Consider the following 129,447-nt stretch of genomic DNA (forward strand, 5'->3'; position numbering starts at 1 on the left):
TTCATGGCAGCTGACAATTGATGTAAAAATGGGTCTAAGCAAAAAAATCAGCCTCTAGTTTTGGATTGTCCTGGCTGCACAGAGCAGCCACTTGCAATGCTGCTAGCAGAAACCATCTCTCAGGGACGATGGGCAAAGACACTGTCCAATGCAGAAAACTGGCTCTTGTGTGTATTAACATAATCTCCAGCCACCCAAAGGAAAACAAGATGCTATTGTAGCCAGCCTAAAAAGCTCCAGGATTAAAAGAACAAGCAATCAGTCTCTCAGAAATGGTTTTTTCTCTTCATAAGAGTCTTTGTGGCCACATTCATCCTTACAAACTCTAAGACCATTGACATCTAGGAAAAGTATTTCCTGCCCTTCTGTCTCAAAACACACACGTTTCTGCCCAGAGTGGAAACCCTGCAATGAACATGTGTTGCCCTGCAGCAAATGTATTGAGAGATGTATAAGACATATAAGCAACATGGAAGCCAAGAAACATGATGGATAAAACAGGCTGGATTTTCACCCCTGGTGGCCATAACAACACACAATAGAAAGTGTAATAAGTACAGTGTTTCCAAGAGGATGTGAGGTTATGGATCCAGCAATATCTGTAAATGGTGTCTGCTCTTCAGTTTGACCACATAATAGCTAAACTGCTGTATTTTCCACACTGCTCAGCTAAACAGCTTAAATTGGACCCTCTCAAAAGCTAAAAGGAATCAATTTCATCCTAAACAATTCCAAGGCCAACCTGACCAAAGCCTTTCATTCATGCCAGTTAAAGTCAAAAGCTTTATAGAGCTGGTTATTGTTCAATATGCACCGGTGGAGTGAAGTGTGATGGCCTCATTCCCCTTGACCTCCCACTGCAGAGGTGACCAGCAGCTGATAACTGGGATTACTGGGAATTGGGGAGCTCCTTGGGTCGGCTCTCAATTACCAACTTCATTTCAGTGCAGGTCTGCATCCTTCTCATTACCTGGAAGCTATTAACTCCCTGGTCTGGGCTCCCCTTTCAGGGGCCACTCTACAGAGAATATTGCTGACCGGTTCCTGGTATGTTCTTTCATCTGATGAAAGAGCTTATTGAAACAGAAATTTGAACATGTCTGTTCTGCCAGGCACTGGCTGAAAATATGTTAGTAGATGCTTTGTCATGAGCAAATCCAGACCAGAGTTCCCCTCTAGGTTCCTCGAGTTCCAGTTACGAGGTCCTCAGTTTTCAGCCAGGTAGGTAAAAATCATTCACATTTTACAGATGGGGAAACTGTGGTGAAGCAAAGAGTGTAAGAAATGCACCCAAGATCAACAGTGGTATTTTTTTTGTGGTGGAGTGACGAGTTGAGCTCAGATCTCCTGCCACCCAGTGGGGTGCTTTCACCATGCCACCCTCCCTCCTTTGCAAGCCTGCTAGAGCTGGGTTAATGGGCAGCACTTCAAACCTAGTGGCATCAGTCATCCCACAGAGAGCAAAACAGTGCCCAGGCTCAGCAGCTGGCTAAAATGCAGAGACACATCACACACATCTCCTGCAGAAAGTCAAGCATACGGTCAGGGCTACAGTGTCCCACCACCATCTAAGGTATAAAAAGTGAAAATTTGGCTGCAAAGGAAACTACACAGACAACTCATGGAAACCACTTGCAAACAGCCCTGTCATCCAGCCCAGGAGCTGATGGGCCAGACCACCCACTCCACCACAGGCGTTAGGCACCACGTACCTGGTGATCAGTAGGGGAGGAATTAGTTTCACCTAATTTCAGATGCCTACAAGGTAGAGCTGACCACCCTCGGGCTCTTCAATTCATGGTTTTTAAGCAGAGACTTGTCTGACGTACTTTAGAGTTCTATTTTAAGATAAGCAGAATTATATCCTGGATATACATTTTAAAAAAACCCAAATCAGAAAAGGCGGCTGCAGAGTCCAGCTCAGATGGAAATACCTGTGTTCCATGTGCCTACTTCTGATCACATGTATCTCACCCAACATGACAAATGGGAATAAACTCAAAGTTAAGTAGAATTCTCTCAAAAACCTGTGAAGTGATGCTTAGTACAGAGTGACTTTCTTTAATTTTTTTTTAATAAATCTATATACCTATGTCTTTCATTCATGTGTGAGTGTCATGCAGTATGATTTGGCCACAGTATAGAGCTGATGCTTTGGATCATGGGGAATGTTTCCATTAAGAAAGATATTAATAGAGTTGAATGTTTTTTATACAGTTCTGTTCATCTGCAGAGAAAGTTCATGTCCTTGTTTCCTGTGGGCATAAGAAGGAACCGAAGAATAAAGAAGAGCCTCTCCATATCTTCTTGGTCTCCTTTTCTGATCAGCTTTTCTGTGGTCAGCTGGGGTTACATGCACTGCTGATTTGTGGCAGATCTGGGCACTCTATTGCCATCTCCTTTCTCCTTTTCTGACTTTTCTGGCACATTTGCTTTTACACACAAAAAAATTCAACCAAAACAATATTCTGACCCCAGGTTTGCCTTCTGCTGCCAATGAACCACCTCAGGAAGTAACAACTGGTTTTCTGAAGAGCCTTGGTACAACTGTTTTGAGAAACAACTTCTATTACTTGAACTCAGACCTCTGTCTGGAGTGGAGGATGGCTGGAATAGCCAGCAATGCCATGATATTTTGCAGAGGTGGACAGGCATGGGTAAAACAAGTAGCAGAGCATGTCCCCTTCAGCTCTTGGTCTCCACCTGAATGGTGCTGGAACAGACCCTACTTTCAGTCACTTCCTATTTTGCCAGAATTTAACTGTGTGGGCTGAAATGTTATGCTCCGGATATCTGCTGCAGGCTAAATGTTTCAAGACAATTTGAGACAAAACGTTTCAGGAGATTTTGTGCACAAGGCAAGGGAAAAATACATTCTTTTGCCCACGTTAAGCAGACTGTTCCTTGAACAGAGGAAATGTGGTTTCACCTCCACATGCAGCCTTGGGCTGCTCACATAACCCCCCCTGCAATCCCCCTCATTTCCAACATGCTTTACCTCTGCCCTACCAGGAAAGCAACAAAATACACTGTGGTTTGTCCTGAGCCTTGTGATTACAGACAGACTGGACATGATCACATTTGGCTTCTTCTCCACTTTTTCAGGACACTTACATGCATCTCTATGGTCTACTCAGACATCAAGTTTCACCCAACTTGAAAGAATTGTATTGTATGGGAGATATTTCCTCTTCTCTCAAAACTGATTTTCAATTAGCCAAGTGATTAAATAAATGAAAATGGACGGGCAGAAGGAATGATCACATAATCTTTCTTTTCACATGGGTTAAAATCATCATTGGGCCTTTATTAGTGGCATTACCAATTCTGCTTACAGCCCATTTAATAGCACAGAATCACAGAATCACAGGATCACAGAATCATCACGGTTGGAGAGGACCTCCGAGATGGTCGAGTCCAACCATCAACCCAAAAAAAGAGATTCAAACACAAACAACCACACACACTCTACCTAGAAACACCAGCTAAAAAACCCCACCTTGGCCACTAGAGCATGCCCTGAAGTGCCAGATCTACACATTTCTTGAATACCTCCAAGGATGGTGACTCAACATCTACAGAGGAGGTATCAGTATTAAGAATTTTTGATCATTTCTCTTCCTTTGGGTTCAGCTGAAGCAGAGACATGCAGTGCCATGGAAAAAAAAAGCAAACATGAATTGACCACTCTTCCCCTTGCACTACTTATAAGGGATGCCAACAAGACAATAAACACCAGCTGGTCATCCAACTTGGTTACTGAGCCACAGAATCACACTATACAAAACCATTTCTCTGCACGTTTTATTTTGGCTCATGAAATACCAGCAAATTAGTTCAGATTCTTGGAGAGCAGAACTACAGTATCATTATCCTTCCACCAGCCCTTCTGCCTTCACAAGAAGGAACACACAGGCAGGCCTTTTCTTATGCCCCAAAGTGTCTGAGATGCTCATCAAAATGAACAATTCATCCTCCCAGTGTTGCATGAAGAAGTCCCTGCTCCTTGGTGACAGCATAAACTTCCTGAATACAAGAACATGCATGTAATTACCAGCAGCCCCAAGGTCAGCATAAATCAAATTGAGAAGTCAGCTGCCAGTGGCACTTCAGATGCAATGCCCACGACTCGAATGGAGCTGAGTTAAAGCAATAACCCCTTCCAAGTCCCTGAATGGGCCATGGCTTGTAATAGGCTGGCACAAAGCTACATTATGCCACAAACTGCACCTGCTTCTAGAGCTGCTGTAGCAGTGGCAAATAGAGATGCCACCTGGCGAGATGGCATTTCCTGAAGCCTGCAATGATGGCATGAAAAAAAGAACCCCCACAAACAGATGGTGCCTGCAGAAATGGGGGCTATGGGGAAACAACAAAGGGCATTACAGCTATGACAAATACACTGTTCTCAGCCCTCTCTAAACTGTCATGCACATCCTTAGTGGGTGGCAAAGACAGGCCTAAATTCAGGTGCTTTCTCCCCCTGGAGAAAGGGATCTTGTTATTCAAGTTCATTGCTCCTCAAACTGTATGAAAAAGATTAGAATCACAAAGACCTACTGAGCAGTGCTTGTCCCTGAGCATAAAGACAGCAAAAAATAAAACCCAACCACTGACACTGCTAGAAGCAGGCCATCTGCAAAGGGATGTAAATGTGACTGTGCCCCCAAGTCATGGCTTATGGTCTTGGAAAGCAGAAACACACTGACTGAAAGCACGCAGTCAGTGCCAAGAAGAATATAAAGTATGGGAATACAAGAAGTGGGGAGGTGGTTGAATTTGCAAGAGGAAAACAAAAGTTTGTTTATCTCAATTAATTCATTGCAAAACTTGGGAGTAATAAACAATCAGAGGTGCCTCTGCCATGGGTTATTGATTCTGTCGGTGTCCGGCTTCAGTTCCAGCCAACAATTACCAAACAAATGGCCTGAAACAAGAACTACTTCCTGACTCACAGTAGTTATGCCCTGAAAAATAAGAGTTTATGTCCTTCCCATAAGTCTTGTTTATTTAGTCTTTAAAACGTTATGATTGTAATGCTGGAAAGTCCTGTCATCTACTGAAATAACTCATCCTTATTTCCATACAGAAAATTATTTGTTCAGTCTTGACCCTCAAGATTTCACAATAGAATTGAAATAATAATTGCATCTCAAGGCTCTGAAAGGGCAAATCACGGAAAAAATACTACCTCTGTTGGCAGAAGATGTCCCAGTTCATACTTATAGAGCCTCCAAATGAAGGTCTCCCTGAAGACTGGAGTTACTTTCCCATGGAAAGGGTTGGAGAAGGAGAAATGTGACTCTCTAGGTACCCAAGGAGAAACTGGAAAATCTCCTGTGTCTGAAATCATCCACAGAAAAGTTACTATTGGCTCATAGGCGGCAAGATACTCTAGAAATTATTTCTGGACAACTTTCATGAGGAAGCAGCCCATTACATCTTAACCCCCATTAATGTCTTTGCCCTACAATCCCATGGTGTTCCCTATCCCACACAACATATTTGCAGGCTATGGCTCCATGAGCTTTAATCTGGCAAAGCAGAAGCAAACACAGCTCAGCCCTGCTCACCTTTTGATTCATCTTCCTGAACTCTACTAGGTCATTTGGGAAGAGGACAAAGGGTTGCCTTCCTTTCTTGTCTTATGTTCTAGAGAAGGAAAACATCACAAAAGGAGAGGCCCAACCAGTTTCAAGGGCTGCAGGTCATATATTTGTGGTGGCATTAGCTGTTTAGAGGAATGGGGAGCTGTGGGAATGGATTTAGATCTTGTCTGGGGCAGCATAAGGTGGCACATGACTCCTGGGATTGTTTTCAACTCTTTTCTATAATTCTGTACCAATTTTTTCCCTAGATTCAGCTGGGTGCAAAATTTTTCTCTACTTCTGCTCCCAATGATTCTGTTGTTGTCTTTTGACATAGTGTAGACAGGTTTTTTTTGGGGGAAGGGCACCTTTGTGCTGAGTTTGCCTTTTGTGATCATTTCATTTCCAGCCCATCCTAGCCACTGGGCATTCACTTTGGATGTGTCTTGTCTGGTTCCTGGCTCTGTACTAACCACAGACATGTCTTTCCTAAAACAAACAAACAAAAATATGAAACATCTCTGCTATCATCTTCACAAACATTAGCAAACCCTGAAGACATTAACACAAAGGTGCAAAGACCTTATCTAGATATTACCTCTTTTTTATTTTATTTTTTTTCCCAATGGCCTTCCTTTTTTGATATGGTTCCTCCACTTCCCATGTGTTCAAACATCATGGAGAGGAGAGGAGAGGAGAGGAGAGGAGAGGAGAGGAGAGGAGAGGAGAGGAGAGGAGAGGAGAGGAGAGGAGAGGAGAGGAGAGGAGAGGAGAAGCAGCTTCAAATAAGAAGCACTTGAAATGACAACAAACCAATGGAGGGGAAAAAAAATTAAAAATAAGACTTAAAGACAGAAGAGTTGGCACAAGGGCAAACACAAAATCATTACAGCCCTAAAAATGGATCCAGTCACAATGCCAGATGCAACACAAGAATAGTTCAGATCCAGAACACAGCTTTCCAACTTCTATCTATTTCTGGGATAATCAGTACCATGGGGGAAAGGGAAATAGAAACACTACAAAGTTTATCTAAGGGATGGAAACACACCCAGCATTTGATGTGAGAAAAGAAAATGTGCCATCTCCCAGCATGTGTACTGCAGGAATGGCCACGGGCCTGGGCTGGGATCAAGATCTATTGGGCTGAACTGAATGAGTGCACATGGAGAGGCTGCAGTGAAAATAGTCTCTCACAATCTGCTCTGACAACATCTGAACTGAATATGCAAAGAGTGATGGTTTGGGTTTTTTCCCCTGAATGACTCTGAAATCAATGAAAAGCTTCATATGATCCATCAAACCAAATTCAGCAAATGTTTTCATGTTTTTCCATCTTTGTTCGAAGCACTTCACAGAAGATAAAAGGCTGCAAACTCAGCTGGTCTAAAACATAACTGAGCTCAGGTGAAATGGGCCAACCTCTGGAGAATTAGCTTTGTAAAACCTGTTGATCTGCTTCAAAGATGCTAGAAGTCAGGAAAAAAGTGTCCTGAAAGAGTTTTGGGCAAAGACTGCAAGAGAGAAAAGTTTGCACATCATGTAATCAAGTGAGTCAGACAGTGAGAGAGGAATGGGGAAGAGGATCCAAGAGAAAACCAGATAGATGAGGATTTCAAGAGAGACTAAAGACTCTGGATGTCTCATTTCTGAAGATATCAGCTTAAAGAAGACCATATTGTCCTACCTGTGAATCAGGAGATTCACCACTGGGAGCAGCAGCAGGGCAGTGGGTAGGAGAGTCAACATGGCTGGTGCCAATTCCTGGCCCTGCTGGCTGGTGTTAACAAAAATTCACTGCCTCTGCTTTTCACTTCTCAGCTCAAACTGTCTTGACTATACAGCACAACCTCTTTGAAGGAGGAACTGACTCCCATTCTGGATGGGACACCTTCTACCTACATTTTATCATTTATGATACAATTGTCGCTTCAGCTCCCTTTGTTGGTGGTGAAGAGAAGGAGACTTTCGCAGGAGATCAATTTTGGGTGACTATTTCATGATGTCTCACTCTCTATTGGCTCTATTGTCTGTATTTTTCATCCCCTATAACTCTGATTTAGACACCCACACTGTAAACCTCAATGCTTGGCCAGAGAAATCCCACCCTATATGTCTCCATCTCTGTTTCAAGAAGCCCAGATTCCAGCCAGGACCTCAGTGTACAGCAGTAACACAACTAATATTAGATCTGAACACACTGAGGCACAGGGCTTACAGCCACCAGTTATTTAGGGACTCAGCTCCTAACCTGCACCATAGCTAGGAAACCACTAGGAATCAGGGACATAAATGCTTCTGTGGATCAAGATCCAAATTCCTGATTTACTGGAAGTGTAACAGCAATGATCTTTATCCACCTTCCAAGGGTTTCAGCAGAGCTGTTGTGGTTTCATACTCCCTGTAACATCCATGGCTACTGGCCTGCTGACCTCAGGGGTCCTGGGATGCAGCCCAGATTTGGGCCAGGAAGAGATTTGGTACTGTGGCCTTTTTCCTGTTCCCAAGAACCAGCCTATAATCAGAAACTGGCAAACCTCAGGAAGCTTGGCCTACCATCCAAAAAAGTTCATATGAAAACTTTAGGGACAGGGACCAGGATCCAAATCTATGGGGAGCAAATAGAGCTTCTTACCACGGCAGGGCAGAAAGTGGGATTAACGATGGGCATTTTGTGGTGTTTCAGTTTGAACCTCAACTAGAGCCAAGGAGCTCACACCATCTGCAGATGTATTTCAGATTGCAATGAACCCTTTTTTTTCCTACACACCAGAGTAAAAAAAAAAGGCTGGGAAAAGGCTCTGGGTTGTCATTTGCATCTATTCAAATATAGCTAGTCAGTCACTAATGACAACCTACATTGAGACATGTCCAACACGCAAACCAGCCCTTTGATGGAGGCTTAAGAAACTCTGAATAAGAATTGGGTTTGGTTTTTTTCCCTCTCCTTTCTTTTCCTCAGTTTTTCAGGGTCCCCAGATCAGAAGCAGGAGTGCCAAAAGACATGGGGAACTACCCATCCTGCCAGGTTCCCTCAAAGCAATGAATGCTGTTATTCTTCGTGTCCCACAGTGTGCTCGAAATCCTCACTGTTCATCAGGGGCTGGGAGCACACGCACCTCCCCAGGGATCAAGGCAACATGTTAGTTTGCCTGTGTGTTAGTTGTGGCAGTCAGTGATGGGCAAACCAGAAAGGTAGTCACTACTGAAGCTGGAAATAAACACCAGCTTGCAGGGCTCACAGCCATTGTACAGTTGACCTGACATTTTTTTGGGAGAATGCAAGTCCTTCTTCATATCTGCCCTGAAGAGGGACATATGTGTCCTATCTAGATAATATAAAAAAACCCTTCCCTTTATCCTACAAACTTTTGACAACTAGACTATCACCTCACAACCTTTCAGGCATAGAAGGACCTTGATTTTGGACCATTAAAGCTATCAAGGCACTGGAGGCTGGGGCAGTCTGCAGGATGCAGACGTGGTTTCTTTTTGCTGCCAGGTCTTCAGTTCAGTGAGAAGGACCCTGGCATGTGTCTAGAAATATCTGAGGATTTGGTTTTTGCTTTTCATAATCACACTCATGCTTTGATACAGATACAATTCCAAGAAACAAGGAGATGTCACATTTTGCAAGAGGGTCCTGAATGTGAGGGGAGCACCCAGGTGGTGCTCCTGCCAATGGTCCCAGAAGTCCCCTACTGAAGTCAGAGAAAGCCAAAATCTTCCCAGTCTTGTAGGCAGAGAACAGGGATCTCCTTCAAATCCCACCTACATTTGGAGGTGAAAACCAGAAGCCAGGCAGAGGGGAACTGTAGGGTGGTCTTTGACGGCCTGCTCAGCCAGTGACTGTTTCTGGTAGGATCATCTCAGAGTTTCCACCGCTCCGGCTGTTTCCTGTAGTTGCGCAAGGGAACACCAACAGAGACAGCAACACTCCAGCTGGCCTGATAAGATTGAGTAAATTTTTAAACAGCATCATTCCAAGAGGGAAATCAAAATGCACAAGTTTGTCTTCTTCCCCTTATACCCTCTCCCTGAGTCTGAGTAGGAAAAGCATAAAAGAAAGCCCCAGATATTTCTAGTTAGTATTTTACACCTTCCCACGACACTAACTAGGAAATGCCTCAAAACTGCTCTAGGTAATTGGAGCTAGTTGAGCCACTGCATGCAGGAGAGTTCATTAACCAGACTGAGCCAATCAACAAATTCTAGCCTACATGTTCTACTGAAGGGTCTTTTCATCTTTATCATTTTAATTCCACTCTTCCTTTTAATTAAACAGTTTATTTTTCAGGATGAAGAGGAAATACCAAATACCATTACTTAGGAATTTTCAAACAATTACTGTCTTGCAAAGTCTATCCCTGGACACCCAAGTATTTCATACTGCTCAGTACTGGCTAATGTAGACCCACTTGTAGAATAAAGGAAGGCCTGCATGGACACCAGATCATTTGGAATCAGGAATAAGTGGACTTCAGCAGGATCAGGATTAATCCCACCATTTTTTACCAAGAGCTGGGAGCTTTTTTCCTCCAGCTTTCCACAACTATCATGATCTCATGCTGCAAGAGTATTGCATTACCCCAGCAGACAGCTAAAAGGGCAATTAGGTAGCTACAATTAATAACAATAATACAAATAATTCTAATAGACATCAGATTACTCACAGACTCATGAAAACACCTCACAAGCTGGAAAACAACTTTGCACCAGCCAGGTTAAGACCAAGAAGTATCATCCATCCACTGCAGCAGATGTTCATTAATTCTGATAAATATGGAAAATGTGGTATCTCTTTCCATCATAATTTGGGTAATGGTAATAAGTTCAGACAAGCAAAGCTCTGGTATAAAAATACACAGGATTCCTCACAATTCAACAAGAGGTTTTTCCTTCCACTCTCAATGCTTCTATGTCTGTTGCTTTTTCACCCCACTTACATTTAGCACACTTAAAAGAAATGCAGAATAAGCTTTATTCATATCCATTAAGTAAATCCAGAGGGAGTCAAAGGGCTGATATTAAAAAAGTGCACAAAGCTGCAAAGGCAGCAGATCTCCTAGAATGCTGTGAATCCAAATCCAGAATCGACAGATTTGTGAGGAGCAAGCAATGCATGGGCATGGCAGGAATGAATTCCAAACAAAGAGTTTGGAATCTATGTGTTAGGCACAGAAGAGAATAAATCTTTGCTGTACTTGTATCATTATGGCTATTCCAAACGATTTCAGGATTACAGATCAACATCTGGAGATATAATCACCTTCCTCGAAAAAGAAACTGCCTACAATATGTCAAAAGACAACAACAGGATCACTGGGAGCAGGAGTAGAGAAAAATTTTGCACCCAGCTGAATCTAGGGAAAAATTTGATAAGGAATTATAGAAAAGGGCTGAAAACGATCCCAGGAGTCATGTGCCACCTTATGCTGCTCCAAGACAAGATTTAAATCCTTTCCCACAGCTCCCCATAGCAGATCCCATAGTTAGCACTGTCAGTGCTTCACTGCCTTTCTCCTATTCCTAATGTCCTAATGTCCAAATTTATTTTCTCCTCTAATTTATGTTTGTTGTTTCCTGTCTTAGACCCATAGGTAAGCGATGTGTAATTAAGAAACAAAATCTTTACACCTTCATACACCTGAATTCTGGAGTGTCAGCCAGCCTAGATCTGAAATTTTTCTTTATTGTAACCCCAAATTAAGCTGAACATAGGATCTAAATGTTTTCACTTGCTCTTAAGATCTGGGATCTCAGGCTTGTAGCAAGCAAGTGACTCTTACCTCACTTTATTCTGGCAGGAACCATCGTGGAAACTTGAATAAATTGCTCCCTTGGTTTTAAATCACATAAATGAAATCCAGCTTCAGAGGAATATTGCTAGGTAGGGGGCAAAGTCCTGAGCAAATGTATCCCAAGACCTAAAGGGGGAAATTTCTGGAGAGAGGGAGGAGAGGTCGGCAAAAGAGGAGCTGAAGCCTCTTCCGTGAGGCCTGGGATTTTTCCCAACCCAGCCAAAACACCCCTTCTGCAAATATTTCAGGGTTTCAGAAAATGTTGGATTATTTCAGCTTGGCCTTCCATAAAAATGTTTGAAGCGAGGGGTGGGGAGGAAGGGGTGCTGCTCCCTCCAGCTGTGCCTCTTGCAGTCACCTGGCAGGGTCCTGGCCTGGCCCTTCTCAGTCTGTACCAGGACTTGGCTCCATGGAGAGTGACAGCAAGTGACGTTTTCATAACATTCCTTATTTTATTTTCTTACAAAGGTCTGCTACAGGAATCTACCCTTTTGCTGCTTCACTGGTTTAACTCCCCTATGAACTCTGAATCCCCAAATTATGAAATCATAGACAATACAAAAGAAAGCTTATGAACCAACAGCAGTATTTTGGCAGCTTCAGCAGACATGTATTTGGACCAGCAGCTAATCCTCTTAATAATTTCTCACCACTTCATCTACTGATGTGAACAGAGTGTCTGTCTGATCCTCCGAGTACAATCTCTCAGGCTGTGCACTTCAGAGAGTCTGTACAAACAGAGTGCTTTAATATGCTTAAATCCCCCTGCAGCTGAAAAGAGAGCTAGAGAGACATCTCATGTCACCCTGAGAGCCCCTCTATTTTGATTGAGACAAGAGTGGTGACTGTGCTGCTTCAGTGCTCACCAGTGCCTGTCCAGGAAGGTTTAGTAACGATTTATAACTCACGCAAAAACATTATTCATCTACTGTGGTGATAGACAACCAGGACAAACGTCAAGGCAAAGGTTTGCATCCCTTGTCCAATCCAAACTTCCCACGTTCGCCCTTGCATTTTGACCTATGCCTCATCCCTGAAGCCACAGATGCTCCTTCAAGAATGTGATAAGACTTTAAACAGGGACGATGGCCCCGGGGCTGTGAGGCTGTGCTGGCCAGACTGGGGCAAGTTCACTCAGCTCTTGGTTTGAAGTCTGCAGTGTGGAGCAGCCATGGCTGAGCCCAGGCAGAGCACAAGTCCCAGCTCGATCCCAGCCCACGGTCAGGCTGGGGGAAGTGAGTCAGGAGGGGAAGGGTTTGGAAAGGAGTGAGAGGAGGCTGGAACAGGCTCTCCACCTCTGTTTACAAATGTTGCTACTTCAGTTGATTTGTCAGGCACCGAAGTACCTCTCTGGTGTCTGCTGCTCCCACCCCATCAACCTGGGCCTGAGCTTAAAAATTGCATCATCCAGTTTTAGCCTCCTGGCTCCTGCCAGGACTGCTGACATCAGCCAGATATGCTTTTCCAACAGGGTCTCAGGTACCTCCTCTGGAAGAAGTGACAGGACGCTGGGCAGGCATCTCTCATTAATTTATTGATTTCATTGTTTCACTCCTCTTTTGATACTTCTCCCTATGAAAGCAGTTGGAGCTGTGTACAGATGGGCATTAGCCTCCAGTGCCCCAGTAGTGGCCTATCACAGTGACCAACATTCAGCAAGTAATGGGGAATTCAGGGCACTTTTTACCCAGCTCCTCTTCCCCAGCTCCCTGTACAGAGAAGCTGCTATGAGCTGCATCCCTTAGCCAGGCAGTTTGAATATGGCCCATCATCAACACTGTCTGGAAGATGTGATGCTCCCTTCAATCTCTGAAATAGGAAAGAAATTTTAGAGCTTCCCCTCAGTGGCCTGTGTACCAACCCCTTCACATCCAGGGCAGTAAAAAGGAACAATCTGCACCTTTCACCTCAGCCGTCTGCTTCTCATTTTCTCCTTTTAATCACAAGCAGATTTTGGCTATCAAGTGTGAAAGTTTAGCAGACCCAGAGACCCCCGCAGAGAAGAAGGTCCAAACTCAATGCAAAATTCATTTTGTGCCTGCTGATATACCCAATCTCCAATTTGCAAAAGGATTTGCTGAATGTTTTACCCCCATAGAGAGAAAGAAAGAGGAAAGATTTACAGTCACAGGAAGGCAGTTCAGCAAATACCAACAGTACTATAGACAGTCTCCCCCTGCTTCAGGAACAAAAACCACCTCTGGGATAAAAAGAAAGATAAACCATGAAGAACAATGTGCATGGTTACTGATTCACCCAGCTCAGTGCCAGCTGACCTCTGCTTGTTTCTCTCTGTCTTCTGCATTTGCACAGCATCTTGCACCATGAAAAAAATAATTTCCCTCCAGCTCTTACAGGATGGGCACCAACAGCTTAAAGCCCACCAGCAGAAGAAGGTGTGGGAGAAGCAGGGTTGCATGCTGACTGCGTGGGAAGCATGCTCTAGGTGTGGATTCTCACACTGGTATCTCACAGGAGGATCTGTGGACCCTGGAAGTGTCTCCAGCTATTGGATGTACATGCACAGTCAGTGCAGCCTTTAAGAGGCAGTGGGTGGCTCCTCAAAGCCAAATCTGACAAAGGGAACAATGCAGAGCTTTCCAGCCCAGCAGGACCGGCTTCTCAGGTGTGGCAGTCTCTCCTGGAGTTGTTTCCATCACCCCATGGACTGCTTAGCCCATCAGCTTGGAGTAGAGCAAAGCATACATGGTGGGACAGGTCTGCTCTGAGTCATGCACCAGAGCACAGTGGAGGAGGTAATGAAGCAAGGAGCAAATTCCTCAATGCCCGAGGGAGGAACAGATATGTTAAAAGTTTATTTTCTCATCATCAGTGTCAGCTTTGCTTTCTCCACTCTTGTTTATTTTATTCAGCTTATATAGCTCCAAACCCTGTTCAGCTGGGCATACTCATGCACCACAGGGGAGGAAAACACATTTTCAGGGTGATGCATTTGATCACAATGCCCTGACCCAGACACCTCCTGCCCATGAGAGCAGCAGGAGCAGAGGAGACATCCTCCTGGGAAAGGCTTGTGCGAGCAAGACTCTGGGGACTCACCATTCCCCTCCCATCCATCTGGTCCCCTTAGGAAAATCTCACAGACAGCGATAGCTGCTACTACTTGTTTTCTCTCACCGTGCCTGGCAGCATCCCACACATTCACCTTCTGAAGTATGTTCCCAAGGCTATGTTGGCCAAATCACCCGTCTCCCACCCCCAGGACTGACAATTTTTTCATGCTCAGCATACTAACATCTCACAACTTCCATCCAGCTTAAAAGCCACCGCTCCATTCCTCTGACTTTCGTAATGTGTACGTTGTTCTGATGCTTAAACTATTTCCTATTTCTGTCTGGCAAGTGCAGTGAAACCTGAATTCTAGCACTCTCAAGAAAATAATGAAAACAAATATCTCCAACAGTAAATCTGTGTGATTTCTACTAATTTACAGTCATTTCCTCTGCAATGTGGCCCTTCTCTGAGTCATCAGTTAGCATCAATATTGTTTCTGTCAGCATTATCTCTCCAGAAGATCATCAAGATTAGGGTCTCATCATGTCAGACACTGCTTTCTGTGAAAAAGAGCAACTAGTTCTTGGACACTGAATAGAAAAATGTGGGGAAAATTTAAGTGACTTTTCAAGTCACTTGAAAGGACTCAAGGGACCTGGCACAGCTGATTCTGAGCTGATGGCAGTGACAGACACCTGAAGAGCAGTAGCCTCTCTGCAGAGAATGGCCAAAAAGCAGCTTTGCCTTCTGGAGCCACCCCAGGTCCTTCAGAGGGCTGTGCTCCCAAAACTACTTGCTCAAATTCCCCTGGTAATGACCCACAAATCCCAAATCAGACACACAGGAAGCACAGAAATTTTCAAGAGAATCTGTGTCTGCAAGTGGATTCAAAGTCACTTGGGAATGTCACCTCTCTGGACCCTTGGCTGGTGTGGGGCCTTGGCCCCACCAAATATACACAGAGCCTTAAGGTCATTTCCCTCTGTGTCTCCCCATGCTCACCACATTGTAAATATTGTGTTTATACCCTGCAGTTATTATGAACCTAGGATTTTGTTCTTACACGTAATATTTTCCTTTCCAAGGACAAACACAATAAGCATGATTCTAACATGCTGGAGATGTTGGGGAATAGCTTGTGCTCAAGGTAACAGCCCACTTGTGTTGAGTGCTGACTTTCTGAAACTGCTGCCTTGACTCCAGGCTGGGAAACACTCACTGATCCTGGGAAGCTCTAATGCTGCAAGAGTGACAAAAGCAGGAGACCCTTGTGGCATTGATCCAACCTGATAAGCACAGACACCCTCAAACATACCCCGTTCAGAGGACCACCTGCAGACCCCAAACACAGAAGTCTGAGTGGGACATTGAGAGATGGAGACAGGATGCCAGAGATCCTCCCTACCCCTGTGGCCATTCCATCCAGTTGGACTAGATTACTTTTATAGGTTCCCAACCCAACACCTTCTATGATTCTATGATTTGCTGTATGGAGTAAAGGGGGTAATAAAGTTGCTGCTGAGTGCTAGAAAGGTTGAGGGTCCCTGGCTGGTGGGAAAGGGATATTCTGGAGAAAAAGGTGGCATCATAGCTCCCTAATGTTTGTAAATCCTTAAGCAGAACCAAAATTAACGTTTGAACCTCAAACTAGGAATCTCAGGATGGACTGGGCCTGCCAAAAATACCAGTTGCTTTGTAGTGTCTCAGTCTGGTGTCAAACTCTTGCCAAACACGGTAGCAATGAACTTACCAGCCATCATCACTTGAGCTGGGGAGTGGGGAGGAGAAGGAAAGGGTCTGCAGATGCACACTGGGGCTGGTGAACACCTTGCTGGCCAAAGGAAGCCTTCCCTCAAACCTCACTGAAATGTGAATCCTGCCACTGTGCAAGGCCTGAGATCTGAATGTTTCCTGACATCCCACACTGCTATTAAAAATAAACCAAAAAAGGCTCCCAACAAAGCAGCACATTTTATATATGCCAGGAAGAAAATGAATTAAAAATGCGTATCTTTGTTTCTTCCTGACAGTATCCCATTGATGCAAAGCAGAAAGCAAATTAGAGCAATAATCAGCACTTTGCAAAGAGGTGCCCCCAACCACACAAGGAGAAGGTTTTGTTCCCCACCCTAGGTCCAGGCCCACTAAAAATCTGGATTTCCACACACATCCCCCTCCCCACTGTGGGGAAATCTCAAGGTCTATTTGTGTGCAATGGCTCTTGAAGGGAGTAAGATCTTTAAACCATCACTGACACTGTGGAAAAATCAGGAAACTTCAATTAAGGGAGCAAATACAAAAAACCATCCACAAGGCATTTTTGTATTTACTTTCACTAAGTGCAAAACCCAACTTCACAGGAATTTCATCCCACAGGAATTTCCAATATTTTAGTATTTGTTTCCGTTATGACTTTGGACAAAATTCTGAAATATCAGACCATTTTTGTAGAATGAAGTGTTCTGGGAAGCAGTATTTTATACATCATCTTGATGTGCTTCAAACTTGAACTTGCACCTGGCTGAGCTGCTGCAGGATCACCATGCAAGTGCCTCGTGGTCCCAGGCTCTTTTATAGACCAGCCTCAGGACATCTGAGACTTCCCACCCAAAATACATCACTAGGTCCCACAGCACTACACAGAAATGCAACAAGGCAGGAAGCAGTAGTTCATCATAGGATATGGTCTATCTAAGAGCATGGACCATCACATCTCCATCCTGTGGGAGCTGAGCATCCATAAATGTTGAACACAGCTGAGCCCAAATGTTTCATTTCAGTATTGTTGACTTTGTTCATTTTTTAGCATAAAACATGGACAGTTCTCAGCCAGATCTAACAGTGTGTTGGTCTGTCAGCACTCCAGAGACACTCCCACCTCAAACTGCACAGCACAACTGCACCCCTGCTGTCTTCTCCATGATGCAGTTGGGCAGGAGAGGGAGGCTGCAGAGGCTAATGCTTAGAACTCCTGGCTACACCTGCAAGTCCTTGGCTGGGATCTGTTCTGATGTCTGGGTCTGCCCATCTCTTCCCTCCAGAGGAGATCAGGGTCAGGAAGCAGAGCAGCCAGTGAGGCCATCAGGAAGAAAGTCACCTTTGGAGGAAAGGGGAAAAAAACCTCACTCTCAATACAGAGCTGTAACAAAAAAAATGCCAGTGGTACAAGAGCTTTTGTGCCTTTTTTTCTTGGCCAGACTCAGCATCAGATTTCATGTCGCCTGGCAGGAAAGGATGGCAGAATTGATTGTGAGTTTTAATTTTTCAAACATTTCTGGCCTAAGAACTGCTACTGTACATTTTCCATGTCTGAGACTTTCTCACATATTGTTTTGTGCTCTCCAACCATTGCTGTTCTGGGAATTCAGGTGATCTGTGGCTTGTGCAGGAATTTCCTTGCCAAACTTCATTCTCCCAGACATTTTCAGTATCAAGAAAAATAAGCCTCAATACACACACACACACCTTTGAAAACCTAATTTATCCTGGAGCAAGCATGGATCAGGAGCTGGCCAGGACCACACACAGCTCTTCTAATATCCCAGCCTGATGAACAAGAGGTGGATGGAGGAGACAACCAGCACACTGTGTGGAGAGGAAGGAGATGAAGTTATGAAATGCAGCCATCAACAGGAAAGGACCATGAAGTCCTTGATCAGATCAAAAAAACTACGGAAATGAGAGGAGTTCTTGACAGAATAAGGACAGAGGTCTGTGGTCTGCAACCTAGAGCTGTGCATGAGATATTCCTCCAGGCATGAGCCCCATTTTGGACAGACTGTGCAGGCTGGCATGCCCATTCTTTCCTCTCAGACCCCTTGCAGACCTCTCTATGGTCTGAAGACCTGTGGGCAGCCAGGGGCAAAAGTGGGCTTCTCACTGCCAGCTCAACCCCAAGGCTGGTCCAAGTCCTTTGCAGAGCTCCTGGTGGGATGGAGGGCCATCCCTGGACCTTGATTAGAAATAAATAACTTGCATTCCTGTGGATTTCCTGGCAGGCTCAGCAATCACACCCTGCTGAGTCAGGATCACAACCGTTTGTTTACTGTGGACTTGCCTTCTGATGTAACAGAAGGCTTGATTTCCTTCGTATCTCATAAGTCAATATGCCCCAGGCTGTGAGGATGCACCTAGCCAAGGGCTGGAACTGGACAAAGTTCTTGCAGGAGGGGATTGTTTTTTTCCAAAGGGAGGTCTTCACCAAGCAAAAGGTGTTGTCAGCAGCCACAGCTCCTTCCTGCAGCCCACAGCCCTCCGTGCATCTCCTGCAGCAAGCACTTTCTCCACTTACTAACAAGCCTTGCTCTTCTCAGTATTTTCAGGGTGTAGGAATATTTTTTTTTACACAGTCACCATGGTCACAAACACTCTGTGCATGTTGTGGGCTTAATAAACAAAGGGAATTTGTTATGCTTTCCATCAGATCATTTTCACCAAGATAGGACACATTCTCAGGTCCCATCAGTGGAAGCTTTTATTTAGAAAAGACTGGGAAAGATGTCTGTTGTAGCAAATATCAGCTGATATCAACTAGGAGGTGGCCTTTATCTCCTATAATGCTATGCTAACTCAAAATGTATCAGATTTCCTTGGACACCAGGGTGTCAGGCTCAGATTGTTACAAGAATCAGGACTGTTCATAAGAGCAACCTTGCCTGACCAGGACCCAAGTCCTAGAAATTCCATAACCAAGCCAGAAAGCACCTGACTTGCTGACAGGGCAGGTTCAACTGGTCCCACTGCTGTAGGGTCTGCCCATTCAGATGTCCAATCCTGTGTCAGGCCAGGACTTCACCCCTTTTTCCTTGCCATAGTGCCAAGAACAATCAGTTCTCCACACTGCAAGAGGCTGAAGCACGTAACTTTCTTTCCAGCCAAGCATGAAGGAAATCAAGAACTCTCAACCTTTCAGTAACCTTTAAATAATGCACAACTTATCAAAGCTGAGACAGATCCTGTCAATTTGCATCACTACAAATTCATCTTACAGCTGCCCAGTGGGAAGTGATGAGGAGTCACTCCACGTGGGGAGTAATTTGCTGATGCCAAGGCAATAGTGCTGATTACTTCCCATTCCTGCAAGAACAAAAATAATATATATTTATGGCATTGATTTCAGTGGTTTTGGCTCAAAAAACCTCTTGTCTTAGTTTGCTTGAAACACGGGGAAAGAGTGGACACACCAGAGACTTAAATGATGCTTCTTGAAGTTTGTCATTCCTCAGAACTGTAAAAATAAGGACTTCCAGATGCAAAGTGCCCTCACAAACTCCAAGAAAAAATGTCCAAACACACTTACAGACAGGGATGACAGCAACCTGAACAATGTTGCCTGCTGGCCCTAGCCTTAGGTACCCAGCTTTGGGTACCTTTTACTACCTAGCCAAGCAGAGGAGGGTACCACATTGCCTGACAGATCAGGTAAAATAAAATCACTACTACACTTTTCCAGAATAATTTTACCTTTAATCTTTTTTTACTCTCTCCCTAATTTTTTACCCACACAGTTGTTTCCTACTTCTGCTCCTACAGGTTACCATAGCTTCCCTTCCAGTGATGCTGAGTGCATTCTTGCATGTTCCATGCTAAATAAATTCTTTCCCTGGAGTCCTAAATGACACTAGAAAAAATATTTCCTTACACTGGTTTTTGAGATTACCACTTTTCAGGTGTGCTGGCTCCACCATCATGGGGAGGGTCAGTCTGAACTGAGAAACACCTTGTTTGCAGCTACAGGCCTGGGAAGCAGGAGCTGCCATAGATGGAGGAAGGATGGAGAGACCTCACAGCAGCAGCTTCCACAGGTCAATGCCAGCATTTGTAAGAAAACTACTTCCTATATATTTGTCACCTCTTGAGTTCAGATACATTGGAGATCACCACAGTATTATAGCTGAACAGAGCAGAACATCCTCCAATAACTTTAAAAGCAGAGCCCATGGACTCAAATATCATTTTATCTGTCATGTCTTCCTATGTCACCTGCAAAGCTGCAAGTCTATGTACAACAGCATCTCCCCACAGGTGGATTCACTCTCTCCACAGTGTCAAAAATGAAAATAAAAAATAAATTCCCAGCACAGGCACAGAAGCACCAGAACTAACTTTCCAGCCGATGCAAGAGACCATCAACTAATGTAGGAAATTAAATGTTTAAGGAAATTATAGAACAAAAATATAAACTCTTGAATGAGAGCCAAAAAATACAAATTCCATCATTTATCAAAAAAAACCAAACAACTAACTACAAAATGAGCCTGAAACGGTGTGGGGACAGCTGAATGAAAGGCTATATTCAAGCAGCAGCACTGTTTAGCTTACTTTTTTGGACCTTTTCCCTTTATTGATGCTGTTGGGAGGCCCTCATTCCAAAACCTCTAATGCTGTCGTGTTCTAGGATGTGTTACTAAAAGCAACCGTTCTTCTGCATATGAAAACACTCAATTATTTGCATGTTCTGTGTCTTTAATGCCTCTTTTGTGCCTCTTTTTTTTTTTTTTTTGGGGGGAGTGGAGGTAGATGAGGGATCTTGAATTTCAGCAGTATTCTGATATAAACTTCCTCTGAGAGAGGAGAGGCAAAGAAGAAAAAATCTTTGCAAGCCTGAAATGGAGTTGAGGAGGACTGGCTTCCTTGATTTACTTGAAGGGACTGATGAAGGTGTTTATTCAGGACTTGTGGAGTCCTGCCAGCCCTTAAATAAAGACTCAGCCCTGAAGTTTCAGCATTACCTGGCATTCCTTGAGCCATGTGACAAAAACTGTTCCTGTAGTGGCACAAATACCATTAATGTGCACAGAACAGATGAAGGACTCAGTGAGCTGCTTCATAAGCATCTTCCCCCAGGAAAGGGTGAGGGTGTGCAGGGCTAGACAAGTGTTTTGGGGCAGAAAACCTCCTGGCGGGTCAGAGCAGTAAAGCCCAAGTTTCCATGTAGTCATCTTGGCTTTCTCTTGCATGGCCTAGAAGGTTACAGGAAAGCTGAAGGCACTTGGCCAGCTGTAGACATGTTACTAGCATCAGGAAATACTTTAAATACTGTCCATTTGACCTGTGAAACTCAGTTCTACAAGGCATTACCAAGACTGTGGGTACAAGCAGATTACAGCTTGTTCCCTAGCACGTTGGATGTTGTTGAAACAGTGTCTGGTGCTGGGGGAGATCTTGCCCTTCTGTAAAGGCAGCCAAAACTCAGTTGAAGCTGCTGCTGAGCTCCACTGTGCAACTGCAGAGGGCTGAGAGCTCAAAACTGGCCAGTGGTCACAGCTCAGTGGAGCAGTGGTAATTCATTATGCTATGACAATTCAACTGCTTGTGATTTTCTTCCTATAACCAACAAATCTAGCAAGAATCCAAAAGAGAATTGCTTGCATTTATGGCTAACAAGATTAGCTGGTCATAAAAGCCAATATTAAACAAACAAAAAATAAGAGGTTTGGAAGAACCAAAAATCCTCAGGGTTTAAACCAGTGAATGAGGATTAGGAAGAAATTTCTCTGAGGTTCAGTTATCCCTAATCTCTCGCAGTTTGTTACATCTCCTGCCAGAGCCTCCAGCCCTTTCCCAAGAAGTACTGTCCTAGACAAAGCATGATCCCACCCCACCACAGGCAGGCCTGGGTCTGCAGAGGACAGCTGCCAGGAGAACACCTTGTCCCCATCAATCCCGTGGTGGTCCTCGATCACTCAATGCTGTCTCTCTGCATCCCATTTTGGACTCATCAGCCTTTGGCAGCAGAGCTCAGGATTTACCCGTCAAGATGCTCCCACAGCTTTTATTGCTTTTACTGGAGCTTTTATTATCGGCGACTAGAGCCCAGCTTTGCTTTCCTGGGCCACCAGCACCATCTACAGCCTGATCCAACATGTGCAGCCTCTTCTACCTGCAGGAACTTGCCGCTTCCTTCCGTCTGAGGCTAAGAAGAAGAGACAAAAGTCATTTACACGCGTTAGGGTGGGAAAGAGAAGGTGGCAGACTGAGCAGCACCTCTGGGGCTGGGAAAGCTAATATACTTAGCCATAGACAGTGGCGGCTTGTACTAAAAGAAGGGAGGTTGGCTTTGTACAGTGAGAGGCAAAAAGGGATGCGGGTTGTAGCTAAAACGTTGTCTTGCTGCTATCTCGTTCTCAGGTAGCACTGTATGTATTTGGAGAAGAAAGCTTTTCAGGCAGGGGCTTTATGAGCCTTCTATACAGCTTCCATGATGTCAAATGGAAGAAATAGCTTGGGCAGAGTTATAAAAGCAGGTGGTGACAGAGGCAGGACTGGAGCCTGAGGACACTGCTTACAGCCAACAGCAAGATGATTGCTACTTTTCCAAAGACAAACAAAGATGGTTACTGCTTTTAGTGTCCTAAAGACATCCAACCCGCCCAGAGCAAAGGCTCATGGTACAGTCCCTCTCTGCACCCAGACATGCAGTGGTGCTGTGTGGTGCTTCCAAGGGCCACTTAGAGGGCAAACTTACAACCTGCAGCAGAAAACCAGGTGAAATCACCCTAACATGCAACTGGAAGAGTGCAGGAGAAACCCAGGGTATAGCCTCTTGCAGCTCTCTGCAATAGGAAGGAGTTTGTAAGATAACACTGTAAGATCCTTGAGACAAAACTGGCAAGCAGAGAGTGTCCCATGCACATGAGAGAGACCCAAGAGAACGAAAGTGAAAACTACTTCCCTGCCTTCTGGTTGGGGGGAAAGCCTTTCCTTATGGTCCATCACTTCAAAACTCACTAGACTGGTCTTTGAAGGACTCAGCTGGATAGGGGACCCCGAACCCTGGAAATGAGTGTGGGGTGGAGTGCTGCATTACCCAAAATGACATGAAAATGTCAAATCCTGAAAAACAGGTTAGCCAAGGCACTGAGCTTTGTATGGAAAAGGACAGTCCTGCATGGCCCTGGTGCTACACACCACCACGGAGGTGCAGCTGGGTACATCTGCATCATGCTACACACAGAAAGGAGGAAGGAAGAGCAAATGTCTTAAGACAAAATGTCTTAATCTATCCAGTCTGCTTTTGCAACAAACCTGTGTTTTACTTTGCTGTTACGGGAGTCATGGACCAGCAACTCCAAGTCAGTGTAGGACACCAGTCTCCTGTACCCAGGAATAGCACCAATCAGGTGCCAGAGTCACAACTGCAAAGCACAAGTTCCTGGCAGGAGAGAGCAAAGATTTCCCAGGAGATGCTGAAGTGCCAGAACCACTCATTTTTTATCTTGTTCATTCTCTCTCTCTCCGAGTAACAAGAGACTGTATGGGAATAGATCAGCATGTTAATGGGGATGCTAATTGCAGATGAAGCTGGGATGGACTGAAATCTGCACATTCCATTTAATTATGAATTCTACAGCCCGATTTGAATCATGCTTGGAACAATGAATGAGAGCAACTATCATGTTAAAGATGAACCATATTTTCAATGACTTTGGATATTTAGTTTAAAATATAAATCATAGAATCATAGAATGCCAGGTTGGAAGGGACCTCAAGGATCATCTGATTACCAGGACAGTTCCCAATCTCTATATCACAGCATAATCCTGATTTCCTCCTTTCTAGTGGAGGAGCCATTCAGAGATCAGGATAGGGCCCTGCATTTGAAATTGTGGCTGTGGATTAAGAGGCAGAAACACACTTCTGTTCCCATTTCTCCTTGGCTGAAACTGCAGTGAGAAGGAATTGGCACTTTAATGCCTGTGTGCATTCTTGGGTGAGCACAGACCTATGAAGCCTCTGTAACTACAAGCCCTACATTTCACTTATATCTATACATACATATGTATGATATATGATTGTCACAGATGTGTGTGTGTATATATATGTATATATATTCTGCTTTGTTACCACCCTCCCTGTGCAGAGGAGTCAGGAGGTTACCAGTTGTCTCATTCTGATTTTCTCAGCCCAGGAGGCCTTTGCAGTGGGGTTTAAACACCTTTAGCTTTTTCTTTTCTTTTTAGGCATGTTAATAAAGGAAGCCTAAAGGAACTAAAATGTTCCTCACAGCCACAGTGTTGTACATGGCCCAGAGACTTGTCTTACATCTACTACCACTGAAGACAGCATAAGCAAGTTGGTATCAAAGGTCTGTCCCTCATGGGAGCCTGTCTCAAGAGGGGATGATCTACTGCCACAGTTATGAAGCTTAATGTCTCTTACAGGATTTTTTGAGGGCAAGAAGAGAGGTGAGAAATCAAGTTCTGGATCTTCCCCACCTCCTACCAAGCTCCGCTCATCTGGTCTTCAGGCTGAGCTTCCAGCCCTCATGGTGTCTTACAGCAATGAGTTCCACAAAGTCATAGCAGAACTCCTCATTCAGACCTCTACTGTGTAGGAATTTTTGGCAGGTTTGGGTATTTAGTGTAGTCTAAGTGTCCAGTCTGCCTCCTCTTGTCAGGCAATCCTCCTGCCAGTAGCTTCTTCCCCTGCCTTTATTGGTTGAGGACAACATTCTCCAAAGAGTCAGGGCATACCCCAGTGGAGACCAGTCAAGCCACCCAAGTCTCTTCTGTCAATGCAGAATTTAAGAGTTTTCATTGATTGAGTATTTCATGAGCTTGAGATATTTCCAGTGACAAAGAAGCTGCAATATCCCTTAGGAAATAATTTTATTTACTCACACAGTTTTCTCTTTTTCTACTGTCTTTCCACTAAATCCTCTGTAGGTCCCAAGAGCACCTCACTCAGGTCCTCTTCAGCCTTGGGCTTCTGAGGTGCCAACCCCAAGCCCAGGTGCTGGTCTCACTGGCAAAAGAGAAGCATCCAAAGCTATTCCCTCCAATTTCTCCAGAATGCCACAACAAGATGCTGCTCCAAATCCCTCCTTCCCCCACCTGCACAGGGTCTCTTCTTCACAGCTTTCTGTATTTGTCCCAGACCCTTCATAATTTCATCCCCCCAGAAATGTTTGCCAGGAAAGTAAGCAGATTGGCAGGTTTCCCCATTATAGCTTATTTTCATTTATTTCTGGGGCTTCATTCAGGAGAGAGTGGAAAGCTCCAGGAGTTTCTGTCTTGGCTCAGATCTGAAGAGGATTTAATTGTGGCAAAGCCCAGAGCCCTTAAGGCGTCTTACTTTGGGATATTGCTCTACTCTTAATAGAAAGGCTCATAGACTAGTTCCAGGCACATACATACTTCATTCTATACTGAATTTAATTTATGGTGTGTTGTCATATAAAGAGCTGTTAAGTGGAGTGCTAATCTTCTTCTTTAAGGGGGAGCTGTAATAACACAGGGGTATGAACAGGCTGGTGCACTTGAATCAGTTAAGCTGCATCTCTTCAGGCCCCTGTAGAATCAGTGCTGATGGCAGTGTATGAAAATACATGTTTTCTGATACATTAGATATGCATGCAGAGAAAAACTTGCTCTTCAGTTGTGTGACTTGCAGGTGTATGTTTACCAGCATACATGGTCAAAGGTAACATACCATATCTGAGGATACTACAGCTCTTCAAATGAAAGTTGGTTTAATTTCTGTGTGCATGTCTGTCCCCTGTGATAAGGATCTCCCATCAGATGTGAATCAGGGTTTCCCGCTGTGATTTCCACACCACTGTCATTTTACTACAGGTAGACAGGAGGGGGCACAGGAATAATGTCATTTGGACACACACACACATCCTATTCACCACTCCTGAAAGCACAAGTACCAACATACACCACCAGTCACAGAGAACGTTGCTGGAGATGCTTTTCTCATGACTACTGGCATTTTCTGCAAGAGGAAACATAATAAATACCAACAGGCTCCCATTTACTGCAGAAGCAGAGCTTTTAACCAATGGTACTACCAAAAAAATCAGCAGAGCTAAAGATCCTAAAAAGTTGAGCCAGGCCCAAGTCTACACAGCAAAGCACTATGGAATTTTAGCTCCCTTTAAACCTTTACCAAAGAGGTACAGGAGCAAGTGCCTAAATTATAGCACAGGCCAATAGAAATATGACCAAAATATGTGAAAGTCAATGGAAATGGACTGGGAGTTGAAGGGCACTTTGCCCAACACTGGCTGCTCCCTAAGAAATTATTTCTTCTGTTTTCAAATGGGCTACAGAAGTAGCCAAAGAAAACCTGTGGGTTTTCATAAAGACAAGCAGTAAGAACAAACATCTCTCCTCTTCTTGGTGCTCTCAAAGGAGAAGAATTTCACATTCACAGCCTTGTTATAAATTTTTCATGTCAGGTACCTCTTGCACCCAGGCTGCCCACACAGACATCAGGCTGGCCAGACATTCATGCCCTGTCTAAACAAGCCCTAGGTGAAGGTTTAAAAGAAGCTGCTGCTCAAGCACAGGCATAATGGGAGTCTTCTGAGCCACGAACTACTAGCCCCAGTTCCTCTGCTCTCCTGACCAGGTTCAGTGGTCAAGAGGCATCACAGGCTATCCTGGAGCCATGAACCTATTGATTGCTGTGCTGGTGGCTCTTAGTCAAAACGCGTGGACACGGGGTGCTCCCTGCTTTCTCCTGGGTGGGTCCTCTCATTCTCTGGGCAGCCCCACACATAAAAAATCTTCTTGGCCCGATCTGCCAACTGCATCCACAGCATTAGCTTCAACATGTGAAGATCTGGGTCTGTGCTTTCCAGTGGCTTAGCAGATGCCATAAATGACACACAAATACACCTCGACGAGAGTCTGCTCCTGTGGGCTGCCTGACTCAGAGTGTTGCCTTTGACCTGGCAAGGAACAAGACCAACTCCACACATCAACGTGACAGATCTGAAGTCTGGGAGCAAAACCCAGTGAGAATCAGAGAAGATAGGAGGAGGAGAGCTCCCCAGTGTGCAGCTGGGGGCACCCTATGCCTACCTCATGGCAGCACAGACAGACCAAAATCAGAGGTCACCAGTGTGAAAACAGCTTCCACTCTGAAAACATTATAGGCAAGATAGGGCCAGAAGCATGAGGACCTGACCCTGCTGCAAAGGTCTGTGAGGAGAGGTTGTATTCTGACACAGTCCCCTTCCAGCCCCGCAAGCTGTGGGTTTCAGAGATAACCAGAAAAGGTGATCTGGCAGAAGTGGGATATTACTGGAAAAGTAAAAATGTGTCATCAAACTCCTGCTGCAGCAGCCTTGGGCAGCAAATGGATGGTTAGATCCTGCAAAGAGCAGCTCTCTGCCCAGGAATGACAGGAGGAGCACAGGTTTCCCAAGGGAAGAGCTCCAAGAAAGGAGAAGGAATTCAGTATGTCCATACCTGGAGTTGTAGCTACAACCAGCACGTCTGCAACTACTCCTTTTAATGACTTGGCAGCATTTTTCATGGCCCAGAGTCCTTCAACAACCTACACTGTCTGACTGCACCACTGCAGAGCCCTGGAGACTGACCTGCTCAGCCACAGGGCAGGACTAGTCCTCCTGTAGGTGAAAAAATACCCAAATCCAAGGAACATAATGAGACCACAGAGAGCTCCCTCCTTTTCTGTCCTGAACTCAATGAGACCAAGTGCTGTACCAACAGAGTAAAAATATTGTTCCTAATAAAGTGAAAAAGGAGGAAATGAATGCAGGGGCTGCTGGCAGGGTATAGCAATGGTGACAAAATTTCATAGACCTACTTTTGAAGTTAGGTCAAGAAGAGAGGCCAAGGAATGAAGTGACAAGGAAATGGGTGAAGGCAGAAGGAAAATAAATGAGCTTACCACCTTCACAGCTACAAAAGGCCATGAAAATAGGGTCAGGTGAGTTCAGGTAGCCTAAGAGATAAGAATAAAGTGAAATCAGAGTGGAGTCTGCCCAGAGGGATCAGTACAGCCATTCCTGATTTGCAATAATGCAGGTTTATAGGAGTGATGAGCTGATGTGGGTGGGCTCTGCCCTTCCCAGAGCCCCCATGCCCACACCTCCACATTGCAGCTGGACCCCACCTCCTCACAGCCACACCTGTGAAACTTGGGTGAGGTTTAGACCTAACCCTCTGGCACCCCAGGGACAGTCCTGCTATCTATCACAGAGTCACAGCACAGCTGTGGCGGGAAGGGACCTCTGGAGATCCTCATGTCCAACCCCCTGCTCAAGCTGGATCAGCTGGAGCAGGTTGCTCAGGACCTTGCTGGCACCCCAGGGTGTCTCACCAGCACAAGATGTCCATGTCTGGGGATGGGATCACTCCCTTGCTGTCAGCAGGGAGTTTACCACCCTCAGGGAAGGTCTTGGTGCAAAGACTGATTAGCAGCCTCATGTGGAGTGGTCTTGCTGTGCCCTGGGGACAAACAGAAAGGCAAAACACAACTCCAGCTGAGAACTATGTCTTGACCATAGTTTTTACTCTCTTTCTTCTGATTTAAAAAGGAAAATCTCCCCTGTAAAGCCCCTAATTTACATCAGCCTGTGTGTCAGTGAGACTTGATGATGGAGGTTGGGCTAGAGATGCTCTGGAGAAGTGTGTTAGCAGGCAAACTATGGGGGAACAAAGCAAACCAGTGGCAGGACTCCTGGATGGATTTCTAGAGAAAAAAAAAAAATACTCAGACCAATGTGGACAAAAGCTGAGGAGTCATTTGTTGAGCACTGAGACTCCAGCAACTGGAAGAATTAAGAGAAACACTATTGTCTGGTTTGTTGGTTGTTTTTTGGTGGTTTTTTTTTCATTTTAAACCAAGGAATGAAGGACAGAGTAGAGACTTCTACTCCACAGCTGAGAACTTTGGCGTGTGATTGTAAACCACTAAGTACAAACACTTCTGTGCTCAAGGGAGACCTCTTCATGGGACCCAGGATTTTCAGGAGGAATTACTGAGGGCAGCAGAGCTAAATCACCAAACAGCAAGGCCAGCAGAAGTGTCCAGGGGGAAGATGACATCAGCAACCACTCGAGCTGAGAAACTACACAGCTTCCAGCAAAAGGAAGCTGGGAATCAGGACAGAGAGATGAATGGGGAAATAATCTATCGAAGGGCAGCACAGTGATGTAGAAAAGAAAAAAACAAAACAAAACACTTAAATTCTGGACAGCAGCAGGGAAAGAGACTTACTTTGTGTCCCCAGCTAGTCCTTCCTTGCCAGAAGCCAGACAAGAAAAAAGCAGGTTTAGTAACTGAGGCTTTGGGGCTCTCCAGTGTAGTGGTTGGGTGGAATTAGAAGGGATTAGAGGATTTTTCCCACAGGTCCTCTCCTTTCCAGAACAAGGGTAAGTCAAGGCATAGGTGATTCTGAAGTGTGATCCTGAAGCTGTGCTGCCTCCCCCATGGGAGGGAGAACAAGCCAGTTTGCTCATGGTCCTCTGATGTCCCCAGCACCCCTCGGGGACTGAGGAAAGACTCTGCACCTGACAGCTCTTCTGCTGGTTTCTGAATATACACTTAGAGGCAACTTCCAAAGAGTTACCATCACAGAGGTGGAGCATCATGGAGACAGTCAGGAGCCAGCAAAGGATGTCCTAAGCAAGAGCCCAGCCCTTAACTATTGCAATGATGTAGAGCAACCAAGAGGCATAAGGATAACTCCAGTGCACAGCCAGCAGCCCCCAGGGTAGGGGACGTCCCCATTTATGTGTTCAAGGCCAGGTTGGACAGGGCTTTGAGCAACCTTGTTTAGTGGGAGGTGTCCCTGTCCATGCAGGGGTGTTAGAACTAGATAATCTGTAAGGTCCCTTCCAACCCAAACCATTCTGTGATTCTATCATATGAATGGGTCCCATCTATTGGCTTCATGAATGTGGACCCATGTTAACTCCTCACCACCCCAAACCTGAGATGTTAGCCTGGCTGAGATGAATACCCAAATGTCACATGTGATGGTCACCAGGTATCCACAGATAACCACCTAAGGAACTGCTAGTGGGTCCCATTGCTCAGCTCACTGCTTCCTTCCCTTCTCAGCTGTGCCAGCTCCAGGAGACCTCCTAAACCCCCACAATTCACGACACACAAGGCCAAAACAGCAGGTGCCAGGTTCCCTGGCTTCCCACACTAAGTAGCACCACACCACAGAGGGGCAGTAGCATTATCGTGGTTATCCTAAAACTATTGTGAGGCTCTTCAGCCATTTGCTCCTCCTGGTTCATCTGCCCCATGTCAGAGCAAGGACAAGGGTCCTCAGCATTGCTCAGCCACTTGCTGGTAAATCTAAGCCAGTCCCATTGCTGGATGGCAGGGAGCACTTTAAAGCCTGTTGAGCTTTGCTATTTGACAGTGGCTTGCTATGCACATTACAGCATAAAGGTTTTTATTTGCTCCTGCTGTTGCAATGTTTATTTCCCAAACTCCTTTAATAGTGGCTTTTGACAAAGTGTTTCCCCAGCAGTGGGAACTACATACACAGCACAAAGCAAACACTGGCAAGATAAACATCCTTCACATCCCGTGCTGGTCCTGACCCTTCAGAGCTCGTCGTTACCTCCCCTGGAGCAATTCAGCACAACTTAATCAAAGTTAAAAATGATACTGTGTGATTTTTATTTATTTTTTTTTTGTACTTGCTCAGTGAGCTTTTATTGGCAGCTGCTGCCAGGAGCTGGGACTCTGCCAAATTCCCTGCTTGTATTGCTCCAGTGTGGACAAACAAAGAAAGCCTATTTAAAGTTTCTTGGACACAAACAAGGTAAAAACATAACAAAATGAAAAAATAACATGTAATTATTTGTTTCCTTTCTGAAGGGCCTCCTTTGGAGTCCTTTGAAAACAGCTCTGGTTTCCACCTATGAAAGTCGCCCAAGGGAACTATTTAATATTAACAGACATTCCTGAACCAGAATGTTACAACCAAAGGCACAAAACTCAGGGGAAAAAGCTGTCTACCTTTGCCTTTCATATTATACTTCTGAGCCAAAATAACAGCTTTGGCTCCTTGCCTTTCTCAGTAAGATTGGTTGCTTGAAATCGTAACTCAAAATAATTTGGTATTTAAATTATTTAAGCACAATAATATTAGGAATTGTATATTAATTAAAATTAAGGCCTTCATCAACAATACCTGCCTTTAGGTGCACATGTTGGTTTCCTGACCTTTGGTGCTTCTGCATCAGGGCTGCCACCATCTCCTGTCATTTTGTAGGCAATCATTGCTCACATGTGACACTGTCACCTTGCTAAGGTCACTGCCATTGCTCTGGGTCCTTCAATGGTTACAAAGTCAGAAACACAAATGGCACTGCTGAATGCACAGTCTGAATTCCATCCCTTTGCACAGAGCAGCCTCCCACCCTGTGTCCTCTACCAGAGGGAGGAGAAGCCACGAGAGGGAGAAAGGCAGAGAAGGACAGAGAGAGAGGAGAGAAGGAGAAGGGAAAGGGAGAGAAAAATCTCTCCTTTTTAGACAAGGCTATTTGGCAGCATTTTGGAGCCAAAATGCCTCCTGTCAACAACACACACAATGTGCTTTTGAAAAAGCAGAAGTGTACACGCAGTTCCTTGGCAATTGGAAATAAGTCAATATAAAGACAAACAGGTTTTGGAGTGTATGGTTTTTGAAGTCCCAAGAAACTGCAGTTTATCTTTTTTTTTTTTTTTTTTTCAGGTCACCTCCAATTTATAATGCAGAGTCAGTCATTTGCTGGTTTGCACAGTTCCAAGTCACAATAAGCACAAGAAAAATACCCACCCTCTCTCACAGTGGAAAAGTCTGACTGCAAAAAAAGGCTAAAAAACCCCCTTCTTGTTTCCTCACCAGTGGCTGCAAAAAGGAGATTAGGGAGGAAATAAAATCCCTGTTTTGCTTCGCACTCAGCAAGTTTTGGTCTGAGAGAGCCTCTTAGAACTCATTTAAGAAGCCTGAAAATTCCAAGCTGAAGTAAAATTCAGGTCAGTTGCAAGAATTTCTTGCGCTCAGGAAATGTCTGATTTCCCACATGTAAGAGAAATCAGAAGCCAAGATGTCTGCCTTCCTTGCTGGACCACCTTCTCCACCTTTACTGCACCCTGGCCCAGCAAGTCCAGCTACATCAGGATTTGAGTCTGTTACCTGTAGGCAGCAGACAGAGCCAGCCTGCCCGTGCTGGGAGCCTCCTGCCAGAACTGCCTTTGCCCTTGGGCACAAGGTTAGGACTACAAGACAGCTGGAGGGAACTTTCTACAAGGGCATGTAGTAGAGAGGACAAGGGGGAATAGCTTCAACCTGAAAGAAAGGAGATTTAGATTAGATATTAGGAAGAAATTATTTTCTGTCAAGGTGGTGAGACACTGGAACAGGTTGCCCACAGAAGCTGTGGAAGCCCCATCCCTGGAAGTGTTGAAGGGCAGGTTGGATGGGGCTCTGAACAACCTGATTTAGTGGGAGGTGTCCCTGCCCATGCAGGGGGGTTGGAACTAGATGATCTGTAAAGTCCTTTCCAACCCAAACTATTCTGTGATTCTGCAAGACACCATGTGCTTTGGGCAGCCACAGGAACATGGAAACATTGGCTGGAGACTAGAGCACCTCAGACCCTTATAGCTGCAATTCAGCTTCCTCCAATCTTGGACACAAAGATTCCTCAGGACCTGCAGTGCCTCTGCTAGGGACGTGCCCTAGGATACACATGGCTTTATGGAGCCAACCTCTGGCTCATAAGGATACTGTTACCTTATTCTAACAAGATGGGTTTCTTAACTCTATTTATTTCTGTGCAAGGAGGTGTTGGCTCTTAACTGCTTTTGTCAGGATGGATGTGACTTGAAATAGGATGGAGGGACAGAATTGGGACTCATGCTGGCTCACTCTGTCCTGTGTCCAACAGACAGTGTGCTGCCAATGGCCTTCCTTGAGCTCTGGGGTCTGTCAGCACCATCTACCATGAGTTCATGGTTCAGATCCCTTTTGGCACACGTGTATAGACCTGGAGACAGGCTCACTGCTAACACAGGGACCCACAACCCCACCTGAGCCATTCCAGGAGACCTGGAACTCAAATCCAGTTAATTTCTCCTGCAATCTCTGGGTTATGGCCCTTTCCTGTATATTTTACTCATTGTTGATCAAATTAAAACCCAAGCTGCTGTTCATTTTACTTGCAGGAATCCGTAACGTAAATCCCTTTTATCCATTTCTTTAACATCCTCCAGACTGCACTGCCAGAAATCACAGCAAAATCCAACTGAAAGATGCATTCTGAAGTAATTACTTTGTTGGTTGCCAGGAGGATAAAGTTCCCATAAATAATATTCCTTACAATGCTGGGAAATTGAATGTGACTGTGAGCAAAGCAAGTAATTAAGTGCACAGCAGCCTCACACCTGGACCGGCAGCACAGGTCACCTAATTCCTTGTCTACAGCAATCAAGCTGCTATGCTCCCTGTTCATCCACACCAACCAGCTGAAAAACACCTCAAATCAGCTGAAAAACACCTGGCAACAACCATGCAAAGTGCTTCCCTGACAGTGGATCAGGACTCTTGTTTAGCTACAGCAGGACTTCTCCCAGCTATTGAGAGGAGCATTTCACATCCTCAGCAGTGCAGGACATCAGGAGCTGAGACCTGGCTGTATGACAGGACCACTCCTGCTTTACAGTGGGACCTCTGAGATAACTCCCTCTCTCCTGCTTCTGAACACCCTCTTCTCCACGGCACGTGGCTTCAGGCTGGTGGATTTCTGCACATGTAGATTTTGGGATATCACCTCTAGAGTCCAGAGGTTTGGCCACTAGTTGGACCCTGACCCTAACTGCAAAACAATCTACATTGTGTGCTTATTTCTCACATGTGGCTTTGAGGATCTCTCTTTTGAGTTATGCTTCTTGTGCAAGGGTGAATAGTCAATCCTCTGCAGCCAGCCTCATCCTTATAGGTTCCCTACTGAACAAGGATTCCAGGGATGACCCCCAGCTCCAGCTCTGCATAACTCTTGCTGCAACAGGCAGTAACTTGCCCAGTGAGTGCTGGGATAAAAATGAATGGGCGGATATTAAAACAAATCCTTCACTGTGCTTCCCAACAGACATATGCAGGCGTCATCCATACTGCTGCTGGTGTCCCAGGAAGCTTTGGTCAGAAAGCAAGAAATAACACAAAGATGTGCATATACATATGGAGACACATATTCATACATACATATATATATATATAGTAAACAGAAAAAGAAAAATATGCTGCCAACGTTTCCCATTGCAGTTCTTCTCCTGCTCAGGTTAGTATGGAGGCTTAGACTAGACCTAATCCTGGAAATTAGAATCAAGTACCCTAACTCCAAAGGGCACTGAGAGAGCTCATTTCCTTCCAGATGGGACCCTGTGAGTTTCAGGAGCCAGCCAAACCCAACCAAGATGTACTCCCAAGTGTATGCAGGTATTTCCTAACTTTTTCTGTGCAGTCTGGATGGATGCAATATTCTCAGTCCCTACAGGAGCAGCCAAGGACATCTCATGGTACATTCACACCTGGTGCAGCTATCAATCAGTCACACACATTTCTCAGGCACCTTGTCTCACATCACCAGCTAATGCCACCACCAGTATCCTCCTTTGGCCTCTGTGTTCTCTTGTTATCTCAGCTGAAAGCACAAGCTCTTTCCCAGGCCTCCCACATCAGATGGGTAAAAGATGAGAGTGGTGGTCCAAGGGATGAATTATAGATTCCCAGCAGGCAAACTGAATCCAGGCTCTGCCTTGCATAAGTGCCAATGGAAGGACCTCAGGCACCAGAAACAGGTTAATAACACTCAGTGCTGATGTTGAGTCACTCCAAGTATTGAAATATCCCAAATTTGAGCAACAGATTTGTCAGTGCTAGCTAAATAAATGTACGATAACACAGGAGTTGCTGTGGGCTCTGCAATGGCCCATCTTCCTGGATACCCACCAGATGCTTCTGCCTCATTCCTGGAATTGACCCCATGGGCTTCTTAGAGTGGCCACCAATTACAGACTCCTTAGAAGCCCTCATTTTACAGAAAAGATAGGGCTGTTTCTGGTTTTATCAGATTTTTCTCATGATAAACAGATGTTTACTGTGCTTTCCAGTTTAGAGACACCCATTGCACTATGAAGAGAGCCAGCCCCTGCAGTGCTCATCACAGGTAATGCAGAAAGCTCCAGACTAGTTTAAATTTGGTTTCTATTTGGAAGGGGGAATTCTTGTACATCACCTACATTATAGAGTTAAATCCACAGCAAGTCTTCCAGTCCCAATACCCTGGATTCCAGTGGGACTAGATCTTGTCTGGAGACTTCAGATTTGGGACCCAGATATAGGTTCCATTGTTTGGAAACAACTGCTGATCAAAACTTTGTTTTGGAAAGGATCTTATTTATTTACAGAAATCTCCATAGAAACCACAGCAGAGATTTTTCAGCCAGATGTGGTGCTTCATTGTTAATTAGTTCCTCTATCAGAACAACAGCTTTCCTATCACGAGATCTGGGCAGCTAACATCTGAAGTGTGAGCTCCAGGCTGCCCGTCAGATGGAAAAGATTAGTAACACACTCAGCTTTTGGAACTGAAAACCTCCAAGGGTGTTGTGTAAAAGCAACAAACATTGTTAATCTCTAGCCACCACCGTGGAAACAGAGGCACAGAGCACCAAAGTGGTTTCTCCAAGAGAACACTACTACTACTTAACACTCACATCCCAGCACTCCAATTCAGCTCTGGTCACCTAGACAGGCTGGAGAGCTGGGCGGGAAGAAATGTGATGAAGAACAACCCCACGCACCAGTACAAGTTGGGGGCTGACCTGCTGGAAAGCAGCTCTGGGAAAAAAAGACTTGAGAGTCATAGTAGACAAGAGGTTGACCGTGAGCCAACAATGTGCCCTTGAAGCCAAGAGGGCCAATGCCATCCTGGGGAGCACTAAGAAGAGTGTGGCCAGCAGGTCAGGGGAGGTTCTCTTCCTCTGCTCTGCCCTGTTGAGGTCCCATCTGGAGCACTGTGTGCAGTTTTGGGCTCCCCAGTTCAAGAGGGACAAGGAACTACTGGAGAGACTCCAGCACAGGGCCACTGGGATGATTAAGGGACTCGAGCATCTGCCACGTGAGGAAAGGCTGCATGAGCTGGGTCTGTTTAGCTTAGAGAAAAGCAGGCTGAGGGGGGATCTCATTAATGATTATAAATATCTAAAGGGGGTATCAGGAGGATGGGGCTAGATTCTTCTCAGCGGGGTCCAGTAACAAGGGGTAATGGTCACAAACTGGTGCACAGGAGATTTGATCTAAATATAGGAAAACACTTCTTTACTCTGAGGGTAACGAGCACTGGAACAGGCTGCCCAGGGAGACTGTGGAGTCTCCATCCCTGGAGACATTCAAAACCTGCCTGGATGTGTTCCTGTGTAATCTGCTCTAGGGGAGCCTGCTCTGGCAGGGAGGCTGGACTAAACGATCTCCAGAGGTCCCTTCCCACCCCTACCATTCTGTGACTACACCCACCAAGAGACTAAACCTCATCTTTACTGCAAGATCTAGTGAACAACATTCTTGATTACTATTATTGATTATATTTGATGACATTCCACATCTAAGCTCTGGGGGCCATGGCAGCAATAAAAGCAGGGCAGCAGGAGATGATACTGTGATTGAGACAAGAAAGCAACCATCACATGCCTATATCCCTGGCTTTGCTGAGCACAGTTTAGGAGCTAGGCTGAGGATCTATTTTTAGTCCAGCATTTACCTCTCTTCCAACCCAAACATAGCTCTCTCTTGTCATGCCAACGATGTTTTCAAACACAACAGTGAATCGTGGCGCCACGATTATAAATAAAATGATCAGCTGCCAGGCACAGGCTCACACACAATTCCTCAGGGCAAACTGGGGTAACACTTGGCTCCTAAACACAGTCCTGCTGGGTTTGCTAATGTAAAGAAAGGCATGTTTTAAACGTCCAAAGACAGACAAGGGATGGAACTTGCTGCATGATGAAATGTTGCATAACTGACTGAAAAATGTTCCGTTCCTGCCTCTACCATCCAGTGGTGTGGTTTTTTTTTCCTTAATGGTACCTCTTCACTTTAACTGGGGACAAATCCCAGACCAGAAATTAATGTAAAACCTTTGTATCCTCTTGCTACCAGGGCCTGACTGGTACCCTCCTGCCCTCTGGGACACAGAGACCATTCACAGTGATGAGTATGTGCTGCTTGGTCCCCAAAGCCAGCATCTTCTTCCTGTTAGCTTTGTTCTCTTCTTGGCTGGTGCATCCCCTGGGGTGAGTAATAGAGAACCAGCCTGAAGAACTTGTATCAAAGGAAACAGGTTGGTTGAATTTAAGATGCACAACTTTTACTTGTGTTGGGAGAGAGATCTTGATTTGGAAAAAATAAAAAAAACCTTTTAAAACATGACATAGCAGTACAGGGAAACTCTCTCTTTGAGGATCAAGTTAAATCAGAAAACAGCAACCAATTTTTTAATATTTTTTTTTAAGATATTAAAAGAAATTATAAAGCAAAAAGTAAAGCAGATAACTGAGCTCCAGCAAGCTTGGAAAACAGAAAATGAATGAAAGTTTAAATGACTCATTAGATAACTCCATGCCATCCTGCACCATTTCCTCCAGAAGAGTGTGAAGTCAACGCTGGCATTGTACAAAAGGGCTAGACCAGGTTTGGGACTCAGGCAATATAGAGGTGAGTATTGGAAGGGTGTGAAGTTCACCTCCCCAGTCTTGCACTGCAAGCCTAAGTGGATTTCAAGTGAGGCAGGGAGGAAGATTCACCATGTTTGTGTCCCCAGTGGCTCTTTCCTCAAGCCTAAAAAGCCAGATGACATGTGTGAGAACTCTTGGTGCTCTGCTGCAACCCATAACATGTGTTAGCCCCATTAAATGGTCACAGCTGCTTCTGGGCCACTGAGACGCATCATACAAATGTGGACAAGCTGGTCCTCAGCTTTATCAACTCCTGTAGAGCTCTGACAACTGACACTAGCCAAGGGATTGTCCTCTCATACACCAAGAGACAGGAGAGATTCCGTGGAGATGGATAAAGTTACGCTGTAACACTCTTAAGGACAGCAGAACTTCACCACTGGGAAACTCACTCCCAAAAGAGAGAAAAATCAAGGTCTGACACAGGTTCTGAGTCTGCAAACTACTAAAAGAGACATTCAAACAGCAAGACATCATTGGCAAAAATCTGGCAGCAAGTGCTGAAAAACAAATATCTGATGTAAACTGCAGTTAATTTTACTGGCACCATCATAAAAAATAGGACAAACTCACAAGGAACTTCCTTCCCCCTCTCTCCTGCAGAGGATTTAGTTTGTCTGCACTAGGTGCACTGGAAAGGAAAAGAAACCTGTAAGAAAGTAGATGCTGCCTGTGACTGATGTGATTTTTGACAAAGTCAAAACTACACAGGTCTTTCAAAACTGTAAAAAAAGAAAAAAGAAAAAAGATGAGTCATATCATGATCTAATGGCATCTGAAAAGCCAGATAGCCATGAAAAGGTGTTCAAAGCACAAACTGGTGGGAGCCCTTGATACAAACACACTGGGTGCTGTTGGATCACACAAACAGTTTCAGCACCTTTGATCCAGCCCAATCAGCTCTGAAACAAAATACATCCTCCCATATACTTGAGCCAGGAACAGGCTGTCTAGAACAAGAACTGTCATCCTTTGTACTTCTCTTAGCCATTGTTCATATAAATAATAAATAAAACCAAGCAAGCAGAGGCACCAAGCAGGATCAGTTTCTCTCCTATTTGCTGCTTGCAGAGAGGCCAATTCCCATCAGATGAGGCTCAGTAATTAAATGGAAACAAAGCGTTTTTATCTCAGGTAGCATACACTAATCCCACTGAAACACATGCATTTTGCTTCAGACAACAGCTCACAAAAGTTCACTAGTGTGCATCTGGCCACCTAGATTGCATGCTGCAAAGGTGAATTCTTCTGAAGGGAAAGGATAGTAACCAGAATGATTATTTAAAATAAGGTAACTTTTAAACAATACTTTTCAGCTAGGGATTACAAAGTATTAAACTCTTACAGGTGGTATGAGCATTAAGTCAGAGATAGATACTGCACCTGCACAGAAAAATAAGCCATGCCTTCTGAGCAGTTTAAAAATGCAGAGACCAGCCCCAGTCCTGCAACCTTTGGCAAACAAAATACAGTTATCCAAGCTGAAAAGTAGACAATGACTTGAACTTAAGCCTTGGGGACTCACGTGTTCAAAAACTGCTCACTCCTCCTCTTCAGTGCCTAGGAGTTTATAGCACTCTTCATTCAAGCAGTGGTTTTCACATACTGTCAGTTTTCTTGTAAGTACTGACAATCAGGAAAGAGGAGAGGCCCAGGCAATTTCACAGGCAGGGATCACAGATTACAGCAGGAGTGGGGTGTGCTGTCCTTCCACATCACACTGAAGTGCAATTCCCACTATCTAGTACCAACAGGCAACAACTGGTCACACAAACTGTGATTCTTGATAATATGGGTGATAATGGAAGTGCCAGGCACTACTACCAGAGCAGCTGTCTCTGGTATGCTGGTCTCTACTGCACTTCACCTGTATCCACCTCCTTCAGACTGGGGGGAGTGACATCTGTAAGGCCACTATATTCAAGAACAGAACAAATAGGTTTAAAGTCTCCCCTGCATCCAGGAACCTACCAGCTCAGAGATATTCTGCATACATAGCAGAAAGCCAGAGGGAATAGTATGATGCCATCTTACCCTGAAGGAGTAAGGAAGGTAAGAAAAATCCCAGTGCTCCCTTATGCAGCAGTTGGCTATAGTTGCAGACAGTGCCATAACACTACTTTTGTAGTTGTAGCTCAAAAACTCCACAGAACATTGTATTTGAGCAGACTGCATATAAATAGTGACAATTACTCAGCATCTCTTCATCTTTCCCAACAGGAATTGATCAGAACTCTTACCAGCATTAAGTGCAACTAGAGAAGAGGGATAATTGCCACCTCTGTAACATGGGCAGCTACTATTTCAAAGAGCAGCAGCTACATCTGGTGGGAAGATCGAGCATCGCAGGCTTATTCCTCATCGTGTTTATGAAGTTAATAATGCAGGTTCAGCTTTATGTTCATCTAGCCAGAGATTCTTATTAAATGCTCTGCCCTTCTCTTGTCCTCTTGTTGGGCAAGATGTACAAAGTGAAGCTGTTCAGCACACTGATCCTCTGCCAAACAGCAGTTTCATCCAGTTAACACACTTTCCCTAGAGCAGTTTGTCTGCCTCATCACACCACTGAGATGACCGAGCAGTGGAGGGAGAAGTGCAGGCCTAGCCTTGGTGCCTGCATCCTTAACCTTATCTAACCACAGGCTACACCAGCCTATGATCTCAATATTCACCAAGGACTTTAACAGAAATCAGTTTTCATAATTAAAGATGGGCAAGACAGTTCACAAATCAGACTAAAAGATTTCTCATCTGTAGGCTTAAGTCTAGTACAAAGGAACATCCTGAGACAGCCTTGAGTAATTCTTGCTATCTGAAGTTGAGGGAGTGAGTAACTTTCTGTACACTCTATTTTATGACTAATTTTTTTCTCTCCTACCATCTAGCACCTTCCTAAGCAGCAAATTCAGGAAAACACAGCAGAACAACTTCTGCACGAGGTGGGCATTCAATGTTGCTGCTACTGACTTCACACTGACACTTAGAAGTTCTAGTGCAGAAATCACAAAGAAAATGCCTCATAATATGAACTTGAAGTGTGCTAATTAACTGTAAACCTGCTCTGCTCTAGCGTGTTCCTGCCACACACAGTTGCCAAACAAACATAACACTAATCAGTAGCTACCTAACCAAACAGCAGACCTCAGATCTCCTAAGCTCTGCCACTCATTTTTCCCCCTGCCCTGGCAGACCACCCTTACCTATGAGGGAAGGGCTCAAAGTGAGACAAGTGAGGACCTTCCAGTAACATTAGAAATAAAAAGCTGTAGCTTGCAATGAGACTGTTGATGTTTGCTAAGTAATAACAGCTTATCTGAGACATCTGCTATTGCCTTAAATAAAGCTGACTTAATCATAACCTGTGACCTGCAGCCTACATTTCTCCATGCTTTCTATTGCAGGCAAGTGGCAGGAGCTCTCAACTGATGACTGGAAAGTCAATAGCATCAGACTAATGACATTTAAAAAAAAGAAAATTCCCAGATAAGAGTAGCAAACAATCTGTCCTGCTATTCAGTGCTCTGCTTAGCTTGTTTGCAAAAACAAACTCATTCCAGTCCCTCTTTAAAAAAAACAACAAACCTGAAGTCCCAACATCTTTTTCACATTACTAAGTTATAAATTCATCATCCCTCCCCCAATGTTCACTGGCAAATAAAAGTACAAAACAACTGTACAAGATATTTTGCTTACTCTTCACTTTCAAGATTAGTAATTGGCTTTTAAATTGAGATTTATAAGTCCTCTACTGATTCGCACCAATAAGCAAATGTCTTACAAAGAAGGACTAGAGGTGACTGCTGATCAGATGTGACAGATTCTGATTATTTTTTTTTTACTTTATAGCATTTGTGACAGGTCAAGTTTTATTACAATCTTGTAACTCTGGAATGTTTTACGTGAGACAGCAGAAAGTGCAAAACAGATGTGGCCAGTGCTGACCCTGACCAGAAAAACAAGGTCATGAGCACAGAACCTTGGTATCCTTACACAGGGAAAAGGCTGAGGGTGAGACCTTAAAAGTTTTCCTTTGTGTTACATGTGAAAATATTACACAAGACAGTTACCTAGTGGAAGCAGCAACTGAAGTATTTGTGAACTTGTCCATTTATTGACATTTCCTACAAAAGATACAGCCAATAAGACTTGCAAGACAAGTACAAATCAAGAGTTTTATTTTTTCCAACATAATTAAAAAGCAAGTGAACACACAAGACAGGAAGTCAGGAGAGACTGAACATATTTACAAGACAGATAAACTATCAAATTTTTTCCATCTTCAAGATCAAGTCATCACAGATTTTTGTTAGTTCATCATTTTCTTTAGTCTGTTGAAGACAAAAAAAAAAGGAGTGAGTTTCAGGTATGCCTAAGCTGTGTGACATCCATGTAGCAAGCCGAGTCAAAACATTTGCTGACACATTGAACACAAAGTCCATTTACATGCCAGTGACTCATGCAAATTCACTCTAAAGGACATTCTGCTTTGTAGATGGTCACACAGCAACCTTAAGAGCTTCAGGAAGCAAGCCAGGACACACTATACTGTCTCTACTACTACAGATTTTTCCCCCTATGTGGAACCAAATTGATCTAGGGAAAAACAACTGCTAGATACAGAGAAATTCAAAATAGTGACAGTTTAGATTTTAATTTTCATGAGACAGACAATTCTGTAGGATGATACTTTGATCCCTACACTGACGAGTGACAATTTCTTGTTTGCATCGTTCCTTGTATGCTCAAACCATTTTAATAAGAGTTCTTAACATAAAATGTTACTGTATTTGTCTTCTCTTGACTTACATGTCTACTGTTTCCTCAACAACACAAACCCTAGCCATAAGCCTGAAGACTAACACAAATATGGGACTTTTCCGTAACAGAAATGAGTCTACAGTATTTGAGTCTTCAATGCCAGCAAAGGTACAACAGCACCTTTTTTTAATTTACAGCAGTAAAACTAATAGCATGCATTTCCAGCAATATGACTTTTAAGCCTTAAAAAGCTGTTTAATTTGAAGGGTTCTAACAAAGAAAACTGATATGCCTTTACAAAACATCATAACACTTTATGCAATATGAAACAAAGCAATCAAATACAAGGAATAATGACCTGAACCATCATTAAAGATTTCAGGCAATACAACGGTCTGTATTTGTGTTAATAGTTTACATAACATATGTTTACAAACAAGCTGAATCAAACAGTTTGTAAAGACTCAGTCCCAGATACTGCTCTGAAACATGTTCAGGTTTCAGATCACCAACTCCTTCAGTAGCTCAGATAACCTCCTGACACAGTAGCCTGGATTGATCAGATGAGTCTTGACATAACAGAGTTCTGCCTTAAGTTTCAATGACTGTTTTCCCCAAAGCCTACCAGTACAGCAGCCTTCAAAACCAGCCTAGTTAGCTTCGCTATTTCTAGCACTGGTACAAAGCAGTTCTTAACCCAGTCTAAGGCAATAGCTTGAAGATACTCACTCATGGCATCTTGACTAACCTTTTGTTCAAGGCTCCTCTCTAAGGACTGGATCCTCATTTGCTCTTTGCGGAGACTGGCTTGTAGTGCTGCAGTCTCTGATTTAGCTTTGCTTCGTACTTGGGCAATTTCCTCATTTGCTCTGAAATGGAAGCAAGATGGTGTTAACACAGACTCATAGAGCAGTTTGAGTTGAAAGGGACCTTAAAGATCACCTAGTTTCAGCCCCCCTGCATGAGCAGGGACACCTCCCACTAGATCAGGTTGCTCAGAGCCCCATCCAACCCGCACCTGAACACAACCCCTTCAGACAGCACAGTAAAACTGTTCATAGCATCACAGTAGCTTCTTGAACTTTGGATTACTATGCAAACTAAAAATATATGTATTTTGCTCCCAGTACTTGGCTTCTTAACATGGTACTCACTGCTGCAGCTTTTCTTCAGCATGTGCCTTTAGTGTTTGATATCTCTGCTCCTCCTTTTTAATTCTAGCCAGGTACTCTTCAACACATTTTTTCAGAGCTTCTTCATTCTGTCCCAAGAACAAGAAGCTTAGTTAGCTTATATGTTAGTAGATGGAGGAATCTCTCCACTTCACAAAGGGGCTATTTGACTACACTGACGTTGCCATATTTGCTCATGAGAATAACAAGAGCAACTGACATCCCACAGACCTAGTACACAAGGACACTAAAGTTACCCCTTTCAACTCTCCTCAATTTGCAAACATTTATGCACTCCATTTCTGTTCCAACATTTACTATTTAGCAGAAACTTTGTTAAAGAAGAAAGGTCATTGAAACTAAGGTCAGTAATCAGTTTTGTGTGTTTTGTTGGTTTTGTTTTTTTTAAATCAGCTTTGTCTTGGCTTGCAATTATCCCAGAATAGCTAGAAATTCAGTTACTACAGAGAACCCACAGAAAGATTCAGGCTTTGGACCCTGATGTAAACTAACCCAACATTAAAATCAATAAAGTTACTTGGTAGGCACACTGACACTTTTTTAATAGCTACTATAACAAGTTGGAACTGTTTGAAACAAGCTCTAAGACTCTCTAATAATACCAGCTCTTGAATTTAGAAATGGTTTCCAAGGGATGCTTTAACTCTATGCTAAGGATAGGGTTTCTGAATTTAGGGTGGAGTGATGGAACACACAAAACCAAGGAAGTCTGACCTGTGAGTAAAGCAGAAACTTACATTGTAACAGACATTGTGTCTGTTTCTCAAACTTACACAACCATGAACCTTAAAACAGGCTGATTCTAAGCTTGAGTAAATAGGGGACACAAAGGACAACTGAAGGAAAAATATACAAAGGCACTGTTTTAAACAGCAAATGAATACATTTCTATGCATTCCATGTTACAAGAAACCTTAGCTTATTCTCATTAGCTTAACTCCTCCACTCTCTGAAGATGCTGCAGAATTAAGTCCTGACTTTACCCATTTGAGGCATTGTATTTTTTTAAGATAAAGAACACCCACTGAAGTATTATCATTTTGATCTATCAAATACTCTTCAGTAACTGTTCAACATGGTGTAGGGAAAAGAAGCTGCTTATGCAATAGTTGCTACATGAGAGTCTCTCTACAACTAAAAGAACAAGAACAGCTCACTCTTCTATTTGAGGAAACTTTGGCTTCTAACACAGAGACCATTACCTAAATATAACAAAACAGTCATTTTAAAATCTTTAAATAACAACTTAGCACCTGGTTTTACAGATAGTGCCTATGCTAGCTAATTAATGACTGCTCTAGAAACCCATAATTTCTGCTCCACTGAAGGTCATTTATCTTGGAAGGGTATTATCTGCATTCAAGCCTCTTACTTTGCGGTAACCCTCTAGTACATCTTTCTGCTTTTCATATCGTTTGAAGAGTTCAGAGAAAGATTTCTCCATACAGTTCAGATCTGAAATAACTTGCTGCTTCTCTTCCACCACCTTCTGCATTTCTTTCTTTGAAAGTTCCTTTTGCTTCTGAGCATCCTCTAAAGAAAGTGGAGTTAACAGGGTTACACTCACAATAGTTGATGCATTAACATAAAACTAGTTCCATGGTATGAACAGATAATCCCCACACCTTCAATTCTTCCTCTTAAACAAAAAAAGGGTTAATAACACAGTCTCTGCTCTGAAAGGACAGTATAGCTTTGCTTTTAAGGAAGCAGCCATATTCTCTTTAGCTGCTACATACTACCTTGCACCAAACTTAAGACCATTAAAGGTCATATAAGGTGCTTGCCCAAATGATTGTTTCTCCTGCAATGTAGTCAAAATACTATGCTCAAGTTTACCATAACAGAAGCCTCAAATATTGTGACAGAAACAATGAATCAAAAAAACATTTGTTTTCATTAAATATACCCACAATAGCTGGAAGATCTGGAGGAAACTGGGATAACAAGCCAAACTGGCACAGCAAACTCTTTCAGAACAAGTTTGTTAGCACACCTGAGCTATGTTTCTCAGAAGGTTAAAGAAGCATAAAAAAGCTGGCGAAATATTCAGTCTCCTTAAAGAATTAGAGGTAAGCATGGCACAGATTTGAGTATTCAGCTTTGAACTAGGAGAATGTACCTATACAACAAAAGTGTCATTTAATATCTACCCTAGTTTTGAAGCCATAAACTTGACTGAAACAGAGGCCAGGTCTGTCCAGCAAGAACTCCTATTGACATCTTCTCACTTAAAGTCAGATAATAAATATATAAACACAAGGTGCAGATTACTGGATTTGTCAGTTTCAATAAACCAACAACTCACTCTCCACTGGACAATAAGAAAAATTTAGATGTGTTCATGCCTGATTAAGAAAGTCATCATTACCTACCAACTGATACTGTGTCTGTATGAAAACAGATGAAAGTGTTACTCTGCTACCTTGTCTGAAACCTTGTGCTCACTGGAAGCACTTGAAATATTAATGCCATCCCAAGTGCAACAGTACTAACTTCAGTAAGTAACCTTCAGCTAAGCATGCCCCATCCCACTAAGCCATTCAAAGAGTAAATATGGAACTTACCCATCATTTGTGTTATTGTACCTTCAAACTCAGCAATTATTTTTCTAAAAAAGATGAACAACGTTGAACGTAGGTTAGAAAAAAGCAGTTGAAGTAGATGAGCAGACAGAAAATCAAGACAGATTCATACCCCATTTCCTTGTACTCCATATGAAGCTTATCATACTTCTTTTTCCATTCCTGTGTCTCCAATTGTTTCTCTTGAACCTTTGAGAGAAAAAGTAAGCTTTTATTGCTTGCACAGGAACAAACAAGATCTGATACTCAGAACAGTCTAAAGGGCAGCTTAAGTATATTTATAACTTGATATATCAAAATAAATAAGTTTCAATGCTCAGATTCAAAATTAAGTGTCTCATTACAGAATCAATTAAGACGTAGCTTGATATGTAGTTTTCAAATATATTATTGTCACTCAATGTTATCAATATCTCCCAAATGGCAGGACCAGAATCAACTGAGCCACTCTCTTAGCTACTCTTGTTCATCCTAGATCATTGTTCCTTGGCCAGTAATGTTCTCTCAAGTAGCATATATTTCCCTGTTATTTCCAAGGCAGACAAAATCTGCTAATATTAACATAGTAAAGAGCAAATACTGGAAGGCTATTCCAGACAAGATTAAATTGTTGTTGGGAGTCATTTGTATTCAACACGGCATCCTCCCCTACCACATCTCCAAATTTAAAAACACCTCAGTTCATTTAATAACCACACCTATTTCACATCAGCTGAATTAAAGCAGAACTCACAATAACAATATTAAGCAGAACAGGCACTATTTGCTAAATGCTTTGTGCAAACTCCATGAACTTAATTTTTTATCCTTTGGTTTCTATTAAGAACTGTAACACTGACAGTTGACTGCAGTGTGGGAGGCCTTCAATGACAAGAGGCTCAAAACACATAAAACAACCTGGAATTTCAAACAAGAGAAGGTGAGAGTACATAATTACTGATTTCCCCTCAAAGTTACATGTTATACTGTAGTACATTGATTTTCAATATTTGTTCTAGAGTAAACTCATTTTAAATGTACTGCATTATTTCAGATGACAAGAAATGGGGAACAAGTGAAATGAAAGTACCACCAAAAAGAAAGAATTGACAATAGTTAGATTAGAAACAAACATTACAAAAGCAAAAATGTGTGAAGATGGAAACTAATAAGAAACTTCTATTTGCAAGCTCAAGAGAAACAGTTCAGTAGACCCAAATAAGAATGTTTTCATTAAGTGTTGTACTGGCCCAAGAAGAAAAAAAGGCTTTTTTTTCATCTCCTCCCATTCTTGAGTTGTTTCACAAAAAGTCAACTTAAAATTTAGTCTTCCTTTCAAGTTGATGCAGTAATTTCAAGCTTTTTTTTTAAATGACAGATGGAGTAATGCAGTCACACCTGTCTTGCTACAACTGTGTGCATTTTTTAAATAGTTCTTTGAAGTCAGAGACAACAGTACCAATTTTAAGATATTAAAAGCTTTACTCCCTGTTATTATAGACATTCTTCATTCTAGATCAATGCACAAGGAGCTGTCCCTTGTCAAAACTGCCCTTGTTTTCCTGAACTAGACAGTAAGATGGTTAAGTGTCCTCCTAAATGAGGGGAAGCAAAAGTTACTCCTAGAAAAGCTGGTATCTTTGTACTCTAAGGGGAAATAACTTGAGCAGCAAGTAATCACAGGTCATCTTTGCTTGGTGTCCTTCGGGTTACTGCCTGCTAGTCTATAGGGTTACTATAGCTAGTCAGGGAATTTGAATGCTTCATTTTCTTCTGAAAATGATGTTGAAGTGGCACGATTAGCTTTGAGGACATTTATGCTTCAGTATCCCACACACACACACACTATTTGGTAAGATTATATAACCCATAATGAATCAAATACTCAGATTTTTAAAGTGCAATGATACACAACTCTTCTTGCATCAGTAACATGGGGGCTCAGAAGCAATTTCTGTAGTGACAGTTACAAAACATGCTTGAAGCCCCACGACCAGGACTAATGTTTTTTCCTTCCAGAGTGAGCTCCAGATCTCAAGTTTATTAGCTGAACATACTGTTGCACCACCCCCGCCACAAAAAAACATTGATCACTGCATGGTATTCACATTAGTTTTCAGGAATATATTGGAAGAAGCCTCTTCATCCCATTGGCAACATATACTTCCTGCCTAGTTTAATAAAGAGTATTCTGATCACTGATACTAAGCCCTGTCATTCCATATGATAACAGATGCTTTTGAAAACTGACCAGTTCCAAGGGAGAACTTGACTAATAGTAAAGTTTACCATATTTCCTTAGCTAGTGGCTCGGAAGAGCTCCATAGGTGTTGCTCCTACCAAGTGCACACTAAGCTTTTCAAAATGAAATACTTATGTCAAGTAGGATAGAAAGCATTAGACAGAAAGAGTAGAGATTGATGCCAGATCATCTAAACAAAAGAGACTTTCAAGGCTATGCAAAGTTTTGCTCTGGAAGGGTCACCATACCTCTCTCTTAACCAGTTCAACAGCTGCATCCATGTCTTTTTGGCTATATTTTAGCACATCTATAATAGCATCCACTGCCGTGTCTGTGGAAGCAACCTGAGGGAGCAGACCATCAGCACTGGTCAGGGAGTCTGGAATGAGGGAAACTTTGTCCTGTGAGGAGGAAAAACAAAAAGTAGTTTCAACAGATTCCTATTTTTATTATTAGCCGTAGGCAGATTATTTGATCCTAAGTCAACATATTTTACTTAAATAGCCAAAATACCTCCCTATCTTTGTTACCACTTGTAGATAACTTTTTGAACTATGTAGATGTCTTTAAGGTGTAACAGAAACTGCTTATCCACCAATTATAGCTAACAGAAAAAGCAGATGACACCACAATGTTCCCCACCAGTAAAAAGGCACCACTTCAGGATGAACTGCTGTGTGCAGATCCATTCATAAAAGGCTGTTTAAACTATAAACCTTAAACTATAGAGCATCATTTAACCAAAGAACTGCTTTTCATCCCAGCAATGCAATTAAAACACAAACTTGTCTAATTTTTGTGGTTTCAGCTCCATTAGAAAGATGGCAAGATTAGAGCAGACCAAATTCTCCACCAGTTTTCCCAAAAAAAATATTTTTAATACTCAAGAAAACTAAGCCCTTCAAAAAATTCAACTTTGATATAAATGAGTATCCAACCTGGTTTTTAAGGTAATCTTTTAATACACATTAAGCATTCTGTGATGCTTCCTGCATCAGTCTTAAGTCCAGAACCCAGCCCAACCCTTTTCCAAAATATCAACATGAAATCTGATAACATTCCCAACACCCTTACAGAAGTTGTAAATGTTCCCAGAAGATCCAGTCCTTTTGGTTTTTCTTCATCTGGAAGACTCTCTGCAGGCTTTTCAGCTTCCTTGAACAATTTACTTAAATCAGCAACAGGACTAGAAACAAAACATATACCATTATATTTAAGCACTGCCTCTTTGTAAAGCTGTGTACTACAGTCTAGACTAAGACAATACCTACCCATGCTGAAGTGGAGTTGTCATGATATTCATATTTGTCTCAACAGCACCAGAAATGGGTTTTCTTGGACTGTCTCTCAATAGAGGGTCAAACTTCAAATACAGTGACTGTTTCCTCAAGGCAGACTCTTTGAACTGAGGGGAAAGAGGCATAAACTGCAGATATGCTGCTTCATAACACACACATCCCACATATGCACATAATCCTCTTGAGGGAGGGTGAGCCAATTCTTTGGTAGCCTAAGCATTGTTCTCAGGAGAAAAACTACATAAAGAGAACTCAGTGCCCACATGCTTTAGTCTTTATGTAATCTCAACTGAACTCAATCTGCTCAGACTGAACCAAAAGGGTGAACGTTTATGAACTATTCCAAATCAGCAGAAGACAAGGAAAGGGAAAAATAGCATTGTAAGCTGAATGAGCAGTGTGTATCATTGGCTTTGCTGATAAAACTGATTAAGACACAACATGCTCGATTTAGAGAGATTTCCTGAAACTGCCTATAAAACAAAGAAGCTTAGGAAAAAATATTTTCAAAACAATGATTGTGCACTTTCAAAGCAATATGGTCTTGTAGTTTCGGCAACCAGAAGTGAGACATCATCAACCTCTGTTTCACCACTATTAAAGAAAAACAGCACCTTTGCAAACTGAAAGCCAAAGACCTCTGATTCTTAGCAGAATTGCTTCTAACTACCCTTCCTTCCACCACCACCCCTGCCCAACCTTGTCAACACATTGCTTTGGAATAGAGCCTATATTTCTGTGGACAAGGTCAAAGTCAAGTCATTTCATTAAAACATTTATGGATTGACAGTTTCATTTTCCTTTTCTCTTCCCTCACCTGGGGAGACAAAGAAAACATTTCTATGTTACACTTACTGATGAAGACCCAAACTGCTCCAGATAGTCTATTTCCATGTCCATTCCTAGAACTGGAAAAGAATGAAATGATACAGTGAAGGTCCAATATAGTCATATTGTCTTATGATGAAGCAGCCACAGACAGAAGCAAATAGGTATGCGTATAAAGCAAACATATCCCTGCTCCCATTCCATAAGCTCTAGTTTCATTTCCTAAAAATATTGTATTTCTATCTGGACTTGAAAAAAGTAAAATCAGGTAAAGATTTCTAATCTAAATGAATTTACAGCTTCCCTTTGTCTCCAAGCATATAAGACGACTACACAGAATTTAACACACAGCTGAAGAACTTCATATAAACAAGTAGACTGAGTGTGCTTGCCACTTTATACAATGACCCATTAGAAGAATAACATGGGCAATACCACCATTAAAACAGCACACAGCTCAGATTTGAACAATGAAGTTACAGCTATTTCTCAATATACTGATTCCACTCAAATACTACGTGACAGACTGCACTGCAGTCAAAGCATTCCTTGATCTTTGCACAATCTGCTCCTAGAAGGAATAACCCTTCCAGGTGGTTAAGTCACAGCTATGTAGTAATCTCTCAAGACAGGCATTCACATGCAGAAAGACCACCCACATTGTAATATGAAATCAATATCCAAGTAGTGCTAAGGCCCACAGTCATCTGCAAGACTCCCAAACACAGGCAGCTGCATAGCTCTAGCACTCTCCATTTAGAAAGTCCTTAATACCAGAAATGATTTTAAGTGAGCATTTTTTCAGCACAGAAAGCTGCCAATTAGGGAAAATGAAACTTTAAAAAGCTGGTTTCTGTACCAGGCTAAATCCATCTTTCTGGGCAGCTGAATGCTAATACCCAGCTTTTTTAATTTCTCTTAATCCAGAGAAAGTTGGAAAGATGCTTAAAAACATTTCCCAGCCCTGCTAATCATCATAGGTTTTACAGTCCTTTAAGATGAGGAAAATTAGACATAAAATAGAATCAATGCCAAAACTGAAGTAGAGATGCACATACATAGAGGTTATTGTAACACCATTTTTTCAGTCTGGTCTAAAGAACTGCCCTTACCTTCTGATGATGGTCTGAAGAGCTCTTCAGATTCAGTGTTAGTTGTCTGCTCATCTGCTGTTATTTCAGTTCTGTGGGAACTAGGTTTAATTTCTTCTGCAGACACTGACTTTTTTCCACCGTCAGCAGAAACCAAATTATCTTGAGAGAGGACATTAGCTGGAGACATTTTAGATAGATTCACTTGCTTCTCCTGATGAGAAAAACAGGAGCCTTTTTACTGTTAAAATTATGATTTAAATGCAATGAAAATCACAATAATGATCAAATTGGTTTGTCGTAAACTAGCAGGGCAGCCAGCATAATAAACCAGGAGTTCACAGGCATGGAATCAAAACTACCAACACTTAGTACAGCTCATAGTATACAGGAGTCACTTTTTTTAGAGTCCACACCCTTATGTTTGTCCCTATACATGACTGCTGATCAAAAAGATACTAAATACCAAGGCATCAATTTGGCTGTCTCTGATGTTACCTTCAAAAGACAAGTCTGCACAGTTGATACTCACTCTAGAGCTGCTCAAGGTGCACAAAAAACCCTATTTGTTGGACAAAATATCAAATATGGGTTTGACAAGGTTAAGTTAAAGAACTATTTCATGGAACAACTTGCTAAGAACTAGCTATCTTTCCTATACCTTACCATGGCTCTCTCTCCTGGAAGTTCAGCTTCTGCTTGAACTCCTGGCTTGCCTTCTTGAGTTCTTGGTTTGTCTTCTAGCCCACTCTGTTTGCCAATTTCCCTAAAAGAAAAAAAATTAAAATCCAAGTCACACAGACTGTTCTGAATTCTGTATTACCAGATATACTGAAGCACTGAACAAAATAAGCTTCTTTGAGTTTCTCCTGCCACAGTACAGGAAGCTTTACGGAGGGTGGGGATGTAAATTCACTGTCTTGCCTGGTGACAATTTATATGACAAAAACAGCTCTCCTGCCATCAGAAGCAGTGTTATCTGGGAAGCAGAGAGCACAGCACTACCACTTATTCCTATTCACCTCAAACTGTTCTCTTATTTCCATTTTATAAGCTCATTATTAGTTTTAATTAAATACAGGCTTTGGGGTTAATTAAGAACAGAACTAGAAGCAGCCTACTCTTCTTTCCAAAGTAACACAGTGATTATCGGTATAAAGCACAAAACTTCTCTAATAAAGTCTAATACTTCAGTTACTACAAACTTAATTTTTCACCTTAATAAACAGTAGCTGATGATGTCACACAGGGAGCAAGAGAACAAACACTTCTGTCAAATTAACATCTGGTGTCAGCTGAGTTCTGGTAAGCACTTGGCCAACTATAGTACTGATGACATTTTAATAGTTAGAATTTCCAGGAAAGACAACACATCTGTTCTCAAAAATAAAACTTTTATGTGATGCTAAAAAAATGCAACTTTAGTGACAGGCCTTCTTATTGGAGACAGCATTCAGATACCAAGAACATGCAGGGAAAAAAACAGCATTTCAGGTCTCATCCAGGACTAAGGAGAGTACAGAATTGCCCATTCCCTTCACATGCTGCTTAATGTGCAATGGTGCTACCCAGTTAGCTGTTTTTTGAAAGACAGCAGTCACCTGATTGTCAACATTTAATCTTGGAGGAGTGGGGAAAGAGCCACTTGACCAGGGCTCCTGCCATACTAACCTGTTACCTCCCACTGCTTCAGATTTAAGAAGACCTGCTGCCCAGAGATCACCACCTTGGGAGGGCTTCCCAAAAAAGAGATCTTTGCTGTTGCAACCTATTGTGTTAAAGGTTACAATGTGCAAAGACTCAGCCGACCACGGAGGAAGGAAGTCAAGGAGGCATGGAATCAACTAGTAGGAGATAACATCTAGCTATCTTTCCTCATATAAATTCAAGGTGCTTCTACATCGAGCTACAGATTTACTTACGGACTTTTGGGTTCTTTCTTCTCAGAAGTTTCACTTGGTCTGTTATCCTGCTCCACTGGAGGAGGCTGCCTCCTTGGTGAGGTACTATCCTGCTCATCTTGCATGTGACCTTTTTGAGGGCTAGGCTTAGAACACTTGGGTGAGCTGGAAATTTTAGACTCTCCTCCAAACGGATTAAAGTTTGGATCATCAAGTTTGTCCCAGTCAAACTTATAAGATGCTTTGGGAACAGGGATTTCATCTTCCACATCGCTTTTATTTTGCACTTCAGTGTTCTCTGCTTTTGTTTTGGTAATAGGAACTTTTCTGGAAGGTGGCTTAATTCCAGGTCTTTTACCTAGTTTCTTAGGAGGAGGCTTTCTAGCAGTGGTGGTATCAAAGTCAAATTCCAGTTTTACTGGTCCAGCCTTGGTGACACCAGGCTTCCCTGCAGGTTCTCCTTTGGAGACAGCCAGCTCTTCTGCAGACTTTGACTCTTCTGTAGAGGCTTTCTCTGCTCCTGAAGCATTCTGGAGCTTTGATTCCTCAGTTTTAGAATAATTAGTTACATCAGTACTACTGGGACCTAAGTTTCCAGGTAGCTGTCCAGGAGGTGTAGTTGCTTCTGTTAATCCCACTGAATTATCACTGTGGCTCACATCTGTGGAAGCAGACTTCATATCCTCCACGGAGTCACTGACTGCTTGCTTAGGGGACAGCTTAGATTTGTTAGATTCCAGCTCTCTCAGTACAGGTTCTTTTCCAGAGAAAAGAGTATTCTCCTCTTCACTTGAGCGCTCTGTACCTGCTGTGGTTGAAGCAAAAGAAGCTGTATCATCCAGAATAGAACCATTACTTTTCTCAGACGTTTTTTGAGGGCTGGTAGGTGTTCTTGTGAGAGACTTTTGCAGATTTCCAGGAGAATGCTGCAATTGCACTGAACTTTGAAAGGGATTGATGTCACTTAAATTATCAAAATCAAGATTGTAGGAACCTCGACTCTTCACTGGCATCTCATCATCTGGGTAAGGAGCCGCACTGACCTTCTCTGGCATTTGTCTATTGATCACTGTATTATTTGTTTCAGCTTCAGTCTTTTGTTGACATGTGCTGCATTAAGAAAAAGAAGTTGCATTACATGCTATAGCTGTTTTCAGACATTTGAACATATCTTCAGATGTTTGCACAAGTAGCTTTATATGCTCAGTAACCTGATTTTTTCTAGACAAAGCAGCAGACAGCAAAAGAATATCACAACAGTAACAGTTCAGTTGCCACCTAAACAGAAGTTATGAGCTCTGGTACACATGAACTAGAGGGAGATCAATCCTTGAAGCCAGTGTTCTTAAGCTATCTGTTCTACAACAGCTATATTCCTTATGTCAGTCATCACTGCGGAGTGCTCTACTCAATACAGCATATGGACATTACCACTTCACTAGACAGCACAACATACACTGCTTACGGGGAGACATTAGCAGTAAGCACCACAAACACGGGCACAACTAGTAGTATATCCTCCTGTAGATTCATCTGTGAGTCATGACAGACTCGTAAGCCTAAGAACAAACCAAGTCATGACTCAAGTTCTCCCATTCTAGTAATTACTCTGTCTGGTCCTTCTCACAGGTATTTCCCCTTAAGTATGCACTGTGTTTCATCTATGAGGGCCCACATAACAAGACAGAACTTAAGACTTCAGGCACTCAAACTCTGTACAGCAGATTTGTAGAGCAGAACAGTACACAAGAAAATGCTTCTCCAGTAAGAGACAGGCAAGATTCTCCAGCAGAAGAAACAGGTTAAAGAAACAGTTTATGTACTCACTACTGCTGGGTATTCTACAAGTTGTTGCTCTCCACTTTATTTCCCCAAACTCTACTTTTGAGGCTTAGCCTCGGACTACAGAGAGTTAAGCCATTACTTCCTGAAACAGGATTTCCTCCCATTGTTTTGTCCCTTTGTAAAGTTATTTCTATGTGCCATCCATACCGGCTGTAAAACAGAACACGATTAAAAGCTACTCACTAGAAACACCACTGATAAACCCGAAAGCAAAGCCGGGAGATAAGAGTTCAGGAAGTCCTTCTCACCCGGTTTGAGTGCCTCTTCCCTGCAATAGTTCAGCCCCAGGCTGGTTCAACTGCTCAGGCCCCTCCCATTCTCCTTCAGTGTTTAACCTAATAAATGCCAGTCAGGAGCGAGACACCTGCTTGAAACTTTTAATTACTTGGGACTAGTCGAAAGTGACACCCTTCTGCAACTCCCAGTCTTTCTGCTTATTTGCCGCAAACAAGTCCTTAACTTTTAAAAAGCAAAAAGGCCAGAAACAGTAAAAGCAATGTCTTGAAGTAGAATTATGTCCCAAGTAAAACCAATTCGGTGCTAGTTCTTTTAGCTCACTTGAGCCTTCTGTGTAGTAAATCTCCATTTACTCGTGTGAGTATGAGGCATAAATGCAATTTAATGCATTTAAAAATAGTGGTGGCTAGCTCAGAAGTACTTTCCAAAACAATAGTATACATGCAAGCTAACAGTTGAAACAAATCTATACATTTGAAGAACAGTTAAGTGTTCCTGCATTCCTCTCTTCTCCTCTTCCAGAAAAGAGGAATAGGGGCAAAATTAAAGCACTGAGTCATTAAAAACAGGCAAAAGGATGTACTTCCCTGCAGAAGGCAAAGCTTAAATCTGAGGCTTCTTGCCACTGGAAATTATACCTGCCAGATGTTTATACAATTTTAAAAGGAACTAAGAAAGTATCAAAAATACACATTTGGGCCTATTAAAAACATTTTTAAGAACACTGTTATTACACCATTATAACAATTTTTACAGTAGAGTTGCAAAACCCCAAACTGGAACACTGCAGGACTTCGCGCTTGTCTCTAGACAGTTACCATGAGCCACTTTGAGACCCAGGCTGCCAGACTACAAAGGTGCACAAACTTGTTTGTACTTGGAATTGATGTCATATTCACTTTGTGTTGCTGGATTTTCTTTAATCCTAATACTCATTGACTCAAAGCGTCAATTCAAGCTAACTCTTCGGAAGATATAAGGAGAAAATCTGAAGAGATAAAACTGCACTTAACATACACCTTAAGGCTTAGCTTCAGAATAATTGTAATCTCACTTCAAAACCTTACTGTGGAAAACAGTTTTGTATTCTTTGCCTCCTGTGTGTCTTCTCAAACTACTCAGAAGTCATCTCTATGAGATCAACTACGAAGGAGATAGAAGTAGAGCTCGGTATTCAATACTGCAACCAAGATAATTGTCATTACTTTAAAGAAAATTCTATCTTTGAGTAAGTGTTTGTGCATCAAAGTCAGCAGTTAATTTTGGTCCTTTTGTGCAGTTTACATCTTGTTATAAAATATAAAGTTACATTTCAACTATAGAGGCTTATAATGAGGAAAAGTTAACTCGAGTATGTTCCATGTTGCTAATACTACTAGTGGTGAATACATTACTTACTCAACATTGATGGAGGCAGATAAAAGATCATCCATCAAGACTTCACTGCAATCATCAAGGGTGAAAGTGGTCTCAAGTTTGTCCATCATAGTAGGACTTAAGATTTTTCGAGTCTGAGGATCTCTTAGAGGAGTTTGAAAGGACACCTTCAAGAAAGAGGCAGGGGAGAGGAAGAAGGATGAGCATGAACACAATATTCTCAAGCTCCAAATAGCAAACACATTCAGTAGCAGAGATCATAGAAGGAGGAAAAAAAAAATAAGCAACACAAAAGCAAAAGTTTACCTTCATAGCTTTTGCCACGCTTTTAGGTGGCAAGTTTTCTTTCTGGGACAGGCGTAGAATGGAAGGTCTCCCTGTAGGTTCCGGTGGTGCAAAGAAAAATCCACAGTCTTCCGCTGTTAGATCATGGTTGGTGCTTCCTCCATTTTCTCCATTTTCTGCATTTAAAATCTGCAGACTCATTCTAGAACATCAACACATACAACATCACAGCCTGAATGAGAGGGTGTGGTCAGCCAGATGCACTTTCAGATAATCGAAGTAGTAGGAAGCCTGGCACTGGTAGCAAAGATTAACAGCTTCAAATGAAGTTTTAAAAGTATTAAAAATCCTCATAAGAAAAGGTGTCTCTCAGAAGATCCCGGAAGCATCTAAATACAGCACTGCACAGCCACTCCGCTTTTGTGAAGGGTCTAGGAAGTTAGTTGTTGATACTATGCTTTCCACAGTTAACATTAATAGCCTTACTAATTATGCTGCACTTCAAAGGGAGCTCTGTCATTTGCAGGTTTCTTCATCCGCACCCCCTTAAAGCCAGTAGCTACATAAGTCTCTTGTAATAGGGCATCTAGCTAAGAAAAATTACAGCTTTTGCAACAGGCTGATGACAATCATTTCATAGTCTCATTACTGCATTGTATATCAGCAAGAAACATAAGTATGCCACCACGCAAGCCAGCACATTATAGGTATTTGAACTCTATCTTACTTTCATTGGAGCCTCTGCTGTTCTTAAAGATTTAGGATTAATAATCAGTGATGCTAGTGCTGCTTCCCTAAAGCAAAAATAGACAAAAACAAAAAATGCTGGATCTAGGCATAACCACTGCCCATGAAGGACAACCCCTGAAAAGTGCAGTTATCTGACAAACCATTAACAAATTAATTTCTTTCGTAAGAACTGATAGGTTACCATGTACCACCTACAAAGATAAGCAGTGTCACTAAGTGGGGGAGATTATGGCTTTCTGCAATTGAAAACCATTCCAAATTATCTCAAATGCTTGATTTGACCAAACAGCTAGTTCTTATATTGTTTTTTCCATCTTCTATCATGCAGCCAAGATTAATCGAGAAAAAAAAAAAAATCAGCTGAGGAAGACTCCAAGTTATTGTCTTGTCATAAAGAGGCAAAAAAGAACACTTCCACTGAAAATTTTAAGCCATGTCTTCAATCTCATTGCTTTTGTATATTCAAATTTCTGTATTTAAGCCTCTGTTCAAATCTCCCCGCTCTTAGATGAATCCTAATGGGAAAATTTGCTTCATACATTCCACTGAACTCAGCTGCTTTGCCTACAAGCCCAACGGCAGCACTTTTAATCAGCAATGGAATGCAAACAATGCCTGCTGAAGCAATGGCATGCAAAGCACGCCTGTATTAGCTGTTTCTTCAATACTTCTTTATTCTTAATCATAGTCAATACTCCAGCCAAAGTTTTTACACATTAAGTATTTTTACATTGACAACTTGTAGAACCTTAAGTGAGCTTCGTGGCTTCATCTCGAAGTAAAATTGAGGTGACAGATCAAGTGAATCTTTACAAACTGTTGCTGTTCACTGTGATGACTTTAAAAATGAAGCCTAGGACATGAAAAAGTTGTCAACACTTTCTAAAACAAGCTACTTAAGCAGAGGAGGCTCTTTTGGAGACTTTTTCAGGTTTGTCGTTGAGCTATTTATGTATCATTGCTAAACCAGCTTCAGGTGATTAAAATACCTGATACATTAACATAAATATACATACACCACATTTGTCCAGCTTTTCAGATCTTAAGTCTAAAAATCAAACTCCTTTCTAGTATTAATTAATAAAAAGCAATTCAGCATTTATTTAAAATATTTGCAACCATTTTTTCTACATTGAATTTCACAAGTTCATTAGCTAGTAGTTGTGATAAAGTGAGAGGGGGAGGGCGGTTTTATTAAAGATATCTTGTTTAAAGTGGTCAGTGTTCAAGGCAAATAGTGTGAAAGGCAGCAAGCTGTCCCACTATGGCAAATCAAAACTCACAAAAATGAAACTGCTCCAATTTTTAGAAGATTATTTATCCAGGCACAAGCAGCCACCTGTCATTTTGAAAATTAACATAAACTCAATGACATCACATAATTAAGCTTCAGGTACCAACAATTTGCAAATTCATGGCAACTACCTGTTGTTTCATGATGACTGGGTCACAACACGCAAAACACGAAGGCAGTCTCAAATGCCTAAAACCACCACTGAAGTTGCAGGGCAAAGATGGGATTTGGAATTTCTCTAATCACCCTTCTCAGCTCCTCCAGCAGTCAAGATACAGAGCACTTGCTCAGAGTGACTTCACATGTGCTGTGAATATTTCCATACGAAGTGACACAGCTGACTATCGTGTATTTCTTTAGTGCCAACATCTCCATGCAAAACAAATAACCTTCTGGTTAACCGGACTCCTTCACTATCAGACCTTTCCGTGACTACAGAAGCCTCTCAACTCTCAAGACATCATTTGAGAAAGGGGAATCGGCAGCAGCGAACCACAAAGAAATAAACACACACACCCTGGGAAGGCAACAGATGCGGAGCCCCGGCCCAGGCACTCGGGGCCCGCAGCTCGCTGAGGGGAACAAAGACCGACCACGGACTTCAGCGGCCTCAGCCAAGGATGAATAGACCCCAACCCCCCCGGGCAGGGAGAGGAGGAGCCGCAAGGCCGGGGAGGGCTTTGCAAGGCTCTCTGGGAACGCATCGACCCTGTCCATCACCGCACCTAACCATGCTTTTTGGAGAAAAGCACACCACAAACCCAAACAAAAAACCCCAACGCTCCCCCGGCCTCCCAGTCCGCCGGGATGCCCCCAAACGCTCTTGAATCACTAGGCCATAAGAGCCCCAGCCACATCACCCATCAGGTGTCTCGGGTCACCCAGGCTGCCAGCACCCCCTGAGCCACGCAAAGGCCCCCCGGCTCGTAAAACTACCCACGTATATCGCCCCCTCTCACATCCATATTCAGAGGACCCCGGGTCCCTCTCAGCTCCATAAGCCCTCCTCAAAACGCACAGATATGCTCCCACGATCCTCCTGAGCCCCACCTCACCCCCACCCCTGAGCTCCATCCCCATCACCCGTAGCTCTTCCATTCCCCCAAGCTCCGAACTCCGCTTCATCCCCAAATTCACACAAACTCCTCCGAAGCCTCTTAGTCCCGAACTCACAACAGCACCTCTAAGACACCTCAACAGGAGCCCTCTCCCAGCCCCAAGCTCCTAGGAGGAAACCCCAAGCCTGCTCTCCCTCAGCCCCACACCACCCCAGGCTCACAGCGGGGGGCTCCCCAGGCCTGGCCCCCCATCCCCCACCAGCCCCACGCTATCTCAAGCTCACAGTGGGGGGCTCCCGAGACTGCCCCCCCCCCCCCCCTCCCCAGTTCCCCATCACCCCAAGCCCACAGAGGGGGGCTCCCAAAACCGCCGTTCCCCCCCCACACCACCCCAAGCTCACAGCGGGGTGCTCTCGCACACCTCCCTTCGCCCCTCACCCCTCCAAGGTCACAGAGGGGGTCCCCCCAAGCCCCCTCAACCCTCACACACCACGACTCGGCGGGGCAGCCCACAGCTCCCTGCCCCCTCCCAGCATCCCCTACCTGCCGACAGGGCCTGGGTGCGAGCCCGCAGGGCTCTGGGCTGAGGGGACGCTCAGATGCCGGACAGACTCAGGGCCCCCGCCGCTGCAGCCACCGCCGGGCAGCGCCCCCTCCACCCCCGCCACAGGATTTCAAATGTCAACGGCAGCTCCTGCCCGCCAATGGGGAAGCGGCGCTCAGGTCGCGTCCGCCAATCAGAAAACGGCTCCGCTGGGGGGCGGGAACAAGTGCCAGGTTTGGCCGAGGAGCTCTCGCGAGAGTGCGCGCCCCGCGCCGGGCATGCTGGGAGGTGTAGTGCGCGGGGGTCGGCCATGGCGCCGCGCCGGCCTGGGGGTGCCGGCAGCCCGGCCCCGCCTCGGGGCCACGCTGTACCGGCTCTGGGAGCGGGGGGGGGAAATGCACGTTTGGTGTTCCTGGGGAAGGACCGTGCGAAGTATCTGTGGCCTTAATGTTACTCCAAAATCAGGCCCCACGGAGTTAACTGGGGGCAGGGAACAGCAAATCCTGAGGTACATAATTCCAGCCTGTGACATGGAGTTTTAGAAAAGCAAATTCTCGGTACCTAAGCCTTTTTTTTTTTGCAGTGGAAGGAGTGAAGGAAGAGGGCTGGGACAAGGCACCGAAGGCCCGCATGGATTGTCACGGGCCCCAGGGCACCTTGTGGGCATCAAGCCCTGGGCTCTCCTGGCTGCGTGGCCAGGCAGGCACTCGGGCGTCCCCGCTGCTCTGTGCTATGCACAGATCTCTACGAAAAGCAAAACTGGGTCAGAATTTGAGATGCAGACTCCCCAACACCTTGTAGGTGCCTGCTGTGGAGGACTCCAGCCTGGGGCCTGTGCTGGGCCAGGCTTTGTAGCAGAGGTCAGTGTGAGTCAATCTAGCGTGTCTCCTGAGACTCAGTCTTGTGGTGAGTTTTTCAAACACTGTTGATACTGTTAGGACTCTGTAAAGGAAGTTAAGTTGCTGAAGTAGAAATTAATGCAAGATCAGCTCAGCAGCTGGGAAGCTTTTGGAAGAAGAAGGTCCACATTTAAATTTTGGTTCTGTTCAGAGATCCATGTTGATAAATCCATGTTAACTTCCATAATCTTCAGGACATTTGCATCACTGTCCCATGTAGCTGTTAGACTGGCTCCCCTCACAACATCAACTCATCAAGTACATTCACAACATCTCAGTTATTCTGCTTCAACAATCTTTCGAATAAAAGCACAAAAGAAAACTTGCTGCTTCACAACCTGATTTTTATTATTGAACTTGGTCATCTAATCTGTTCAGCAAATTAAAAGTCCTTACTGTTGAGTCATTAGATAGCAACAATGAAATTACTGTTGAAACAACTTGCCAACAATGATGCCTTTTAGAATTAAGGAAGATGCCCATAGTCTGAGCACAATTTTACTGATGTCACTGTCTTACTCAAGAGTCGCTAAACCACCATGAATTCCTGATCTCCATCAACAACAGGAACATAAGAGCCATCTGCCACTGCAAGATTCCACATTCCAGGGCTGGCATTCCTTATTGACTCAGATCTCCACCAGCAGCAGAGTGTATAAAACATTCCATGCTGCTTTTTCTGCCATGCTGTTCCAGTTGTGCACTTTCCCCTTTCTCTAAAAGAGACAAACATGTAAGTTTATGGTTATTACAGGGTGCAAGCCAGGTTTTTGTTCTAAGAGAAACGGCCATTCTTCTGGCTATTAGTTACTGTTTGTACTTCAACACTAACCAGAGACCCCAGACTGCCCAGTCCTTTTATGGAGTCTGGAAGTGTACAGATGTCTTTAAAAAGTCTGTCTCCCATCAAGGCGTTTTAAGATCTTACATCCCTGCCTTGATCATTCTCTTAAGAGTATTTCTTAATACTCTTTTAAGAAAGTATTACATAAAATACACCAGGAAAAACAAAGATTTTTCAGACCCTGAAGTAGGACAGGCCCTTTTCCTGCTTCAGCAGGATGCTGCCCGCGTCCAGCGCAGCTCTTTTAACTTCAGGACGGGTTTATTTTGCCAGGTCTGTGAAGAAAATCCTTGAAGTGACTAAAGCACGAGGCCGGGGGGAGGGTGGCCTACCGGGGGATCCGAGCCCGGCCAGCTCTGGGGAGCCGGGGCTGACTGAGCGGGTGGGTCCGCAGCTGGAGCGGGGCGGTGGGCTGGGGTTCAGCCCCTGGGGCGGCCGGGGGGCGGCGGGGAGAGCTGCGCGCCCGCCAGCTCCAGGGACCAGCCTCGAACCGACAGCCCCGGGGCCTCCTCCACCCCGCTCCCGGCCGGCTCCGCCCCACGCGGTCCGCCCGCCCGGCGGCGCCCAGGCCGGCCCCGTCCCGCCCAGCCGGGGCCGAGGCGGGAGCTGCCGCTCCCAGGGAGCCGCGGGCCGGGTTCAGGTCGGGGCGGGCGGCGGTGGGGAGCGGGCCGTGCCCGGCGGGGCGCAGCATGGAGAGCCCGGCGGTCACCTTCACGCTGGCTTACCTGGTGTTCGCCGTCTGCTTCGTCTTCCCGCCCGACGAGGTGCGGTCGGCGGGGCTGACGGTGCAGAGCCTGCTGGCCGCCTGGCTGGGCAGCGAGGACGCGGCCTTCGTGCAGTACCACCTGCGGCGCAGCACCGGCACGCTGCTGGCGCACTCCCTGCTGCCCCTGGGTGAGCCCCGGCGCCGGGGGAGGGACGGGGAGGGCCCGGGGGGCCCCCACGGGCAGGGGGCTCCGGGGAGGGGGCAGCCTCGCCGGGCTGACGGGGGAAGCCGGCGGGATCCCGGAGCTTTCGGGGCTCCTCTCCTGTGCGCGCGGGTTACGCTGAACATCTTGGAAATACAGCGTTTTAGTCTCGCTCAGAAGCTTCCTTGCAACGTAACGCGCTTTGTAACTAGTTGGCTGCCTCGGAGCGTGCGTAGTTACAAAGGAATGGCCACGGTTTGTAGCCAGCAAATTCAGACCAGCTTGCTTTAGCCGTAGAATTCTGCTGGAAGTAAGTGCCCTCGTACAGGTGACCTTATTTAACCTGCAAGTTCAAATCAGCTTCATGTAACTGCACAGTTTTTGGTAAAAAAATTACCACAGGTTGCTTAGAGAAGGCTGGGGTTTGAGCTGTCATCCAGAAGTGCAGTAGCTCTCCTGGAAGTTGTCAGCTCAACTGGCTGGATAACTATGAGTCGGGGGTACGTGTTTTTGTGTGTACTTTATTGCCTTCTGAAAGTAAGTGGGTTTTTTTCTCCTTGCAGGTTATTACCTTGGTATGTGCTTTGCTGCACCTGAAAAACATCTTTGTTTTTTCTACCTGGCCTCGAAAGGATGGAAAACTTTCTTCTTCTTTGCTGTTCTCTTCCCAGCGGTTGCCGGTGCCCTGGCATATTACTGGTCACGGAAAGGTTGGAATAATCATCCTCTAGCCCGAACACTGGCTGTTCATGCTCTCCCACAGTCGGGTTGGAGGGCAGTAGCTTCTTCCATCAATACAGAATTTAGGAGAATTGACAAATTTGCTACTGGAGCCCCAGGAGCGAGGGTGATTGTTACGGACACGTGGGTGATTAAAGTGACCGCCTACTGTTTACACGTTGCCCAGCAGCAGGACATTCATTTGACAGTGACAGACTCCAGACAACACGAACTCACCCCAGACTCAAATATGCCTGTCCAGTTCCTCACCATCCGTGTTGCCAGTGTGAATCCCTACGTGAAGGCATTTGATATCCGGTAAAATGACTGCCCTCTCCTCTTACATGCTCTTTGATGGTGCTAATGGAATGCTTTTGTGCCACATCTGATGACTCCTGGGGTCTTGTCCCTTCCTTTTTGCTCCCTGCTTCATGTTCAAAGATGCTGTTGCACTGCTTGGCAGAACTGCTCCAGTGAAGAAAGGTTGTTTAGAAAGATTCATGCACCCACACTGTGGAACACACAGTGGTTTAACAGAGAGACTGCCCAGTTTGATCAGTTCTTAGGAAGAGGATTGTGCTGGATGCAGAAAGAAGTAACTGGAAAAACTTAGGTGAAAGATAGAGAACAGGAATGAAAGGGAGAATCTTTGGTCTTCCAAATTTGGGGGCAGAGAAACAGTTACATATCTAAAACTGGCTGTTGTTCACCCATTACTTTTTTTTTTCCTTCTGCTCAAGGCTTATAATTTTGTCACCGCTCTGAAGAGTTCTTGCTAAGCTACTGCAAACCAATTGCCCTTAAAGCAGGAAAGTAATAGTGGTCCATTTCTGATTTATGTGTTCTCATAGCAGTAAATCATAGCAAACGTGCTGTGAACTGTTAGGCCTTGTTTTCCAAGGGCCCATGCCATCTTTTTTCAGCAGTGCCTCTGTGTAGCAAGTCCTGCAGAGACCCATAGCACCGAGTAGAAGGGTGCTAAAGTCTTTGTTGTCATTTTGTCATTAAAAGGAGTACACAAAGCCATGATAGTGCTTCTAAAACCATGTGTTTGAAAAGGCATTTAAATGTTTGTTTGCTGTAAATTTGTATGTCAGCAGCATTTAATTTACTAGGTAATTAAAAGTAGGCAGATCACTAGACTAGGTGAGTAGAAGGGTCCTGCAAGCAGCAGGAAGGCACAGAGGTGATTGTGTTAGATATCCAGGTGACCAGACCTCAGAATGAGAGGTTAGTTAAGGTAAGTGTGACAATTGTAAGAAAAGAGGAGACACTTGGAGACCTGTGAAAGTGGTGACCAAATAAGTATTAAAAAACTAACAGTTTTCTTCTGCAAGTGCTTCAGTGCCAGGGTGATAAAACTAGATCCCCAGCTGAGAAAATCATGGTTTCTCTGACAATTCCTTTTAGGGGAAAAAAATCCAACCCCCAAAACTTTATTTTGAGGCTAAAAGAACAGCACTGAGAACAGTGTTTAGAAGTTTTCATAATTAAATGTGTCAGAAACAGCAAATCTCTGCTAGAATGCAGGCATACAGGATTTAAGAAAAACACCATAGGACAAAATTATCCTAATAAGGGTATAGGATAGATAGCCATATATCCAGAATCAGAATTGGATACAGTGGGATGTTTCTAGAGGAAAAAATGCTTTTGTGTAGGCAGGTCGTTTCCCTTTGTGTTCAATGTGAATTTTAACTCTGGGTAAAAAGGTCTGGGTTGTTTGCACAGATAGCATCTGTTACCAACCAACATTATCCTCTGGTAGTTAAAACAATGGTGAGTGACTGGAGCTAAAGCTCAGCCAGCCTTGCATTGTGTTGGACTCAGGGAACTCACCAGTGATGGGAAGAATGAGGAATTTCAGGGCAATGTTCCTGGGGCTTCTCCATGAAAGCTGTTTAATGAGTGAAAGTGTCAAGCTGGGGAGTTCTGGAGCTACACTTCAGAACTGCTAGGTTTAAAAGGGGTAGCAGCAGTAATGTGTCACCACAGGGTCTCATGTGCCATTGAGATCTGTGGGCCTCACTCGGACAGTTGCTTTGGCAGAAGCAACCTAGTGTGAAAGGCAGCTTGGTACAGCCTTAAAGCATAGTTTAAGGCACACTCAGCAGCTGTTTGTAACCTTTGTGATATTTCAGATTTTATCTAAAATAGTATCCTAAGATCACATAAACTGATGCTGATTTACATTCTTCTGATGCCTGTTTGTACTGTATCACCTTGTGATACATGCCACATGATATAACTCTAATTTCTGCCCTCAGGAGTTTAGAAGATAGAATTCAGATATGATATAAGTAAATAGGCGTTAAAAAGGTGGACAGAAATTGTGCACACACTACTGTACACTTAGTGCATGATTTATGTACCTGCACTGCTTTTGATCCTGCTGGTTATTTTCATGTGATGTTTTAGCTAATCTTTGGCATCTCTGTTGGCAATCTGACACAGGTATGGAGTAGGACAGTGTGTTCTGTTGTCTTAAATTGTGTCAAAAACAACATGTAAGCAGCAAAAGGAAACAAAATGCTCGCTGGCTATTTATTCTGATGTCCCAACCTGAACAGCTTTTTGGTGGATTCACTTCTCTGATGTTGACCTCAGCAATGTACTAACAAAGTATTTGAATGGATAATCATGGTAAGATTTTGTTCCATCTTTTCTTTTCCAGGTTGAACTCCACAGAGTATGGGGAACTCCGAGAAAAGCTCCGTGCTCCCATCAGCAATGCAGCTAATGTTGTGATCCATCAAAGCCTTAGTGATTTATTTCTAGAAACCTTTACATCTCTGGTGGAAATTAACCAGACGTATTCTGCTCCACGCACTCAGGTGAGACTTTCTACCCATGTGAGACTAATAATCATACTTTTCAATATAGGTGAGCCTGTGATTTCTCTGTAGTTGCTAACCGTGTACTTAGGGCTGTTGCAGGTGAATTATGAAGAGGAATCATTACTGTGGGGTTAACCAACAGGTTTTATTAAAGCCTGATTAAATTATAATTTATGATTAAAATTATTAAATAATTATTATTAAATTATAATAAACAATAATCAAATGGTAACTAAATGGTAATTAAAGGGCAAACAAATTAAAGGGCAAGACTTACTGCACTCTTAATAATTAAGCTAGCTTGTATACAATATGCTTTAGATCTAATATACAAAGTTACCTCGCTGTAGATACCAGATGCCAGGTGAAGGATCTCTCAACCTCGAGGAGTAACCTTGAGAGGTGTCCTACCCAAGGAGAGGTCACCACCGGGCATGCAGGAGAGCTCAATGGGCCTGGGGGGCTGCAGATCGTTACAGCTTAAAGGGACTGACTTGTAGTCAAACTCCCCTTTGGTGTACATGCAACTGTGCAGCCAAAGCAGTTTTAGTTTCTTGTAGTTCCATCTCAGACTGGCACAATTAGGTCCTGGTAAGACTGCCTAGATTCCTTAACTTCCTTAACTAGCACAGTTTCTCAAGGTCTGCCCAGCAAGGCTGATTCCAGCCAGGACCCCTCTTTGGTGGTGTCTGTTGAGTCACTCTGGGTGCATCTGTCGCACTCTGCCCTGTGACTGCAGTGGTAGAGTCACCTCTTGCCTCTGTGCTATAAATATGAGACAGTGATAGCATCATGCCTACTGGAGGTTTAAGCAATAAATACAAAATTAGTTGAGGTTAATGATAAGATAGTTCCATGCAATCCAGTAGCAAGATATTTTGTATGTTTTATAATGAGATACACTGATTGGGCCAAAACCCAGACTCAAATAGACAATAATAGCAATACAAACTACCAGAAGGGCAAACATTATCACTGCAGAAGGTAACGTGGCATTCAATACATCTGTTGCCATTAGAGACCTAACAGGGTTTCCCATCAGAGATGTTCCCCATCCTTCTTCACTCTTCATGCTATACAGTGTATTACTTCTCCATTGTAATGTACAGTCATTAATGTGTTTTTGCTTTGTTTTTGTACTTTTTGTAATAAGGCCTGTAAGTCTTTACATTTCAGTAGCTTGTGAAACAGCATCCAGTTCATTTTGATGGGGGAAGGTAGAAGGTCTTGATATAGAGTGTAATTTTCCTTTAACAGTGTGTATGAGGTCACTGGGGCTTGTATAATTAAAGTCTCATCCAGTAATGGTAACAAAGCTACAAACACAATTCATTGATTGGACACATTTTGGGTAAAATTTCTTTTCAACAACTAAGTCTTCACAGAGTGTTCTTATACAGGTTAGTACATATGGACAGTTATACCCTTTTCAGGGACTACAGTGGGTTAAATCTGATTTGTTCCTGTCCTGTACATTTAATAATGTAGGAAATTTTCACAGAAATTTGTGGATACATAGTTTGGTTATGGGAGCAGTGGAATAGAAAACAGCTTAATAAGTGGTAGGGCTAGTTGTTGGTGTAGTGTGAGGTCTGGGAGTAGCTGATAGCATGACCCTTAAGAATAGTCCATTTTTACTAGCTCTTCCTTTATCTGTTCACAGGCACACTGCTTCTATAGTTGTGTGATCAAAGGGAAAACTAATTGTACAATTGGGGCATGAAGGACAGTCACTGCCTAGCAGGGAGAACCCAAAATTGGCTCACTTGGGCTGTCATGTTTATGGAATAAAGTGGTTGGTTCAAATTACACATGATAGGAGAGGTATGTGTGAGACTTCTTGTTCCCACAACTTTCTTTGTTCTTTGCTAAGTGAGTCTTGGAAAAGCCACCTGCTGTTCATGTGTTAATCGCCTGATCAGTGTTCCAAGTCCATATGGATTGATGCTCACTCTGTTGCTCTATTCCTTTGTGGGTTTCAGAGAAGAGATTGAAACTAGAGTTCATGGCCTGGCTACTGCTCAGGCTTTTACCTCCTTTGGAGCCTGTACCAAGCTACTGTTACTTTGGGTAAGGCCATGACACTGTGCTAGAGTATTTCCTGTGTGAAAACTAAGGTCATCCCTAATTCCATAAGCTAAAAGTGATACAGTTTCCAAAAGAAGCAGTCCTGCTTCCTGCACTCTCCTCATCCCCATGTTGACACAAGACTTTGTCTACAGTGAACTTGGTTTGGGGAAATGACCAAGGTGAAGAGAGGCAAGGAAATATAGTCTACTCCATAGTCAAACTGCTAGTGTGGTTCAGCGTGAGCTGTTCAGAGAAGAGGCACTGCTGGAGGTTGGAACTAGAGGCCACAAAGCAGAGCTGCTTTTTTTTACACTAAGAGCAGTATGAACAGGATTACATCTCCATACTAGTTCAGTGTGCTGTCTTAGGAACTTTGTCAAGTTCTTGAAGAGCTTTGGATGGAAGACACATGGGAAATGCTAATTATTGTTTATTAATTGTAAAACACTTCATTGCAAGATGATCTTCCAATATGCAAGTTCAAGTTCACGTTGCATAACTAATGGTGGGGAAATATAAATTATTTCAATATTACTGAAGAAAAGTAAGTAGATTTCTGGTCCTTCAAGATGAGTGCCCACTGTGCTCAGTAGAGCCTTGATTCCCTCTGTTATTTATGACTCTTACTTACAAAGATGGAAGATTGGAACAACCATTTGCTGTAATAGCTGGCAAGAACTGCTGGCTTTGTTTTTCTTATTCAAGTTGTTTTGTTTTTTTTAAATGGTATATCTGAATGATAAAGATGGCTGCTTGCTTACTTGCTGTGGCTGCTATGCTCTGGAAACAGATTTCTTCAGAGGGAGAAAGAACATTTCTTTTCAGTCATTTTTGTTTAATCAGTCTTGTTCAGCAGTTCTCATTCATTAGAGGGTGTTTTAATAAAACACAGCTCTGGAGATTGAATCCATTTTGTATCTTTTGGTGGTGCCTTGAGGCTCTGCCCAGCTCAGGTTCCATGCAGTTCATAATGTTGATGTTTTTCTCCTCCTGTAGGAGCTGGAGCCATGCATAGGGTGTATGCAGACTATTGCTAACATCAAGCTGATCAAGAACTGCCAGGAACCAAACGAAGGGGAATGCCAGCAGTGCTACTGTCGACCCATGTGGTGCCTCACTTGCATGGGTAAATGGTTTGCCAGCAGACAGGACCAGCAGCACCCAGAGACCTGGCTGTCGAGCCAAGTGCCTTGTCCAACTTGCCGAGCCAAATTTTGCATTTTAGATGTTTGCATAATACGGTGAATAATACTTGGGTGTGTTTTAACTTTTCAAATTTGAATGTGTTTCATCGTGGGTTTGGTTAAAAGGCTGTTTGATTTGTTTCTGAAACTTCAGATTCTACCAGGGTGCAAACTCCAAAACTTTCTTTTACAGTGTTGAAAACAGATGTAAATCTTTTCAGTTCCTCTCCACTTTTACCTGTATTTTTTGGGCTTTATTAATCAAGTGTCAGATTCTGGAATATTTTTTTTTTTTTTTTACTGTATGTTTTGCTTTCTTATGTCTTGGATGGGATAAGGGTATCCCTCTATATTTGTAGTACTACTCTCTTTTCAAGTTTTAATGTAGGTTAAATTCTTAAAATTTTTAAATTCAATGTGGGTTTAGATTCTTTAGTAAAGGGCTAACTGAGAAAATTACTTTGGTTAGACTTCATTGATACTTTTGTTGCTCTTTAATCCATCTGTAAAGTTCTTATTAATCTTTTCAAGTGTTCACCAAACAAGTGCACCAATTTTATTCCTTCTGCTGATTCCCATCACTTGTAAAGTGGATTGGTTTCTTTAGGCTATGGAACTTAATCCCTAAAGATGCACAGCTCCCATAGGGACCTTTTATTCCATTGACCTGCCTCTCACTTATTTTTTGATGGATGTATTTATTTCAAACAACAGAAGGATTCGGAAATATACCCCATTTACATACACTGCTAATTCCATGTATCATTTAAGCTGATGGTTTCCAGGAACTACATTGTTTAGGGGTTTGATGCTTTTTAGGTCATGGATTTTGGTTTTTTTTTTTAATACATTTGAAGGGAGTGCAACAAACATCTGAACTGTATTAACTACTCTGAAAGGATTCTCAGCTGTTTCAAAGCCTGTAAGCTAATGTGCCCTTGAAAGAGATGGCAGGATCATAGAAGTGATAGACTCCCCAAGAATGACCATCATTAACAAGTTTAATTCAAATACTGATCTTAAGTTGTAGTCACGGTTTTAATAGTCACATATTTTAATATGCACACTTTGTGATCTGATCTGCATCAGAATAATTTGTAAATTAAAATCAATCCATTTTCCATACATTTAGGAGAGCCCTGCTTCCCAACCTAAATGCAGTGCTCAGTGTTCAAGCTGTCCATCACAGCCTTCCATGAGCAGTTACTTGGGGGAAAGCCTCAAGCTGCTGGAGAGTAGGTGAGTTCTTACACTGACCTGTGCACTGCAGGGGCTGGGATGCCAGTATCTGCTTGCTTGGGTTGGCCATCTTAAGAGGGATAGTAACCTCAGGCAGACAGATGAGTCAAGTAGTCAGAGAAAGGAATATTTGAATGCTTTGGCCTAGGGAAATAAAAGTCCTAATACCTTCCACCTGTGTAATCAGAAGGATCTTATGAGTAAATCACTAGCATAGATTTCATGCCAATGATTGCATAAAAACTTCTTGATTACCATGACAGACAGCTGCTTTGAGCAGGAACAGGTGACAAGATTGTAAAAACGGTACAAGTGCTGGAAGCACAACCATGACAGATTTCATTGGAGTCTCAGCTTAGCTACAGGTTGTGTAGGAAGTGCACCCAAGTGCAGTTGGAGCCAGCCAGCCAGGAAATGGTCATGAACTTGGCTGCAAGCTGTATCTTGGAGAGGGACAAGGAACTGAGAACAGATCTGACAGCATCTTTTGAGAAGTAACATACATGTTACGTTGTTGGTGCTGGGGGTTTTATTTGGTGTTTTTTTTAATATGCACTTAGAAAAGTCCAAACTGTTTGGGTTGAAGCACACTAATTGCTTCAGCATATCTCAGTTATTACATACATGTCAACTACTATGCAATTATCTATACTACCTATGAATAAAATGGGATTCTTCTGTTTTTCATTACTTGTTGTTTTGGATTGCATAGAGTGAAAATTTTAACACTGAGACTGGTAGAATGGATTTGCCTCTCTTTTCCCAAAGAGATCTTAGGTGGCATGTCCCCCTTTGCCTGACTAGGATTTAATTGAGTTCCTGAGTTGCAGACAGACCTGTTGAGAAGTCTGAAAATTAAAAAGTCAACAAGTTGATCAGTGATTGAATTTAAAATATTTTCCAGTACTTCTGTGGGAATGTTATTTGGAAGTTTGGAATGGTCTCTGCAGGATTTTTTTTAACCTTTGGAAGATTCTTACTGGACTGGGTGATGTCATCTGACATGCACCTCCTCACTAGACAGCAGCCTTTTCATGTAAGCATTTTGTACCATTTACTTCTGAAAAGTTTACATAATGTGGCACAGGTAGAAGGGATGTAGTCTTCGAAATGTTTGCAGAAGAGAAGACAGGATTTTGGAGTTGTGGTTTTGCCACTGACGGTCATTCAATTCCTACAGCTCTTCTCCTGTACATTGTTAATTTATTGTAAAGATGTATGAAGTTAAAATTGAAAAAGCCTTGAAAACCTTAGATAATAAGATAGATGTAGTTGCAGATGGTTTTAAACAAGAAAAACAGGTCGATTGCCGGTAGTATCTCATGTAATAAGAGCTTTAGTCTCCTAACTGCTTGTGCAGTGGAGTTTTTCTTGACAGAAGCCTGCTTTGGATTGACTGGAAATTTTCATTTCAGTGGAATTTTGCTTTTATTGGTCTTGCTTCTTTTGCCAATATAACAATGCAACAAAGTAACATTCATAAATGTATAATACTCTTGGATCTTTTAATGGTAGTGCTCTGTCCACAAAAGTGCCTCTTATAAAACTTACTAAGAATTATCAAAATACAATTATGATTTATGTTAATAATGGTGCCTGGCTTAAATTCCCTAAAAGAATATTTTTGGTCCAAGTTCAAATTCTCAAAGTAATCTGGGATGCCTCCAAAGTTTCTAAGCTTCTTAAAGGCTGTGTTAGAGAATCACCTTGTTAAAAATCCATATGATGTGTTTTAGAGACAGCAGAAGGAGAAACTGTGACCTCTCCCTGCACAGTCATGTGATACCTGTCTTGAGTAAATCACCACTCATTAAAAGAATGGAATATAAAAATAGGCATTTGTCTTTGTGGTAGCTTAAGGTCATCATCCAAAGAGCCACATGCACATAGGCTGTTCCTAGAGAAGATCTTTCTCTGTTTGGAGAATAGAGAAATATGTTGCTTCCCACTCAATCTTGATGAGTTTCTTAAACATAAGGGTAGAGTTTAGAATTGGTCTTTTTACAGCACTTTTCTAAAAAAAAAAAAATGAACTAAGTAATGTGAAGGGCTAAAACATTTACTTAAAGATTTTTCTTGAATTATTAGTGATTTAGTGCTGCTTTTTCAGCTGTACTTATGCTTTTCTGTGTCACTGATTTCTGGTTAGGCATTTTAGTAGACTGAAGTATATTATATAAATATAATGTCATGACAATAAGACAATCTCTATGTGGGTGCGCAGTGACAGTATGAACACCCCGTATACGTGTATACATGTATAGCCCAAATTTTCATATGTCCTGCAGCTGAAGAGGTGTTTCTGAAAACATGAGCTGTGGCAATATTATTTATTTCTATGTTTTTGTTATTTCTGTAATTGTAGCACTCCAGAAAAGACTGACAAAATCTGTTATCTGTTGGTTTTTCAGGTTAGTATAGTTCCCTAACCCCCCCAAAAAAGGCATTTTCTCCAAGCAGGATATATTTTGAATCCATTTTATGAATGCAGTAGTTTTTCTTGGGGCTTGCCATACTTTGAAACCAAAATACCATGTTATTATGGGATCGCTTCAGTATAAGTGTTTTTATTGCATTGAAACTTGGTAGACTGCAGCTAAGGTACCATACCAGTCAGGCTAACCTCAGTAAGACATAACTGACTACGGTTCTGGGTGCCATTTCTTAAGAAATTTGACTTTGATGTATTTAAGGAGTTGAGATGTAAATATCCAAGCTCTTACATGAATTGCAAGACATTTTCTTCCAAAGATACACTGCAAGGTTTGTTGTTTGTGGGTTGTTGGGGGTTTTTTTGGGTTTTTTGTTTGTTTGTGGTTTTCTTTTACCTAGGTAGCTCACCTATTTTAAAAGAGAAAGTAGCATTTGGATAGCCTTTGAGGAAGAGGCTTAATGAATACATGTAGTTAATCTTAAAACTCTTTGAAGAGCTGAATAAAAATACAACTTATTTTATCTAAGACTTTTGGTTTTCATTTTGATGTTATGTTTACCAGTTGAAACTTTATATGGGTGGAAATCAGTCTGTCTTCTCTGTATACCATGTTTTAGTTGAGAACATGTGAATACAAAGCGGGTTTAAATTCTCCTGGAGGGTGGTGACCTGATAGTTGACCTGATGAATTTTTCACTATAACCTGAATGCAGAGGGTTGTAAAAATGAAAGAAAGCGTGTAAAATCTATGTGTGAATCTCAGGAGAAAAAAAAAGCCAAATAGTTTCCATAGCTAGCAGAGAGGAATGACACTGATGTCATGGAATCAGCAGGGACAAGGACTAGACATTTGACTTTCCAGGGGGCACGGGTATATAGAAATGACATACCTTGTATTGAAGAGATTTTTTTATTGTGGCAATGCTTAAGTATTTTACCAAGCACAGGCAACGGAAGAATGTAGTACATTCCATTTGTGGTGTGAAATGCGAGATGTTTCTCTGGAGTGTAGGTTCTGGTGCCTCTCAACCCCCTTGGCTGAGCTGGTTTATTTCGCCGTATTAGCAGCAGACTAACCTGGCCAAAAAACAGAATCCTTGGCTAATGAGGGAGGTAATGCTCTGATGCCCCAGCGTGGTTTTTGCTGGGTTAGGGAGAGCAGTGGACACCTTCCTCCTGCCCTGCCTCTGCAGACCTGGTTGGCTTTTCTGCAGTTCGGCCCCTCTGCTCGTTCGGCTCTGGGACAGCCCGGAGCACCTTCCAGCGCCTGGAGGGGCTGCAGGAAAGCTGGGGAAGGATTTTTTTAATTATTATTATAACGGCGTGGAATGATAGGACAAAGGGAAATAGCTTTAAACTAGAAGAGGGTATATTTAGGTTAGGCGTTTAGAAGAAATTCCTTAGAGCGAGGGTAGTGCCACTGGCACAGGTTGCTCGAAGAAAGCCGTGGATGCCTCATCCCTGCGAGGCCCGGCTGGGTGGGAACAAACTCCTCTCGTGGGAAGTGTCCCTGCTGGTGGCCGGGGCGCTGGGACTAGATGATTTTTCAAGGTTCCTCTCCAACCCGAACCATTCCCCGGGGCTGCGTTTCCCCTCCCGCCCCTACGGCCCCTTTCCCGCCCCCCGCCACCTCCCGACGCCGGTTGCTGCGCATGCGCCGCCGGGGCGGGAAGGGCCCCGCCCGGTTCCGGGGCAGCGCCGCTCGCCGCTGCCATGTTCCGCCGCGCCGGCCGCGGGGAGCCGGGCGGGCTGCGCAGGTGGGAGCTGCCGCGGAGGGCCCGTGTGGCCAGGGCGGGGAGGGTGGTGCTGCCTCAGGGCGTCTGGCGGTGTGTGGGCGGCGGGTGTGGCGCTGCCGGTCCCGGGAAGCCGGGGGGGGGGGGTGGGCGCAGAGCGGGCTTCGTGCCCCCTTCCCCGCCTTCCGCGTCGTTTTCCTCGGTGCCTGCCGCGGGTGGCGGGGGGAGGCGGCTGCTGGCAGCTTGCCTGGCAGCTTGCCGCCCTCCCCCTGACGCCTCCTCCTGCCGGGGGTCTCCTTGTAGAGGTTGCCCCGGTGCGCTCGAGGGGCGCCGGGCCGGGGCGGGAGATGCGGCGCAGCCCGGGCAGCGGTTCTGGGGCTCGGGCCCGGGTCTGGCAGTTCTGGGGCTCGGGCCCGGGTCTGGCGGTTCTGGGGCTCGGCTGGGGCGCCCCGGGTCTGGCAGTTCTGGGGCTCGGCCGGGGCGCCCCGGGTCTGGCAGGCGCCGGGCTGGGCGGGAGCGCGAAGCCCCGTAGATAAAGCAATACCGGGATATTTGTAAAAGGCGTCCTTTTCGGTTAGTGTTTTCCCCTCGGCTTTCATGTCGTTCCAGAGGCGTTCACCCGCTCACCCCGTTTCTTTAGAGACTTTACATTGAGCAGTGGTTGTGGAGGGTGGTTAGAAAAAGCTTTTGTCCCTTCGCTGCCTTTGCAAAATCCGACTGCGTTGAAAGTGTCTTTTTGCCCAGGCCCGTCGTGAGAAGCCAGCTGCTCGTGTGGTGTTGGGAACTTGGAGCCCTCTGGGAGCAGGACACTCCCAAAGCCAGTCAGGGTGGAGGAGGAAGGGAGAGAAAACGCACGTTGTTAAGCCGGGGTTAAAATAATAAAAACCGTCCTTCCTTCTAACTTGTTGACTTCAGAAGTGCCCAGAGCTGGCGCTTGCAGGGCAGCGTGCCTGCTCTGCTCTTCCCTCGCACAAGCACAACGACAGTGGTTGCTGCTCGAGTCTGCGATAAAGGGTCATTCGTTCTGTCAGGCAGGGGGTGGCAGATCTGCAGGTTTGGTCCTTAGCCAGGGGTGATGTTAGACGCTGCGGTGGTGTTTGATTAGTAACCTGTGTTTTACGATGTCAAAGTCACCAGAACTGAGGAGGAAAGCATAGAGAACTCTCAGCCCCTAAGCAATCTCTGGCTGCCTTTCCAACGTGTTGCAGGCACCCAGCTCTAGCACCTTGTCCCCTGCTTGTTTGCGAGGGCTCTGCAGTAGTGTCTGATGAAGTGTTTATGCAGAAAAGGGTTTCCACATAAACGTTTGACCTACTTCACCTTACACACACTGTCCTCTTCTGTTGAAGCGATGTTTCTGTGTTTTCTCTTCCATGAGTTTAGTAGTGGAAAGAAGGTATATAGTGTCAATAATAAAGTCATGTCAAATAATGCATTGTTAACAGAAGACAGTTTATTTGGTGTGTTTCAGCAGTTCCATAAACAGTGGTGAAAGTCCCCAGTTGTTGTTTTTTTCCCTTTTCCTTTTCAAATAGATATACTTTTCGTTATCTGAATATTAAAGTGTTTTTGTTGTTTGTTTTTTTTTTTAATTCTGATGTCTTGATTGCATTAGTCAAAGACTTTTCTCAGCAATTGCAACTGCTAGGGTAGTGTTGCAAATCACATATCTGTATGACAAATCAGCATTTAGTAAGTATAAATGTTGATGCTCATATTGTCCGTATTTATTTTGTGTAGGGGATGTTCAGTGACTACCAATGACTTGATTTCTGATGAAAGTTCTTGTTTTCTAGTTCTGTGCAACATCCACACTGCTGGCAGCAGGAACAGGAATGTAGAAGCTGCAATGATTCAGATTCCTTGGTGTTTGATGAATATCACTGTAGACATTTTGACCAGTGGCTGGAGAGGTAAGAAATGTGGAGTTTGTTTAAATTTTCACTTTGCTTCACTATTCTCTTAAGGAAACAAAGAGAACATTGGATGTGATTAAATTAAATGTTTTCTAATATTGTAGTAGAGTAACAGAGTTAGCAAATACAACCTGCATTATGCAGGAGTAGACCATTCAGTTTGTGTAATTGGAATACATGCCATAATATTAGCAAGTATTCCATATGAAAGAGCAATTATATATACACTGATGCAGTAGCTGAAACTCTTTATTCCTTAGCTCTTTGGTATTAGGAAAAAACTGACATGGAAGCAATATGCTGTTCCTGTTCATGTTTTTCTTACACAGTTTTTTGTGTAAGTGTGGGGAAATGATGTTTGGCTCAGCACTCAGTGTATTCCACTGTGCTGCAGTTGTTAGTAGATACCTCCCTTTTTTTTTGTTCTTGTTATTGTAGTCCAGTACGGAGGACAATTTGAGATGAAATTTTATAGGTAGGTAGTTCTAGGAGTATTTTGCTTTTGGATATTCTAATTCAAGACCTCAGGTGGAGGAAGTGGTTGAAATTGGTATCTTAGTGTCTGACAGGAAGTAGGAGACATGGTGAGAGCTCGGGTATGTGCAGAAAACTGAGCAGGATTTAAGTTAGAAGCGATGAAATGTTTTACTGAGGGCACATGAAAACTTTTAAAATGTAATTTATAAATCTCTGAGTATTACACTGTATGAAAACAATTGTAATTTCTGTTTGCAAGTTTAATATTGCTTCAGTTAATGAATGAATCTTTTGAAGAGCTTAGGAAAACCCTTTTATTCGGGAGTATTTCCTATGTCTTTGATGTTATAGTAAAAATATTAACAGTATGCTATGACTCTGAGTCAAACTGAATGTGCTAAGAGTGTTTTGTGTTTCTCTTTTGCTGGGTAAATATGTTCCTTCTTAGTTTGGACTCTGTCCTGTTAAAATGATATTAGCAGCATGGTTGGTGATTTCATGTGTGGATGTGAAATTCTTAAGGGAAAGAAAGTGAGACTAAGGTAAATCTACTTCTGTGTTACTTATCGTAAAAGTTGCATTGACACTGAAAGGAGTGAACAGACTGAAACAAGAAGTTTTCAGTGTTTCAGAATTTTACAGCGTCGTAGGGTTTTAATTTATTTTATTTTTTAAGTTAATGAAAAACCAGGTGTTTCTTCACTCAGAGAACATCAGTGATAAAACTGATCATTATTAAATAAGAGCTTCCTGACTTCTTTTTTTTTTTTTTTTTTTTTTTTTTTGGCTTTACATAGCAGAGTTTACATTCTTGAAATTATCATGTTGGGATATGATGGATAGAATGTTAGTTCTGCTCATGTGATGGGCTTTTTTCTGTTTCTTATCATGTTTCCAGTCCTTTACAAAGTCCTTAGTTAACTGCAGAGAGCAGTGACTGGACTGGATTTGACCATAAGTAATGTCATGAATTGTGCTCTTTGCAGTAGTGAGAAGGTCCTCAGGTAGTAGAATTACAGTAGAGAGAAGGGTTCACATTGGCTGAGACAGGAGTGCTTTAAGAGGTGGTCAGGTCTGTACTCTGACGTGAAATTCCGTTCATGATCATTTTCTTTCTCTGCAGAATAAAACTGATTGCCTTACATAGTGCTGAAGGTGACCTGAGCCAAAATGTTTGAATTTCTTTGACTCTGAAGTGAAATAGAGTAGGGACCTGCCCGTGGTGTTACATCTGTGGGACTATTTTTGTCCACTGTTGAAGTTTCTGTTCAGTAAGTATGTTATGAGCAACAAATGTTCATACTGAGTTGTTGTTATTTTCCAGCTCTGCAACACCAGAACTTTCTAGGCCTCTTCCTAGTTGCCCCAACTGGGAAGGTAGAATTGAAGAAGGCAAAACAATGAAGACATCAAATAAAAAAATTACCAAGTAGGTATAGCATGATCATTAGCTGTTGTTGGGTTGGTTTTAGCAATAGCCATCCAATGATATCTGCATTAATGAAGGTTTGAAACACAGCTAGGCTGTTTTATATCAAGCCTGAATGAAACCTTAAGGGGAGACATGCACTGAGAAGACTCATCTCAAAAGCTCTTTGTATGATCTTTTCAGATTGTTTTCTTTTTAAGTTTAAATTGCATATTCATTGCAACTTTCCATAACAGAAAATACTAGAATAGTGAAAGGAAAAATTGAAAGCTGCCACTGAGGCTTGGAGAGAGGAATGGCTGCTAGAGCACCCAGATATTATCTGTCTTCGTTTTATTGAGTTAAAGTTTTTTCATGTTCATGTTAAGAGGTTGTTACACATATATGCAATAACTGTGTATCATTTGATTTGCTTGTTGTAGAACTACCTATAAGCTTCTAGGAAGTCCCTGTAGCACCGGTACCCTCAGGCGTAGTTTATTTGTTACAAACCTGAGCAATTGCATGAGCTTGCAAAATCTGCTCTTGTAGTGATTAATTTGGTTAGCACAACTTTCACGTCCATAAACTAATGAGGTAACGAGTTGTGCTTTCTGTCTATCAGAGTAAGAGTACATGTGAGCCTAGAGTATGTGTTTGTATAACTTGTGGTAAAGCTATTAAGGTTCTTTTCAACTTAATTCTAATTTTTATTTTTAAGTTCTGTTTCAAGTGATTCTGCTAATTCAGCTGAAAGGGAAACAGATGAAGTAGTTCTGAGGAGAAGACAAAAACAGATCAATTTTGGAAAGAATACCCTTGCATATGACAGATACATTAAAGAAGTTCCAAAGTAAGTTGCACTATATTGCCCATTTCCAAAGAAACTCTTATTTGTTCCTGATGTGTGTGTGGCTCAGCACAGACGTTTAGTTCTCTTAAGATTATAAGATCAACAAGCAAAGAAAATTTGAATCAATTTATTTTTGTCAAAGAGAAACCAGATATTTTCTGCCTACAAGCAAATTTTCCCTTTGTGTTGCTAGTAGCAAATATATATACCTACACAGGTACTTGTTCCCTCTGTCTTCCCCAGTGGGATGGGGAAAGAATAGGAAGATCAAAAGTGAGAAAACTGGTGGATTGAGGTAAGGGCAGTTTAATAGGTGAAAGAAAGAAAAGGGGGGAAAAAAACAAGTGATGCAAATTCAATCACTCACTGCCTCCCACAAGCAGACTGATGCCCTGGCAGTCTATAAACAGTGTCCACTCTAGAAGAAGTACTGCTCCTCTTCTTCCTCTACCCTGTGTTTTATTGCTGAGCATGACATTATATGGTGTGGAATATCTCTTTGGGTGATTCCAGTCAGCTGCACTAGGGGTTTACCCTCTCAGGTTTTTGTTAGTGGCTGCAGAGAGGGAGGAGCAGAGTGAGGAAAAAGAGATGGCCTTGAAGCTGTGCAAGCACTGTTCAGCTCTAGCTAGAAATCAGTGTGTTACAGCACTGTTTCAGCCATAAATCCAAAACACAGCACTACAGGGACTGCTGTGAAGGAAGTTAACTATCCCAGCCATACTCAGTACAATACTTAATACAAAGAAACTGAAATTGACTTAAGAAAACAGGTACAAGTAACTGGAGGTGAGGACAATCTTGAAGGGATACGAGTTGTGCTGCTTCTGTTTTGTATTTGTCCATAAGCAGTAGGGATCTGCTTTTGGCAGCTGTCAAAGTGCTGGACTGGATGAACCTCTGGTCTGGCTCAGCACATTATTGTTGGTTGTTGCTTGTGTGGTCTGTTTTTGACATTGTTTTAGAATATATAGATTTCAGTAAAGTGGTTTAAAAATACAAAAAAATTATGTATTATGCCACTGATGCCTGTGTGATCTGATGGACTGCAGATTTTTTTTTAAGAATGAAAATTATGTTCTGAAGTAAGAAATGTTACTGTGTATTTACAGGAATCAGCGAATACCAGGAGTTCATCCTAGAACTCCCAACAAATTTAAGAAGTACAGCCGCAGATCCTGGGACCAGCAGATCAGGCTGTGGAAGATAGCACTGCACGCCTGGGATCCTCCTACTGAAGAAACCTGGGACCTGCAGCCAGTGTGTGTATGGGTGAATTCAGTCAGCACTTCTCTTGCTTCACAGGAGGACTCTTAGTTCCTTTAGAGTGTTCCTGAGTTGGAGCAAGAGAGGTTATCAGGCTCACAAATACGTGGCTCCTTGAATTCTGTTAGTCTTCAAGATATTCCCTCTCCTTAGTCTAAATTCATCTCCAATAAGTTGCTTTGGAGAGAAATACATGTTTTGTCTACAATACTATGCTCTCTTTCCCTGTGTATTTACACTGGTGAGGACAAGGTAAAATTATTTTTCTAGAAAGGGATAGGCATAAGCAGTAACTTGGTGATTACTGTTCCTTGACAACCTTTCCATCTTTCCTTTTTCTGGTGTCAGTGGAACCACCTTTCTCCTTCAATAACAATATGTTAGAGGATTTGGGAATTGTTAGAAGATTCAGAGAGAGTTTTTTTTGCTCTCTGTTGGAGAGTGGCAACTGTGTTCAAGATACACTTTTTAAAAAAAAATTTTCAGAGCTTTGTAGCAAGGCTAGCTCCACTAATTGACTCCATGTAATACTTTATAAGGTTTGGACTAGTAAATTGTGAGAAAAAGAATGAACAGAATTCTGTTAGCTCTGTAACTGCATTGTGTAGATAGTTTTAGCTGTGTTAGGACTGCTCTATGGTGGAAGTTGCAGTTGTTTGCATGTCATGAGATGAAGCGTTAGTTGTTATTGCAGGTGAACTATTTTCTGCTTGGAGCAGTAAGCCAGATGGGTAGTATTGTAAATGTGGGTTTTTTTCCTTCTGTTTGTAGTAGTACAGAACCCTCAGGCAGCTCCCAGGAATGGTTCTGCAAAGATCAGGATTTTTCTTGCTCCTTTGTATTTGATGAAAAGCAAAAGAGAAATGACTGTGAAGATGAATGCAGACAAACTGACCATACACCAGAGAGGTATGAGATGAAACTTCTGGGTTTAACTTACTGAAATGATTCAATACATGTTGATGCTGTCAGTTTTTTTGTAGGAAATGTTTAATGAGGGAGGGCAGTTAATGCTCAGCTTTGGATTTTGGCATTTTTGCTGTTGAATGTTCTCCATCACTGCCACAGAGCACTGAATGTGAAAAAATTATTAGCATTACAGCATTGCATGATTAACAGCAGAAAAAAACAGTGCTTTTTTCAGCTTCTCTGTACAGGGGAGTACTGAGGTTTCCAACTGGGAGGTGCAACTAGATGATCTTTGGGTCCCTTCCAACCCAAACCATTCTGTGATTCTTTACCCACTGTTGGCAAGTGCTGCAAGTAGGATGCCATTTGCAGAAGCAAGAGTGACCATCCTTAACAGTATTGCACCTGTCTGCAGGACAGCAGGGAGACTTAGCAGTCAAGCAACTCATGCACTTCCCTGCTTACTGAGATACCTTGATCTGAGGGCAGGCGTGTGGACCTTAAAATGGTTCTGCTTCCAAGTTTCTTCTGCAATTGTGACTGGGCTCACTTTCCAAAACACAATAGAGTGGTTACCAAAATTTGAGCCATTTTCTGTGTTCCTCTGTTGCAACTGAAAAATCATACCTCAAAAAGTCTTCCTGTGTAGATGTGCCATTTTGCAGAACTCTAGTAAGCAATTAAACACAGGTGAAAGATGTTGTGTTTGTAAAATCTGTTCTTTTTGCAGTCCCTCCTCTCCTGAATCTTCTCCAGTATGGAAACGCAGAAAAAGAAACAATTCTGACTCCTCTGTGGTTTCAAAGAGCAAGAACCATTATGTGCATATGTACCACACACTGGAAAGGTATGAAGTGATTCTCCACGAGGAGAATCATTGATATTATGAACTGACTTTTGAAATATGAGGGGTATCTATCCCTCCATTTCTTTATAGCTTTAATTTAATCTAAATGTCTGCAATTTAATGAGGAAGGGAAGTTACGCCAGAACAACTGTGTTGTATAATAGCAGGTATTTGCAGTGATCCTTTGCAAAGGTGAAGAAACTTCAGTGTCAGAAGACACAACATACACTGTTTTTATGTGTAAAAATAGGTAACATTGTTCATGGTTTCTCATGGAATCTGTTTTCTGCTTCAGAGGTTGTAATTCTGAAATTCCTAGGTGTCTGCTATAATTATTGCATTGCATTCTGCTTTTTGGCATGCAGAGTGTGTACAAGATGATGAGTTACAGTGAAGGAATCGAGCTCAATGTGCACTCCTAAGTCTTGTCAGCAGCTACTGAAACCCGTTGCCTATGTAATTGTTGACATGTTAAATTTGCTAGAGGTATTACAGAGAATATGTAGCCATGAGGGGATGTGAAAGAAGCTTTGTGTGTTTTGATTAAGCTCTTCCCTGCCTTAGGAAAGAGGATATGGAAGAAAATGCTTGTTGGAACAGTAAGGAAATTGGTCACCCAGCCTGAGACTGGGACAGATTGAGGTTAATGTTCAAAAATGGGTAAGAAAAGGGTAGAGTTTTTCTTTATTCTAAGTTGTTCAGGAATCAAATCACTCCGCTAGTGATAGGTCTTAATCATATTTGAGATATCGAGGTGCTGGAGTGAGTACAGAGGGGGGCAAGGAAACTGGTGAAGGACCTAGAGAATCAATCTTATGAAGAACACCTGAAGGAGCTGGGAATGTTTAGTTTGAGGAAGAGGAGGCTGAAGGGAGACCTCATCAGTCTCTACAACTACCTGAAAGGTCATTGTAGAGAGGTTGGTGCTGGTCTCTTCTCACAGGTAATTAGTGACAGCACAAGAGGGAAGGGCTTCAAGCTGCAACAGGGCAGGTTTAGACTGGACATGAGGAAAAAAATTTTCACAGGAGGAGTGGTCAGACACTGGAACAGGCTGCCCAGGGAGGTGGTTGAGTCACCATCTGTGGATGTGTTTAAGGGTCATTTGGATGTGGTGTTGGTGGATATGGTTCAGGGGAGAACTTTGTAGAGTAGGGATGATGGTTGGACTCGGTGATCCCAAGGGTCTTTTCCAACCTGAATAGTTCTATGATTCTGTATTTCCTTCCTTTCTTCTCCTTTCCTAGCAGTTGCATAGGAAGTCTTCCTATGAGAAATGGAAAGCTTTGCAGAGGAGAGCATGGTTTAACTCTGTACAAAGTTGTCAGAACCACAAGAAAACTGGAACAATGTTTTAAGTTATTTTGGTGTGTGGCAGACCTTTCTCACTAATCTTAGTATAAATGTTTATACAGGTGTGGTATTTTCTCTCTCTACATAGCTCTCTTCTGAAGAATTAAGAGGAACTGTCTTACAATGGTCCATGGTTTCAGACCTTCTCACTTTCTTTCTAGTCTGACTGGATCAGGACATCAGGAGGCTTTTTCCAAGTGCTCAGAGCAGGAAGTCTTGGGTGAAAACGAAGAAGTGATGCCAGTACAACATGGTATAGAAATAACAAGGTAAATACCATCATGCTCACTATATCCTTTCTATTTATTGCTTTTGCTGTGAACGTGTACTTTGTGGGTTTTCATTCCTTTTTTTTTTTTTTTTCTCTTACATTTCCTCCAGTGTGTGGTATATTTGGTTGTTATTTTTTGTTGAGTTTACTTGGCTTTTCCCAGTCTGACTGTCTCATCTGTTGCTTTCTGCTGCTTCTGCCATTAAGTAATGCTGGAAGATGCTGAGCCTCTTTCACCCTCTTTGTGTTACAGAAAGTAATGGTATTTTACAGAATTGGTCACTGTGGTTGCTACTAGCCTTTCACTTGCTCAGCCTGGGACCTGGAAGCTTCCTCTATGTCCCCTTAGCGATCATTGTTCTGTAGGTGACAACAGTGATAATTATTTGTTTTTATGCAGTGACCCTCTTGCAGCCAGTTGTTCTTCAGGATGGAACAATCAGAAACAGAAAAAAAACAACTTTCTGCCTACCAGTAAAACTTGCAGAGATACAGACTGCAGGCTGGAGAGGTATAAAATGCAGATCATCAATCAGGGGCTTTGTGTGTGTGTTCATATATGTATGAAGTGAGAAGCATAGTTGTTTTATTACTCTTATTTTAATCCAAGTTTTTATTATAAACATAGATACATATTTCTTTACTATTCTTCCTAGGAATATGTTAGTCAATATTTATATGTTGTGTGGTAAAGTTCTATCCTTATGTTCTCAAGTTATAGTCTGTATTAGAGTAAATAAGAGGCTGTAGCTGTATTTAGTATAAAAAGGTTACCATAAAAAAGCTACTTAGTGTTTGGGATGTTTCTTTTTTTATTTGTAGGCTTAAACTTTGTAGCAGTTTAGTGGAAGGAAATCAGTCAAAATACCCTGAAATACGATGGGGAAGTACAAGTGCTGAAGGTAGAATACAGAGGAAAAAAATTTAAATACCAAGGTGAGTTCATGCTGACTACTTATTTTACCTCTTCTGTGTTAGTAGCCCATGTGCAGTATTGTTCTGCAGAGTCCAACTGTTCAGCTCAAGCAGCTTCTCTTTTTATTCCTTTATTGTATTAGTATTTTATCCCATCCTCTTGTATTTAATGAAGCACCTTAATTAATGGATCTAATATTTCAGATTTAAATATTTCTCTGGTCAGCCAGAAAACAAAGGTATTTTCCTTAGCACCCAGATGAAAACTGCCAGTTATTAAAATAATTTCAGAAGCAGCTTTTCTGCTTCTTAATGGTTTTTGATGAAGTCACAATTTTGCATTTTCAGCAGTAGATTTCTTTGCAAAAATTTCTCTCAGACTGTATATTCCTGTGGTTCATTAATAGGATGGGGTAGTACTTGAGTCAGCTTTTATTAGGAGATCATATTTTGTGCAATTTGATTGTCTTTGATCTACACTTAATGCAGGCTTTAAAACAGTACAGACTAGGATATAAATGTCTGTTTAACAGTGATCTTGGAGTATGTTGCATAATGACACTCATTAAGAATATCACACACAGCTTTGCACTATTTAGGTTTTTTTAATTTTAGCGATATGAAGAAAGGAGAGCTTTAAAAAATTGTGCTAGTGGCATTTTTCTACTGACTTCATTGATTTATTTTTTTTTAATTTAAATTCTACAAGCATGAATAAGACTCAGTATGTATTCACTTTCCTAAAGTGCTAATTGAGTATTTGAAAATATCTAGTCTCTTCTTGTATATAGATGTATGGAAGAAGGAAGGCTTTCTCCTGTGGCAGAAAACAATTTGAAGAATAGGGATGTAGCCTGAGATCAGCAGATCACATCTTGGAAAACTGGTGCAGTCACATAAGATCTGGACTGAAGGAGAAAGATTTACAGTCAGCATATGGGCAGTCAACATAAGGTGAAATGTGCAGGTAAAAGAAGCAAGCCTCTATATCTGTACATCACAGTTAAGAGAGCCTTTCTTATCTTCTAGGTAGTTGGTATTTATCTTCTTTGTTGTAAATAATGCTCTATTAAGGAGTGTGTACTCAGTGGGTTCATAATCTCATTCTAATTGAAGAAATATCTTTGTGACATCTAAAAATGTGGATAGTGAATTAAATAGCTTCTTTGTGGAGAAACACGTTGGTTTCTTGGGATGCAGATATCAATGCTATGAGAGACACTGCCTTTAACCATGTTTTTTAGGTGTGATGAACTCTCCAATGGCAGGAACTCCATCTGTAGAAGGCAAATGTTGCTTGAAAACCAGATACTAGATTACATGGTAGAACTCCACACTACCTGTCTTTTTGCTAAAAGAATATTTTTTCCTGTTTAAGATAAATTAATGTGGCTCTTTCAGAGCCCAGTTAAATGACCATAAATTTGAATGTATCTGGTTGCTTTTTAAAGGAAAAAAAATCATAGTGATGAGGACACTAAAGATATGGCAGGAGTGTGTTAATTAGAATGGAGATAAAAATGTATTTATTAATTAATAGTGACAGGTGAAAAATATGCAAGGGATTGGGAAAAAATGGGTTCAATTGCTTTGTTTTCTTTTTGACAAATACTGTAGGAGTGTAGGGTATGTAGTACTCTTTATTTTTCCAATAACTGACATTCTCAAAGTGTTCATACAATATCTTAACACTTTTTTTAATATGGACAATATGTCTCTGTCTTTTATACTGTGCTTTAAGCTCACCATATACAATGCTCTGTTTCATTTACTGCTACCATAACACTGTGGCTTAAAAGAGTAAATGTTTTACTGGTAGTGACTAAAGTGATCATGTTTATAAAACACTTATCTGCCTTTTTGTTTAGGTTTCTCCAGATCTTAAAGGTAGATTGTTTCCTGCAAGCTCTGCCTCAAGTGTAAAACTTCTGATTGCATTAAGCCTGTGCTGCAACAATGATGGATGTTCCTTAAAGCTTTTGTGGGAATGTTTCTGCTTTACCTGCACTGACAAATGACGTGTGTATCATGTTGTAAAGGCTGCTCCAGCTGATGGATCCCGTTGTTGCCCTTTGGAGATCATGCTGCTTAGATGCACTAATGTTATGCTGGTCAATTGGTCCAATATTGAGTCAGACTGAAGAATCGACCCCCTTAAACCAAGGAATTAAACCCTGTTTCCTGTCCTGGACTGGAACTGAACATTCAACCTGAAGAACTGCTTTGAAAGAATGTAGATACTTTTAACCTTTCTCCAGTTGTTAAAGACTAATTGTTCTTAGCTTATTTGCCATTCTCTGAGGTAAAATATGTTAAGCTAGAACTTGCATAAGTGAGAGAAGAGAAAGGAAAAGTAGACCATTATTGGAATCACATCACTCTCTTCAAGGGGATAAGTGACTGTTTGAACAGCAAAACAGCCTAAATGCCTGGATTTTGGAGGTGAGTAGCAGTATTTGCAGGTTAGGAGCTGTTCTTGGGCATGGGGTGTCCAGGCTAAGCATTGTGACAGCATTGAGCTCTTTGTTTTTCTCTTCTAGCACTGTGCTTGGAAAGTCAAAGTGAGGGCTGTGGCTACAGTGGAGTATAGACCAGATTCATGTGCTAGTTTAAAGAATTTCTGACAGTCCTTGTGGTATTTTACGTGGCACGGACTGGGATACAAATGTCTGTTAGAGCTGGGAATTGTCTCTTTGCAGGAGTTCTGTTTGCCAGGCCACTGCAGAACTGTGAGTGCTAGGGATGACACACAGCAACTTTCCTGTGGGGCTGGCAGTGTACTCAGGGGCCAAAAACCCATTGTGCTACTGATGTGGAGATAAGCTGCTTCCTCAGAAATTGCTCCCAGTCCCTTCCAAAGCATTTTGTGCAGGCATGCTCAGGCATGGAGTTCAGTAGTGTCCTAGCACAAGGGTGGTTCAAACACCACAGAGCACAGAGTGTGTGTATATACAAGGAACACATCTGTACAGCACTTTTTTAAGAAGTCATATTTAGAACCATGTTGTTCCAGTGTGCATGATTCCATGTAATTTATGATGTTTGTAAATAAGGGAATATGTTACATTTTTTTGCATTTTGACTTTATGCAGAGGAATTAAAGACTTTAAAAATCCCTGCTAGTCTGCTTTTGCTGTTACAATGAAACTGACAGCATGAAAGAAATATGTGGGTTCACTAGTCTTTTTTTTTTTTTTCTTTTCTTGATTTAGGGTGCTTTGTTTATTTAGGGGTTTTTAGTCCTTGCTAAAAGGGGAAAGGAGGACTCTTCAGAGTTTGAATCCAGCTCTTGAAGGAAGTTTACAGCTTGGGTGGTGTCCAACCCCTTAGTTTGGATTTTGACATCCTGTAATGAGCTTGTATTTAGTGCACTGTAAACTAGTGGAAGGGAACAGCTGTAATCCCTGCACCTATTCTGCCATGTGAAAGTTGTGCTGGAGGGGATGGAGCTGTTAGGTGAGAGTAACAGCCTGTCAGGAGATACTTCAGCTCAGCTGTCAGAGCCCTTGAGCTTTTGCCTATGATGGACAGGGCCTGCACTGGATTTACAGACACAAATCCATAGCATTCAACAATCCTTAAAGATCTATTTCTCAGTTGAAGATACTTAGACTAGAAATAGAATAACCAATCTGCCTGTGGTTGTGAAATTTTGGGCAGATTTATTCTCTAATCCAGGTTTTGTACACTCAGACAAGCTATGCAAGCACAAGGAAAGGAATGAAATTGAGAGGTAATTTGAGGTCTGCTAGAGTAATTTCATGCAGTGCTGCAAGTGGTAGTAGAACCATTGTAATGTCTTCTAATTATTAACAGTAACCATCAATCTAAACAAGGCAGTTAAAAATGGAATGTTGTCTGTCCATTTACTTCTTTTTCAATCTAAGGCTGTTTGACCTAAGAGTTTACAATTGGTGTAAGCAAAGCTGAAGTCTCGCACTGCAACCCCAGTTTGTATTTAGTTTATCTATTTTATTTAAATCCACTTTGCATAAATTTGTGCTTAGTTTTTAATTAAGCCAAAATGAACCTCACCAGCCAGGTTTAAATTTCTTCCAAGAAGTAACTTCTTCTCTAGGCATGGTTCCACTGGGAGAACTTCCACTCAGACAATACATTCTGTGCTTGTAGAAACAGTCCTTCATTAGTGGTTCTGAAATGCTAATGATTGTCTGTACTTTTTGTTTTTAAAACTGCTGCTTTAAGGTCATAGTGATGAGGCTATCTCCTCCCTTTTCAATTCCTACTGGGGTGTGAAAATGCTTTTCTGAAGGTTTTTGCTTGCTGACAAGGGCAGAAAGGTGCAAAGCAGCTGAAATCCCTAAGATGCTTTGGCAGCAGATAGTTCTGCTTGATAAACTGAATTTCACCTGTACATAGTGTTATGCTGGAAGTCCTTCAGGGCTTCCAGGCTGTCCTCTGCCTGGCTAGCTTGGATACATTCAGGTAAACATGCTGCTCAAGTAATCTTATCTCAGAGCAAGGCTGGAGGACATGGGAGTTTGTTTGCACGTGTTGAATCTCTGCTGTACTTCAAGCATGTCCTTGGTTGAGAAATACAGGTCTGTTTCCCATAGCAGTGTGTGGGAAAGAAGAGGTGCTAGCACAGCAAACTTCCCTGCAGAACCAGGGATGTTTATGCAGGTGCTCCATGGAAGAAGGGAGAGTTTGTACAATGACAGGCCAGACAAAGGAAAGGAACTTCCAAGGTAAATGTCTTACATTGTACTATTTTCAGATCTTAAGTGTTTCACTGAGCATAGAGCCAGCCTGGCTGTTATGGCCCAGAGGCAGGAATTTTGGAGATCTCTGAGGAGAAAAGTACAGGACCCACATACAGCTTTTGAGGAAAAAACAGTAAGTTGATGGAAAGTAAACACAATTCTTCCTTGTCTCTTCTCAAAATACTGCTGATTTCAGCCAGGAGCAGTAGGTATGTAGAAATTTCACCCCAAAAGCATTATGAAACAGCTCAAACACCATCTACAAACAGATACTTAGCAGAAGTCTTTCAGATACATATATATGTACAATGAGAATGCAGGTGCAATTTGTGGAAGTGCAACAACTTCATGTGGTGCATTCACAAATGGAAACAAAAAGTATAAAGCCATTTAAAAGTTGAGTAAAATAATGCAAAAAATCAATAGAAAGTAAGCTAGCTGCTGAGATTTCAAACAGTTTAATTTCTAAAAGACATTGCAAATTATTGGCTGAAGATTCTTGGTTTGGCCTGGTGCAGCTGCCAAGGCAGGCTGGCAGTGAGCAGCCTTCTTTCCACTTCTGAAGCTATTGGTTTTGCTGGAAAGTCAGTGTGAGTGTCTTTCTGCATTCATCCATCCATTGACTGGCACAGATCTGCAGGGGGAAAAAAAAGTCAGCCAAGAGGTTGAACAGTAATTGTCCCTTTTTGAGAAAAATAGTGTAAATGTCTCCCACTTTGAAGACAATATGCAATGAGCTTTCAATTCACTATGAAGAGGATCTTCAACACATCTGAGCAACCTTGAGCTTCACTAAGCAGGTGCTTCCTCCCTTCAAAACACCTGATACTGCAGTGGTCACTGATAGAGGAAAATTCAACAGATGTGGAACCCTTATCTGCCTCTGCCTTCTTACTATTGCTCTTATGCCCAGAGTTAAAATCAGCTACAGATACTGTGCTGTGTGATGTTGCTCAGCCTTGGGGAAAAAAAAAGGCCCTTTTTATATCTGCAGACTGAAAAAGGGGTAAAAAGGGCTGCCTGGTTATTTATCAGTTTTCAGCAGGGATATTCCTGTAGGCCATTCTAATCAACTTTCCAAAAAAGATTAATCAGGAAACAGGAAGAAGCAAATGTGTTCCTGGAACTGCTCAAGATTTGAGTCTAGGCACCAGGAATTAATGGGAGTATGTGGTGAAGTAGAGGCAGAAAGACTGAAGTATTCCTCTGCTGACTGTATGGATCCAAAGCAACATACTTGTTTCAGATGCAGTTGTGCTGTTTGGACAGTTCCTTCTTCCTAGCACATGAGGGTGTGCACTGCCACCCGTTGTCCCTGCTGACTGTGTCCTTTCTGGTCAACTTGTGGACAAGAGCTCCAATTCTATTTAAATGATGACCTGAAATGCAAGCCAGAGTACCTGGCATCTTTGTTTCTGTAAATACTACGTGAGAAAGTTGTAGTTTGTTGAACCATGTTTCATTTTTACAGCCAAGATGCAAATTCAGCCTTGCTATCCATGAAGTATCTTCACAAAAAAACCAAAACAAAACACCTGTCAATGCATACACAGAAAGTCTCTCCAAAGAACTTTGGGCTTGGGGATTTGCTTTTGTGTGAAGCTGCTAAAAATAAATAAAACCCACAACAACTCTTGTTTAGCCACTTCTGCTATTCATCAAACAGATTTTTATCTTGCAAGTGTTACTCAAATACAGCCTCATGAATATGTCAGCCTCTTGGAGTTTCTACTTGACTTCCTCTTAGTTGGGTGCATTGCTCCTGTGAACTGAAGGAGGAAGAGGCACCTTTTTGTAATTTTTAAGGTTTCAGTTGAGGCATCGTGATGGGGATTGTGGTAGTGTCCTGAAAAGTCAGTCTCCTGTAGAGCTGGCTCAGAGCACACAGACTGAACAAGCAGAACTCTAACACATAATTAAACGCTCTCCAGGGTAACTGCCTTAGAGACTGAATTCTAGAACAAAAGAAGAGTCTGTCTTGAGAACAGTGTTCTTTCCTCTGCTTTATATCTTACTTGTGTCAAATTGTATTATATTAAGAATATTTTATCGCTCTTTGAGTGTCAATCTGATGATGGTTGCTATGAAAATGCCTCTTGAAAAAAAGGAAGAAAACTGACCTGGTTCTGCAATGAGAGAAACATCCCATTCCCACTGCTACCTGTTAAATACCAAACCTGCAGCAATCTGACTGGCATATTACATTCCAAAAATACTATCTTTCAATATGAGTGCTTGCTGCTTGTGGAGATAAAATAAAGCTTTACCACCTCTGCCCTTGTCACTGGGATAGCTACATCCCTTGTCCAAGAAGCACCAAGCTCAGAAGAAAGTGCTGCCCAGTTTGTGTGGGTCTCTCTGCAAAGTATCCCACCAGCCTTCAGTCTTTGAGGGCTGCAAAGGTATTTTTATTTCAACCCGTGCTCCTGCTCTGCTGTAGGAGTCCTCCAGGTTGTTTCCAAATCCCTGTTGTGAAACGTCAGTATATACCAGATCTCACAGATAAACAGGATCTCTCTGTGTCTGTAGAAACACGGCCTGTTTGCAGTTAACAACACCTGAAAACTCCACTTCCTGAAGCACAGTAACCCCCTGGCGTTAACCAACCTTATCCAATATCGGTATAAAATAGTACATAATGCCCTGTCATTCCGTAAAACACACAATGATGACAGAATGTTCTGCCATCGGGTTGGCACCAGCCATGGAAACACCGGGCGCTCTTCACGGGTTGGAAGAGCCGCGCTGCTGACGGCCACCCCGCATCGCTTCATCCCCGCAACCCGTGGGTTATTTTCCCGTGGGTTATTTCCTTGCCGCCTTGCGGAAACCCGCGGGTCCCGCCCCGCCGCCGCAGCGCGCCAAAACCGCGCGCCGCCGCGCTGGATTCTCCCGCCAACCCGCCCCGGGGCGGGGCCGGGCTGAACCATTGCGGGGCGGGGGGGGGGATGGGTGGGTGCTGGGTCTGCTCCCGCCACCGGGGCCGCCTTCGCTTCGCTGCCCCAGCAGCGGGGCGGGGAGGCGGGCGGGCGGGCGGCTGCGCCTTCCCCTGCTTCCCGCACCCCCCACCCCCGCACCTGCCGCCGCGGAGGGGCTGGCGCCGCCCGGGGGGGGGCGGGCCGGGCGGTGTCAGTCAGCGCCGGCGGGAGATGCGAAGGGGCTGAGCGGGAAAGCGGTTTAGTCGTCTCCCTGCTGCCCGCCGTCTTCCTCGTGCTGCTCTCCGGCCCCCTGGCCGGCCGGCTCTCCCTCCCGGGGACGCCCCGCGCCATGTCTTCCCGCCAGAGGAGCCCGCACGGTGACGCGAAGAGCAGGTAGGGCCGCCCTGGGTGGCGGGGCCCGAGCTCATCCCTCCCCGTCTTCTGGCGGGATGCGGGATTCGAGGAAGAAACTCTTCGGTGCGAGGGCGGCGAGACACCGGCGCGGGCTGCCCCGGGAAGCCGGGGCTGCCCCATCCCGGGCGGTGTTCAGGGCCAGGTTGGATGGGGCCCGGAGCGACCCGTTCTAGCGGGAGGTGTCCCTGCCCGTGCAGGGGGGCTGGGACCAGAGGGTCTTTCAGGTCCCTTCGGCGGTTCCCGAGGGGCGCTCGGAGCCGCCCCGGGGCGGGGGGGGGGTCCCGGGGAGGGGGAACCCGCGCCAGGCCTCCCCGCCCGCAAACGGGGCCGGCTCCGCCATGTTGGCCGGTGGTGCCGCGGGTCCCCGGGGGGCAGCGGGGCTGGGCCGGCCGGGAGCTGGGGCTGGAGCTCCCGCGGCGGGGAGGGAGGGGGGGGGGTGGTCTCCGTGTCCCCCTGCCCGGGCGGGCGCTGAGGGGTTGGTGGCGGGACCCTTCGGCTGCGCGGTTTCCTGGCGGGGGTGAGCCCCTCTGGGGGGGGGGGGGCTCGCGGCCCGGCCTCGGTTTGCTGAGGCAGAACCGGCCGCTGAGCCGGGGGCGTCCCGGGGAAGGTGACCCGGCCCCCTCCGGTGCTCACGGCGTCTCGGCTTCTCTGCTGCCAGCCCCCGGCCCCCGCCGCGCTGGTCCCGAGGCAGGAAACGCGGCGCGGATGGGAAGCGGAGGAAGCAGGACGGGTCGGGTTCGGCCGCTGCGGATGAGGAGGAGCACAGGCCTTGTGGCAGCAGGCTGGACAGGTAGGCAGCGCGCCCAGGAGGAGCAGCTTGCTGCTCTTTGTTTATCACGAGCCGCGAACTGACCGTCGTACTAGGGTTTTTAAGCCCTACCTCTTCATAAATCACTTAGTCACCATAAAGAGCTGGTCTCGAAGAGCACGTAGTGCAGCGTGCTGCTCTGGGAGCCGCTTCTTAAGAATGAACGTTTTCTGTTCCTAAGGCGTTAATTGCATTCTTAATTTTTTACTCCATTCAAGGCTTGCTTATTGCTGTTTATCGTGAGGCAGTAGCTGCGCAAGCCAGTTACGTTTGTGGGTATAAGCTGTACCTACTGTTGAGGTAAAATTAAATGAGATAACAAATGAAAAACTGAAGTCTTTCCAGTCACGTGTCTTCACGTTTCTGAAGGCCTTGCAGGCGATCTTGAGAAGTGTGTCTAAATGTATCAGCACGTGTGTGGTGGGGTCCACTTCTGAGGTCACTCACACTGTTCGTGCTGCTGCTCACTGTCTTCCTTACCATTTCTCAGCACAGGTAAACTTCAGTTTTGTGCAAGTACCCTGTTTTGTATCACTCTCTGCATCTGAGGTATTCACGCCACAACCCCTTATGTCCCGTTTATCAGTGGGTGGGAGTTGTGGTCTGCAGCCCAGCTGATTGAATCTGGGTTTCTAATCTAGAATGTGATGGCTCATGTCTGTAACTACCCATTTTCTTTGCTGATAATAAGCAGACATTGATTTAATTTACTCTGGATATTGTAATTTAAGCCACTAACCAATTTCTGGAAGCATGTTTGAATAGGAGTACAAAGATGAAACTTTACAGATTATTTTCTCAAGTTTCAACCTAAATAAATAAACCTTTTGTGTGTTTTCTAATATTGAGTTCAACAGGCATATGGTCCAGTTTAGTTTTGATTCTGCTCTGATTGAAATTCTCTTCCTGCACTAAAACTTCTCTGTTTATGCCAATTCAGTGTTGTCAAAATAAAATTTTAACATAGGAAGAGGATTAGGATGGAGACTGAGTCACACAGTGGATTCAGCTGGGAGGGCAGCAGTTCCAGGCTAGTTTTTCTGCCCCTCTAGTAGAATTGGAGCACCCTCTGCAGTCCTAGCCCAGCCCCAGAACTTCTCACCATGTGTGAACTGGCATGTGGGGATGAGTGTCTGAAAAAAGACAGCTGAGCTCAGTTTATCTGGCACCAGAGCAAATTAATCAAGAGAAAAAGCTGTAGGCCCTCGCATGTTCTCCCTGATTTTCTATATACATTGCACAGAAACAAGTACAAAAAGGTATGGTAACAGTGTTGAGGAAAAAACTTGGATGTGCTGACCAAGTGTTTCTGGGCTTGTGCTGTTCTCTGCCATGGACGAGCAGTAGTTGAACATGGCCTGCATCTTCTGCAGAGCTAGAAATCAATCTAAGCAAACACAAAATACCCTTGGAGATTGAACAGGTTTGTGGAAGCACCTGTACTGTTTGCTATGGATTTTTAATTTTTCTGAGTTCATCTAAAAGGAACTTGTAATTTGAATTTAAGAAATAATTGAAAGTGTTGGAAGCTGATCTCTGAGCTGGAAGCAGAGAGGGAGTTGGAATTGGTTTCAGCACAGATGGATCTAATTCCCTGACTTCAAGGGAGTTTTTCATGCAGAATCCTAATAAGTCTCTGGAGTGTTTGCAGATCAATGGAAATAGCTCTGGTCTGTAGGATACAGTTTTGAGTTTGTGCCTTTGGAAAATCGGTCAGAAACTGGAAAACATGTTTAATAATCTGAACGTAGGCAACTGTTGTTGGCTGGGAAGGGTTATAAGCTTCTTCCCCTGCACCGGTTGGAATCTGCTTGTGATGCTAATAGGCGATCATAAAGTGTTAAATACCACCTTGCAAAGTCACACCAAATCTCGAGTTTAGTAGCTAAAAATTGACTACTCTTTGTGCCTTTCCTTCTCTGCTAGGTATATTTTCATGTGGAGCAACTCCTGGTGCCATCACGTGATTTTAATTAGCTGTACAATTCAATTCCATGTTCTAGGTCTTGTCTCTTATGTAACTATTGCATCTGCAACCATGAAAGAATAAATATTTGTTAACTCAGTGGAGTGAAAATAAATGAGTGAATTAATAAAGTTGGTATTTCACATACCATTTTCTGAAGGACACCAGCTTAAAGTTATTGAAAGTGTAGGGTAGGTTACATGTTACGGTAGTATCTATGGATATCTACATACCTTTTTACAAAAATAACCAAACCAAAACCAAATCCCAAACCACAAAACTTCAAGGTGGAGCTCTCAACTGATGCCTAATTTTACAATGATGACACCTTAATAGAACAATACAAGATTTTAGCAATGACTGCAAGTACTACAAGTGAATATATTACATAGAAATCAAGCTGTGAACAGGGGAGATGTTTGGGTGGGCAAGGCATTAAAATAAAATTGTACAGTAGAGGCTTTTTATTATTTCTTTCTAGCTTTACAACACCAGAAGGCCCTGGCCCCCTTTCCCGTTGTTCAGACTGGGGAACTGCAGTGGAAGAAGATGAAATGAGGACCAGTGTTAACAAAGAAATTGCAAGGTACCTGTGGGTGTTTAAGACAAAGTGGGGGGAAAAAAGGGAAATGGGAATGAATTGTCTTGTACAATGTGCATTGCCTTTTATTTTTAACTTTACCATTGTAGTAAAATCAGACCCACCTTAGCTTCCTGTCTGCTGCTTTTAGGGCAGCTTTGTCCTAAGTCCTTCAGAATTGACATAGCATACTCTGGAGAGTTGGTGTGTATCACTAAACACAGTTGTTCCTTTTGGAACAATCCTTTTCTAAACCCCCTTAGACTGGACTATTTTGAATGCCCTTTCACTCATTACTTTCTTTGCATATCATTGCTATAAAAAGAATTTTAGGGAAAAGAAAGTCCTCAGATGTATTTTTAAGGGGAAAACTGAAACGTGTTCCATAGCAGCAAAGGTGTTTACAGGATTTAGGTTGACTTCAAGACTGCTGCTTAGCTGAGAAGTAAAATCAACTGTGGGCTGTGACAGTGCTGCCTTGTGTGTCCTCTTTGTGTATATTCTTGATACAGTTTTGAACTCTTACAGATACAGAAGAAAACTCCTGATAAATGAATTTTCAAGAGAAAGGAAGTCCTCCTCTGGAAGGTAAGTTCAATTTCTAGTTTAGCTGAGAAAAATCTGGAAAACAGGTCTGAAGTTACACATGCACCATTGTTGTTTCTGAAATGCTCAGCTTGAAATAGTTCACCTTAACTTGAGTCTGCTCTAACATCATAGTTCAGTAACATCACAAGCAAGCATTTGGAAAGTTTTAGCCTGTTTCTTTTTAATCTTCTACAGGTGGTTTGTTTTCTAGTACTCCCAAACTTAGAATGTTTTATCTTTAGTTCTGATTCAAAGGAATCTGCTGTCACAGTAGAGTTTGAAACGGATGAAGTGGTTTTGATGAGAAGACAAAAACAGATAAACTATGGAAAAAACACAATTGCTTATGATCGATACATTAAAGAAGTTCCTAGGTAAGCTGTTTGAGTTTTTGTAAAACTTAATGTGCAATTGTAAGTCATACCTGTACTTTGTAAGCATAGTAACATACTAAACTTGGTATCTGCAGCGTTCAAATAGAAGGCTTCTACAAATTAAGCCTTTTGAGACACTTTTAAACAGATAAGTGATACAGTCAAATGGGGCATGATTTTTTTTTTCTAGTTGGTACATCAGAAATATCTTTTCAAATTTTTCATGCTGCAGAAATGGTAGAGGAAGTTATTTCAGTCATGCTGATTAACCAGAAGAAATGGAGGTGCTTTTTGCAGTCCATTTTCTCATTAGTGAACAGAAAGACAAAATGACAACAGTTTCTCTTAAGTTTGGAAAGTGTTGCATGCAGAAATTTCATGCTTAAGTTTTCAGACCTATGAGTTCTAATACTTTTTTTTTCAATTTGACTTGACAGAAAAACTGAACTGTTCACATCTGTTCACTTGAGTGCTGGAATTGTGCAGTAGTCTTTTCTCATAAATAATCACTTAGGCTCATTGCAACCCTGCAAATTCTGTGTGGCAGGCAATTGGTCTTAACATAAATCGGTCTCTAAAGCTAGATGATATGTCTGTGTGAAAAGCATTAAAGAATCTTTCATGTCTAATATCTGAATAGATGCCATCGTATACCAGGAGTTCATCCCAGAACCCCCAATAAATTTAAGAAGTACAGCCGTAGGTCATGGGACCAGCAAATTAAATTGTGGAAAGTTGCATTACATTCCTGGGATCCACCTACTGAAGAAGGATGTGATCTGCAAGATATGTATGTATACAGTGTTCCAAGATGCATTTATAGAAAATGTATAAAAATCTTATGTTAAAAAAAAACCCAAACAACTAAGAAAATCCCAGCATAGCCCTTTATGGAGACAAGTCAGTGGCTGCTGAATTCTTTCATTAGTTAGTTGTGCTGCTTATCAGTGCTATTCGGTTCCTTCTGGACCAAATATTTAATAGCTTTCTGGACCTAGTTAGTTTGTATGAGGAGACTTGCCCGGTGTCCTTGAAGGGCACACATTAATTATGTCACTTGTTTAATGTATGTCCACTGGGTGAAATCAGAGCTCATTCTGCAGTGCTCTGTGAAGGAAAATGTCACATCCTCAAGGCAGGCTGATTGTTTCAGAGCAGTCTGCAGTTTAAGCTGTGCTGAAAGCAGTGCTGGGGAGCTCTCACTTATGTCTCACCGGTGTCATGAATATTGTGTGTGTGTGTACCAATACAATGCACAGGAACCTGCCTCACAGCCTTCTCACTTGTTAGTTCAAGAACAGTGGTATAAATTCTTGTTTCTCGAGCAAAGAGGAGGAAAGAGGCACTTGTAAAATCATCTCAAAGTACTATTAAAAGTGTGGCCACAAGTGTTTGCAGTCCAAGCTGCTGTGGCATTCTGCTCTAGAAGTAGTAACTAATGCAACTAGTTACTTGCCTCTATAGAAAACAATAAAACTGATCAGGGAGCATCCAAAATATAAATGTGGTACTACAGAATGAAGGGACACAGATGTAACTAATTACTCAGGAAACAGTTTTGTGATTATAAACTACTGGTTTTCTTCAGTGTTGCTGGATTTAAAACCAATATGGAGCAGCAGAGGGTTGCTTCTGGCTTCCTTTTACTTACAATCAATGTGAGGGGAGTTGGCATTTCAGCATGAAGCCTGCTGTATATCTTGGTGTTGAAATACTAGTCTTCAGATGCTGGGGTCTAGTTCTATGTATAGTGCATATTAAATCTTATGTTGCAAACCAAATTGATGGGAGCCTTGTCTGGAAATAAAAATTCTTGGTCTTCCATTAATATCTGTAATAATTTGTATTGAGGCATTGCTTGAGTGTTGGGTATTTGTCTTTGACAAGTCACCATACTCAGTCTCACAACTTTAGTCCATGGCTGTTTGGCTGAATGGAGTTGACCTGCTCTTCTGCTTGGTCTCTGCAGTTTGCCACCACTGTCCCTATAATCTCTGTAGGTCTCACAGCACTTCTTTAGCCATCAGTTTTGGAACTACACCTTCAAAGTTCAACTTACTACTAAAGAACTGAATGTGTTCTAAGCTGTGTGCTTTTGAATTGTTTTGCAGTAGTCCTGTTGACCTCGGTGAGATGGAGACAGAATCTGTCGGAAGCAATTCTACTGAATCTCAAACGAGCTGTCAAGATAATGATGTAAGCATATCTCATTTGCATAAATATTTGTTAATAATTGTCCGTTATTTAGAATAACATGCAGAGCAGCCTAAACACATGAGGAATTCCATCATGTGCTGTTTAGGGACTGTTTATAAAGCTGAGCAATCTTTGAATTCAGGCATTTCCCATCTGTAGCTGATGTCTGAGTGTAGAGCTAGAACCTCAGCAACCATCTCAAATGACAGATACCTCATTTTTCATAGCCTGCAATAGAAAATGTATCTGTTCAAAGCATGTCAGTTATGAACTGTGATGTACAATGTCAATAGTAATTTAGATTGCAATATCTAATGTTAAAATAGCATGTAATTTTCTTTGCACACTTGGACTTCTTGAAGTAAACTTTTTATTTCCAGAAAGCATTTATTACAGCTGAGCAGTAACCTGTAGTGAAGTTCTAGTAATGTTTTTCTTACTGGATTTGTTCCTCTGATGAGTATAGAATCTGTATCGTGTTTCCATGTATGCATATACAGATCATTAAAACATTTACAAGAAGTCTTGTAATGTGGTTGAATGGGCAGAAGCCTTCATGTAAATCTCTTTAATCTTAAGACTAGCCTTGAGTTTTTGTATGGCATTTAAAGTGTTTTTAAGCCTCTGCTACAGGGTGTAATGAATTACAGAAGTGAAATTAATTATTGCATAACTAAACCTGTTTTTAACTGCTAATTATTGACTGACTTTGTATTCCAGGATACCTGTTCTGGCACTCCTACCAAGATTAGACATGTTGACTACCAAGCAGAAGGTGAATTTGACTTGGAAGTGTGTCTGAGTGAACCACTTAAAGATTTCAATACTGTGAGTTAAATAGTCACAAACAAACTGTTTTAGAGGAAGTTTCTTTTAAATTTGAGAGATTAGCTTAATTCACAAACTGTTAATTGTAAGAAACCCTAAGCAAAGTTGCAGACTTCTCAAAGTTGTGGTTAGTCTACATATTCTCTGGACCAAAGTTATGTAAAAATACAATTAAGTTGTGCGACTTCTTTTTAACTTTTAATTTATGTATATCAGATTTTTTTATAAAACCTTTCAATATTAAAAATAGCCAAAGGCAGGGCTATCCTTAAGTTCAGCAAGATCTTACTGATTTCCTCCCCCCTGTTATGTTCATAGCAAAGCAGGGAGATATTATTTTGAGCATCTGTATGTTACCTTACTTTTCCAACTGGCTCTTCTACAAAGATCTGACTTAATGTAATACAAGTGGTAGCTGAAACACACTGCTGATTAGTACTAGTAGACTAATCTACTGCAGTTATTTGCTGAAAGATGAACTGCCTTACATTATTTAAGAAAAAAATAAAATTTGCAAAAATGTTTCAGAAACAATTGGAAATCAAATACTCTCAAGAAATTGGAGGTCAGTGTAGTCAAACCTAGGCAGTAACACTTTAAGAAGTAGTAGTAGCCTGAATTTGAAATCTGTAAATAGTCATGAGTCATTTGATAATATAGTCAAGAAAACAATGTCTAGGGAGAGTGCTTGATTCTTTTTAATGTGCTGATTTTAAATGTAAAACTGTTGTAAATGATAACACTGTACAGATTTTGTGCTGAAAGCAGTTAATGTTTTTTGTATGGGATTTGCTGGAAAATAAATGAAATTTCATTTGCTTATGGCTCTTCAACTTAATTTCCTACTAGTGATGTTCCATGGATAACAAAATGCAGGAAAATACTGAAAGCCATGTATCTGTGACTGACACTGGGCTAGGATACGTGTGTCTTAGCATCATCCTCTGACTGTGAGGGAGACCTTCAAAGCTAATTGTCTGCAGCCCAATGGAGTGAAGTTAAGACTTGGTTATAAGGGATAAGCTCCTTAGATACAGTTTAGTAGATGTCCATTAGCTGGTTACCAAGTTCTGTTCTCTAGAAAAACTGCTAGAAGATCTAGGTGGACACTTCAGTCCTGCTTACTGTGCAGGACCTTTTGTTAAAGTCATCTCACCTGGCTTTATCTTGAAAACGGAATTTTTTCCAGGGAAGGCAGCAAAGTCATAGTTCATCTTTCTTGCTAGCTGGACCAAGCCCTCTCTGCCCTCCCTAGATTGTTTATCTCATGGCACATTTTCTGGTTGTGCTGTTCTTGATTTTTTTTTTAATTGGTTTTTTTTTTGTGTAATGCCTAATTGTAGCTTGAGACAAAATTTGCTTTGGAACTTTTTTAAAAAAATAAATCTATCCACTTCAATAAATGTGGCCTTAAGGTCAAGCCAGACTCATGTCAAGCTGTGTCTAACTAGAATAATTTGATGTCTTTATTTAAGGCTGCTACATAATGGCTAAAAGGTGTTTAAACTGGACTTCCCAGGTCCCACAGTACCTGTTCCGAGTGTCTTGGATTTTAACTTTGGCAATAGACCTGGCAGACAAGTTGCATGTAAAGCTACTTGGGAGCACTATTTCAAGTTGTGGCTGCTTACTATTGATTTTTTTCATGTTTAATGTATCTAATTTGCCTCAGCCACTTAAAGCTTAATGCTTTTCTGTCTCTGGCACTTTTCTGTTATTAACTGATGATACTAAACTTTTCAAAAGACTGATTATTGAGAATATCTGTGTTAGTTCAGAATGCTTTGAAGGTTAGTAATGAGTAACATGAAGCCAAGAACAAAACCATTCATATCTTTAAGAAGCTACAAATAGTTCACACAGCTGAACATCAGTGAAGAGGAAAGTACTGATGTTAAATGATGTGTTTCTACCCAGTGTGAAACTAGTAAGGTGGTATTTCTGTAGAAAGCTACATATTGCATACCTGGAAACTAGTCTTTTCTGTCTTCATACCTTGGAAGTGGAGGTTAACAGTTGACACTCGGCTTAACCTTGGGCTGTATCTGAATTTTGCACAAATAAAGTGACAGAATTTTTCAAGGGTAAACCCAGCCTGTTCAGGGTATCTTAAATGAACTTCAGTCCTGAGGTATTAACAGATACATGTAATCTGATCTGAGTAACAGGAGCCATAAAATACCACCTTAAATAATCCTGGAGTGAATCAGGAACTTTTAATGTGAAGAACCAGAACTGGGCAGTATTGGAATCTCTGTGCTAGACAAGAATTAGGTAAAACTCTTAAGGAGAGCAGGGGGTGTTGGTGTGTTAATCTGTACCCGGGTATCAGAACACTCAGTAGAATTATGTTTTTAAAAGAAGTTTTTCCACACCACTGTAGCTGGCCAAATGGGTTGGGTCAGTGGAGTATATTCAGAAAGTTGTTTAGAGGCTTCCAGAGGGTAAGGTTACTTATACTTGGTTTCTGAATAAGAATATTCAGCCCAATAATTATCCACTGAGATAGCTAGAGGAGATACATACATTTCAGAGCTTACTGTACAAAAATTTGTACTAGTCTAAAAAATGTTCATATCTCTGAAAATCAATTTTTTTATTAGCCTTTTTCCTAACTCCTAAAAAATATTCATTCCAGAAAGCATCTAGGTATGGTATCTGAGACTGTTAATGTGGTTCCTGGTGAGAAGGTAATACTTGAACAAATACTATCAAAACAAAAAACCTCAGTAATCTGGGTATTCTGTGACAGTCCATATGATTTTGTGACTTGTGGTCTTCAGAATCTGTACTGGAGGAGGAAATACAGGAGTCTTTCTCTGACTTACAGATTCAGATATGGAGGAATGTGGGGAAAACATGGTGAAGAACCATAATACCTATGCAGAATAGAAGGGTACTAGGCACACAACTGAGATTAGTGCTTGGCTGTTACAATGGAATGTACAACATATATTTCTTCTTTTAGCAAATGTCTCAAGATGCTTTTAAATTTCTGCAGAGTAACTTCTCAGTGGTTACTCCATAAACTTATGTATTGACACAAATCCAACTAAGCCACTGCTGCTCAGCTGAGATTTTTAGTACAAGTCTTGGGGTATGATCATCTTGCTGTCAGTGTTGCATGCAACCTGCCCTCTGAGCAATCCTGCACACCCAGCTGTCTGCCCCATTGACTTGAGTGTTGCTTTTCAATGTGCTGCACTCAGTGCCATCTGTGTCCCATCTTTTCACCTTTCAGAGCTATGCTATATCACTTCTGCTTCAGAATGTAAAGTCCTGAAGTACTGTTCCTTTTTCTGTACTAATTTCTGGTTGTTTTCCTCTCATTTGCTCCAGCTAGCTTACAGATAACTTCACTGTGCTGGGTTTGTTAAAAGCAAACCTTAGGTGCTGTTCAGCTCTTCAGGTCTGTACTGTTCAGCAGGCATGCTCACCCAGGTACTAGGTATGTGTTGGTAAAACATTTCAACCTAGAAATGTAGCTGGTCCGTGTTCAGCAGCTGTTTGTGAAACAGGCTCAGATTTTTTTTATCCTGTTATCATGACACACCTGGGCATCCGTAGTAGTGTCTTTAATCCTATGAGTTATTCCCCCTTGCTTCAACTAGTTGTAGAATGTAGTTTTTATGTATTGCATTTAAAGAGAGTGTTCATGTTGTCCCGAGTTCGGATGTTTGTTGTTTTTTCTTTTTTTTCAAAGGCACTGAACACTGAATTGGGAAGCAACTTACTTGCACTAGAATAAAGCCCTCTAGTGGTTAAATGTGGGATGACCTCACCATGTAGGTTAATATCTGGTAATAAACTAATCTTATGGCAAAATAGCATCCCTGTGTTCAGTTGTGCATAGTTGCATACAGTGGAGTTTGCTTCAGATGGAGAATGAGTAAGTACTGCTGTCAAACTTTAGACTTATTAGGTTGAATCCCTTTAAAAATAAAAATGAACAGGTTGTTATGTAGGCAGCAGAACCTGTCAACCCTACTTTTTTATAGATCTGTGCCTTCTGTTTTATGTTTCTCTTACTCCCTTCACACTAAGTCTTGTCCTCTTTCAGCATCCTTCATACTATGCCTGGCTAACTGACAGTAGCCTTGGCTAGGGCTAATTTAAAACTCCATCTGTCTTGCCTGGGTAGTTGGTATGTGTGCTGATAGGATAGTGAGTAGAGCCTTTAAGACCTAAGCTGTCCCAAGTTTTCCTTCACTTGGGCATTAATTGGGTCTTCCTTCATTACTCAGCTCTCGGCTCATAAAGCCTAAAGGAAGATATGTATCTTTTTGTTAAATACCTGCAAATGAGAGGGGGCAGGACAGGTATTTTGAACAAGAGGAGTTCACAGTACAATGATGTAAACACCTAAGGAAGACGAGCTAAAAACCGTATTTGTTCCATGAATCAATTTTTAACTAAAAAATTCCGTGCAAAAAACACATTTTATTCATGGGTGTGTTTATTACAGTTATTTTCAGGATTATCTGCTTTGTTGTGTTGCTGATGTAGATAAAGCCTCTGGTACAGAGGCAAGGCAAGAGTAAGGATCTTTGTGGAAGTTTGCTGGGTGTTCAAGCACGTTTTTATCAAAAGTGAATTGGTAAAAGAGCCCATTTGAAGCAATTTTGAACTTGCTGGAAGTTCTTACTCTTCTGTTTTCTTCTGTATGTTTTTTCAAAATGTGAGAAGATTGGTTAAAAATTCCTTTTTGTGTGCTTCCTGACAAATAGGGATAATTTTGGCAAAATAGCTAAGGCGTTAAGAGATTGACATTACTTTATGAAGTGTCAAAAAAGCATTTTATTTTCAAAGAAAACTAGTTATGATATATACTTCACTTGGTTGGGAGATAAAGTGGTGTTCCTAAGCAGACTTTATTCTATACATGTATTTAATTTTGTGGCATCTGGGTAGTACCTAAATACAAAACATGGAAGGAATCAAGTTCTAGCATCTGTTACTTCTGGCCCCCACTATATTTTTGGATTACTAGTGTTATTCATTCTTTGAGCTTGCCACTTACCTCCCTGGGATTGTGATTAAGCACAAGAGCAAACTAATTTATCCAAAAAGTGCTGATTCATACACTTGAGAAATAACTGAATTGTAAGTGGAAAGCTGGAACTGGGGATCCGCTGTCTGTACTGGGAGCTTTCTATCCAAGTTTCTATTGAGAAAGTTCCTGGGAGGTACTGGAATGGCTCTAATTATTAGCAAAAAAAAACGTTCTCTTTTGTGTTCTTTAGAAAGAGGCTATTCCATTTCTTCTGAAAAATGCTTTGTTTTCAGAAATACAGAGATGAAGATTTGGGCCTGCTCTTTCGATCAGCTTTCATGTGCTGGAATCAAAGTCACTTTGCAATGCTGCAGAGGGCAGTAAAAGTGCATGTTTAATTACATGCACACAAAAGAGATCTCTGAGTTGCTTTACATTTGTTGTAAATGCCAGGAATCTAATTATACTTACTGATTCTGACCTTAGGAGCAACCCATAGTTCCAATAAAACCCCTTCAAGTCTGTCATCTTTCACTGTTCTTTCCATTTCCAGTTTCACTTGATCTTAAGCCCATTATTACAGGGAATGGAAGATAATATAACTTAACAGCAGACAGAGAAAAAATGGACTTCAGGAGGGAAAAAGTCTTCCTGACAGATAGTTCTAGCCTGCTTGCATTTAAAAACCTTAGCACTGTGCAGTGGAAGTATCTGAAAATGCTCATTTAAATTGTTTTGTGATGACTCTTTTTTTTTTTTTTTTAATTTTTGCAAAGAATAGAGAGAACTCATTTTTTTCTTGAGGGTTTGAGATTTTCCAGGGAAAATTAATTTCAGGATTTTATCCACAGTTAACTATTTTCAGAATATTCCTGAACATTGAATCCATATTCCTTCACATCTGTTAGAATGTATTTGCCTCTCATATCTGCTAAATCATCAGTGCTCTAAAAAACATTGCTATCTGAATGGAAATTTCATATTGTAATTGGAGTGATGGATGTGAAATCAAAGCAGGGAATTAGCAGCAACTGACATGGGTGTGTTGGTAAAGTTATTGAATGTGGGGTACAGAGGAGAGAATGCTAGAAAAAGTAGTCCAGAGAGTCCCACTAGGGACTGCTCATAGCCTGAGCAGCTGAACACTGTATGCAAGGACACAGCAAAACTAGAATTAATGCAAGTGTAAGGAATAAAGTGACATTCTGGTGGTTCCCTGCACTAGAGTGCTTAATTGGAGTGAAAAAAGAAACTTTAAGCCAGCCAGGCTTATCTGGAAGCAGACTCATGCCTCACTGTGCTGCTACAATTTCTGGAACAATGTACTGCAAAGATAAGACTAGTAAGAAAATACATACTAGTGACTAACAGAGAATGGTCTGAAGGTGCTTACAAGCATTTGATGCTAAGTCTAGCAAACTGGCAATTTACCAAAATAATAAATTGCAATATATTACGATTTATTTGACCATAAAGTTCTTCCCCTCATTCTTACTGGACAAACAAACTGGCAGGAACAGCTTTTATGCTGGACCAAGTATGGTGTGAAGTGTAAAGCATAGAGGTGAGATGTGACCTGATTCTTCATCTAGTTTTAATGGCATTCTGAGCAGTCATTAGAACATGTATAAAGAAACATTCCGACTTGGGCAGTTTCTCCTCACAACAGTATATATAGATTCATTAATGGTTATGCTGATAGTATTTTATATATATAATATTTTTTAAATCTACTGAAATGTTGACATAAGTGCAGACAGTGTAGATAGCATTATTTCTCTGAGTAATAATCATGGCATAGATAAAGTGAGACCTAATCCAGCTTTATCACTGGAAATGAAGTAAAGGTTGGCTGAGTGGAATTACAGGTTTTGGAAATCATCATCTGGGCTGGTTGAAGTAGTTGTATTCAAGCAGCTGGTGAGCTCTTGAGAAGGTGCCTAGAACTGGATAGGGACAAGCTTCCCATAATGTGAAAAATGTCTGTATACCAAACTTCTTGATTAAAGAAGTGAAGCTGTCACTCTGGGAGGCTCTGTTTCAGGTCCTTGCTATGCCTGCTGTGAAGGCAGTTAAACCAAAAACTCGCATCCCTGGAGGCTCTTACCTATCCTGCAGCTGGGGACCAGGCTGTCCCTGTGGTCAGAAAATATTCCCAAAGAACCTTCCTGTAAAAATGTCACAAATTCTATGTTTTTACATCACTGAATTAGCATAATCCGTAATTAATTTGGATGTTCCCTCCAAAAAACTCCTAAGCAAATCTAACACTAGTTTTCAAACTGTAATTCTTAGAGGTGAAGTGGATTTGAGCAGCCTGGAGTAAAATACACTTTGTCTTCCAGTACCCATCTGTTTCACTACAACAACAAGTAAAATGTAGGCCCTTTGCTGGAATTCACCAGGAAGTTTTGGTTTTGTTTGTTTGTTTTACAGTAGTGCAGTATTTTTAAAAGTTATGAAAACTCAGTGTATGAGTCTGAGAACAGAGAGACCTGGAAATGGGACTTTTTTTCATTAAATAATGTTTTTTCCTTGCTGTCATAGCCTGTTTTGGTTTGATTTTGATGCATCCATAAAGAAAAAATGAACTTTGTAAGGATGTATTTTACACATTTAAATGGTTATCGATGGGGGAAAAAAACCAGATCCTTGCAGGTCAAATAAGTGTGTCTGCCAGTTAACAACAAAGTAGACCCCCTGTGTGAACTTTGTTGTAGATCAGCTAATAATATATTGACACTGAGAACAATATTTTGCTTTCCATCTTACTGCTGTGAGGTTTATTTTTCACCAGGATGAGGATGAAAAAAGGGATGATCCTTTTAAGAGCTTGATAGGTTGTCGGGAAATTCATATCTCACACACCAGGCAAAAAAAAATATGCCAGCAACTGCTGGGAAAATGACAACTGCAGTGTCTGATCGCTTGTCAAATCAATGAGGCTTTTCTCTCCTTTTGGTGAGAATTTATTTGCAGGGGTTGGTGAGCTGAGAAAATAAGATTCCTGACCTAATGGTCACCCCCATTGGTATCTCATTGTGGAAAATACTCTCTGCTGCAGTCCATTCAAGTGATTGGCAATGACAGCTTGGATGGATATTGTCAGTTGACAGGGCTTTGCACTCTCTCTGCTTTAAAAATGATGCGAAAGATCCCTTCCCCAGCGTGCAGTGCCACAAGTTGAGTTTATGAATGAATGGATGAATGCTGCTTCTCTCCTGTCATCTGCAACAACAACAAAAAATATTCTAATCCTAGCCCTGAAATGATATGCTAAGTAAATTCACACACATGCATTTAACACTCCAGTGGTGCCCGAGGGCAAGCTGAGCAAGTCCTCCCAAACACCCTGGCTGTATTATTATTTTTTTTTTGGTAGTCATTAGGAATTTCATGGAAAATGTAAAACTGCCCATTTGATATGGAAAATCTCCATGAAAAATGTGAAATTCCAGTGTTTCCAGCGAGGTTTTGCTGACAGCTCATGCATGGAGAATAGCCTGAAAGACATGCATGCAATTAAGGGATCCATATAGCCGAGCTGGAGAGAACAACACAGGCAGTGGGGGATGTGGCCTTTGCTAGGGCCAGCTGGTGTCTGCTCCTGGACTCTCTGAGGGCACCAGACCATTGAGAGAAGTGGGGCGAAAGGGGAAGAAAAGAAAACAGAAGCTTCAGAGAAAATGAACCAAGTCTATCGGAGAAAATCCTGAAGCTCCTAGGTAACACTTGCCCTCCCCACACCTCCCCCTGTCTAGATACTGTTCGATGCGGCTCAGAGTGTGACACAAGTGCCTTGTTTTTGCAGACCTGATAGGAGTGATGCAAATACCAAGTGTGCAGAAGTGGTGGGGAGCTTAGCCAGGGAGCCAGGTGCTGGGCTATCAAGATGAGAATGAATGGTCTGTGAGGGAGGGCATTCAAATTTTACTCTGTAATCACGTCAGGCAGTCATGCCATGGCTTATTAGAGGCACCAGTGGCTGAGGAGATACTTTTGCACTGTCTTAGTGTTTTTTTGCTATCTTTCTGAGTGGTTTAGCCCCATTAGGAAAGGCCCAACTATCATGTTTATTCTAGAAGCGTGATCTCTTTATGTCAGCTTGAAAAACCTTCAGGTGTGTTACTGGATATGGAGGGTAAAACTGAAAAGAGAACTGCCAGGCCTCCCCTGTCTCCCCCTTTCCGTTGCAATAACCCAGCATAACGCTGCAGGGAGCTGATTCCTCACATGTGGTCATTTATCTGAGAAACTGCAATCCAGGGACACCAGCCTGGCCCTGTAGCACTCTTAACATTTGTCACCTTAGCTAGTGATTTAACCAAGGTTAGAGGGAAAAGGTTGAATAGTTGGTGAGCTAAGGGCTGTGGGTTTGCAGAAGGGAACACCGAAGCAAAGAGGAATACCTTGCAGGGTGTTTTGTTCTGAAAACATCTTCTGTAAAGTCACTGCCATTGTTCCTATCTGACAGGGCAAGTATTTCTGTCTTGTTTGATAGGGCAGGCAGGGAGGTACCTACTCTGTGCGTGGTGTAGGCACTCTGAAGCTGCCAGTGATCTGGGCTCTTGGACGAGTCACTCAGCGTAGCGCCGTGCACAGACCTGGCTGGATCCGAAGCAGTTTGGCTGCATTATCCAGCTATAGTCCCACAATTCCCAATGCTGCTGGAGTGCCCTTAGCTGCAATGTCTCTGCCCTGTGCTCGTTGCACTGCAGAGACCAGGATTAAGTGCTGCACCCATTGAGCACAATGTAAAGGAGTGTACAGGCACATAAAGGAAGTAGGAAGGAACCAGGAAGGAGGTTGCCCAATGCCCAGGCATAATGCCCGACTTAATTTTTCGCATTTGGGGGCTATTGTGCACTTTTCTCACAAAGCAGACAGGGCTTTTTCTTACTTTTGTGTTCACACTGGTTAGGAAATACCTCGTGTTTGAAAAGCTTGGGAGAGAAGGTGGGAAAAAGATGGGCTCACAAGAAAGGGGGAAAATGAAGCATCGGTTGGCATTGTGTACAAATGTAGAACAGAGATCTGCCCTGCAGACAGGAGCCAGGACCTGAGGACAGGCTGGCCATGGAAATGTGATTTCTGTGCTGCTTCTGAAGCATTTTTAATAAAGGACAGTAAAACCCTGCAGCCTCTGACATATCATAGCAAAGTAGTATCAGATAATTGCCCCCTCACAGCTGCACCATCAAAGGAATTACATTTAAATGTTTTGTTTGGGCTCTTCCCCCTTCTCCCCCCCCTTCCCAAATCCCTGAGCACTCACTCCCATGCACATGGAATACACAACCCATGAAGCAAGAGGATAATTATAAGGGTCCTGTCACGTGAGCTTTGCAATTGCAAATAAAGAAGGTAAGAAGCTTTCGCTGTGCTCCAGGTCACTTTGGTCGCCATCTGAACAAAACTGGTTACTTGTTGACTTAACTAACTTTTTCCAGCAAGGCTGGGGCATCCTGCGAAGCAGCACTGCTTTGTTTGTACAGGTCTGTTTGCTTTTCCAGGCTGCCTGCAGCACAGGGCAAGTGGAAGCAAAGGGGACCCCATGTTAGATAGACCCTGTTGGCTAAGACTGCACTGCAGCATATATCCTGGTTCTGTTGTTTGTAGAGTCATTTGTTTCCACCTCTTCTGGTTTATAGCTCCATTGCTGTTTGTGTCTTTTTCAAGAGGGTATCTTGTGTGGCATGAGAATGGCAACCAGTGATCAGAGAACAGAGTGCAGAAGGTGAGAGCACTTTGCAACTTTAGGACAGAAATTACAAGACCTACCAGGTATTTCTAGTAAAGTAAAAGAGAATAATGAGCAACATGTGACAGCTATTCAGGGAGAAGATGCTGCTTGCCAGAGAGGTCTTTGGGGAAGAAACTAAATCCAGACTTACAGCCCCTTTTCCTTTGCACAGCAGTATCTCAATTAACATGCTTGCCCTGTCTTGCTGCTAGTTTGCAAGTGATATGTGGCACATCTTCTAGGTTAGTATATTGCCTTTATTGATGTCAGATCCCTCACGTTTTGGAAGGTGGTAATTTTTTTGGTAGCCAGGGATATGTAAGACTGTGGTTAACTGTAGAATTGGCTCAAATTGCAGGTATTGTCAAGCATTTGAGTGCATTCCTGTGTAAACCCTGTGGAGTAAGGTGGTGGCTTGTATGTGAGTCAGCTGGGCCATCATCAGGGTTTGGCTGTGGATTAGTGCAGCTGATCAGCTGAGTGTTTTATGTTGATAAACAACTCGGAGCTATTTTGTCTTTTTTTCTCACTTTGCCTGCAGAAGACACACCACCTTCAAAAGGCAAAATTCACTGTGCTTAAAGAAAACAACAGCTCTGTGTTTCTGCAGTATTAATGTTGCCTAAAGACCTGATTTCTCCTGTTCCATGGGGAAAAGCAGAGTTGGCCCAACCAGGGCCAAATAATGAGAACAGGTGTCCTTCCCCTCGTCAGGTGTACCAGTATATGGCTGGAATAGACCAGTCTGGAGTGAAGTTTCTTTCACTCTGTAGGCAAAAATAATTATTCATAGAATAAGTTCCTTGTATTATGGGGCAGAGGCTAGATTCTTCTATAAAAAAGGCAGGTTTGCTATTGCTGCAATAGCAACAGCCACAAATAGATCTATCCAGAAGCAGCTGCACCAGCTAAGCCCTCTTCCCTTGATTAGTGGGCAGAGGGTGGGTGAAATGGTAAGGAGTGCATGGCAAATTGAAAAGAAAAATGATGCATTGTTCTACAATTCAGAGGCTTCACTTCCTGTGTATGTGCCCTTCGTGCTGTTGTCTTTTCAGGGGTAAAATATTCTCTTAAAATGCTGGTGGTCACTCAACCATGGGGAATGTACTTGAATCTTAAGATTTATGATCACAGTCCTGTTATCTGCACTGTCAGGATGATTATTCCAGCAGTCCTGTGGGATCAACCTAAAAATTTTTGGACAATAAAATTATTTGTCAGGAATTACAGCAAGAAGATTATTTGTCCTGAATTTGAAACAGACATAGTTATTTGCAGCTGCTCTGGCTGTTCCCCCTCATCTTTCCCATGCTGTCCAACAAGATCAGATACAGGTTCTTGTTTCTTCTGTGAGCATGTGTAGGCTGTCTGGAAGAAACTATATGCTCACTTATTTTCTTTATTTAACAGCTGTGAGTATGCAATAGCTGCACCATATGTTAAATACAATTGAAATATGTTTTATCTTCTGTGTAGAAGGATTTAATCTCTTGGGGTGGGTATCTTTAATGGAGCAGACATCAAATACTGAGAATTCTCTTTTGTGTAGAAATCAGAAGAAGTATCTCTTCACCATCAAAAGCTTAGCACTGCCTGACTTCCACTCTCTTTAACCAAACAAAAGACAAGCCCAGTGACAACTATGCTACCCATTTCAGTGTCATTTCTTGAAGTCTCTGTCAACTTTTTCAACACTTTCTGAGCTAAGAGAAACCGGCCATCAGACCAGCCGAGTATGAAAAATCATGACGTTTCCCTGGCAATAGGAGGATCACTTCTATACTTAAAAAAAATAATGTCATTGAGATTCCTTGCCTAAGACCCCTCTCCCCTCATCTATGCCTAGACCTCATACTAGAGCACGTACTAGAGCTATGCCTTCAGTACTTGTAAAAATTTGACCAGGTAGTTAGTTCAATAGACTTTGAGGACTGAAGGCTACTCATATCTAAATGCATTACAGATAACTTGTCTGATATAAGAGCTGCTGCAGTAAATGGAAACCTCCCCCTGACTTCAGATGGTGCCCAGATGAGGTGTTTGAGAGGGCCACAAACTCCACCTGTGATAGAGAAGTAATTTGAGTGGTGTTATATCAGGTTTTCTGCCTCTGAGTTCTCATTCTAGGTTACAGTGGTGTGTTAACTGTGCTGGGCTTCTTTTCTTGTGGACTTGCTGAATATGGTTTCTGAACATGGAGACCTTCACCTGGCTTCTGGATGGCCCATCTGAGTGATCAGACGTGAATACTTGCATCTACAATTATAATTTGACTGTCTTCAGCATCATCCATGAACAGCTAGGGGCAAGATGAGGGTGTCTGTGAGAGAATGAGGGATCTCGCAGCAATTACCAAAAGACTTTTGGAAGGCTCTGGGAGATCCCCTAGGATTCTATGATTCTATGATCTATGGAAACTTGCTCCTCCATCCTTTGCAGTTGTATTGTCAAAGAAATGCAGCAGAGCAGACTCATTTTTTGTTCATGTTGCACAACCACTGAGGACTGTGTTGTGCTGAAGGCCACAGCCACTTGGTAATTACTTACATAACTCACAACCGAACACAGTTTAAAATCTGTGAGTTGCTCTTGCATTCTTTACAGAGCCTTCTAATCTGGCTATAATTTATAACCACGCCTGATTTGTGGAGTGGAAGAGGTGAGTCAAATTCAACAGGTGAAACAAGGTCTAAGTAATGCCCAACACAATTTAAGGCTGAAAGAGACCTCAAGATGATGTCCTCACCCAAGGTAGGATCAGCTTCACCCATCTCATTGCCAGACCTCTTTCTAACCCCAGATGCATCATGAGGTTCTGAAACCTCTGCAGGGAATAATTTCCAGTGCTTCAGTATCTTTACTATTAAGAAAACTTTTCCTAAAGAGGCTCTTCTTTGTTGTGGTACTTTAAACCAATGACTTCTCCTTCAGTCCACCATGGGTGTGAAACATTGGAAACCACTGTGGTACCTTATCATCTGGGAGTTGTACTGAGACCACCAACCCATCTAACAGATGGACCAGACAGACAGCTTTGCACATTAAGTCTGCAACCAATTTATGCACCTATTTCTGGTGCTTTGCCCCTTGGAATCTCTATGCAGTAAATATTACCCAAGGAAGTGTTTTTCTTCTTTTCCTGCCAGAGCCAGGGCTTCAGTTCTTGCAAGTGTAGCAGTTCAGGTGTATTAAGGTTGTCCGTGCTGCTATCATTTAACGTCCATTTGTGATGCTCCAGCCTCTCCCTGGTGCATCTCATCTCTTTTATGGGACAGCTTCCCTCATCCTGACCAAAGGAGAAGGTGTTAAATGGTACTCAACCCAGCCTTGTGCCTGGAGAAATCACATGGCCTCACTTCTCCAGCTTGTGTGAAATATTTTCAGTCCTAGAAGAACTAACTCAGTTTTATGTGAAGATTGGTGTTGCTTTATTAGTGGCAAGTGATTTGTGGGCTGTCATGCCAAGATCCTGGCCCCTGTAAAGGAGAAAATACTCAAAAGGTGGATGGAGATGAAGTTATGTTTGAGCAGTTTACCAGTTCATGGCTGCTGTAAGAGAAAGCCTTGTTTGCTCCTACTCTTTCCCATTTCCTTTTATCTCCAGCCAACCACATGGTCCTGATACTTATTTTGTACCATCTCTTGTAGTTGTCAGAACCCTTTGTAAGCCAAAGAACTGGTAGATCAGCCAGTTGATTTAGCTCAGTGAAGATTACAAAAAGAGCCAGTGTAAAAATGGAGAAGGACCAGGAGGCTGAAAGAATACACTAGAGATGCACAGAAGATCTTCAGGTTGGGTGGAGCTGTGCCCAAAGGCAGAAGTTCTGTTTTAGCAAAAGCAAATTTAACAGCTTGTCATGGTGAGGGAAAAATCTTGCTCTTCTTCCTCCTGCATCCAGCTGTGCTTTCCCTTTCTTTCCCTTGGGCCAGCTTTGGCACACCTTGAATCAACTTGTTAAGCTGGCAGAAACCACACAGGGAGTAAAAAAGAGTTTGCATCTCAAAGGGATCTGAATCAACACAGCAAAGGGTCAATGTGAGTGAAGAATGGGGAGACAGGGGGAGGTGGTACCCTCAGTCTGTGCAAGCTGAAGGTGCTGCAGTGTGGACAAACTGCAAGAGTCTGTCCCCAGGGTGAGAGGATGAGTGAAATCCAAGTAGTATCCATCATCACTTCCCTCTGACCAAAGATGTAAGGAGCTGGTTAAGAATGTGAAGAAAGCATGAAGGCAGGGTCCTCTCTCTGTTGGGTGCTAGGAAAGAAGGTAAGGACACGAGCACACTGAGATCTCTCTGGTACGTGCTCCTGGCTTCCAGCTGTCTGTGGCTTAAAGGCTTCCGGAGTTAGAGATCCTGCTGTTGTGTTTCATGGCCCTTGGCATAACTTCCTCCTGCAAGTTTATTTAATCGTGCCTTTGAATCCATGAAAACTTTGGCATGATGGTTTTAGATCCTTGGATGAAAAGAACCACAGTAAGAGAAAAACAGATGCAGCAGAAAGCACATGGGGTTTCTCCAGTATGATGAAAAATTCATGTAAACAATGATTTCAAATGTTTTTGCTGGAATATATATATTATTATTTTTAATAAATAAAACCAAAACAAACACAAAAATATTCAAATATTGTTAAAATCCATCTACCTTTTGCAAAACCCTCCCTCGGTTTTCTCTTCTGGCCTCTAAGTAAGAAGAATCTTGTTATATTTACACTGGCCCTACACAGCGTAAGGGCTTTTGCCCATATTAACAGTGACTCTGTTTTTCCTCTTGAGTAGAATCACAGAATCAATCCCTTAGGTTGGAAAAGACCTCTAAGATCATCGAGTCCAACCATTAACCCTACTCTACCAAGTCAGAGGGTACTTGCAGTGATGGGAATTGAAGAGTGGTGGCTGCTGCTCGAGGTCCACGTGCTGTGGTGCAGTGCTGCCCAGAGCATGTCTCACTGCTGTAGCTTTGAAGGGCCAGAACCAGTAGCAGCCACCTCCACCCAGACTCCCAGCACTTACCAGCACGGGGGAATTACCAGCCAGGGGAAAGCCAACAGATACTATCAACATCAGCAAACATTTGAGCAACTTCCCTAGCCTAGATGGGGCCTCCAGAGCCAAGATATCTTGGTGTGGCTCATTCAGCAGGTAGGGGGCTGCTGAGAAGCTTTCACTGTAGGCTTCCACTTCCCTGCTTGCTGACGGAAGATCTTCAGTGTTACTCCATGGAATTGCACTGCAACAATTGGCACCATTTGGCAGACACGTGGGTCTCCTAATTTTCCTTTTGCCTTCTCTGCTCAGGAAGAGTGAAGACCTGGGTAACAGCCAGCTGAATTTACTCGCTGTGTGACAGCCCTGGTCATTGGAACAAGGGGGAAGCTGGTTTCAGGTAACAGATTTCTGCCTTTTTGCCTTGAATAAAACAGAGTAATTTAGGTTAGCAGGGACTTAAGAAAACCATCAGGTCAAACCCCCCCACTCAAAAAGACAGCTACATTCAACATCAGGTCAGGTTGCTCAGGATCTTGTCCACTTCAGTTTTGAGCATCTCCATGAATGGAGATACCACCATCTCTCTGACCCCATCTTTAACCATCTCATCATGAAGTATTTTTTCTTAATATCCATTGGAATATCATTGATGCAGCTTGGATCTATTGCCTCTCATCCTCTCCCTAAACACCTGTGAGAAGAGTCTGGCTTTATGTTTTCCATAATCCTCATTAGATATTGAGAACAGGTGATTTAGTCCTTTCTAATCACTGAACAGAGGGCAGAGCTGTGAAGTAGAAATGTTCCAGTCCCATCCCTCCCCTCTTTCCTTTCTGAGATTGTTTTCACTGAACAGTGACTTTACTTAGGACTTTGAGGTACTGTTCCTTGCACTTCTTTCATTTTTTTGGCTCCCACTGACATCACAGTTTTTTCAGGTGAGCTGCTCTCTACTTGGCTTCTTATTTAGCCCCATTGCTGTGGTATGGAAGCACTGCTATGACTTTATTACTACCTGCAGGGGCACTGGCCATGAAGTAAAGACAGAGCCCCTGGGTTGGGTAAGAGATATGAAGCCTCCACAACACACTCCAGAGCAAGAGAGAGGCTTATAGCACCGGCTGTATGTTGAAGGCTCCCAGTCATTTTTTTCAGTGGTTCCAGATCTCTGTTGAATGGCTGAGCTTGAGGCCAGGATTGAGGGCACAGACAGGTCAGCTCTGCTGAACTTTGCTGGGGTGGCACAAGAGGCTCCTGCTCCCCACTTGTCTGCTTCCCGTTGTGCAGAAGATCACAGCACATCCAGCAAGGGTTGTGTGCCGACTCTCCAGCCAACCTCCTACAAAACCTGCTGCCTCCCTTCCCACCCTGTCCTTGGCACTTTGTCTGAAGGTGCTGGGCTGTGAGTGGCCCAAGACACGTTCCCCACCACCTGCTCTCCAGCAGCTGTGTTCCTGCCTGCCAGGAGCAGCTGGAGTGGGCAGTGGGGAGCAGCAGCACCTTCAGCAGTGCCTCTGGATCTGCTGGAGCTTGTCTGCTGAAGCAGGTTTATCCCAATGCCTGAAAGAATCCTCTCTAAAGCATGGAGACAGATTGCTTCTCTTCTGCAAGAAAGGAAAGTCAGGTCTTGCACCAGAGACAGCTGGGCTGGAGTGGAAGGCATTCGTTTCAAGTCATGACTTGGGCCCTGCAGGTGAATGAGCAGCAGAGCCTGGCTGAGTGAGAACTCCCTGGTGTGATTTGCATTGCTCTTTTCCATGTGTTCAGTAAAACCAGAGCAAACCTGTCCATGGGCACTCCTTACTTTGGTTTAGTTTCTCACCAGATTAAAGCAAACCGATAGGAGTCTGGTTTTAATACGATACAGGAGCGTCCATCCCTCCACTTGCTCCAGGGTTTGTATTAGTTTAATGAATTGGCTTAAATTAACATCTAGTTGAATGGGTGTGACCCTTTCATGTAGATAAGGCCCGAGGCTACTAGATAAACAAGAGATGAGGTGAGAAGACCTTTAAATTCTTCACAGCCCAACAGAAACCTGTGTGAATGAATGGAGATCTATTTTTGTCTTGAATCTCCTGCCTTTTACAAGACACCATAAAATGGCTGGAACAACTCTTAGCAGAAAGACAGGGCCAGGGAGTGGGTGGAGAAGAATGCCAGGAGGTTATGGGTGCAACTTTTGGAGCTCATACCTGGGAGTGCCTCAACCCAAAGCTGGGGCAGCTGCCAGCAAGCTGCACATGTGCAGCACATGAATGGGTGAAAAGAGGAAATACCGGGGAAGGCTGCAGGGCTAAATCTCAATCCCATTTAAAGTCGGTGGCAAAGCTCCACTGACTAAGGTTGGCCCTTGGCCCTGAATTCATTTGTTCCGAGGGTTTGCTTGTGCAATTGTTAATCTGTGCTGATGAGCAATAATTGCTACAGGAAGGGAAAAGTGAAGAGAAGGCAGCAGCAGCACGGGAGCCGTGGAATCCATCTTGACCCTGCCTGGACTCAGCATTTCCCTGCATGGTGTCCCTCTGTGCACTGCTGAAGGGGAGCATCCTCCTTGTGCCCATGCCACATCAAAGTGCATTGTGCAGCCTTACGAGGAAAGGCTGAGGGAGCTGGGTCTCTTTAGCTTGGAGAAGAGAAGACTGAGGGGTGACCTCATCAGTGTTTGCAAATATGTTAAGGGCGAGTGTCAGGAGAACGGAGCCAGGTTTTTTGCAGTGATGTCCAGTGACAGGACAAGGGGCAATGGGTGCAAACAGGAACATAGGAGGTTCCATGTAAACATCAGAAAAAACTTCTTTACTGTGAGAGTGACAGAGCACTGGAACAGGCTGCCCAGAGAAGTTGTGGAGTCTCCTTTGCTGGAGACATTCAAAACCTGCCTGGACACGTTCCTGTGTGATGTGCTCTGGGTGATCCTGCTCTGGCAGGGGGGTTGGACTAGATGGTCTTTCGAGATCCCTTCCAACCCCTAGGATTCTGTGATTCTGTGTGGTGCAAGATTTCAGCATCCCAGGGCAGCAGATAGTAACAGCCTGAGCTGCCTGGGAAATGAGCTGGGATGTGGGACTGCAGCTGGGCAAGGGCTCACATTCCTTTTGAAGATGTTTGGGGAAATGGAAAATCTCATTGGTTGTATGGAGTGATTCAGAAAGCTTTTGCTGTACAAAGAAAATGCACATGACAGTCATGCATGGGTTTACATGCCTGTGCTTCCCCAGGGAGGTGCTTGAACATCAGGCCCAACTACAGATGGGGAAGGGGAAGCTGAAGCACAAAAGAGGAAAGGACTTGCCCACTGTCACACAGGAGGTTTGGGGCATGGCAGGAACTGCACTCCTTGCTGCCCTTCAGACTTGTACTTTATGAGACAAAACTGACGTGCTTTAGGCAGTAAATATTTAACTAATACAGATGCTTCTTTTTAATACTACAATATTAAAAAAATAATAATTTTAACTTGCACCACAGACTAAGGTTTCTTTCCCTGTCAGGTGTAAACAACATGGTTCTGGGGTGACTGGAGCACTGTTGTTTTTTTCCTTGTTGTTCATGTTGGGCATTTATAATCAGTCTTCCTAATACATCTGTTTTCATTAATCAAATAATCTGGGAAGCATTTCAGATAACATTTCTTTTAAAGAGAGCTGAAGGAACTGAAGATGAAGCATCAGTTTTCCATAGCCCTGTCAAATAACATAAGGGTTGTTTTTTTTAAAGCTCGCTTGACCTCTAGCCAGTACTGCAATTGAAATTCCTCTTTAGAGAAGGAAATTAAGCAAGGCTGGTTATGAACACTCTGGGGAGGCTGATACTGTCTTATTTTGCTGCTCTCAATGGCTCATATCCTTAATTTAAAGGAAATACAAATCTCATGTTTGTAAATGAACAAACACCTCCCGTGGTTGTGCTATGCTGATCCTCCTTGGTTTCTCTCCCATTGTTGTGCAGCACCTCAAGCTTCCAGCTGCCAGGGGGTGGGTGATCCTCGGGACAAATTCAGCATGGCTTCTCAGTCTGCAGGTCACCACCCACACCAAGACATGGTGATGTCTGTGGCAACTGAACCAACCATCTGGTGGGGCTGCAGAAAGGAGATACCTCACACACTTCACTCCTCCAGCCTTATGAGCTGTTCTCCTTTCGGGCAAGCCCTGTATTAATTATTACAATCAACAAATAACGCATCAGTCAGTACTAGGACAGGGCTTGAAAGACAGGCATTTTGCTCTTCAGAGAATATTTTCCCAGGTTTATTGGCAAATGCCAGCAATTTTTTTTCTCAGCGTAGTCAAAATATCCAAAGCCTCTCAATGTCCCCGTTGTTTGACATCAGACTATCCTTCCTTTCCTGTGAGGTCTCCTGAGCTCTAAGTCAGTCCAAGAAAGTGTTGAATCTGTCAGTCCGGCTGACCTACCCAAACTACAAACACTTCTTTTTTTTTTTTCAGTTTTCCCTCTGTCTTGTGTAACAGGCATTATAACTGAAACAGGATACAATTAAGGCATTTGCAAAAATGATACCAAAGACTGGTGGCTGCAGAAATGCCCCTCTCTGTGTTCTGTCCAGAGATCCTCGGGACTTGACTTGAGCTGTAAGTGACCCTCCTGCAGCACCTCCTTGTGATCCACAATGCTCAGTGAAGGTGTTTATTTCAGAGTTTCCTCAATCATATCTTGGTCCCTTTAGCTGGGTGATATGAAGCCTGAAACAGCTAATTAAAATCAAGGCACAGTGGTGGCCAGCTCTGACAGTAGCTTACTGAGATACCTTCTAAATTCCTTGGAGTCTCTAAATGAAAAGAAGGTGTTTTTCTCCCAGGTTTGTGTGACACTAGATACATGACACTCCTTGTGCTGTGTTACTTGGGATGTGAAGCTGGGTGATTTTGGTCACCCCAGGTCTCTAAAAGGCTGTGGAAGTCTTAGATGCAAGGTCCTCTTTCTCTCATCCTAGCATTTCTTCCCCACAGGTATAAATTATGCTACTAATTTCCACACCACATTTCTTCCCTTTTCCATAGTAACATTTATAGTACATAAATTGCAAGGGAAAATTAACAGAAGCTTTGCAATAGGATGTGAAAATTTACTGCTAATGGTTATTTGGTTTGGGGCACTTGAATTTACCAATCCGTGGTGGATGAAGTGTACATGAGGCAGTCTGGTTTCTCCTACAGAGAGAGAAGCCTTGCAGAATCTCTGAGTACCTAGAGTTGGCTTCTCAGCAGGCTTTGGGCATTGCACTGCAGCCCTGCTGACATTTGATGGGGAGCAGAACCTCTCTGAAACTGGCTCTGCCTGCTCTCCCCAGTGTGAGTCACAGTGATGCCTCAGCCATCACTGCTGACCACATTTCCAAGGCTGTTTCCCCAGGTTTCTAACTGCGTGACATGCTCTTTGCCCCAGCTGAAGGGTGTGGGTGTCACAGGAGCCCAGCTGTCATTCCCATGGGGCAGCTCTAGTCTGGCAGTCAGTGATGCTTCTGGATGAGATGATGAGATTGCCCTCTGTCTCCACCAGCTGGGATTCCCTGTTGAGCACCCTTTAGCAGCAGTGGGCCAGCAGCATAACCTCCATGGCCTGGGAGGTAGCCCAGGACAACAGCAGCTGTTTTGCACTTTCAAGCCTCCATCCCACATGTGGAAGAGTTGGCGAGCTCCCATCTTATATGAATGCCTGAGACTGCTTAACTTCTAATCTTGGATATCTGGTGCATTTTCTTCTGCATATCTTCCCTTCCTCTCTCCAGCCAGCCAGACTTCATATCTGGGGCTGGGTTGGGAAGTGCAAAGGCTTAACATTGCTCTAAACCAGGCAAGTAAGCAGAACCCTTACTGGTTCTTCCCCTTTTGTCTGAAAAATATCCCACCTGCTGCTTGCTGCACATAGTAGGTGGTTACTCTGGCTCTCTAACGTGATTCCTCATCAAAACTTTATTTCCAAATTGAAGTGAAAATTTCAGCATTGATTTAATTTGCAACAAGAATCTCAGAAAGAAGCAAAAAGACTGGGCAGAACTTCTGCAATTGTTTGTCCAAAGTGTGCTTTCAGACTTCTAGTTCCTCAGAGTAAACACCTAGAACAAGTTTTTCTCATGTTCTCTCTCCCTCTCCTTTCAAGCACTGAAAACATAATAAATATATCATGAATAAAAGAAAAAACAGAATTAATCACTACTTATTAAACATACAAGCTTCAGGTTTGCCCAGGAGAGATCTGCCCACTAAAGCAAATGTACTTTCATCATTTGTATGGCCCAGATTGGCAATTAGTACTAAACAACTATACTGAAGTGTACCTGAGATGAAACACAGAAGTTTCTACTTATGAATTATTTAAAGTCTGTTATTTACTTTTTTGCTTCTTGTGGGGTTATACACAAACCAAACTTTTGCTGGATCAAGAGAGATTAAAGGGAACATTGAACAAGGGTTCAGTACTTCACCTATGAACCTATAAAGTCCAGCCCAGATCACTGAAGTCCTAATGGGCAGTTTAATATATCAAATAGCCTCACTTCTCATTATTTGCAGCAGGAATCACACGTCACCCCACAAAGCAGGGACCTGCTATTCTTGCCTGCTTCCAATAAAGCTTAATGATTTCAGTTAGGTTTGTAAGGAGGCAAAGGGCACTGGACAGGAAGCCCAGCTACTTAGTGCCACTTTGACCCTTGGGGCCAGCTGACTTGGGAAGGGGCATGAGAAGATGGAAGCTGAGTTAGATTCCTACTGCCATAACAAGCTACAACTGTGTGGGGCATCTGCTCTCCTCTAATGTGGGGTAACTGTCTTATAAAACTTCAGGCTCCCAGGCTTGGTGTTCCAAAGCTTCCATCAATGAGGATGCTGCAGTCAGTTTATTTGGTTCATTTGGCAGTGTTAAGGATTTAGAGGAGTGGAGAAAAAAATCTGGGTAAAACAAAAGGGTGGGGCAGCAGAGATACTTGTGACAGTAGAAAAATGAGATTGAACAGGCTTCCAACAGCCATGGAGAGTGGGGCAAGGAGGAAGGTGACAGACATTTGGAAAACTGCAGGCTGGAGAAACAGTGTGGTGCTGGCTGCATCTGCTGGGCATCCTTGCAGAGGCTGCCAGTCTTTTTTTAAAAGGGAAATGGCAGCAGTTCCCTTCTTATCAAACACTTCATCTTCTCTGGAATTGTGATTTATAAACATTCAGGAAAAGACCAGGGAGCCCCCCCTGTCACTGCTGTCCAGCCTGGTGACCCCAGCGCAGGACAGCCACGTATCTCAGCAGCACGTGGTGCTTTCTAAGTGCCCCTTCCCTCTGTCCCTATCAGACCCACTACAGCAAAACTCCTGCTCAACAGCCTCCCTGCTCTCCTTCCATCCCTGGTTCCTGAAGGGCAGCTTCTGAAGGCAACATACGTTTCATTCCTGCATGAAACTAGCAACATTAAGGATGGAGCCAGAGGTGACTGCAGGGAAGTGCTTATCTCATCAACACTTCCGTGCAATACTGAAACACTCTTTCCTTGTTGATTGACTGCCTTTTGCTCCCACCTCCTCCTGCTTTTGTGCAGTAGGAACTGTTTTTCACCGAAATAAGCACTTTTCTCAGGTATCTTGAGTTAAAACTTGCTATGCTAGCATGATTCAGGTTCTCCTTGCTCTTGGAGTACGTAACCTAACAAAGTTGATTTATTCTATAAAACAGAACAATCCCACAGCAATTTCAACAAGTTACAAGCAAAAAAAAAAACCCCAAAACAAACCACCCCAACCCTAGAACTCAGGATGCCAAGGTGTGCTTAGTTTTCAGTTGCTCCCTAATGTGTTGTTTCCTTCTTCATGTGTTTCTTTCAAACCTTAGCTAATTCATCAAAGGGTCACCTGCCTCTCTGTGCAGTCAGATATTTCAGTGGACAGTGTTGTCTTCAGTCAGGTGACAGCTCATTTTCAAGGTCATATGTACAGTTGGAAAATGCAAATCAAAATGTGAGGACCCATAGCTCCCGTTACCAGTACCTTGCTTTGTATTGAAGCCTGAGTGGTTTTGCAACTTTTTATTCCTTTGCACAGTTTATCTTTCCTTAGTTACAGCTGAGGGGTAAAATCCATGCAATGCTCAACTACAGGCAAAGGAAGTTGGTGTGACTGGAGAAAGATGAACGTTATGATTCATGTCTAGATGGATCCATCTCTGCATGGATGAAGGTTCTCCATCACATAGTGAGTATGCAATGCATTAGTAATACTAATGGCTCTCTGTCATTCAGTAGCACCATTATAAAATAATTTTTCTTTACTTTTCCATTTGTCCTAGACTATTTTTCTGGCATCAATCATTCCCTTTTGTCTTCTAGCCTCCCTGTCTTCACTGCCTAAGAAATCTTCCACGGTGCTTTTTCAATGATTCAGAGTTACCATTAAACTCAAAACAGAATTTGTAGGATGAGTCTTTGCTCTCTGGTAAGTCCTAGAAAGTGGAAATGTTCCTTCCCTTGGTGACATCTATGTTACTAAATAAAACAAGAGCAGGTGTTGTTTTCTGGCCCAAGGAAAAGTGGCACAGCCTGGCTAGATATACATTACATGGTGCTGTGGACCATGTGGTGGCCTTATAAGACATCATACTTTGAGGTTCAAAGAGTCCAAAGCAACACAAGGGTTGTGCAGCATCCCATCAAGATGGTGTCTTCATAGTCTGAAAAAATTTCTGTTTGGTGAGCCCTGGCATACAGCATTAGGAGAGACCAAACATCCTTGAGGATGCAAAGCCTGCTGAGATAATGCTGGAGGACCATGAAGAGGGCCAGAGCTGGCTCTGGACTGTCTGTACTGCTTGCTGTCTCCCAACTCTTGCCAGGCATTCCCTAGGAAGATACTTATAGGCACAGGCCACAGCTATATGAGGCAAGGTACTGACAGTTTTGCAGGGTGCACAATTAATAGACCAGAGCCCGAGTTTGATTCAGTTCTGCAATTCAATAGACATGTCATATCTTCAGTATGTATTGCTTTACATCAGTCAGGCAGACTTTGTATCCCTCCACAAGTTCGTGTGGGCTGATGCACTGGTTATTTTCTGTGTTCTGGCTCTGGGCTGTTTTCATCATATGCAATATTTTTGTTAATGGCACAGAACAACCCAGAGCACCTAGAAACCTTTTGTCTTGGGTATTGTGACATTTCTGCGGTCAGCTTGTGTTCAAAGAAAGGTCTGATGAAGGGGATGCTCTCAGGGTTGCTAAATATCTCCAGCTGCTCTAAAAATCACTGGAGTTGTGGGGAACAGCAGTTCTGAGGAGGGTCTGAAGAAATTATTGTTAACCATTTTGCTGTGCAAGGGAAGAAAAAGGGAGGGGATGGGAAAAGAGAGATAAGCTTTGTCATTTAAACCTAAATAGAGAATAGCCTCACCTTGTATCTTTAAATCTGCGTCAATTATAATGCCTTGTTCACTTGCAAATTTCACTTTTAAGATAAAGAATCATGCCTGGTTTGTTTGCCATTCCTACAGCCAAAGACAAGCTTCACTTACTCCCCTTTTATTTTCAGTGACTAAGACTGAAAGAGCTAAATTACATTTCCTCCCCCCTATGGAAACCTGATGAACCAGTGTGAACCTGCACCTGAGAACCCCCAGGAACACCGAGGATTTGGCCACACAGATCGGACAGTTGGATGCTTAATTGAGTTCTGGGCACAAAGCCTGCTTGAATGTGTGTCTTTTATCAAGTGTGTGGGAGGCCAGCACAAAAATTAGACCCCATTAAGGTGCCAGAAGGAGGAGAGTGGTGCAAAGGCTTTGCAGTGCCTGTCTCCACTGTGCTGGAGAGCGTCAAGCTGCCCGTGTCAGGAAAATGCACCCTGAGCATCAACCAGGAACTCATAAGCAAAATGCAAGGATTTGCTGGGGGTGCTGGTAGAGACCTGAAGGAAAAGCTGTTTGTGGAGCTGACAAGTTCAGGTTGGAGCCAGGAGCAAAAGCAGAACTGGAGCTAAGGGAAAGGGAACCTGAGGGGATCAGTGGAGCATGGGCAGAGCAGCAGGAATAGCTGAGGTGTGCTGGGAGCACGTATGCCCTGCAAGAGAGATGGTAATTCAATCAAAGGGCTCAGCCAGAGATAGGGGTGAAAACAGGATTGTAGTCATGATGGGGAAGTGGTGAAGAACGAGGACCAACTGGTGTAATGGGATGAGTCCAGGAAGTGAGAATTTTGACAGATAAAAGGGTCATGAATTTTCAGTTTGTTAAAAGATTAAATTAGCTGTGTGGCATTCACTCCAGATCTGTGTTTGAACTTTCCCAGGCTTTGCTAAGTAGATTATTTGGAGCCTTTTTCTGGATGGGGGCCTCTTTACTCTTCTATGAATCTTTGTATGAATTGCTATGGATGATGAAATCCCTCTTGTAAAGGGAGCAAGATCTGGGCTCTTTACCTCCCTTGGAAGTAAAGCAGCCACTTACATTTTCCCCCCTCCTATCATCTTGGTCACTTAGTGAAGAGCATTGTCCTGCTGGCACGCAAATGCTTGCAGCTCACATCAGTAATTAAGAAGCATAGTGTGTTATAAACATGGCATTTTAATATTCTGAGTATCTAGACCTTTTCATTCCCCTCCTCATTATGTTCCGTAGCTGCAAGCCAACCGAAGCACAGTAAGATGGTGTAGTCAGTGTCCAATACATCTTACAGTGTTCCCTGAGGATTGGTAGCTCAGGTCTGTCCTTGGCTCTAAATCAGAACATGAGTGAAATGCATTGAATGATCCCATTAATATAAATAGCAGTAAAGTTAAAAGCAGGGCTCCGTGAAAGGACTTTTGCTACACTGGCTACTGTCGCCCTCGAGTCAGCAGGTGGCATTACAGAACAATCAGAAGTCACCAAAACCTTCGCTTGCTTCCCGCTCAGCAGCCCCAGACCTGAGCCTTCAGGGGAATGAGCATGAAACCCGCCTGTTCAAATGACATGAAAACCCACAATGAGCAGTTGCCAATTAGGGCCGGGGCTATTGTCTGCGAAAGGTCAAGTGTTGGCCTTGCTGAAATCTTTCAACACCAGCTCCAGCGAGATTGGAATTTAATATATTTTATACAGCTGAAACGCTGCTGGGCCCTACGGAATCAGCCTTTCCTCTCCCCTTCCCTCGTATTCCCCAGGCCAGGGATACGTGCTGGGAAACCTCGGGAGGGAGGAACCTGGCTTTTTAATCTGCTACCACCTCCCTCCCTGTAGGTATTGTGGAAGAATTGAGTTGTTGGCAGGGTGGTAGTAAAGGAGGTGGTTTGGCACCGTGGGCAAGGGGAGGATGTTTGAGACTGGGTTTGTTTTACCGTCTCCCAAGAGATTTTCTTTGTAACTCTGGTGGTACATGTTTTTACAGCTTACTACTTTTAGTATCTGTCACTTGAAAAGAATAGATGGTCTAGATACAGGGGAAAAAAAACAGATGCAAGCAGCAACACGTAACCAACACAAAGAAAACTTTCCCATGAAATACCCTGGTGATACAGATGTTGCAGGGTGCTTAACGAATCACAGGCCAGGGAAAGACTCAAGACCTTCTGGCTAGCTCCTGGGTCCAGAGGCTGCAGATGAGAGAGCCTTCAAGCTTCCCCGGGTCTGATGCCAGACCATTCATCAGCTTAGTGGCCATGCCAAGACACTTTACCTTCCAGCAGCTGCAGCTGGCAAGGATCTCCTCTTCCCAGACTCTGAACCAGAGATCAGGAGGCCCTATCTGACCATAGCCCCCATGGGGGTTCCTGGAGATGCAAGGGTTTTGACTTCCACAGAGGCAGAGGTGAATCCTCTCCCTCTGTTCCCCATCTATGATAAGCTACTGATGTTGCCCCTCTTGCCCCTCCATCTGGGGACAGTGTTTATTACAGCAGATGGTAACTTTGCTTCTCAGGCCACTGTGATTAGTGACTGCAGTGTCCCTAAGGGCTCTGGGCTACCGTGTCCCCTTGGGAGTGCAAGTTCAACTTTTAAACCCCTACACAAAGGCTGACCTTTGTTTCCACCAGTGGCACAATTAGGATGAGCTCAGGGTGGTCCTGGAGAGGACATCAGCCTCCCTGTAATTGCTG

The 129,447-nt window shown here is 43.0% G+C and overlaps 4 protein-coding genes across 10 annotated transcripts; 3 read left to right on the forward strand and 1 right to left on the reverse strand.

Annotated features, from left to right (window-relative positions):
* Window positions 1-42,070: 42,070 nt before the first annotated feature.
* Window positions 42,071-61,249, reverse strand: TACC3 (transforming acidic coiled-coil containing protein 3). Of its 3 annotated transcripts, XM_051619285.1 has the most exons (16): window positions 61,177-61,249; window positions 57,553-57,733; window positions 57,268-57,413; window positions 53,809-54,897; window positions 52,553-52,652; window positions 51,908-52,100; window positions 50,823-50,875; window positions 49,941-50,074; window positions 49,744-49,855; window positions 48,918-49,070; window positions 46,561-46,637; window positions 46,431-46,474; window positions 45,236-45,396; window positions 43,825-43,931; window positions 43,419-43,539; window positions 42,071-42,240 (listed from the first exon to the last, which is right to left on the reverse strand). In XM_051619285.1, the coding sequence occupies exons 2-16, from the start codon at window positions 57,730-57,732 to the stop codon at window positions 42,175-42,177; spliced, it is 2,736 nt and encodes a 911-aa protein (XP_051475245.1). In that variant the 5' UTR covers window position 57,733; window positions 61,177-61,249; the 3' UTR covers window positions 42,071-42,174. The 3 variants fall into 3 exon arrangements, with proteins under 3 accessions (XP_051475245.1, XP_051475246.1, XP_051475247.1); XM_051619286.1 differs by lacking the exons at window positions 57,268-57,413; window positions 57,553-57,733; window positions 61,177-61,249 and adding an exon at window positions 55,816-55,886; XM_051619287.1 differs by lacking the exons at window positions 57,268-57,413; window positions 57,553-57,733; window positions 61,177-61,249 and adding an exon at window positions 55,615-55,632.
* Window positions 61,250-63,535: 2,286 nt separating this feature from the next.
* On the forward strand, window positions 63,536-74,833 carry TMEM129 (transmembrane protein 129, E3 ubiquitin ligase). Its single transcript, XM_051619228.1, has 4 exons — window positions 63,536-63,814; window positions 64,392-64,866; window positions 67,223-67,382; window positions 70,452-74,833. The coding sequence occupies exons 1-4, from the start codon at window positions 63,610-63,612 to the stop codon at window positions 70,698-70,700; spliced, it is 1,089 nt and encodes a 362-aa protein (XP_051475188.1). The 5' UTR covers window positions 63,536-63,609; the 3' UTR covers window positions 70,701-74,833.
* A 1,171-nt stretch (window positions 74,834-76,004) lies between these two features.
* LOC127384049 (histone RNA hairpin-binding protein-like) lies at window positions 76,005-93,257 on the forward strand. Of its 5 annotated transcripts, none has more exons than XM_051617946.1 (12): window positions 76,005-76,069; window positions 77,842-77,958; window positions 79,763-79,867; window positions 80,568-80,699; window positions 81,812-81,961; window positions 82,737-82,874; window positions 83,605-83,721; window positions 85,236-85,343; window positions 85,746-85,856; window positions 86,168-86,281; window positions 87,035-87,227; window positions 88,129-93,257. In XM_051617946.1, the coding sequence occupies exons 1-10, from the start codon at window positions 76,026-76,028 to the stop codon at window positions 86,271-86,273; spliced, it is 1,128 nt and encodes a 375-aa protein (XP_051473906.1). In that variant the 5' UTR covers window positions 76,005-76,025; the 3' UTR covers window positions 86,274-86,281; window positions 87,035-87,227; window positions 88,129-93,257. The 5 variants fall into 5 exon arrangements, with proteins under 5 accessions (XP_051473906.1, XP_051473907.1, XP_051473908.1 ...); XM_051617947.1 differs by having other exon boundaries at window positions 87,052-87,227; XM_051617948.1 differs by having other exon boundaries at window positions 82,740-82,874.
* An 815-nt stretch (window positions 93,258-94,072) lies between these two features.
* Window positions 94,073-102,494, forward strand: SLBP (stem-loop binding protein). The gene is made up of 8 exons (XM_051617951.1): window positions 94,073-94,295; window positions 94,975-95,106; window positions 97,572-97,676; window positions 98,199-98,258; window positions 98,501-98,632; window positions 99,273-99,422; window positions 100,744-100,828; window positions 101,549-102,494. Exons 1-8 carry the CDS (start codon window positions 94,252-94,254, stop codon window positions 101,663-101,665), a joined length of 825 nt encoding a protein of 274 aa, XP_051473911.1. The 5' UTR covers window positions 94,073-94,251; the 3' UTR covers window positions 101,666-102,494.
* The last annotated feature ends 26,953 nt before the right edge of the window (window positions 102,495-129,447 follow it).

Source organism: Apus apus, chromosome 4 (genome assembly GCF_020740795.1).
Source record: "Apus apus isolate bApuApu2 chromosome 4, bApuApu2.pri.cur, whole genome shotgun sequence".
NCBI classification, from domain to species: Eukaryota; Metazoa; Chordata; class Aves; order Apodiformes; family Apodidae; genus Apus; species Apus apus.

What these genes read in the sequence shown, in the direction of transcription:
- SLBP (XM_051617951.1), top strand. Translation starts at nt 94,252, where the DNA reads ATGTCTTCCCGCCAGAGGAGCCCGCACGGTGACGCGAAGAGCAG. An exon ending in GTTAACAAAGAAATTGCAAG is followed by an intron (nt 97,677 to 98,198) that starts GTACCTGTGGGT and finishes GAACTCTTACAG; the next exon opens with ATACAGAAGAAAACTCCTGA. An exon ending in AGGAAGTCCTCCTCTGGAAG is followed by an intron (nt 98,259 to 98,500) that starts GTAAGTTCAATT and finishes TTTTATCTTTAG; the next exon opens with TTCTGATTCAAAGGAATCTG.
- TMEM129 (XM_051619228.1), top strand. Translation starts at nt 63,610, where the DNA reads ATGGAGAGCCCGGCGGTCACCTTCACGCTGGCTTACCTGGTGTTCGCC. An exon ending in GCACTCCCTGCTGCCCCTGG is followed by an intron (nt 63,815 to 64,391) that starts GTGAGCCCCGGC and finishes TTCTCCTTGCAG; the next exon opens with GTTATTACCTTGGTATGTGC. An exon ending in ATTCTGCTCCACGCACTCAG is followed by an intron (nt 67,383 to 70,451) that starts GTGAGACTTTCT and finishes CTCCTCCTGTAG; the next exon opens with GAGCTGGAGCCATGCATAGG.
- LOC127384049 (XM_051617946.1), top strand. Translation starts at nt 76,026, where the DNA reads ATGTTCCGCCGCGCCGGCCGCGGGGAGCCGGGCGGGCTGCGCAG. An exon ending in ACCTGGGACCTGCAGCCAGT is followed by an intron (nt 81,962 to 82,736) that starts GTGTGTATGGGT and finishes TTCTGTTTGTAG; the next exon opens with TAGTACAGAACCCTCAGGCA. An exon ending in CATGGTATAGAAATAACAAG is followed by an intron (nt 85,344 to 85,745) that starts GTAAATACCATC and finishes GTTTTTATGCAG; the next exon opens with TGACCCTCTTGCAGCCAGTT.
- TACC3 (XM_051619285.1), bottom strand. Translation starts at nt 57,732, where the DNA reads ATGAGTCTGCAGATTTTAAATGCAGAAAATGGAGAAAATGGAGGAAGC. An exon ending in TACAATAACACAAATGATGG is followed by an intron (nt 45,397 to 46,430) that starts GTAAGTTCCATA and finishes CACTTTCTTTAG; the next exon opens with AGGATGCTCAGAAGCAAAAG. An exon ending in GCTGAAGAAAAGCTGCAGCA is followed by an intron (nt 43,540 to 43,824) that starts GTGAGTACCATG and finishes CTTCCATTTCAG; the next exon opens with AGCAAATGAGGAAATTGCCC.